The sequence below is a fragment of the Amphiura filiformis genome, chromosome 4, assembly GCF_039555335.1.
Source record: "Amphiura filiformis chromosome 4, Afil_fr2py, whole genome shotgun sequence".
In the NCBI taxonomy this organism is placed as follows: domain Eukaryota; kingdom Metazoa; phylum Echinodermata; class Ophiuroidea; order Amphilepidida; family Amphiuridae; genus Amphiura; species Amphiura filiformis.
Window position 1 is genome coordinate 65,688,453 of NC_092631.1, and position 102,893 is coordinate 65,791,345.

Consider the following 102,893-nt stretch of genomic DNA (forward strand, 5'->3'; position numbering starts at 1 on the left):
AGATAGAAGTAAAGAATATAATAAAAATAATTTTCCCACCGGGGGTGACACTCCTCATAAGACATGGGTCAATATTGATATTTTGGGGCCTTTCCATATCTCGAAATGCCAAGAAGGTATGACCCCCCCAAGTTGTGTCAAATGAGAGAACAAATTAAAGAATATAATAAAAATAATTTTTCCACCGGGGGTAACACTCCTCATAAGACCTGGGTCAATATTCATATTGTGTGTCCTTTTTATATCTTCAAATGCCAAGAAGGTTGGACCCCCACAGTGGTGTCAAATGAAAAGATAAAAGTAAAGAATATAATACAAATAGTTTCTCCACCGGGGTGACACTCCTCATAAGACCTGGGTCAATATTCATATTTTGGGTCCTTTTCATATCTTGAAATGCCAAGAAGGTTTGATCCCCTCAGTGGTGTCAAATGAAAAGATAAAAGTAAAGAATATAGTTCCTCCACCGCGGGTGACACTCCACATAAGACCTGGGCAGTGGGGGCGGCAGGAATTATTTTGCGGGGAGGCATTAGGGGGGGGGGGGCAAAGCGAGTTTCAGGGGGGGGGAGAAACCAACAAATTTTGCGCAAAATTACAGCAAAAAGTGGAAATTTGGTAAGTTTGGGATTTTTCTGGGGAGGCAACAGGGGCAAGAGTTCTGACTGGGGGCATAGCTACTGGCTGAGTAGCTTGTTTGCTTGATCTATTTCCTCTGACAGTAATGCTATATCATCGGCAAAATCAAAGTCAGTGACAACCTCTGGACCAATACGCCTACTTTTTCTTCTTTCCAGTTGGAATCCAAGTTCCTCTTCCTTACCCTCTACTGCTGTTCTCAGGGCATAATCCAGTACCACTACAAATAAATATGGAGCAAGGGTGTCGCCCTGCAGTACACCGGCCAGTATTTCGAAGAGGTCTGTTTCTCCATCAGGTGAAATCACTTTTGCTTTTGTCTTTGCATACATATTGCCAATGGCTTTAACAAGCTGCTCAGGAACCCCATAGGATTTTCAGCATTTTGCCCCTGTGGATGGTATCAAAAGCCTTCGAAAGTCAATAAAGGTAATTATTGCTGGAAGGTTGTTAGCTTTGATCCCTTCGATGAGCCTCCGTAGGGCAAGAATATGGCTGACAGTGTCCTATCCTCGGAATCCATTTTGATTGTTTCTCAGGTGTTCATCGAGTTGTGGTCTGATCCTATTGAGGATCATCCTATTGAAGGTCTTTGCCACTATCGAACTTAAGCTGATCCCCCTGTAGTTTCCAGCTTGGTTGAGATCTCCAGACTTGGTTATAGGTACTATGTTTAGGATAGACCACTGTTCTGGCATTTTCCTCGCTCAATGCACGGTTACAGAATTCAAGACTGATATCATCTAGGTCGCATCTCTTGAGAACTTCGGGTGGTATGCCACCTTTTACCTTCCACCAAAGCAATTTTTGCCTTTTCATATTCCTCTTGTTCAAATGGCCCTGTTTTGATGCTGGGCTCTTCTAAGATTGCTGGAATATCTTCATCTTCACCATCAATGTCAGGGGGGCTTCCTAGTCCCGGTTCCTAGTAGGTTCTTGAAATGGTTGTACCAGTTAGTAACTCTTTCCTTCTGAGTGTTGCCTTCCAGTTGCCCTTTCCTAGATGCCAATCTGCCTGTGATGTCATTTATGAGCCTCCAACTCTGGCCGTGTTTACTGTTGGCATGGGACATTTCCACTTCTGTTAAGTTAGTGTTAAGATCTTCTTCCTGCACCTGGTTGTATGCATCTGCGAGCCTCTTCTATGCCTGTTTATACACCAGTCTGTGATCTTTAGTTGTATTTTCCTAATACACCTCGTACACTTTCTTGATCTTGTCTCTTGCCTCAGTCACTCTTGGATCGCTTGAGAAGCGTACCCTGCGTGCTTTCTTCTTCACAGGCACAGTTTTATCTGTAGCTTCCGTGTGGGATGTTATTAACCTTTCATACTTTTCTGTGGCTGTTTCACTTATATTTTCCAAGGCTGGAATCGGTTTCGTACTTCTATGGCGTATCGCTTTTGAAGGTTACTATCGGTACTTAGAAGCTTCCAGTCATACTGCCTTCTCCTAGCAGCAGTCTTGCTTTTTCTAAGACTCAGGCGCACTTTTGCTGAAACAATTCTGTGGTCTGAGCCAACACTTGCTAAGGAGCTATATGCTTCGGATTTCAGCAGACTGTTCCTCCATTTCTTTCAGGACAAGGATGTAGTCAAGTTGATATTTGTTTCCTGCAGGACTTACAAACGTCCATAGTTTACCTTTCTTCTTTTGAAACATTGTGTTTGTGATGACGAGATTCCTCTCAGTCGCAAGGTCCAAAAGAAATTTACCATTCCTGTGTGTTGTTTCATGATAGGTAAACCTAGCATCCTCTTCTCCAATTCTAGTATTGTAGTCTCCTATGACCATCAAGATATTATGAGCAGGGATGGAGTCAATGGCTTGTCTCAAGTTGTCATAATGACCCTCCATAATGTCTTCATCTGTTACATTGGTAGGGCAGTAAGTGATATTATCGTTGTTGCTGGATTCCCTTGGAAGTTGACAATTAGTATTCGGTCAGTGTGTGATCTAACGCTGGCTAGATAGTTTTGGGCATGTGTGTCGAGTAGCACTCCAATTCCCCCTATTGTTGCTCCAGCTCTGTTCCTTGTAGCTGATGATGTTAGAGTTTTGCCTAGAACCTTTTCGTATCTGATTGGCTCATCGTGTGTGATGCGATGCTCTTGAATTCCCAAAACCTCGATGTCATATTTGACCAGATTGGATGCAAGCTCTTCTCTGCATCGCTGCTCTCTATAATGGTTCTTACATTCATAGTTGATATATTTACTATTTTCCTGCACTCAGCGAGAGTGAGACAAGACGTCATTTGATTTTGATAAATCGATGTCTGCACCAGGAGAACCAAAATCAGTATTAGGGACTCTAACCCTAGTGTTATTAAGTTGTGCCATCATAGTTTTTCTATTGCTATTAATACTGTGTCGCAGCTCCTACAGTATTTCCCACCCTGTATCAAATGCAAGACACATTTGTACATAAGGGTTGTTTTACAATCAGGGTACATTTGGGCTGAGCACCATATTGTGCCCTGTTTCAAATATTAGATTAACTTATGATTAAAAGTTGCCATGCCTATTTATTGGCCCCTTTTATAGTTCCACCTACAGCCATATACAAACTGTTTGAATTGCTTAGGCCATCTTAATTAAATCCTGTGTCTCAAAGCTTGTGAGAAATTGAAAACCTACTGTGTAATGCGTGTGTTTTTACTGTATTTTTTTTTTTATTTTAATTTTTTATGTGTAAGTACAGGATTTTGGACAAGCATTTTGTGCAAAAAATATCCAATGTTGCAAATGTTGGAATAGCAGACAAAAAAGTCACTGCTACAAACTATTATTGTCCAAAGTTTCCGAAACAAATCGAAAACTTGAAATCAAATACGAATTTTGAGTTTTATTTTCGCCTTTTTGTTAAAAATAAAATAAAAAGAGATTAAAAAAAATAATTTCTTGATTTTCAAAAAGGAATACGCGCACAATTTTACTAACGCGCCCGGCAGCTTTGAGACACAGGATTTAATTAAGATGGCCTTAGCAAATGATGAAAATATACATTTCTGTATGATTTTGGGACAAAATAGCTGTCTCATTTGACCTTTGTGAACACTGCCAGCAATATAAACATAAGAACATATTTTGACAGTTCAGAAATAATGTTTGAAACATGATTGTTCAAAATTGAGAACCATGTAAGATTGTGACTGTTTCATTAATTGTGCCATTTCTTCAAATTTATGTTGAAAATTCTGTCAAAAAATGCCCTCTCCGAATTCAAGCTCATAATCCATAGTTAAAATTGACCCAAGACTAAAATTATATTTTCTTGAAAAACACTCATATATATCCTATAAACTCATAATAAACACTAAGTCCACTTGCACTTAGTTTCCATATATCACATGTTTGAAAATTGGAAGTCAGGGTTCCTTCAAAATGTGTCCTCTTCGAAAAATTGGACATACAGAAACATGTACATCATAGACACATTTCTGGCATAACTTGAAAATCTAAACACTTGACACCTAAAAAGTTTACAGAATTCCTATTTGACCCATCTACAACACAAAAATAAATAAATTGAGGAAAAACTAGACACTTCATTTTGCACCCCCAGTGAGACAATCTCTGTACCCTGATTGTAAAACAACCCATAAGAAGAATCACAAATAAAGGATAAGAACCCAAGAAAAAATAATATAAATAGGTAAATATGGTAGCTGATCAGCTCTTAGCTGAGACACTCGAGGGAGAGATACTTGCCTAATTCGCAAATGTAAATTATGAGTCAGAGAAATGACAATTTTTTGACCGCAAATCCAGTGAGTTGGATTGATTCCACGCCGATTCTGATTTTTTTCTTTCCCTCACTTATTAGTATATTATCAATGCAAGTTTTCCAGAGCTTGCGATTTGAAATTACTTGGTATTCTACACACTGTAGGTCGGTAAACATGAGTAAGATTTAATCTTTCCCTAGAGAAGTCCTTTTCAGAGGGCTGAGCTTTCGGAACTCCAGCGGATGCGTCATCTTCAGAGCAACTAAATAAGCATGATGATGCGCTTTATATACACTAGGGGAACTGTCAGTAGACATGCAGGGTTTCCAAACCCGCGATTTGGTAGCCCAATTGGACGACTTTTGACGATTTTTCCAGCGACTTTTGACAATTTCCTGTCCCATAGAAACCAATAGTTAAGAAAAAAATTGGGCGACTTTTCAACATTGGCTCCCGCAACTTCCGGTAGTTTCCTGCCCCATTGAAACCAATGGTAAAGAGAAAAATTGGGCGACTTTTCAATTATTTGACCCGCAATTCGGGCTGAAATCTTTTGGCAACCCTGTAGACATGTCAAAGTGATTGACATAAAGTGTAAAGAGGGGGGATGTCATCCTGTTTGACATGCTCTACTGACATTAATGTGTCCTACTTTGACATGTTGTCCTACTGACAGTTCCCTAGTGTATAGGCCTATACGGCGCATCATCATGTATATTTAGTTGCTCTGAAGATGACACTCGCTCGAGTTCCGAAAGCTCAGCCCTCTGAAAAGGACTTTTCTAGGGAAAGATTAAATCTTACTTCTCCAGAGCTTGTTTACCTATTTTAACTTGTATCACATATGCAGTCATAGAATCATTATGTAAGCAAGAAATTAACAATACAAGTTCAATCAAATATATGACCTTTGATGATCTGAGTCATTGTTTTAATGTAAGTCATTCAATACTAATATTAGTTCTATGAAACACAGGTTTCATGTTAATGAAGTTTGGAACTGACACATTAAACAAAACGGACTGCTCATGAGGGAAATGGTGCAAAATAATTCATTGAGGTGAACAGGAGAACACTGACCTAAAATACAATATCAAATTTTCCCAAGAAATATTTTTTGGTAGAATTCCCGAATAAAAGAGCAGTCAATTTTTTTTTTATTATAATGTATGATGACTGTCTTAGCCTCAAAATCAACCACCCATTAGATTGATCTAATGGTCTATTCTATTTAAAATCCATACACCCCTTATGGAAGACATGATCTTTATCTCCCACACAGGAAGTGTAGATTACAGAGTTGCCCACTCAAAAAACCCAAATTCACACTCCCTGTGTGGGAGATTAAGGTCATGTCTTCCATAGGGGTGTATGGATTTCAGCTGGAATATCTCAATGAGGATGTCAAGCAGGGCAAAAGGTTCTCACATTATTTGACTTGACCAATGACGACATCATCACTAGACTAAGTCACTTTTTATGGGAACTTTTTGCCCTGTCTCCAAATAACATCATAGAAAAAGTCATGAAATTCTTTTATCCACCAACTTTCGATATGAGAGCCAAAATGTGCATTGGACAATGCCATAGAATCCCAAGGTTCAAGTCTATAGTGGCATAGCGTAAGTCATCCTATGGGGGAGGGACACCGACCATGACTGGATGGCACCAGGCCATTTTTCAGCAATTTTCCTACAGGATTTTCAAATTTGCAAATTTGGGGCATGTGCCCCTCCGACGATATGCCACTGTCTATGACTATGTGCTACTATACTATGATCAGCTCGTAATAGGCTAGAATTATTCAGTTTTTTGTTACTGTGTGAGGTAATAAAGTCGAACTTACGCCGGCGTAAATTCACAAAAGCGAGCACCAGTCACGCAATATGCAGTTTGTGTAGGTGCTGCACCCAGCTGTGTGTATGCCATTCTATATAAATCCACGATGTTATGAGTATGAGTGCTGCCTACTACAAGCTGATCAGAGTATGTATTATACTATGTATAATCCTGAAAGTCTCTATTGCAGCATCCTTAGTCCTGTAACTTTTGTTAAAATGCTACCATTCTCCATAGAATAACTTTATTGAGGATTTGACAGGGTTGTGTGAGTATACATCTTCCCTGTGTCCCATTCAGCATCGTTCAAATACTTTGTACAAATCTGGTAGGTTGGCAACTTGCAATACACTAGCATTTTCAGCAAATGCCTTTGGAGGTAGGAACTGTGCTTTCAATGCTGGATAAATTACATGTTCTATAGTCCATCTCCAATCATAATCTGGCATTGATGTATCCTTGTCTTCATTGTCCTGTCAAACAAATGTAAACAAATGGAGTTTGTAATCAGGGTTCCTAAAAAAGTTCAGCCCATTTCATGGGTATAACATTTTGATATGTCAAACAAATCAACAACAACCCGTCCAAAATATAAATTGAATACCTAAGTGGAAGAAGGGCCCTACTCCACTTTTTTACAAAAATGAGTTAGACCCAACATTTTATTGCCAGCAGACTGTTCTTCCTTGTGTGTGAAAGAAGAGCCCAAATTCACTCTCTAAATAGTCTTGCAAGTACATTTAATCATGGTTTTCATGGAAGAAATGTCCCTTCTTTCACAAATATTGGGATAAATTGGAGTTTTGTTTATCCATGAAATCTGCTTTTCACTACAATAAACTTTCCTGTTAACATATTACATGCTTCAACTTGTGCAATTAATAGATAATTAACAAATGTATGTAGCTATTTATAACACATCTGCTTATACAACTAGCACTTGTAGTATATTAGTGGAAGAAGGGCCCAACTCTAGCGCATATTAAGACCTGTACCATTGCCATGGAAACATCATAATATCATATCACATGTATGTAATAATGTATGTTCATGTATTATGTCTCTAAAACTTCATGATTAGTTCATTGTAGCAAAATGGATGTACTTCTTACAAGAGAGTTAGAGCTTCCCTAGTTTAAAATCTTTGGAAATTATATAACAATAAATGACACAAAAACTTGTACATACCATCGATTTATTGACATCCTCCTTCTTGTCCACTAATCTGAGATTCTTATGAATACCATAGAAACGACAGCATTCTTTGGCTAAAGTGGAAAAACATCCCCTTTCATCCTCCCAGTCGACCTATAGAATGGAGAAAGCTTATTAGTGTCAAGTTAACTACCATGAATAATTAATTACCTTAATTAATTAGGCACGGTGGAACCCTTACCAACTTTATTTTGAGAGTGAGGGTTAAGCTCAGGGCTTGAGGTTAAGGGTAGTAGACACAATTTCCTTTGCATTCATAACACAATTTATTTCACATTCATGCATGCTGGACTCATATTTTCCTGCAAATTTGCTTTTGCTGTTTTCAGCCATGTAACTTATTTTGAGTTGGAGAGAGTGAAATATTGATTTTTAAAGCAAGAAAAAATGTGGGAAAATAGCTAAAAGTTGTGTATTTTATCAGCTTCAAGTGAAAGAATACATGTACATCTAAGTGTTAGAAATCTCAGAAGGAAGGTGTCTCCCCATATCATTGGGGGATCATGACAACATAATAGTTCTGTCTTCACTTTGTACTGATGAGGTCCTGGGTTCAAGCCCCGGCTGTGACTTTATGAGCATTTGGTTCCCGGTCCATACTCACTCGTAAAGGTTTTTTCCGAGTACTGTGGTCTGAATTTCTTCCCTGAGCATATTGTTTATTTTATATAACTAGTCTCTTCTCTTAATTATGAAAAATCAAGGTATTGCAAAATGGTACAAATGAGTATTTATGAACCCATAAGCGCCAATAATTTAAAACACTCAACTTTAAGGGTCAGATTTAAGGTTACTTTTAAACAGTTACCTAGGAAGATAAATCATGATTTTCACTTTTGTCATCTATATTTTAGTGAACTGAATACTATTCTACACAATTTGTATACCAAATACACCTACCTCAGTTGCAAGCCTCAACACAAACATTGGTAAGCCATCTAATGCTGGGATAAAATTATCAAGTAATAATGGTAGTGTACACAGCTGACCAGACTGCAAAGAAAATCATATGAATTCAATCATAACATTCTAATGAAAAAGAGGGTAAGCATGTAGGTTCTATGATTGCTTTGCTTTATTTTAAAAATGTTAAAAGAATTTGCAGTTTTACCTATATAGCGTATTGGGTATAATACACCAAATAAAATGCATGCATGTCAAATTTTTACATCATTTCCAGTTGGACTGATTTCAAGTGCACATATAGACCATATTTGTTTAGTTCATAAATAAATGAATGAGTCTACTGTAGGAGCTTATGTCAGGGTAAAGTTAATTTTTTATTTTTTCCGTGGTCCGAGTACGCGCTGGTGAATTGCGATCGCGTAGAAGTGACAAGGTCGCCTACTACGCGCCGCGCCGACGACCAATGGTCAACCGGCTTGTTGTCAAGTGCGTTGATCAGTTAATCAGCGTGATTGTTTATTTCTTCTGTGTGTACACTCATCTACGCTTGGCGCACAGCTTGGATCACGGAAGTAATAAAAAATCAACTTTAGGTCAGATCATGCCAATGTAACATTTGTTAGGACTATGCTGCTATGCAACATACATTTTTGGAATTTAAATTTGACCATACAACAGATGCATCTCATCACTAAATATGATGGCATCATAGTTGACTTTGCATATTATTAGGCAAAAAAAAGTGTTTGCTTGTCCTCTTTCGACCAACCGTCTCAAACGTTCTGAACGATAAACATTGGGTTTTTTTTTAACTTTTCTTTATATTTTTGTTGAAAATCACAAATTATTCTGCTGAAAAATCGTCTGAAGAAGAAGCTAAAAAGAGTTACTTTCTGCATCTCAAAATCACCTGCCAAAACCAGGTCTTTTTAAAATTATGATTAAAAAGTTGCAACCTTGCCTAATACCATAGGGATGACAACAAAGAACGGCAAAATATTTAGAAATTATTGAAAATAAGATTGGCAAATTTGAATGTCCTTCTTTTTAAATACAAAACAAAATTTAAAAAGCCTGAAATCAGTTAAACTTCTCATCCCTGCAGTAAGTAAATTACCTTATCAATTTCCAATGAGAAGTAATCTTCTAGCATTTCTGCTTTACTTTGCAGTAATTCTACTACATATTGTGCTAGTTGTTCCTTAGGCCCATCACTCTCACTCCAGCCACTCTCCTCTGATTCCAATGCTAGTATAGCTAACTCATAGATTGGAGCTGCATTCTGTAATATGTCAAGTTAATGAAAAGAACTGGTTGAGGTAAGCAGTGTTGGTCAACATTTATAGGTTAATGAATTATAGGTTAATAACTGTGCATTAGTTATTTGGAGGGCATTGTGAAAAATCTCAACATTTTGCCTTTGGAACCGAGGAATATTCCAAGGTCCAAAGGCAAAATGTTTTTTCACAATGCCCAACATATTAACTGATGCAAATTAAAGTTATTAACCGAATTCATAACCGTCATTTTTAACTCATCACTCAACCAAATCTCAAAATTTTATTCTCTGAAATTTGTTGAACTTAACAATTTTGATCAAAACTTATATTTCGCTCTTCAAAAAGTCGAACAGGCTAAAACGGACTTACCAATTACAGCACTGTGCGTCTAATGCATGAGCCCCGAAGGAGGGAAGGGAGTGCATTATACGCATCAAAGAGTGTATGAAATGTGATTAAGATTTTGCATGAGAAAGGAGTCATTTTTAACCAAATAAGCAATGCTAATGGATCTATCAGCTTAACACTCCTAAAAAACCTACACAATGAGAAAAGCACTTTTGCAAATAGTGATTGGGTATAATTTCAGCATACAAAAATACATGTATATGAATGACATATATTTTCAACTATCCACATTTGCAATGTAGGCCGTCAGTGTTATGCTCATAACTTTTCTGTTCACAGAATTTTCAAATTGCTCTAGATTTTCAGAAAATCTTTTGAGAGGTTAGAGAGTGATTGCTCCTCTACAGCTCCTCCTAAATGGCATGTACAAGAGTGATTTATAGCTCATCTTGATTATAACTTCTACTGGTCCATACAGCTATTCTTGAGGAGACCAGAGGGGCATTTTACAGCTCTTTATTACATTCAAAAGACAAGTGTCTGAGATAAACAAAATAGAAAAGCTTGAGTGAATTGACATATAATCCACTGATTGATCGAGGTAGCAGAATCAGCGCACACTAAATTTTATCCAACTGTGCCACAGAATTTATCCAACTGTGCCACACAGAACTACAGATCAGCGGCCAAATACAATACTTTTATTACATGGATCGAATCCATGGGTTCCTACAGTCACCCATGGAAAACAGGGTACTGAAAAGTAGTACACCATGTCCATATGGGCCAAGGGATGGTTTGTTTACATGGCAATCATTCCTTCAGAATAGGCAATACAGATTCCAAACATATAAAACTTACCTCATATCAGTTTTAGTTGCCCCTAATAACTCCAAATTGACATGACAATTAATTCTATTTGCTCAATTTCATACCAAAAACAAGGAAAACAAGGAAAACATGGTTTTGTTATTGCAAAATAACAAGAAAATCAGAAAGGTTATATCTGGTCATTTGCAGTAGGCCACGTCAGGTAATCAATATTGGTACTTGAATGGCATGACTCAGTGTCTTTCTGCTCATTGTAAGAGTGATAGTGTTGTAAACTTGGTTGCATAACATTAAGATTGCCAACTGACATCCTTTGTATTTGAGTTGTCTGTTGATGGTATTAGAACTGTCATGGATGTAAACATTACACAAAATGTCAACAAAACATGCTACTGCAGAACTCTATGCCTGTATGTGTGTGTCTGAGGGCCGATCTGAGGGCTGATGACACACATTCGATGGGTGTATACTTTTATGAGATAAACAAAATACACAAATTCCAACTGAATATCATAACATATCCTTATCTGCTTCACCTGAGCAATGTTATTACATTTCAACTTACCGATAGTCTCATGATACCAAAATTGCCAAAATCAAAGAGCGCCAGTTGATGGAAGAGTTCTTGGCTTAGCTTGATGGTGTTGACCAGATAAAGTTTAGTTTGGTGTTGAATCACAGCATGCTCTGCATTCACACAGCCTACAAATGTATGATGCTTGAATAACTCACGTAGACCTAATGATGGCATGGGAATGTAATACAATTAACAAACGAAGTACAATAAATGCAGTGTTCAGTGGCGTAGATTTCTTTTGGACATGGGGGGGGGATGGGGTTGGAAAAAATTTCTTGAAGTATAGTGAATGTAGCACCTTTTGACGACAGAATATAAAGTTAATGGTAAAATTAAAAAATGTGTGTGAAGCGCTCGAAAAATTTTGCCATATTGAAGCTGAACTGATGAAATTTGGTGCAAAAATGGAACGCAAAAATTTGCACTTTTGGGGCTAAAATGGTTAATTTGGTGAGAAACACACATACAGGGGTCAACATTGGGGGGTGGGTGATTGTATGGACCACCCCCCTGACAAAATATTGGGGGGATTTATCCTCCCCCCCGGGATCTACACCTATGGCAGTGTTTCCGAATTCTTGTTGAGCTTGCAGTGCTTATTGGAAATAAACAACAGCAACCATATCAAGTAAAACTTAAGATGTTTGAACAATTTGGACATCTGGTCATAAGCAACGGTTGTAGCTAGCCCAAGTTGAGCGCCGGGCTCCAATTTAGAGTGCTGGCTTAGAGTACAATCTTTTTATTGAATGGGAGTGATTGGTGAAGAAACTCCAGGGGTATCATCCCCTAAAAATTTGTTTTGCTCTTTTTATGCTTCTTATAATGGAACTAGAGCGGTTCTCGACTTGCAGCGGTTCTCGGCATAAGCGTCGGCCACGATACCTCCACCTTGACGCGTATCATTTTAACGGTGCAATTTCACTAGGAGCTGGCCATCTCTAGATGATCTCTAGGTAACCACCAAGTTTCATGCCCATACGACAGTTTTAAGTTATTTGACCTCAGATGACCCCTGGGTGACCCCGGATGACACCAAAATGACCGTCCAACAATTTGACTCTAAATGTTGACCGTACCCACCAAGTTTCATGCCCATACGACAGTTTTAAGTTATTTGACCTCAGATGACCCCTGGGTGACCCCAGATGACCCCAAAAAGACCGCCCAAGAATTTGACTCTAAATGTTGACTGTACCCACCAAGTTTCATGCCCATATGACAGTTTTAAGTTATTTGACCTCAGATGACCCCTGGGTGACCCCGGATTACCCCAAAATGACCCTCAAAAAATTTGGTTCTAAATGTTTACAGTACCCACCAAGGTTCATGCCCATACGACGTTTTTTGCTAATTTGACCTCAGATGACCCCTAGATGACCTTGGGTGACCTTGACCCACTAACCAAACCTACTGGAATTTGAAGACCATAATGACCATCCCTCCACCAAATTGCATCACTGTACATCTTACCAGTTCGAGATATTGCACCCGCAAGCTTTCGGACAGACGGACAGACGGATGGATGGATGGATGGACGGACAACCAGGAAACATAATACCTCCGGTGGAGGCATAAAAATCATTTATGAAACAAAATAAAATTTGTGCCGGGCGGCGCCACCCACCATAGCTATAATCCTGGTCCAGTGTCTTAGCTAGCCACCTGTCTACCCGTCATTTTAGACAGGGAGTATGCTCCTGGGATGGGCAAAATTAATGCCTTTTGACAGATACTACATTATGATGACACTTGAGCTTGATATCTCTATAATGTGATAAGTAATTCAATAATACATACCTTCATGCATATTGTCCTCAATCTCTTGTTGTAGTTTGAGGATACTGGTGAGCTTGATATCTCTATAATGTGGTGTGCCTGTTTTACTACTGCTTGGAGTTGATGAACTTGTTGATGGAGACTGGTCTTCAGAAGTTGATTCCAGTGGCCTTTTCCTGCATAAGATAGGAATTGATTAAGACTGCCTTTTAGTATATCATACTATATGTATAATTCTACAGAACTTTTTTAACAACCTTTATAGAGGCCAGGGTAAACAATAATCAGTGCAAATGTATTACTTATCATACAGGCCCTAATGGATGATACTGTATGTTCCGAATAAAACAAATAAATTTTGGGATTTAAAGTTCTTCTAAATCAGAAGTTTCAAACCACATCTACATTGAGTCACATGGATATTTTGAGAACTTAAACCAGGTCCAGATCTTGGACGGAGACCACAGGTGGTTTGAACGAGGCATCAGGAAACAGTGCAAATCAAAGTCAACCAGCCATCTCTCTACAATGACTGGGGCATGCAAACTTTGCTGCTGAAAGATGGAGAACCATCTGAAAATTTGGATCACAAGTTTTGAACTTTAATCTTTACAATTTTGAGGTGTGGTTTATATCAACTGCTTGGAGCACACCACTTTCAAATCAATCACTCATACACAGGACCCAGTGCCGTACCATTACGCTGACTTTCGTATTCGGCGAGGAGGACGATTTCAACCTCCTGGTTTGTTTACAAACAGAGAGGTAGACAAAAAACCGTTCCGCTTGTCCAAGTATCAGAAGGATGGTCCACAATAGTATGATTCACGTAACCTGAATAGGGATTAAAAAGCTGTCACATAGAACCATGTGCTTCTATTGTCCAATTTGCCATCAAGATTTCATATGGAAACAGTTCAGACCCAGTACACGATCATGTCAGAAATTAATATTTTGTTCTGGGTCTGTTTATTCGGACTACACAGGACCATGAGCGCTGTAACGTGCAAAGCCAATGGTATCAGACATCCAAAATGTACGAGCACACTTAATTACATGTACTTGTACTGAGAATCAGAGTTTCTGAAATATTTAATGACCTTGGCTTTACATGTAGGTTATACATTACTTATTGTCCAGTGTACAAGTGACTATAATTTGAAAACGCATTAAACAAACAGTCAATATTAATTTTTCAGCTAATATTTCAACTTCTTCAAATTTGAACATGGCTATTGCAGTTGAAATCCATACATGGATGATGGTGTAAATTTCAAATAGGGTTACCTGAATGGGTTACTCCATTTGAAATTTACACTCCCTGTGTGGGAGAATAAGATCACATTTTCCATGGGGGTGTATGGATTTAATCTGTAATAGCCCAATTTGTTTCATCTCACCTCGATTCTGTTGATGATGATGACTGTTCAGCCCTACCACTTGCCTCCCCATCTTGACCTCCTGAACTGGTGTCCATCTTCTCCTCTGTCCTATTAACACTAGTATCCATGACGACAGAATCCTGTGGCACTTTATGCAGGAATGCATCTAGTTTTTGAATCTTGTCATCCGTCCTCACCATCTGATGAGCGTATACTTTGTCTTTGTTGGATGATGATGCAGCTGATTCAGAGGTATCTTTCTGGATGTCTGAGATGGATACTGGTGCACCTGGGAGTAATGCCTGTAATATGGTATAATAACAAACTTATTACATTTAAAATATCAACATACATGTATATCCGAGGAGAATGAGTCGGTGCAGCGGTTGTTCCCTCGCTTTGTAACACTGAGTCCTGGGTTCAAGCCCTGGCCATGTCCAAGGTCTGTATGTGCACTAAAATGTGCGATCTAATGACCGTGTAGTGGTTGTATACAGTTCCCTCCCACTCTCCTTCCCTATGCAGGTGCACCTTTTCCCCTCCCCTCCCATTCCCCCTCTCCATGTAGGTGCGCCTTCTCCACTCCCCATGCAAGTGCACCTTCTCCTCTCCCAATCTCCCTCCCCATGTCAGTGCACCTGCTCCCTTCCCACTCCTCTTCTTCTTCTTCCATATTAGTGCCTCCCTCATATGTAGGAGTATTATCGCAAGCTGTACTTATTTTTACTCTGGAACCTAGAGTAGATGAGTGTATTTTTGAAGTACAGTCAACAGTACCGGGATGATCCCCTGCTCTTTTTCGAATAGCCTGATGTTCTTTAACATGCACACTGCATTAATGTCAGAAATACATGTACACGGGACCGACGGCTTAAAGTGCCCTCTGAAGCACTAAGCAAGTAGAGTGAAGTGCCTTGCTCAAGGACACAAAGAGCCAGCCAAGCTCAGGCGGACCTGGGATTCGAACCCTCGACCCTTGGATTCACAGTCCAACACCTTAACTGCTAGGCTACGCTCCCCTCTTCCTCCATACAACCCCATCTTGCTGTAATACCTGAGTGAAATATGTTCTGGAAGCATTAGATCCCAATAACTTTTGCTCCACACACTTCTGTATATCCTCTATGATGGCCTCTTCATGTAAGAAGTGCACTTCATGTTTGGTAGGGTGCACATTGACATCTACATTATTAGGGGAAATCTCCAAACTGTTAAAAACAACAGAAAAGCAGATTAATATAGCACTTGCTTTTTAAAAGGAAACCAGAATGAATAAGGATAAAAGAGAGTGTAACTTTAAGTCTTGTTTTGGAAGACCTGAACAAAATCACATTAACTTATCATAGTTATCAGTTGTATATGGATCATCACAGTTAAACAATAATAGCTTCAAAAGGGTGACTATAAGACATCAAACATCTGCATGCATTGCAAGTACAAAACCTGCTGTACTAACTTGAAGAAGTTTGTCATAAAATCATCAATGTCCTACTAAAAATATGTCTGAGTATGTAAACATAAGGTTGATAGAATTTCTTGTGAAGAAGCTATCAAACCTACACCTGCCACCAACACCGATCGCGTCCCGCTGGTTCTCACATATCACCCTCTGAACGTACGTGTTGCCAAAATCGTTCAGAAAAATTTCCACTTAATTCGCGCGGATCCAGCTACTCATGCCATCTTCCCATCACCTCCCCTACAAGCGTACAGAAAAGACCAAAACCTCAGAGACTCTCTCGTCCACATCCTAGTCACACTTTAGCATGATAATGCCTCCATGACCGCATGTAAGAGACCGCGATGCAAAACTTGTCGGTTTGTCTATAACACTGCTACAATCAACAGTCCCAAAGATAACTTTAACATCAAAGGTGACTTCACTTGCACCACTAAGGACTGCATATATGCCATTACGTGTCGAAAATGCGCTTCAGTGTACATCGGTGAAACTGGACGAATGATATCAGAATGTTTTCGGGAACATCTCAGAGATACCAACAGAGGGGACATCTCCAAACCAGTTGCTAAACATTTTTCAAAGAATGGTCACAGCCAGGAAGACATGCAAATTACTGGACTCAAAAAATGCCACGGTAACACGGCAAGTCGCCGCAAAGATGAACAGCAGCTAATTTTCAATTTAGGAACACTTACGCCTTCAGGAATGAACATTGATTTTCCGTCGTTAGGCCCTTCGCGTTTTTTGTGCTTCCCCGTTCGTGTTTTTTGTGCTTTCCCGCTCACGTTTTTTATGCTTCCCCGCTCGCGTTTTTTGTACTTTTCCGCTCACGCTTTCGTCCCTCACTCGCACACGCGTTTATCATCGTTCATTCCTTGCGTATGTTTTGTTTTCACAAGTATTATATCATGGCTATGAAAAAGGCCTATGGCGAAAGCTACTTTTACTTTTGTATATGTGACCCTCGGCACAACTGAGCCCGGATGTCGCCAGTGCCACTATTGAGATATGCTCCATCGAACTTAACAATAAACAATAGGAAACAAAGGATTTATTGACTGTTTTATTGATTTTTCACTACTTAAATGGCAAGTACTATAGACATGATATACATCATTTTAAAGCTAATTTCAAGCAGAATATTTTGGTTGAATATCTCAAAAATGATGATTGGCGACTTCAGGGCTCAGTTGTGCCGAGGGGTCACATATGTAAACATTGCCTATTATAAAGATGAATGTCAAACTGAAAAATCCATACTGTTGCAAAATTATGGGCTTTTATTCTATGATGTTTTATAGATGAGTTGACTTCTGACATCATTCCCTGGCAGTATGCACGCGCATCAACACAATTTCCATTGTTTTTAGCCTGACAGTATGAGCGTGCCATCATATTTTGTTCAGGGCCCATGCTTTTAAAACTCCTGCCATATCACAATAAGGCTATTGAACAGTGTAGTGGTTGTATACAGTTCGCTCAAGCATATCGATATACCAGTGCCTTGCTTTTGTTGATAAACATTGAGGTCAACTTATAATACTGTTTCAGCCATCTTATTTGTGACCATCACATCAACGGTGGCCCTTGCAAGAAAAATCAAATGAGAAAATACTGTCATCTTAAGTAGAATTTTATCAGCTTTATTTTGAGACATCACTCGTCAAAGTTGATCAAGGCATTCAGATTTTTATAGGTGGAAATATTAAGTCATGATTTCTTTTATGTTCTATATGCATGATTTGATCCATATCTTGAAAAGCCGTTTGCTACAAAGTCACACCCCTTTTTTATGTGACTGGTCCTATTTTTGCCTGTCACAAATCCCATAAGCCTTTGTGAGTACACCTGAAATGTCATCATTTGACGTCACACCGACTTGCAATGCGCAGTAACGATGTTTGCTAAACCGATGTGCGCCATTGCGCACATCAGGGTGATGTCAAATGACAACAACTCGGGTGTACTCGCAAAGGTTTAAGCGATTTACCGAACAGGTCAATTAAAGCTGATAGGGTCACAAACCAACTTGTTATTGTTGTATGAATGTTATTGCCATCCTACCTGAAGTAGAGGAACGGATGCATGTTTTTTGGCAGGTAAGTTGCATACACAGTTTCTACAGCCTTACGTATGCTGGACGAATCCACCAAACGATCTGAAAAAAACAAATAGTACACAATCAATATTAGTTGTCAACAGCTGGGTGATAGGCCGGGGCTAGTAAATATCTTAAACAGGGCATAATTTAGTGTAGACAATTTGTGACACGATCTGGTCCATGGGGGTCAAAGGAGGCATTTTTGAAAATTGAGTTACTATTATTATTACCTTATACATACATCAGGCTATCATATACTGAAAACATCAAAGGTCTAATATCTTTGGTTCTAAAGTTATTAAGTTTTGTGATGCCTAGTTTCTTATGTATTTTATTGTTTTTTACTCCATATTTTTGTCTGAATCTCAATTTGATATTTGCCGCCTTTGGCCCCCATGGACCAGATCATGTCACATTTGTGTATCAAAAACTAACAAATTTCCAAATTTGTATAGCAATTGTGTCATTTTACATGCAAAATACCATAAAATTGTGTTGTACTTTTCTTAAAATGTGGAGCATTTTGCTATACAATACCAGCTATATTATGCCCTGATCTTAAATTGTGTTTGTTAGCAACCTTGTCATTATGTAGGTGTTACTTTTCCCAATGCAACCGGGAATCAATGAATTTGGTGATAGGTAAGAATAGAGCCCTGCTTGGCATGGTTTTTGTTACCCCAATCCTGGCATGATATCAAACGAATGCCAGACAACTCGCCCCAAATACAACTCGCCCCAGCGGACAACTCGCCCCAACGGACAACTCGCCCCACGTATACAAACTGGTCCCACGAACAACTCGCCCAATGATAAGTGTACGCAGAGAATATCTTCTCTAGCATTCGTAACTTAGAAGAAGATTTTATCAAACTGCTACACAGGGATAGAACAACTATATGAACATAATAATTGGCAATATTTTGTGATTAGGCCTATTGCTGAAAGTTTCGGTCAAATTTGACAACTTGTTAGTATATGTGATAGCGCACGAACGGAAATTCGCACATAAGTCATGTCAATCGGCATTGAAACATCAGTAGAATACACACACTCGGTAGTAGGCCTATAAATTAACTTGTGTTTCATAATACTAAGTAGTAAATAGAAAACAGCATACCAATTAATATTCTTGGGTATGTCAAGTCTAAAAGTTGCAAAAGTAAGCAAAATTGCCGCCATGATTTCGATCACCCGGGCGATCACCGTACAGCGAAACCTGTCGAATTCCACTACCACGACACTGGTCAAATTGCCGTGAATCGCGATGTTCTTTGCACGTTTTTCCACTCTTATTTTTAATTATGTTAACTTCATACTTTTTATAATAGTGTTAAACATGTAATAATTTGAATATGATATGGCAAAAAAACTCATTATTAAAATTAAGAAAAAAAAACGCTTGTGAGTTTTGTGTATTTTTATTTTACCGACTCAAACTCACTTAAAATTTTAAAAAAACACCTCAAAATAAGTTTGAGATGTTCAAAACTTCCAAAACCTGCAGTCTTATAAACATATTAAATCAGAGAAGATCTTCTTTGACATAGGCCTATGAAACTATTAAAAGGACTGAAAAATATTTTCATATATTTCACATATCATTTTTTTAAAGACAAATGCGCACATCTAGCCAAACAAACGCCAGTAGCAGCAGCTTCTGAGATATTTTGTGGGTTCCGTGCTGTGCACTGAAGTGACATTTCCCCCCTTTTTACACCGCGTGTTAGCGACGGATTATTTGCTGCCACTTACACGGAAACGCCGGGTGTGATATGTGTTCAATCAATGCTCCCAAGGCCAAGCACGCGAAGTGCCAGAACACACCGACGGCGTACCTTGCTTGACAAGTCCCCGGGCCCGTGGCCGCCCGCTTTACACACTGATGTCCCGGGACTGATTTACGATCGATTGCTTGACAAGTCCCCTGGTCAAGTAGTCTGCTCACTGCTCTCAATTTACAATTCATTGATACCGCAAGAATTACGGGTCGTGTTTTGTGTTTGTGACGGAGGCACGGGAGGCAGTGCCGCGAAGAAGAAAAATGCAATGATTTTGTTTGCAAAACTGGTTAAAGCCTAGTATTAATATGATTTTGTTCTAATTTTAATTTGTTATTTTTTTGGTCATTCTAAACTGTGGTGTCTATAGAACACCACAGTTTAGAATGACCAGAAAACTTTCCTGACAGTTGTTACTATAATAATATTTGGCAAAGAATATCCAAATTAAAATTAGACCGAAATCGTATTAATACTAGGCTTTAACCAGTTTTACAAACAAAATCATTGCATTTTTTTCTTCTTCACGGCACTACCTCCCGATACGCCTCCGCCGCAAAAAAACCAAGTGAACCAAAAAACAAACAAAAAAACACGACCAGTAATTCTCGGGGGCTTAATCAAATTGAGAGCATACTACTTGACCCGGTGACTTGTCGAGCAATCGATCGTACATCAGTGTATAAAGCACGCGGCCGCGGGCCCGGGAACTTATCAAGCAAGGTACCGTTACGCCGTCGGTGTGTTCTGGCACTTGCGTGCGTATCACGGTACCATACCCGGCGTTTCCGTGTAAGTGGCAGCAATAATCCACCGCTCACACGCAGTGCAAAAAGAGGGTCGAAAGTCAGTGCACAGCACGGAACCGACAAAATATCTCGCGAAGCTGCTGCTGGCGTCTGTTTTGCTAGTTGTGCTCATTTGTCTTTGAAAAATTTGCCAAATATTTTCAGTCCTTTTAATAGTTTTGTTATGTCAAAGAAAATCTTCTCTGATTTAATGTTTGTAGGACTGCAAGTTTTGAACATCTCAAACTGAGTCGGTAAAATAAAAATACACAAAACTCGCAAGCGTTTTTGTTGTTGTTGTTGTTTTATTATTTTTTTTATATAATGTTTAGTTTTGCCATATTATATAGGCCTACTTTGAGAAGGTTATTTTACGATAGATTCTTTACGGTATATCTCGGCATGACATAATTATTATATTACGTCCTTCACACAATAAAACGAAAATAATTACAACATGCAAAGAACGTCGCGATCGACGGCTGTTTAACAAGTGTCATGGTAGTGGAATTCAACAGATTTCGCTGTACGGTGATCGCACGGGTGATCGACATTCTGGCGTCAAATTTGCTTAATTTTGCAACTTTTGGACTTGCCATACCCAAGAATATAAATTGGTATGTTGTTTTCTATTGACTACTTATTAATTACTACTCGAGTTGATGAGTGTGTGTATTCTACTGACGTTACTGAATGCCGATGTGCGACTTGCCGTTCGTGCCAAAGTATAAGTTGTCAAATATTGACCGAAATTTCAAGCAATAATTATCACAAAATTTGGCCAATTAGGCCTAATGGTGTTCAAGTAGTTGTGGATATACCATTGTTCTATCCCTAGCCAGTGATAAAACCTTACACGTATGCTAGAGAAGATATTCTCTGCGCATACACTTATCACTGGTGCGAGTTTGTATGTGTGTTACTGCTGGGGCGAGTTGTCCGTTGGGGCGAGTTGTCTGCGGGGCCAGTTATCCAGCGTTGGGGCGAGTTGTATTTGGGGCGAGTTGTCTGGTTTCCATATCAAACATGACCCATCCCAAACATTTTGCAGCTATCACAACTGACCGATTTTTGGTTCACCTGCTGACATACAGGTAACAGGTTGCTGAATACAGCAACCAGTCTGTGCATGACATTCACTATTCTAATCTACAAATCACAGCTGACTCCCGCTTATGCACAGATTCCATATTACATGCAACATGATATTGTCATTCAGTGATTCATGCATTTCTTATGTTATGATGTGTGTAATATACTTACGATTAATGAAGAGCAAAAAGATGCATTTCTTGACAGAGTAATTAGCATTGGAAATTTGTCCATCCAATTTGAAAGACAGCTTGGTGTTTTCATGTTTAACTTCTATCAACTCCCTGTTGGAATGTACAATGAAAGACATAAAGAAACATTAAATCCACAAAATGAACAGAAAATCACAAATATATAAGTCATCTCTTCAATAGCATGAATACTAACCTAGCAACTGATGGGCCAAACACTGTCCTGATGTTATCTACTATTCGCTACTTGCACGGTTCCGCCATTATGCACTATGTGCGGGAGAGCCTCGAACTGGCAGCATACATGAAAGGAAGAATTATGTAACCTTACACAGAACGTTATGACTAGTTCAATTCCCATTCATGTATGCTGCCAGTTCGAGAGGCTCTCCCCACATAGTGCATAATGGCGGAACCGCAAGTAGCTTAATAGTAGCATGAATACTAACCTAGCAACTGAAGGGCCAAACACTGTCCTGATGTTATCTACTATAGTAGCATGAATACTAACCTAGCAACTGAAGGGCCAAACACTGTCCTGATGTTATCTACTATAGTAGCATGAATACTAACCTAGCAACTGAAGGGCCAAACACTGTTCTGATGTTATCTACTATAGTAGCATGAATACTAACCTAGCAACTGAAGGGCCAAACACTGTCCTGATGTTATCTACTATAGTAGCATGAATACTAACCTAGCAACTGAAGGGCCAAACACTGTCCTGATGTTATCTACTATAGTAGCATGAATACTAACCTAGCAACTGATGGGCCAAACACTGTCCTGATGTTATCTACTATAGTAGCATGAATACTAACCTAGCAACTGATGGGCCAAACACTGTCCTGATGTTATCTACTATAGTAGCATGAATACTAACCTAGCAACTGAAGGGCCAAACACTGTCCTGATGTTATCTACTATAGTAGCATGAATACTAACCTAGCAACTGAAGGGCCAAACACTGTCCTGATGTTATCTACTATAGTAGCATGAATACTAACCTAGCAACTGATGGGCCAAACACTGTTCTGATGTTATCTACTATAGTAGCATGAATACTAACCTAGCAACTGATGGGCCAAACACTGTCCTGATGTTATCTACTATAGTAGCATGAATACTAACCTAGCAACTGATGGGCCAAACACTGTCCTGATGTTATCTACTATAGTAGCATGAATACTAACCTAGCAACTGATGGGCCAAACACTGTCCTGATGTTATCTACTATAGTAGCATGAATACTAACCTAGCAACTGATGGGCCAAACACTGTCCTGATGTTATCTACTATAGTAGCATGAATACTAACCTAGCAACTGAAGGGCCAAACACTGTTCTGATGTTATCTACTACTAGTGCACCTGCGGCTATGAGAGCCCAGATGCTGTGAGAGCACTGGCATGATAGCGATACTGTTTGACCCCAGATGACCTTTGAACTTGGATGACCTTGGTGCAATTTTTTTTTTTGTTTTTTTCAGTCATACTGAAGGATTCCACCACCTATCAAGTTTAAGCCCAATAGGGCAAAGTTTAAATTTAGCCCCTACATGACCTTTGACCTCGGTTGACCTCAATTTTGTTTTTGCATATATTCCCTCGTAGCAAGGATTGCACCCACCAAGTTTGAACCCGATAGGACAAAGTTTGAAATCCATGACCTTTGACCTTTGACCTCGGATGACCTCCATATAATGTTTTTCATGCTCCCCTCATATGAAGGTTTCGACCCACCAAGTTTGAACCCGATCGGACAAAGTTTGCAATTTGACCCCTCCGTAATGACCTTTGACCTCGGTTGACCTCGCTTTTATTTTGGACATATATTTCCCTCCTATCAAGGATCCCACCCACCAAGTTTGGGCCCGATCGGACAAAGTTTGAAATCTGTGACCTTTGACCTTGACCTCCGATGACCTTCAAAACTACCCGGTAAACAGCGCACGCCCGGTACCCATCTATGTCCGAAATTATCGGAATGATGCGTCGAAGCGCGGAGAAACGCATTGCCATCGAACACACAGAGCTCATTATTTTCTTAATGCTAGTGCACCTGTAGCTTTGCAGCAATGCATTCTGGGTAGACATTACAGTGCATTTCAAATTGGGCAAACAGCCAAAAGCTGAATGAAACTTGTCCAGAGTTGCCCATTACACATCTTTGTATCCACTTGCTGCTGCTTTTGCTATCCAGTTGGGGTATTTTCCCCCCTAGATGACCTTTGACCTCGAGGGGGCCCTTCGAAAACCACCCTGTCAACATGCTTTTCCTGTCACCTATCCATATCCGAAATTTCGGCTCCATGCGTCGACGCGCGGCGGAACGCATAGCCGGACAGACAGACAGATAGATAGATAGATACACAGATAGACAGAGACCGCTTATTATTTTATTAGTACTAGTGCACCTGCAGCTGTGAGAGCCCTGATGCTGTGAGAGCACTGGCATGATAGCGATACTGTTTGACACCTCGGTGTCATTTTTTCATGCTCCCCTCATACGAAAAGATTCCACCTATCAAGTTTAAGCCCAAGAGGGCAAAGTTTAAATTTAGCCCCTAGATGACCTTTGACCTCGGTTGACCTCAATTTTGTTTCATGCATATATTCCCTCGTATAAAGGATTCCACCCACCAAGTTTGAGCCCGATAGGACAAAGTTTGAAATCCATGACCTTTGACCTTTGACCTCGGATGACCTCCATATAATGCTTTTCATGCTCTCCTCATACTGAAGGATTCCACCCACCAAGTTTGAGCCCGATCGGACAAAGTTTGAAATTTGACCCTCCGTAATGACCTTTGACCTCGCTTGACCTCGATTTTATTTGGGCATATATTCCCCTCAGTATCAAGGATTCCAGCCACCAAGTTTGGGCCCGATCGGGGCCCGATCGGCCAAAGTTCAAAATTTTGACCTTTGACCTTGACCTCCGATGACCTTCCAAACCACACGGTCAACATGCTTTTCCTGGCACCTACCCATGTCCCAAATATCACATCGATGCGGCAAAGCACGACGAAACGCATAGCCGGACACACAGACAGAGCTTATGATTATTATAGTACTAGTGCACCTGCAGCTGTAATGGCCCTGTAGCTATTAGGGCACCATTTGCATGATAGACACACTTTTGACCCCAGATGACCTTTGACCTCGGTTGACCTCAATTTTGTTTTTAGCATATATTCCCCTCATATCAAGGATTCCACCCACCAAGTTTGAGCCCGATAGGACAAAGTTTGAAATCCATGACCTTTGACCTCGGATGACCTCCATATAATGTTTTTTATGCTTCTCTCATGTGAAGGATTCCATCCACCAAGTTTGAGCCCAATCAGACAAAGTTTGCAATTTGACCCCTCCGTAATGACCTTTGGCCTCGGTTGACCTCGATTTTATTTTGGGCATATATTCCCTCGTATCAAGGATCCCACCCACCAAGTTTGAGCCCGATCGGACAAAGTTTGAAATTTGACCCCTCCGTAATGACCTTTGACCTCGGTTGACCTCGATTTAATTTTGGGCATATATTCCCCTCATATCAAGGATCCCACCCACCAAGTTTGAGCCCGATCGGACAAAGTCTGAAATTTGACCTCTCCGTAATGACCTTTGACCTCGGTTGACCTCGATATTATTTCGCGCATTATATTCCCCTCGTATCAAGGATTCCACCCACCAAGTTTGAGCCCGATCGGACAAAGTTTGAAATTTTGACCTTTGACCTTGACCTCCGATGACCTTCAAAACCACATGGACAACATGCTTTTCCCAATACCTATCTATATCCGAAATTTCAGCGCCATGCGTTGAAGCGCGGCGAAACGCATAGCCGGACAGACAGATAGATAGATAGACAGATAGACAGATAGAGACCGCTTATTATTTTATTAGTACTAGTGCACCTGCGGCTGTGAGAGCCCAGATGCTGTGAGTGCACAGGCATGAGAGCGATACTGTTTGATCCCAGATGACCTTTGACCTATCAAGTTTAAGCCCAATAGGGCAAAGTTTAAATTTAGCCCCTACATGACCTTTGACCTCGGTTGACCTCAATTTTGCTTTGCGCATATTCCCCTCCTATCAAGGATTGCACCCACCACGTTTGAACCCGATAGGACAAAGTTTGAAATCCATGACCTTTGACCTTTGACCTCGGATGACCTTCATATAATGTTTTTCATGCTCCCCTCATACAAAGGTTTCGACCCACCACGTTTGAGCCCGATCGGACAAAGTTTGAAATTTGACCCCTCCGTAATGACCTTTGACCTCGGTTGACCTCGATTTTATTTCGCGCATTATAGTCCCCGCCTATCAAGGATTCCACCCACCAAGTTTGGGCCCGATCAGACAAAGTTTGAAATTTTGACCTTTGACCTCGACCTCCGATGACCTTCAAAACCACATGCCCAACATGCTTTTCCCGATACCTACCTATATGCGAAATTTCAGCGCGATGCGTCAAGCACGGTAAACGCATAGCCGGACAGACAGATAGATAGACAGATAGACAGATACAGCCCGCTTATTATTTTATTAGTATTTTGCGCATATATTCCCCTCGCATCAAGGATTCCACCCACCAATTTTGAGCCCGATAGGACAAAGTTTGAAATCCATGACCTTTGACCTTTAACCTCGGATGACCTCCATATAATGTTTTTCATGCTCCCCTCGTACGAAGGTTTCGACCCACCAAGTTTGAGCCCGATTGGACAAAGTTTGAAATTTGACCCCTCCGTAATGACCTTTGACCTCGGTTGACCTTGATTTTATTTCGCGCATTATATTCCCCTCCTATCAAGGATTCCACCCACCAAATTTGGGCCTGATTGGACAAAGTTTGAAATTTTGACCTTTGACCTTGACCTCCGATGACCCTCAAAACCACATGGCCAACATGCTTTTCCCAATACCTACCTATATCCAAAATTTCAGCACGATGCGTCAAGTGCGCGTAAACGCTTTATAGCCGGACAGACAGACAGACAGATAGATACACAGATACACAGATAGACAGATAGACAGATAGAGACCGCTTATTATTTTATTAGTATAGATAGATAGATAGTAGATAGATAGATAGATGTGAGGGCCCTGAAGCTGTGACAGCACCAGCAACATGATGGCATACTGTTTGAAGGTTTATATCAGCAATTTCAAACATATTGGGGAATCCCCCATATTCTACTCCATTGCTTCCAGTAGGGAGCCTTGTGTGGTACCTGCAGCTACTGCAGATACATGTACATTATTTCTTTGAAAGTAAAATAACTCTTGTCCCTTGTGGTCTCTGGCAATACTCCAGGAATGAATAAATGAATGACCTATTCACCCATAAAGGCACCACGCTGCTTGGGCAACTTGAGACATGTTGAGAATCGTCTACTGGATTATTTTTATCCAGTTGTTTGTTATCCACTTAAGGTATTTTCCCCCCGAGATGACCTTTGACTTTGAGGGGCCTTTCCAAAACCTCCCCATCAACAGCGCATGCCTGGTACCCATCTGTATCCGAAATATTGGGCCGATCGTCGAGCCTGGCGAAACTCATAGCCGGACAGACACACAACGGCTATTATTTTAGTAGTAGAGATAGATAGATAATGACCTTTGACCTCGGTTGACCTCAATTTCATTTCGGGCATATATTCCCCTCGCACCAAGGATTCCACCCACCAAGTTTGAGCCCGATCGAACAAAGTTTGAAATTTAACCCCTCCGTAATGACCTTTGACCTCGGTTGACCTCAATTTCATTTCGGGCATATATTCCCCTCGCACCAAGGATTCCACCCACCAAGTTTGAGCCCGATCGGACAAAGTTTGAAATTTGACCCCTCCGTAATGACCTTTGACCTCGGTTGACCTCGATTTTATTTCGGGCATATATTCCCCTCGCACCAAGGATTCCACCCACCAAGTTTGAGCCCGATCGGACAAAGTTTGAAATTTGACCCCTCCGTAATGACCTTTGACCTCGGTTGACCTCAATTTCATTTCGGGCATATATTCCCCTCGCACCAAGGATTCCACCCACCAAGTTTGAGCCCGATCGGACAAAGTTTGAAATTTGACCCCTCCGTAATGACCTTTGACCTCGGTTGACCTCGATTTTATTTTGGGCATATATTCCCCTCGCACCAAGGATTCCATCCACCAAGTTTGAGCCCGATCGGACAATTGGTTGTGCAATATACTGCAAGTTATATACTGCAAGCCCAATACTGCTGCAAGGCCAATACTGTAGCTTTGCAGCAATGCATTCTGGGTAGACATTACAGTGCATTTTCAATTTGGGCAAAGAGCCAAAAGCTGAATGAAACTTGTCCAGAGTTGCCCATTACACATCTTTGTATCCACTTGCTGCTGTTTTTGCTATCCAGTTGGGGTATTTTCCCCCCTTGATGACCTTTGACCTCGAGGGGTCCCTTGAAACCACCGGTCAACATGCTTTTCCCATCACCTATGCATATCCGAAATTTCGCTCGATGTGTTGAAGCACGGTAAACGCATAGCCGGACAGACACACAGACAACGGCTATTATTTTAGTATAGTAGATAGATAGTAGCATGAATACTAACCTAGCAACTGAAGGGCCAAACACTGTTCTGATGTTATCTACTATAGTAGCATGAATACTAACCTAGCAACTGAAGGGCCAAACACTGTCCTGATGTTATCTACTATAGTAGCATGAATACTAACCTAGCAACTGAAGGGCCAAATACTGTTCTGATGTTATCTACTATAGTAGCATGAATACTAACCTAGCAACTGATGGGCCAAACACTGTTCTGATGTTATCTACTATAGTAGCATGAATACTAACCTAGCAACTGAAGGGCCAAATACTGTTCTGATGTTATCTACTATAGTAGCATGAATACTAACCTAGCAACTGAGGGGCCAAACACTGTTCTGATGTTATCTACTATAGTAGCATTCTGTGGTGTCCTCACATCAGCAGTACTCTCACCTTGCTGCAAAAAGAGAAGAAATGTTGATATATTCATTTCAGACTTGTTGTAAAGAAACACATAAATGACAGAAGCAACTAGAATTATGTGGTTCATAATTAAATATGAAGCCCAGCTAAATTTCAACTTCAAAACTAATCAGATACAAAAAGGCTATTTATTTTAAAAACTATTGCCCATGATTTCTTACCTTTTTCAGTGTGAATGCAACCCCGGCGTTGTGTATGGCATAGCGACTCACTACCTCTACTATTTTGCCATGTTCTTCACCTGGACTTTTAAGAGCTTTCCTACGAGTTGCTACATTGTAAAATAAATCCTCAACCTATAATAGTAATAATATAATGAGATCAGGTAAAATGATTGACAATGTTATCCTCCCACATGAAAGCTTGTATTTTTCTCTCAACTCAAGTGAAAGTTTAGGCCGGAAATGTGTGTTTAGATGGTATGAATAAAAACATGGTAGTTTGGTGGTACCCACAACAAAAGTCTCTCTTTTTTTTCTCTTTTTTGGCTTTTAGATTCCAAATTGGAATTGAAAAAAACTCAAAACTTTGAATAAAAATGTTTGGGTGATGAGCTTAATGCAAGGTAGAAAACATGATATATCATACACCATCCATATTTAAATGCTTAAAATATTGAAACTGGGCATTGGATTTTGATTTCATTCTTAAAGATGTAACCAGGAACAAATTTCTTGCCAAACAAAATCTATATTTATTTCAAAGAAACTTTATAACAAAACCCATCAAAATGGAAAATGAATGACTTTCATGTGGTAGGAAACTAAAAATACAACTTGGCCTACATCTGAATACCAAAACGAGGATAAGTTAAATTTAAGCCCTCTGATTTATTTCTGAAGGATGAGTATTTACCTATAATTCTAAATGAACAATATGGAGGGATGCTGCTATTACATTCAGATTTTTTTCCACGCCAATACCCCAAAAAGTTGCCACAGATCCACCAGGAATTGAACTTGTGACCTTATGCACCAAAGATGAGTACTCTAACCATCAGGTGCCAATCATGTTATGTGTTCAAGATGCACCAGGTTCACTGCCCACTTTTTAAATATATTAGACTTACTGATATTTGTGTCCCTTTGTTGCCTGCACATGGTTTAACTGGAGCTTTTAGTTTACCATCTAGGTAACCTCCCCTGAAAGAAACATATTGACAGGCATATTATGTGACGTTTTTGCTACAAGAAACATATGAACAATTTGGTTGGCATATGATAGTGGTAACTCATAACATCTTTTATATGTTAATAACTGTGTATTTAATACTTGCTGAGAGAAAAACGACACAATAATATGAATATATATTCTTCTGTTTTCTGATTGGCTGCCACATCAGGAGTGTATGAAGTATCGATATAGAATTGATGCGCACAACATTGGGCACAGCACCAACTTATATACCAAGTGTGATTGGCACATGCTTTTGTGCACATGCTCAAAATGGACAAAAATTGCAAAATATACCAATGGCTGACCCAAAAGTATTTGAAAGCTTGACTCTGGATAAAATTCAACTTATATTACCAATTACAACCCAGACAATTTTGAGGTTGTTTATTTTCACCATTACTTTTCTAAAAGATCAGTTGAAGACAGATTGCTAGTTAGTGCATCATAAAAACCACCCGACTGAATGCAGAAAGATACATTTCAGAGCAAACTGCAAACTCACTTGTATGCACACTTGGCATCTAGGGTTCTTGTTGTAATTGTCACATGTGCAACATGGCTTATACTTGCTAGAGCCTGCAAAAGATAAAATATTGTATAACCAAATAAATGTTTACGAAAAATCAAGGCTCCCGCTAGCCTTCAAAAACTCTGCATCCGATCGGACGCACAACTGTAAAACCTGGTTGGGAAATGTGCGTCCCACAATATTTTTGTGCGTCCGTACGTTTTACAAGGCTTCTGGTTGTCTCAGTTTGATGCAAATATTTGACTTATTTCCTTCCATTTTTCTGATGAGATTTTAAAGATTTATGTAAATGTTATTCTCAATAACAAATTACGTGAATGTAAACTTGCTGACTCTGTACGATAATTAAGAAATGTAATTTCGCTCTCGTGTTTTGAGCTTAATAAGCTTCACATGTGGCCTTGCCGGAAGAATTTCCATTGACAGTCAGACTTAACCCCCGGAAGTTGTTTGCAAAATACATAGTCTCCACCGCAGCCAGTTTGGTTCCGCTCCCTCCTCAAAATGTTTCCATGGAGGGAGAGTAACCAAACTGGCTGCGTAGAAGACTACAAAATAAGGTCAATAATGCTGATTACTGATTGGTCTGTTGCTAATTTAATATTAATATATGCACGATCGAGATGTGAAATGTTATTTTTTAAGTTACAAAATAGGATCATTGCAAACACCAATTTGGTAAGCTTATAATCACTCATTTTTGGGCTGAATCAACTTGCGTCCAGCGGGAGCCTTGGGCAAAATAGAAGTATATGGGTGTAAACCATATAAGTGAGTTGACTTCTGACGTCATTGCCTGGCAGTATGCGCACGCATAATCACAATTTCCATTGCCTGGCAGTATGCGCAAGCATCATATTTTATATACACAAACATTTTGGTTTTGGCTCAGACTCACAAATCTTGTTTGACAAATAACATGTTTGACTGAGCAGGGATAGATTACAACGCCCTCGCCAGCTCCTGCCCGAGCACACACTCTTACCTCCCCTCTGAATCCATATGTTGCAATGCTGTTCAGATCTTCAAATTCTCTCAGCTTACTAGTAGTAAACCTCTCACAAACAATATCCATATCTTCTTTCTGAAATTTACAATATTAATCCACATAAAAATGAATCCTCCATTGCAGAGATAGACAAATGATGATATAATAGAAATAGATGCTTTATTTACTATGAAGAGGCCAAGAGAGGCTACTCCCATTCTTTTGCACATCATTCATTCAATTACTCATTTAACGCGGCTGTGCACTCTAGACATTGTTTCTTTCTCAAAATTGAGTTTTTTTGATATGTTTGTACTTTGTTATGTTTTTTATAAATACAAGGAATGAAAATCCAGATTTGTAAACTCCAACTGCAATATATTATGGATTTTATTTCACTATTCCACTCGTGTTTGAAATTGAAAAGGAAAGAAAATCTTTGTTGTACCAGCAGTGTACACGCTCGCAACAACGAATCGCGTTGCGTATCGCGCAATTTGTTAACGACAACATCGCTTACGCACGCTGACGCTTATCTGCATGCTGTGGCGCATCTTATGGAAGCACAGCGGAAGCACTGATTTCACAAAAACCTGGCGGTCAAATGGCTCCGTTTTAGTTGATAAAATGTGGGTTTTTTCAAGTTCTTTCCCCCGATTTAAATATCAAGTTATGAATGGATTTCGCTCAAACTTCTCAAGGGGCTGTGGATTTACCCGATGTTCACGTAATAATAGGTACAAAACTAAAACTGCCGCATTCTCCTGTGAGATTCGATGAAAGTGCAAAATGTGACCACTTTAAACTTCAAGCGGCCATTATTTCAATGTTCATTTTCTCGGTAAAATGACGATTTAGGTACTACGATAACTCAATAAATACAGCATCTATAGACCACTTTACATTATTGTTTATCAACAAAGGCGAGGGATTGGTCTGTCGATATGCCCGAACGAACCGCTTCACTGTTCAATGGCTTTCTTGGACTATATGAAATGTGGTGGGAGATTTAAAATACACATGCCCTGAGCAGACTACGATGCGCACGCACACTGCAGGGCAAAGAACAATGGAAAGTACCATAATGCGTGCGCATACTGCCGGGCAATGACGTCACATGTCAAGTGGTCTATAGGTAAGCAAATATGATCATCGTAAAAAGCATGATCGACTCAAGAAACGGTTTTCTCATTTTTTTATATTTTGGTCTATTTCCGATTTTAGGCATCATTTTGTGCAAATAAGCGTTTGTGAATTTTACAAAGTTCAATTTGATGCCTTATATGGTCAATATCTCAAAAAATAAGGCCATAATCAAAAAAATTAAAAAAAAGTTTTTGGAATGGAGCCTCAAGATTGAGCTAAAAACAAAATAAAATATTTTGGAAAGAGTGTTTTTTTGTTATGATGTACCTAACAAATATTGCCAAAAACTCGCTTTTTTGTGATTTTCTTCATAATTGTTGTTTTTACCCCAAATCTGTATTTATATTAAGATTTATTGATGTCTTGCCTTCATAAAAATGTATATTTTTATATGTCTTGCGTAAATAATTACAAAGTTATGGCACTTTTCCTACATGCATGTCTGAGAGTACACAGCTGCCTTAATCACCCACAAACCCATCCACAGCAGTGAGGGGCGTGAAGCTGTGAAGTTACGTAAGCTTACATAAGTGCATGCTGCCGGGAACCAGGCCCATTGAAATACTGTATAAAATCATCAAGCACTATATTCCTATAATACCAGGCGTGGGTAGAAATGTTTTTTAATGAGATGACGTAGCACCTGGCAATGACTTGTTTAGACCTTTCAGATCCCCAAACGCTTCTTTTAATCATTCACAATTCAACATTTTTGGTAGAATTTTGAAAACCAACCAACTTTCTGACGCTAAATAATCTGTGTAAGAGACGGATCCAAACATGTGCGCAAGTGAGACTACAAGTATACAGTGCTTGGAAGACGATGTCAGGCTATTTTTAGATATTGCACTTTCAATTATCATGATCATGATAACCCCGATGTGATGGCCTACATTTTTGTACACTAAGGAAATTCAGGATAAAAATACTTTGATCTGACATCAGGAAATATTTCCAAGTTGTGAATTTATGGATGTAAAATGTTCACCTTCGACAGAAGGCCTTGCATGAAGCGACGCTGTCCATGTGTTGTTTACTTCAGCAGACCCGGGCAGCAGACATGCATGGGCCATGGCAGATTACAGTGGGATGTTGCATGGTCAATAATAGCTATTTTTGATATTGGAATATTCTACTTAAGGTATTAATTATGAGCAAATATCAGTGAAGAAAAGCTCAGGACAGACAGAGTAAAAGGTAATTTATGCAACCTGACTTAATAGTTATGTAGTAGTCGCCATGTCAGTATCAGTATACCGATCATGACTGTCCCAGCGATCCAACGAGTGACGACAACCACAGGGACATTTTAATTTTCAACTTTCATAAACAATATATGATAATTAACTCCAGACTCCCATGTATTGTGTTGTCAGAATATATTAAAGCTGAAATATTGTATCATAGAAAAATAACAAATTATTAATGTCTGTATAGAATGAATTTAAATTCCCATGTCATGTCTGCATATTAAAATACTTGGTCTGACTGACCTTGCACCAAGTTACGTGAATGAAAGTTTGGTGACCCCATTAACTCTTACACCAGTTAGGGAACTGCGCTGTAATGTGTGTGTCTATGGCCAACCTGTTTTCAACCTTGTACTATTATGTAAGCTCACAGCTTCAGGCCCCTCGCTGCTGTGAAACCCATCCATCCTACCCACTTACTCACTCGATCACTCACCCACATACAAACTAGCTTACTCATCCCCTCAGAAATGAAATGTGTAATTTATTTTTAAAACTTTTTAAAACAAGCAAAGCCCACTAGTGCTCAGAGGCTGCTAAATTCAAGAGATGTCAACCAGACTTTAGGGGACAGGGATATGGGAAGAGGTCCAATTTTAGATTTTAGAATTGAACCTGGGCTGCAGTGGTGAGAAGTGAGTGAGAAGACAACTACAATAACCCGTCCTCCCTGTTCCCGTGTTGCCAAATTGTGTTTGTAAGTAATACTAAACATCATGTTAGCATGTTTCATCAGAGCCAACAACATCGGCTGATGACGAGGAAGTTCCTCGAAAGCGCTCCCGGTAAGCGAAAATAAACAAGTAGTGTTGAAGTTTAATTTAATTTACTTTCATCATGTTAGCACTTTGGTCATGTTCTTGATCACATAATCATTCTCAATCTCAAAGAAGACCAGATATATGCACTACATGTCCTAATATTTCATAATAAACTTAATTTACAGACCTACCCTGATCCCTGTTCCATTGTCTTGTATTTGAAGCAGCTTCAGGCCACCTGATTTGACAGTTACTTGTATACTGGTTGCCTTGGCATCCAAGCTGGTAAGAAAACACACACAATTATCTCATCTATTATGGTCTTGTTTCTCATTCTCCAATTCAATGAAACCAGAACATGCAGAACAAGTAGTTTAGAAATCTCTGTCACAGACACATTTTTTCGTAGGTAATGTAATATTGTCAATGATCTCTTTCGTCCACAGAATAAAAAAGTAACTCTGAATAAACTAATCCATGTACAAATCAATAGAAATATTTGAGGTGAAACATTCTTTGTTATCAGTGGATGCTAGGTGGATGTTGTTGGCTTCTAACAGAATAAGTCTTGTCCAATCAGATTTTGTGTTTACAAGCTAGACCACGCCCACTAAATAAGAATGCAGCATGTTGGTGGTGTAACCAATTAGAGAATCATAACCCTGATCCATATTTACTTGTAGGGTAGGGTCAGTGATATGTGCAGGGGGGCATTCACCCAGTATTGACACTACTATTGGTACCGTACAGGGTTATTGAAATTGATAGCGACCTGGTCATCAGATTGCGACTTTTGTTATAGATGACTATAATGGTCATCTACATCTGGACTGGTATCTAAAACAAAAAGATCAATGAAGCTAGCTCTATGACAGAAACTAGTTACAGAGGGACAAATACATTTTTTGTCACTGTTCTCAATACATCTCATGATGTTATGTTTGGCCCTCTTTTGACTTACAGATGGGAAGGGAGGGGTCACAAGTTGCCTATCCATTTACCATTAGAACTTCATTGATCTTTGTGTTTGTTCCCTATTATACAAACCAATTTTCAATCATTTCTTTGAGTGCATTGGCAGGTCTTTGGATCACCTCCCCAGCAGCAATACGATTCACAACTGTCTCATCTAGCTTACGAATAACAGACGCCATCACCATTTGTTTGGTTCACGGTACCATGTCAACTTGCTGTAGATGAAGTAATCTGACAAATCAGAACACAGTTAATTGAATAAAAATTATTAAATTAAACCAGAGATGAACATATTTGTCTATTTTAAAAGCCATAATATGCACAATTTACTAAAAAATGCTGGAATCATTACTGTTATCTATTCCAACTCACAATAGATGGATGTATTTAACCGGGGGGCAGTGCTCCCACCTGTCACCCAAAGACCCCATATTTTTTTACGAACACATGATCTGTCACCCGAAGACCCCCTATTTTTCCATTTGATCTGTCACCCAAAGACCCTTATTTTTCAATTTGAACAGCAACTTTCATTTATCACTGATTTTGTTACTTATTTTGAAAAAACAAAGAAATTTGAAGCCATTTAGAACTAGAAATTTGATATTCGAGGTTTCTATGGCTACTGCCGTTTCACACCCAAAGGTTCCATTTAAAAAAGGGTCATGTTCTCACCCAATGACCCCATATTTTTTGCATTTTGCTCTCACTGAATGCCCCTTAATACTGCGAAAGTGCCAGCCCTACACCTATCCATTTCAATTTGAAGTCCCCCTTGACGTATAGCTACCATAGCAATGCTGACAGACGCGCGAGCGTATCGCGTGAGGTTTCCACCTCGACTCGCCAAGTGATATATTTTTTTGTTTTTTTTCCTGGTGATTTATAAAATTAAGTGGAAGAAATGGAACTTATATGAGCATGTGAGTATGAATGTTTTTATTCGTTCAATGGAAAGAATATATTTATTCGGTGAAATATAAACTGTTCCATTCAAGTCGGCAAAGCCTTAACCCTAACCCTACCCGTGGTTTTTTGGCTATCGGAAGGGAAAGAAGGAACGGAAAAGGAGAGAAGATGAAGAAGAAAGTCGCTTGGCACCCCCGGGATGCGAACCTCGGACCCCTCGCATGCCACGCAGAAGATCCCCAGCATGTAGCTACGCAGGTGACGTTGGCCCGTTGGTCTGATTGCGTCATCAAGTCCCGTGGAATGCATGCACGCAGAGCGGTTTTAATAGTGAGCTTTAGTGAGTCCTACCTAGTTCTGTTAGGGTTAATTGTTGAATGGTCACAATCGGTGGATCGGATTGGTTGGAATTAATGCCACATGCTTGACCTTACAGGGGTCAGAGATGCATATTCATGTATGAATGGCTGCTGGCTAAACAGCCATGCGGATATAGTATTCATCACCGGGACTGACAAATGCGACATTTTCAATGTTTGTACCGGGGAATTTCAGGCACATTACAAATTCGTCCAACCAGTAAAGGGTTGGGGATCGCATTTTTAACTATCACTAAATGTTTCGGAATTGAGGTCGGCTAAAAAGTAGACCATTTCGGGGACTGTAATTGGTGTAGATGTCACATTTTGAACAGTGAGCGATAAGTGACCAATTTGGCTTTAGCACAAGCATGACAAGTGTTTGGCCTTTAGTTACTCAGTGTGCCCATGGCATGGCTACTTTGGCCATGTGGAGTTCTATGGGGCTTAATTTCTGCTGACAACCCATCATGTCAAAATTGCTCTGGTGACCTGACAATGCATAAAAGGAACCTTGCAACAGATAATAAATAAAATAATTTTATGTAAGCTTATAATGCCTTCCGAATTCTGCACCCATGCATTGCATGACTGAGTTCACGAGCCTCAAATCAAGGATTTAGACTATTCGCATTAGCTACTTTTGACAAAATAAAACTAATCTATACTTAACTGGACTACAGGAAAAAATTCGGAAGTATGATTCACTTTAAAATAATGTTAATTTTACTTACTCGTACTCTCCCGGCGACGTTCAATGAAACCGCGAAAGTTTGCATCGTCTGACATCAACATCAAGGGCGCACACCACTCAATAAAACCATAGAATAATCCTAGATCAATTTCCCGGAAAATCTCCATAAAACTCTCCGTAGGCCTAACCCTAAATATAACCTGCGTTTGTTTTATTAGCCATTCATTATTTATGCGTCATGTTGATGAGGCCCGTACGCAGGGGGGGTGCGGGGGGTGCGACCGCACCTCCCCAAATTTGCAAAAGTATACAAAAAGTCCCAAAATCTAAGAATTTGCGAGCGTAGCGAGTAAAAAATTCAGGTTTTTTAGGTTTTTTTTGTTCAAAAAAGGCCCAAAATTTGGGGGGAAAAAGTCCACTTTTCACAAAATCGCCCCCCCTTTGGAAAAAAGTCCACTTTTTCAAAACCAGCCCCCCCAAAAAAAATCCTGCGTACGGGCCTGATGTTGATGATAAAATTCTAGGAATTATGCAATTTATTTATACTACTACCTACTGACGACAGTAATTATGGCATTGTCGGAGTCTGAATTCAGTTTGGGCCAATAATGCTATCTAGGCATGTATGTAATTTATTATTGCTATCTACTGAAGACAGTAATTATTTAATTTATTATAACTCTCTACCGAAGACAGTAATATAACATGCAATTTATTATAGCTATCTACTGAAGACAATAGTTATAGCCAATTATGTTATTTGGGTCTGAAATCATTATGGGCACTACACTGTTGAGTCGGTATAGTTGGGTTGGGGAACAGGGTTGGGGTGAAGGGGACATTTGTAGTCACTTTGGGGTCAGGGATCATTTGGCATCGCTTTGATTTGACTATATAGGCTTACTATCATTATTACCTACTGATGACAGTAATTATGCCACTGGCGGGTCTAAATTCATTTTGGGCCACTATTATTATTATTACTAGGCCTATCTACTGAAAAAAGGAAGTATGAAATTTATTATCACTATCTATTGAAGATAGTAATAATATTATTACAAAATGCATCATTGCTATCTACTGGAGACAGTAATTATAAGTGAAAACAGTAATTATGTAACTTGCTTTTGTTGTCTACCGGAGAACGTGATCAATTATTCTTATTGCTATGGGTCTATCTACTGAAGACAGTAATTATATGATTTATTATTGCTATCTACTGAAGACAATAATTATGTCAAGTTATTAGGCCTATATAGGGGGCCTACTGAAAACAGCAATTATGTAATTTATTATTGCTATCTGCTGAAGATAGGAATTATATAATTTATTATTAGGGCCTACTATTATTATTATTATTAAAGCACATTTCTATAGCGCGCTACAAATAACACAGCGCTTTTGCTCCAAAACAAAATACATAAGAAAAATAAAATAAAAACAACAACAATAAATTACACATTAGGAAAAAGATATGTCTTCAGAAGCCGTTTGAAAGCAGCCACAGATAACAGATTCCGCTGACCAATCCTATCTACTGAGGACAGTCATAGTGTATAGGCCTAATTTAGTATTGCTATCTATTCTATTGAAGACAGTCATTTTGCATGTTATTAGTCTGAATTATTATGAGCCATTGGAGTCAGTGGTCATTCTTGGCTTTATCATTAGGATCAGAGATCATTTGGGGGTGAAATGGGGCATTTGGGGGTCACTTTGTGTTTTGGTCAGGGATCATTTGAAGTCGTTTTGGCGTCAGAGGTCATTTTGGTCACTATAAAGACCGGCCAATTGTGGTCACTTTGTGGAGAATGGTCGTTTGGGGTCACTCTGGTGTCAGAATGATCTTGAAGTCAGGGGTCAATTTTGGGGTCATAAAATAATAAATTACATTATTTACTATCTACCGGTACTGTACAATAATTATGAAATTTCTTAATGCTATCTACTGATGAAGACAGAATTATACAATTTTATATTGGCATCTAAGGCAGTAATTAGCCTATGTAATTTGCTATTACATTTAGGCCTAGGCCTACTTGTAATATCTACTAAAGATATAATTTATAAAATGTATCATTTCTACTGAAGACAGCAATTATCTGAAATATTATTAGTATCTACTGAAGACAGTATAAAATCAAATATTACTATCACCTGAAACGGCAATTAGGCCTATAACTTGTTTTTGCCGTCTACCAGAGAACATGGAGCTACATGGTATGTACAGGTAATTTCTTATACTATCTACTGAAGACGGTAATTATGTAATTTCCCTTTGCTATCTTCCGTAGATTGTAATTTAATGTATTATTACTATCTACTGAGGACAGTCATTATGTCATTTGGGAGTCTAAATGCATTTGGGCGATTATAGAGTAGGACATTCTTGGATTTGGGTTCACTGGTGATTTGGGGGTATTTTGGGGTGACTTTGGAGATATTTGGGGACAATTTGGTGTCAGAGTCATTAATGGTCACTTTGAAGACATGGCAATTTGTGGAGTGTCATTTGATTCACTCTGGGCATCAGTATGACCTTGGGTCAGTGGTCAGGTGTGGGTCAGGGATCTTGCTGGTAATTTTGGAGTTATGGTCATAAAATTATAAAATTGTTATTCCTATCTACTGATGACAGTAATTATGCAATTTAAATTAATATTATCACTCTTCAGCATGTTCAGTAATTATGTCATTTGGGCGTCTGAATTCATTCTGGACCACTCACAGTGGAGACGGTGGTCATTCTTGGATTTGGGGTCAGAGTATAAAGGGTCATTTTGGGTTAAAGGGACATTTTGGGGTCACTTTCTGGTCAAGGATCATTTTGGGTCACTTTAAAGACAAGATAATTGTGCTCACTTTGTGGAGAGGGGTCATTTGGGGGAACTCAGTAGTTACTGTGAGGTCAGGGATCTTGGGGTAGTCTGTTTCCTCCAAGTATAAGTAACAATTTTCCAACCAAATTCCTTTTTCTTTCCCCATTTCATCTTCCCTCTCCCTCTCCTTCCCTCCCCACACTCTCACTGCTTGTTTGATGTAAAATAAACACACAAAACATTGTAAACAAACAACTGGATTTTGTTTTTTAGGAAATAATACATTTATTTTCTCTATCAACACAAAAAATACAAAATGAAGGTCTTTGTTAACTTGATTTTAACAGCAAGTAAGAGAAGCTGAGTATTTTATGATTGTTACACCTTAAGATATTACAAAATACATATTCAGGGCAAGTTAATGATCTGTATCCAACTACCAGTTCTAATTTTGTTTTGAATTTTGCTGATAAGGCCAAAAAAGTAAATTCTTTGCTTGTCCATAGATCACTTTCAGATGTTAGGTCGGTCGATCGGGAATTTTTTTTCTTTTATCCTTTTTTTTCCATGTACCAAAAGTATAATGTGAAATACTTGTTTGTATATGTAAAACATTCACTGACCATATAATTTCCACCAAAGATAAATTCAAGGTAAACCCTACTTTATTTGACATGTACGTGTCTGGCAGACTTAAAATACTGCATGTTTTACTTATGTAGACGCTGAGAATGATAATATGAACTATTGAAACCCTCAGCCAGGTACGACTGGACAGGAGAAACATGCAGGAAATGTTTTTTTATAACATTTCTTTTAAATCTTCAGTTTTTCAAATAAAAAGTTCATGACATTTTTGAGACAAAATTGTAAAAAAACCTTTTTTCAAAAAAAAATTCCACTGTCGTGACTGCCAAGACGGTCCGTCGGAAAAGGACAAGCAACCAACTTTTTTTTTTGGCCTACGACAAGGCAGGCTATCGCCTGATTGTAAAATAAACCAAAAGAGGGTAAAACTGCATGAATTGGAACATGAGATCAATTAATCTTACATTTTCAGGTCATGTTACAAGGAGTCTTTGTTTGATGCCACAGAAGATGGTCCCTATGTTGTACCTATCTATCAGCATATTTGTATTGGTCTTTGTGTATTATTACAGCTGAGTTGTAAACTGGAAAAGACTATGTCAGGAAAACATCATCTGTTATCTTTTTTTTGGTGGGGGCAGGTGTATCCTTGAGAATCATCCTACCTTTTGGAGTATAAATTAAAATACCAGAGAAATACAGACAGAATTTTAGTTGGGATAAGTTGGTAATGTTTCTTTTTCAGCTGATGTTGGCTTTTTTAAAAACATATTCCAGCCTTTTTCCTCCAATAGGAACAAGCTGTAGACCCCAAGTGGAATCAGAGCCCATCAATCTTTTCCCCAAACTCTCAGATGGTTTGCACTTCAGGGCTCAAAATACATTTTTGATCATGAGGGCTATTTTGAACAAATTCAATCAAAACTGGCCTTTAAACTTTTGCTGTTGACAGATATTTTTCACACAAGCTATTTTTGCACAAATTGGTGGATGATTTGGGAATTCTAAATAAAATTGCCTAATTTTAGACCAATTTGTGCATTATTCAACTGGATTTCATCAAACTCAAAATATTTTAACTGGAATTTAACACAAAACTAGCAAAAATGTCCAGGTGGATTGATAATACCGAATAGAGATGACAGTGAAATTTTCCATCTAGGGGTGTGCAGAGTTGAAATGGAATAGCTCATTGGTGGTCTTTAATCATCTTTGTGTCACCTTAGGTATCATTTTTGTTTAAGTTTTGATAAAGGCCAGTTTTGATACCCCTTGTACTAGCATGACAACCCACCCAAGACCAAAGATCCCAAAAGATAAACTGAAGCCTGAAAATACCTGAAGATTAAACTCAGTGTACAATTATAGCCTAGCCTGTTTTACAGACAAACATCCTGTCTCTTAGAAGTGTAAAATTTGTGGTTTCATCTGCAGTGACTGTGATTCTATTTTCAGATATCTGCCATGTCTTTCAAATATTTTCAAACAATGTTAAAAGGGCAACTCCACATGAAGCACTTAACCTGTATTAGCGTGTACTTCTGAGAAGCGGATCTGTGTGGAATTACGTAATATGCTTTACATGGCACAAATTTCAAGCGGCGACAGCTTAATTGTTGTGACAGTAGTTGCGCATCATGTAATGCAGCATGTAATGGTAGTATGCCCTAAAACGCAGTAAAAGATGCGATGGGATAGCGTTGCTTGTACGCCCTCACTAAAGTATCCAGTTTCACGTATGCTTGTTTGCAACAAAAGCCAAATGCGCATCTCATAAGTACACATTGATGCAAGTTTAGTGCTCGTGTGGAGTCGCCCCACATGTCAAAGCTGCAGTTGATGATTAAATTGTACAAAACTGAACTATGCAACATTTATTATAGTCTAGCAAGTATAGCATTATAGTTTTACACAAGGAAGTTTCATCCAGTACTTCTACACATTTTAGGTTAACAGTGGGGTATCAGGTTATGAAGAGTATCTGGTTGTGAATCGTCACCGTGTTGATGGTGAAGCGCTACCTGCTGGACTTGTTGTGTCGCCACCGCTAGTACCTTCCCTTGGTGGACTCTGAAACGAGAAAGATTTTCAACAAATTTTGTTATGTTATATGGATCAAACAAATATTGAACATGATACAGATAGGCATGGAATATTAACAAAATGCCTGAACAAATGAGTCTCCCATCAGGTTTGCCGAGATGTAAACCAGTTGTAAAAGAAGATGCTCAAGTGATACCATTATGATCCAGGTACAGCCCAGTCCATTATATGATTATGAATGATCTCCAATCAGCCCTCCTTGAGCCACCCTTTCTACCCACATTTATGACAATATTAGGGTTTTTATTTCTCTGACTCATCTCCTTTGCATTCTCACTTTTTTATTTAAAAAACTAGCAAACCCACACTCTCCATTACTTTTGACATTTATTCCTGGAATAATCAAAGTCCAATTCCATGACTTTTCTATGATATTTTTTATAGTTTTGAGTAATGTAAAGATCAGTGATCACCATTTCAGATGTTATGATGTACTTGCTTGAGTGCAACTTTAGAATCTGAATCTCTTATCATTCAAGCCGCAGCCATTCAAATATATTTAAGGTATCTTATTGTGCAAAACCAGACATTTTCGCTAAAAGTAACAGACAATTTGAGTTATAAAATGTGATATGTTGGCTGTGTCCTTCCAAAACAAGCATTATTACAAATGAATAACCATAAAACATGCATACATGATGCTACACTTTTGTAGGTGCAGTGAAACAGCTAACAGATTACCTTGTGTGGTCAGTCATTGGTAAATACATGTAGTTTTATATTAACATAAAGTAATTACCGTCGTTCATTATGAGAAAATAACTCAAAATCAATGCATCAAATTTAACGTGGCTGTGTACTCTAGACATTGTTTCTATCGCAAAATTGAGGTTTTTTTATATGTTTGTACTTTGTTATGTTTTTTATAAATACAAGAAATGAAAATCCAGATTTGTAAACTCCAACTGCAATATTTTAAGGATTTTATTTCACTATTCCACTTGTGTTTGAAATTTAAAAGGAAATAAAATCTTTGTTGTACCAGCAGGGTACACGCGCGCGCAACAACGCATCGCGTTGCGTATCACGCAATTTGTTAACGCACAGATATGCTACGCATACGCGACGCTTATCTGCATGCACAGCGCATCTTATGGAAACACCACGTAAGCACTGATTTCACAAAAACCTAGTGGTCCAATGGCTCCATTTTAGCTGATAAAATGTGGAGTTTTTTCAAGTTCTTTCCCCCGATTTAAATATCAAGTTATGAATGGATTTTGCTCAAACTTCTCAAGGGGCTGTGGATTTACCCGATGTTCTCGTAATGTAAGGTAGAAAAACGAAAACTAACGCATTCTCCTGTGAGATTCGATGAAAGGGCAAAATGTGACCACTTTAAACTTCAACGGCCATTATTTCAATGTTCATTTTCTCGGTAAAATGACAATTTAGGTACACGATAACTCAATAAATACAGCAAATATGATCATCGTAAAAAGCATGATCAACTCAAGAAACTGTTTTCTCATTTTTTTATATTTTGGTCTGTATCCGATGTTAGGCATCATTTTGAGCAAATAGGCGTTTGTGAATTTTTAAAAGTTCATTTTGATGCCTTATATGGTCAATATCTCATAAAATAAGGTCAATATCAAAAAAATAATAAAAGGGTTTTTGGAATGGAGCCTCAAGATTGAGATAAAAACAAAATAAAATATTTTGGAAAGAGTGTTTTTTTGTTATGATGTACCAAACAAATATTGCCAAAAACTCACTTTTTGTGATTTTCTTCATAATTGTTGTTTTTACACCAAATCTATATTTATGTTAAGATTCATTGATGTCTTGCCTTTATAAAAATGTATACTTTTATGTCTTGCGCGAATAATTACAAAGTTATTGCACTTTTACTACATGTCTGAGAGTACACAGCCACCTTAAAAACTGAAATACATGTAGCATTATATTACCAAGTTGTGTTCTGCAAATTTTGATGCCTCGTTTGACTTAATGCTTTTAATAATAGCCCAAAATGTATTACCATGGTGACCCATCAAATTAATAAAAAAGATGCAGATTTGAAAATGTTGCTTTTGTTGCTAGAGTGCCTGCTCATCACTGGTTACCACTGGTCAACCTTGACCAGTCATGTAAAGAATGTAATGGTACACTGGCTGGACTGGCTTTTAGTGCAACTTTTAATTATGCACATATTTGTATTCAAGGAGTCACCATGGCTACAAATTTTGAGCTATTCAGACAAATGAGGTAGCAAAATTTGCAGAACTAAAAAAGTTTGGAAAGTTTTTTCAAGCATCTATATCTCAGATTATTTGTGACATGTTCATATTGTGATGCATATCAATGGACAGCAAATTTATGCCCCTTTACAATGACACCACATTTGAAACAATCACCTTTTTTCACAGCTGAGTACACATCTTGTGAATGTAGTGGGGTCTCAAACAGAATGTGCCAAATTGACCCATTATTTTGTGCAGCAAGCTACGATACCATATCTTCGCAATCTGGGACTTAATGCAATCCTCCAAGATGACACCGCTCGCCCCCACAGAGCCAGGGTAATCAACGACTACCTACAGAATATGGGAGTAGAGAGAATGGAATGGCCTGCCATCAGCCCATACCTCATCCTGATTGAACACTTGTGAGACCAGCTTGGTCGTGTGCATGCTAGAGTAGCCAATGCAACCACATTGAATGACATGTGCCGAATCCTGGCTAAAGAATGGAATGCCATCCCACAGCAACGAGTGACCAGGCTGGTGAACAACATGAGGCGGTGATGGCTGTTGTGGTTGCGTATGGTTTTTCTACCTGTTATTGAGGTTAGTGACTAGTGTTGTTTGAGCACAGAATAATGGGCAATTGGCACATTCTGTTTGAGACCCCACCAAATTCACAAGAAGTATACTACAATTGTAAGCTGTGAAAAAGGTGATTGTTTCAAATGTGGTGTCATAGTAAAGGGGGAATAAATTAGCTTCTATTGAAATGTAACATGATATGAACATGTCACAAATAATCTGAGATATCTAGATGCTTGAAAAACCTTTCCAAACTTTTTTGATGAGTTTATTTCAGGTTTAAAATTTGATGCATAGATTTTGAGATATTGTCTCGCAATAAAAGGGGGGTAATTACTTTTTGGGATGTGTTTTACAGTGTTTATATATTCCTTGGCGGGAAATCCAAGCTGATGGACTATGCCAAGTATTGCAGTAGAAGTAGAAGTAGAAGTCAGGTGCTATATATATTAATTATACATTGTACATGTCATATGCCTTGCATCATTAAAACCAAGTCTAATGCATCCAAGTTATTTTACTATGTGTTTCAAAATTATTCTGAGTGTCTGGGCTATTTCAATTTTCTCCCAGATTGAGTACTCTACTTGTTCTTTCCGAGTGTTGATATCAATATGGATATATAGGGTTGTTCTAAGCAAGGTTGGAATTAGATAATATTTGAGCTAGTATCATGTCATCCCAGCCTTGTTTAAGGCACAATGTCTAATTTGGTCCTAGAACGCTATTGATGCCCTGATAGGTACCGATGACTCTTTCTATCATACCCAGAACATTTGCATACCGGTTGTACTTTAGTTTTTTATTTAAATGAAAAATGATAAACACATCACCAGAGTATGATAGGACGAGTCATTGGTACCTAAGCCGGCAATAACAGTGCTATAGGACCAAATTAGACGCAGTGCCTAAGAAAGTTTGGCTGGCTTGAGGCTGCAGGTGTCTTGGGGTAGCCTTGTGGGTATCCAAATTGTGTGTACCATCTCAGCTGATTCAGGTTTGTGTAAAAAAACAAAAAACAAAAACACTACAACAACAACTACTAGTAATACAAAATATGTGCCATATAACAAAAAAACAATTTTAACCTTTTTTTTCACTTACTGTGATCAGGTATGAACATTACCAGTGGTGGCGCCAGGAATTTTTTTCGGTGGGGGGAAAATTGGTAAATTTTGCGCAAAATTGCTGCAAAAAGTGGAAAGTTATGTGATTTTGGTGGTTTTGCCTCAAAAGTGGGGAGGGGGGCAAACTGGGGGGAAAGAAAAATATTTGGGGAAAATGCCCCCTTGCCCCCGTATTGCCGCCACTGTACATTACCATCAGAATTTAGTCACTGGTGTCTGTGCATCGTACAGCACTCAATGGTTTACTTATTGACACCAGTTCTTATCCAAGCAAATCAAGAATATGAATTGACAAGTATTAAATATTTCATTATTAAAGGAGTGTTTCGTGATCCTAGCATCCTCTTTTTATGACATTTTTTAGTACATATCCATGAAAAAAGCCTATTCCCAAAATTTTAGTTGATTCCGATTTTGCGTCTGCGAGTTATGCATGATTATGTGTATTACACTGCTCCATAGACAATGCGTTGTAATTTCGTTCTGGTGCACCAGAACGAAATTCAAATTTCACGATATCTTTGCAAAAGCGTAATTAATCTGCAAGAAATATTTTGAACATAAACATTATGTAGCCAGAGGTTTCCAGTGATATAAAAATCTCAACTTTTTTTGAGAAAAGTGGGGGGATGAGGCTGTGGATCACGAAATGCCCCTTTAAGCCTATAATACTTGTTTACAGTATAGATGAGTTGACTTCTGACATCAATGCCTGGCAGTATGCATATGCATCATCTTAATTTCCATTTTTTATTGCCTGGCAGTATGCGCGCGCATCATATTTTGTTCAGGGCTCATGTTTTTAAAACTCCCGCCACATCACAACAAGACTATTGAACAGTGTTATATAGTGGTTGCACGGGGTTCACTCAAGCATATCGATATACCAGTCCCTTGCCTTTGTTGACATCCGATTTTGTTGAAAATGGTCCCAAATTATTGGCCTTATAGTTTGTGCTATGTAGGATGTTTTGTTACCTCAGTAACACATCAAAATCAACAATACCTATTGAGTCGCATTGAGTTCTATATTGACCTTGACAAATTGTTGTGTTAACTGGATAAGAAAGCACCCAAGATAGATAAAACCATCTTTTTTCTTGCTTCTTGCAACAAAACAAATAATTTGAGACCAGTTTCCTCAAAATCAGAGCAAATTTCATTTTTGCCCCATTGCCAAAATTGAACCTATGACGTCACAATGTTACTCTTTTGCCCATAACTCCATAACCGTACATCATAGATATGTCAAAGTATACTTTTTCTGAATCCTTATTACCAGTGGATCACGATGGTGTACGTTTTGAACAGATCTGAGTAGTTTTGAACTTGACCCTCTGTGTACTGTTAAAATGCCTCCATAGCCTAGATGAATTTGCGCTATATGTACTATTCATCTGCCAAATATGGCAACTTTAACATGATTTGCATGATTGTAGTGAGTCTTCTCGTGTAGTTGGTTTATTATTGTCATCAATTAAGTGCTGTGGCAAGATAAAGGGCGAATAAAACTGGGCTAAGGCAATCACCTTGTGGCACTCTGACATTCGTGTTGATGGCGGGTCCAGTATTGTTTCTTATCTTGACCGAAAGTTCAGAGTCCTTTAAGAGTATTTTCATTATGTGTGGTTCGTTTTTGTCTAGCACGTTTGACAGTATTTGGAATAGTCTACCGTGTCGAAAGCTTTGCTCATGTTGAGCATTTCAATGATAATTTGGTAATTTGGCAATGTTATTGCTTTTTCTGCCAAGCATTTAAAGCTTAAAGACATGTTCCGTGGCGCTTCTTCCAGGCCTGTATGCTGCTTGAGAGTTTGGGATTCTTGAATAAAGTTTCTTATGAATCCAAGTTATCTGGTTAATAATGCTTCATATTTTTCTGAGAGTTGACAATAGAATTATCGGCCTGAGGTTTCCAGAGGGTCCTTCATGTTTAAATGTTTCCCCTTATTATTTTTTTGGGGGATTTTGGGGGATTTTGATGCATTTTCAAATGCAATATAACATTTATAATTATAAGCCCATCCCCTAGATGGGGGTGTGCTTATAAGCTGGATGGGCTAGTACTTGAATTAAAAAACAAAACAAAGAACAACCTTCCCAGTTTGTGTAACATTCATGCCCGATGTACCAGTATTTTCTATTGTCTACATAGCGATGTTTTAAGTACCGTATGGAATTCTAATAGCTGGTATTTTGTTACATTTGTTCTTAAATGTAAGAGCAATGCATTGATTTAAGATCATGCCCAAAATGACTCATCATCATCATCAGTCGGCTGCGGAGCAGGCGAGTGGCGACTACAAGCTTTCTCCGACTATTGCGATCTTGGGCAAGCGAAACAATTTTGTTTGGCTGCAGCATCCCAAAATGACTACTGGGTTTATACCAGGGTGTACCCTTGTTTCCAGAATGTTTTGAAAAATAGGGGATGGGCTTATATAGCCAAAATTTGCAGCATAAATAATAAATTAAGTATGGATTTAGACAAACATTGGAGTAGACATATTTAACACACAGATAAGGTGACAAATCGGAGGCTCACTACTTTCCATCTTTATATAGAGGACATGCAAACATGAGAGTATGTCTTTCTACACTACTAGATTCCTATTGTGGCTACCTGCTCAGGTACTTTGAATTACCAGAGGAGTACCTGTGTAGTATCAGTGCAGTACCACTGCTGATGAGTCCTGTGCAGTAGCAGCATTGGTACTGTGTAGGTACTCTGTATGTACCAATCAGGTACCTGTGCAGATGGCTATAATAGGACTCTTGTAGCGTAGTATACATCATACATTCCAAACAAAATGGTGAGTTGCACACTTCAAAACCAAACTATTACAGAATCACATAACATAACAGTTTAACAGATTAAGATGAGTTTGATAGTATTTGTGATGTACAAACATATATCCGTGCATGGTAAGGTGGGCTTCCAAGAGTAGGAATCAAAATGGACTGGGAGAACTCAAGACTTCACTCTGGTGACTGACTGACTGCCATGTTTGTGTGGAACTCATCAATGGGATCACAATTTGCTGCAGATTGTTTCAACATCCCATAGGAAAACTTTTCTAGTATGTGTGTGCTTCTTTGCATATCATATAGGCCTATTTGATAACATATTTTTAGTTTCACACATATTTCACATGTCAAATCTTAACTCATAATTGCACCAATAATTGTTCCATTTTGGGTCTACCACAAAGTGCATGAGGTTCCTTTTTTTGTTCACCATAGTGACAATCGAATATAGCATATTTTCCATAGCATTACATATATGTAGGATGTAGGTCTGAGTCTGAGTTCTACCAACTGAATTCATTACATGATGCATACAGTCAATATGGAATGGTACATGACATACATCCAAACATGTCAAACAGATCGTATGTGTCACACTGGCACTCTGTCACAAAACAAGACATCTCATTTAATATCCATAAAAACTTTCTGAAAATGTGATCACTGACCCATTGTCATTATCATGATGCAATAATTGTATAAATTTGTCACACATGTGCATCTTCTGTTGTGCCAGATAAGGTCAAGAAACAATTGGCTGCTTCTCACACTCTCTGTGGAAAACAGGGTCAGTAGGTTGCATTTTTTCAAAAGGTCACAGGCAAAACATTTATAGGCTTAATTAGCTTTTGAATAAAAAAAGACTAAATAGGCATGAAGTTAGATTAGGTTATAAATCTTTTCAACTGGACTTACTCTTTTTGGGTGGGTGCGGCGTGCCGCACCCACCCTGTATTCTCTGACTATTGACCTACTTTTTCACATGCCGCAGTGTTGAGACAATATTCGTGCCGGTTATATCCCAAACACCCACAGAGGTGATAGTTTACGGCGAGTTTTGTAATTATTACTTGATTTTGATATGTAAGTAATACGATAAAGTCGTCATAGGCAGTAATGTGTTTGTATTAAAAGAAATAACAAAATAATTATTTAAGTAATAGAAATACTATTTGGAAATTGCAGCAAGATTTGCAGATGTTTTTATTTGAACAGTACCAGTTCACCAGTTTTGCTAGTTTTCCTAATCTTTGGGCTAAATTAATAGCATCGTGAAAACCAAACAGTCAATTAATTTATGTCAACATTTCCTTGTTTGACATCGCATGCAAACATTATCTTATTTACATAATGGTTTTGACCTCGAGTCATGAGATTTGCAGATGTTTTTATTTGAACAGTACCAGTTCACCAGTTTTGCTAGTTTTCCTAATCTTTGGGCTAAATTAATAGCATCGTGAAAACCAAACAGTCAATTAATTTATGTCAACATTTCCTTGTTTGACATCGCATGCAAACATTATCTTATTTACATAATGGTTTTGACCTCGAGTCATGAGTGGTGATTCATTGTTTAGGCCAAGTAAAATAAATAACGTGTATATCGTCCCGCCCTCTCCGATTTTTGGAGATTTTCAAATATTTTAGTTAATTTTCCTATTTGCTTCCTTAGGCCCTACTTTGTTTATAAAATTGTTGTGATGAAATGACATGTTTAGAAGTTCTTGGTTATCATTTATAAACACATTGCAAACACTTTCTTCAAGCTAGGGGTAGGGCTTTGGGGAAATAACAAAAATATTAGGGGCCTCCCGATTTTATGACGTGTTGACAAACATTTGCCATTGCAATTTTACACAGAAATGAATGGTAAAACAATAACACGATAACAAATAATAAGGACCTCCCTCACCAATTTTTGAAAAAGTCCGGACATATACATTTTTTTTTACTTGGCCTTAATTGGCATACTCCTCTAAATATTTTACCGCAAAGTCCTATGGTGGAGGGCTATTTTGTTGTGTAGTCCTACAAAGGTGGGTGACTAAAAAGTAGCCTGTTGGTACATGTTTTACCGTACAGTCCTATGGTGTGGGTTTTTATTTTTTTATTTTGTTGTCCTAATTCGATTGCTCTTAGTTCGTTATTTATATAACTTCAAACACAAACCTTCTTAGGGATGCACCATTAGATTATCAGGGTGGGGTAGGAAGTTTTTAAAAAAAAAAAAAAAACTTCACCCACTTCATAAAAAAAAAAAAAAACTTTCCCCACCAACTATAAAAAATAAAAACTTTCCCTGACCCCAACTTCCTACCCCCCCTCTCAGTATCAAATGGTGCGTCCCTTAGTTTAATTCTTTCAATCAAAATTTCACTCCTCTGCTAATGATGACAAGTGATAATCGAAGTAATACTCCATTAGGCCAAATACAAAAATAAACATGTTTCACGTCCCCTCCCTCCTTTTTGGAGGTTTCTTCAATTATATTTTTTATATTTTGCAATTCAGTTATAACTTTTTAAAAATTATGTCTAGGGAGTTGAGATGCTTTCTATAGCCTTCTCAATATACAAGAAACAATTTGGAAGGTTTCGAGATCATTAGAGGGGGCCTACCCCTCAGAACTTACAAATAAAAAGAGGCCTCCTCCTTTTTGCAGGCATTATTGTGCACGCTAAAATAGCTCTAAATATGGGTATTTACATCGATTCTGCGATACAAAATAAAAAGGCCCCTCCTACTCCTTTTTTTTCAAAAACCTGGACGTGAAACATGTTTTTTATTTTACTTGGACTTATCAATATGGAACTACACCTTTATCTTGACAATTCATTTGCTCGCCCTATTCCTTTTAAAGGAATTTTTATTTATTGTGAACTTGACTTACTCATTCTTTCATTTCTCTTGACAATTTTTCATTTGCCCACCCTATTCCTTTTAAAGGAATTTTTATTGTTGACTACAGTATCACGTCATATCTCTGACGCTTTATCAGGCCTAGTGATGTGAATTGGCTCTGTGTTATTGACCTGAAGCGTCCGAGATATGATGTGATACTGTAGTCAACAAAAACAGTAAGTCCAGTTGAAAAGATTTATAACCTAATCTAACTTTATTCAACTACCTGGATGATTGAGAATATTCATAGATATAAATAGGCATGAATTAGGATATTTCTGTGCAGTATCACTTCAGTTTACAAATGTGAAGAAATTGTTTAGAAACATTTTCATGCCAAAATTAGGGTCTGTTTCCAGATTCTCAAGATTAGGGTGAGTAGGGCGAGGGCAGGCAAACAATTATTTTTGTGGCCCAATTATCGTACTGTGGAAATGATGTTAGACATTGACTTGTTATCACAGTGATTGAACAAAAACTATTCACATTTTAATTGACAACCTGTCAAAACAGAATTACTATCCAGTGTTGGAGTTGAGTCATGCACCGTACATGTATGTGAACCAGGTAAATCAGAGTTTGCCCAAGTTCAACAGAGTCTGAGTCCAGACTTAGTCCGAGTCCAGACTTAGTCCGAGTCCAATTCTTGATCCAAGACCAATTCCAGACTCAAGGCCTCCAACACTGGCATTATCTCTGAATACAAAATGACACACAACATGCATGTGTAACAAATACAATACAAAAGTATACATCAGGTCCAATGGACTAAACTTCCACACTCAACTTGAATGGTTCTTGAAGCATATAAAAATATTGTACTTGGCCTGGAAAGGTTCACAAAAAGCAAACAGCCCCACCCTAACTGGGGAGACTTTTTCTGCGACTGGTTTTCTACTGTGAAATAAAAAACTCCATGAAAACAATTATTTATGTTCAACATAATAGCTATACAGGCTGAGTCAAAAAGAAGTAAACTCTTGTTTGAAGGGCTGTAACTAGAGATCTGTAAGGAATCTGCTAAAAATGAAAATATCATTGGAAAGAGCACATTCTACACATCTAATTTAAAAAAGAATTGTTGGAATTGCTCACAGCAAACTCAAGTTATACTCATTTGAATACAACCACCCATTTTGTAGCTGCACACGGTTTCACTTCCCAAGTACCTATTATATTGTTTGGTAGTAGGCGCGATATTCAAATGCAAATAAAGTTCTGTGGCAGGTGTGGTTTCAATCAATAATTCCCTCATGTTAATGGGTTCTTTTCAATATGAATATTACCTCATTGTACTACATTATTATGAAACGGGCCAAATGACAACATGGCACTACAATTTACCGCACGGGATCGCACGTTTCTGTCGACGAAATATCATGAAACTAAGAGTCCCACTGAAGTTCAGCGTCTTTTTCGTCTCCAGTCCCCCACAGCTAATCGGATTCCATGTAAGGGAGCCGTATATAAGAATGTGAACAAGCACAATGTGCATGGGACACTAAAAAACAGACATCCGGAAGCTTCACGCAGACCACGAACTGCTAGATCACAAGTGAAGATTGCTAGAGTTAGATTTGCGTTACAGCAAGACCCAAAGATCAGCTCAAGACACAATCCTTTACCCAACATTCCCCAGTCAAGCTTCTGCCAGATCGTTCGTAAAGACTTGAATTGGTTTCCATACAAACTACAGTACCGTCATGGACTTCATCCTGGGGACGCCGTTTGTAATTAATTAAAAGCAAAAGTTGTCAATTCAACAATATATCCTGTTAGTACTTAGTTGATTCGAAATTGAAATGGATGAAAATCAATCGGCCGTGTGCAGCTACAAAAATGGGTGGTTGTATTCAAATGAGTATAACTTTAGTTTGCTGTGCGCAATTACAACAATTCTTTTTTAAATTTAGACGTGTAGAGTTTGCTGTTTCCAATGATATTTTCATTTTCAGCAGATTCTTTACAGATATCTAGTTACAGCCCTTCAAACAAGAGTTTACTTCTTTTTGACTCAGCCTGTATGCCCATGATAGATGCTGGGTTATTTGGAAAATAAAAACTTTTCAGCGTTGAATTGTTTAAAAAAGTTTAACAGACAAGACCCACAGCATACTATTTAGTACCATCATCACCACACAAAACACTGACATTAATGACATGCCAAAATACCTGAGTTATTCTAATGCATGCAGTTCGTTTGCCCACTGTGGGATCTGTATTCATTTCTAGGAAATCATAAGATGAAGTTTTAGCACATTCTTGAAGGTCAAATATAGGTAACAAAATAATGCAAATTATACCTGGCAAAAGTAAATCATACCCTTCACACCCTCGCTTATATGCTTGTGGTTCTGGATAATTCTGGTTTTGTTTGGGTTGTGGATATCATTGTGGTTATGGTTGGGGTTGTGAATGTGATTGTGGGTGTGGTTATGTTTATGGCTATGCTTATTGTTGTGGTTATGCTTATGGCTATGGTTAGTTCAACAGATTTTTTTCCTTTTAGTATACCTACGATTTTGACATTTACAAGTTGAAAACCTACAGTGTTAGTGTATTCTTAAGAATTCTGGTTATGATTATGGTTATATGGATATGGCTAGGATTGTGTTAGGGTTATTAAGGCATCATCCACTCCAACAGGGATGGATGACTCACTTTCAGAGCATAGATCAGGGTTATAATCAAATGCAGCAAACCTTTGACGAGCGCGACTACCGCGATATGTTGCAAATTCGGAGCTAACAACGCGTACGGCGCACAGTTCATTCATAAATTTCCACTCAGCAGCCAATCAGATAAATTGCCTCAGCAGCCAATCAGAGACAAGTGCGTCCAACGCAGTAAATACACGATGTATGCTTAAAATATGCGCTCGTCAAAGGTTTACTGAATTTGATTATAGGTTGTGTTATGGTTAAGTTTAGTGTTAAACAGAGTGACTTTTGATTGGTTTTGGACCATAATGAGGTGACATGCTTTCCAAAATGCAAAAAAAAAAGTGCTCTACCACATTGTCACTATATGACAGGGTGTAAATTCAGCTTTAGTGTATGTGTTAGAGTTATATACTGCGCCAATAAAATATCCTTACACTTACATCCTGCCACAAAACTGAACAATATTGGGGTAAATTTGTTTTTTTAATAGATGCACTATCTAATCCTGCACATTATGACTACACATTGAATCCAATGTGACCTCAAGAAGTAAAGTTACAAGCAATTGAATAGACGAAGGTCCAGTTTTAAAAGTGACAATCTGGCCTATACAAGGCGCAAAAAGATTCCAACAAGCGAAACAAAGAGACAACACAGAAGTGTTATTTAAAGCAGTTTTTATTTCAGTTTTTGCTTCTCTGTGCTTTTCATAACTTTCACTTTATTTGTTAGTTCTTTTGCTTCAGTTTTCTTTCGTTCCTTTTGTTTTAAATTAGAGCCAAACGCATAAATTAGCCATTCACTGGTCTCAAACCAGATGTCTAGTGTGTGGAGTTTTGAATAGGCCAGTTTGTCACTTTTAAAACTGGACCTTCGTCTAATCAAATGCTTGTACATTTGCTTCTTGAAGTCACATTGGATTCAATGGGGTGTCAATTAGATAGTGCATCTATTAAAAAACAAATTTACCCCAATATTGTTCAGTTTGGAAATTGTGATTATTTTTCCAAGTGTAAGGATACTTTCTTGGCGCAGTATATTATTAGCATGAAGGGTATATACCAGTAATAAGATAACAAATAATTTCCAATCAGGAAGAGGCCAATTACTTATAAAACAAAATTATATGATTGTGACAGAATTATCCGCAAAGCTTGAAAGTAAATTTTAAGAAAATCATGCGATCATTTAATAATATGCTTATCAACAAGATGCTTATTGACATGAGAGTAAGATTTTAAAGTTCTATTTAGAGTTAATCATTCATAAATGTACAATAAAGATGCATGTGTTTGAAATTATAAAGAGCAAGATTTGAGATTTTTAAATCATAATTACTTTTTTGAATCATTCACAAAAGACCTACATGCTTTGTTAAATGAGAGTTCAAATTTTTATCGCCAAATCCTATTGGATTGTCATAATGGGGCCTAGAAAAGTGTACATCTGAATACAATATTATATGTTATGTTTATCAGAAAAACAAATGCTAGAGATGTACATTTTTCCCCTCTAGATGCAACAAGCAAACATGGCATAGTATGAACGATCTCCCATTTAATTACAAGCTAGTCATTGCAGTTGTAAATGGTAATAATCATTCAGTCATATTTCAGCATAAACTTAAACTGTTCGAAAAGGAGAGAAACAAAGATGTCAATAAAACAACAGACTGATATTAATGGGAATACATAAGATTTACTAAGGTTTTTGCAATCTTAGAATTTATGTACTTTGTTTCACTGCACCTGTTATTCATTGTTTTAGAGACAAGCATACAATCAAATACACAACACGAAAATGCAAGGTATCAACAGGACAATCACAATTGCTACAAATATGCAATACATCAAAGAAGAGTATAATTTTAATTTGGTTGAAATGAAAGGTAGCATTTAAGCTTTAGTGTTGTACAAATTGGTGCCATCAGAATGGAATTGATACCCCCTCTGAATAAATATTGTCCAATGTCCATGTCCTAGTGCCCAATATTTAAGTAGGCTAAATTTTATAATTGTAAACCATGATCAAGTTCAAGCATCTTAAATTATCCCTTACATCACAAGAAATCCCTTTGAAACGAGATTTTGAATTCAAAATTTATTAAGGTAGCCTGGAGATGGAACCAATCAAGGAGGTTAGATATAAGAAAGGAGAGAAAATAGATTACGTAATGCTTTGTTCTTTTGATGCCGATTTGAGTTTCCGCCAAGCTATTCATCGAGAGGTACCTTTTGTTCAGGACAAAGGGCTTCCGCCATTAAATCGGTTACTGACCTGAAAGCACATTAACGCTATACATGTAATAGCCAGGCTACTGTCAATAAGTGATCAAATGAAAGTCATGTGAAAGCGCCTACACGAACGAGAGGTACCTTATGTTCTAATACCACCAAGGGTGTGCTTGAGTTGTCACATACACACAAAAGCACACTTTACCATCGATGTAGAATTATTTACCACCCATCTTAATTTAGGCGCCTCATTTAAATAAATTCAATAGAGTTGCTGATCGATTGCTGCCAGGTCATTGCTGCCAGGTAGAGGTCTATCTGTATACTTCACTAATTTGTAGCTATATGTTGTTATCATGGTTATAGGCCTGTTCAATAAAAATCAAATGGATTTCTTGATATCACGAATATCCATTTTAAAAGCCAGGGCCAATTGAGGTAGTGAAGGAGGGGTCGAGAGGTGAAAAGAGTAGAAGCGGATGGGTGATCGAGATTGTAGGAGAGGGGAGGAAGACAAAAAAAGGAAGAGGGGGAGAAGGAGAGAGAGAGGGCGAAGGAGAGCGATGGAGTCACAATGCGCTAAATTACATAGGCGTAGATCGGGGGAGGGGGGATAAATCCCCCAATATTTTGCCAGGGGGATGGTCGATATAATCAACCCCCCCAATATTGATGCCTGTGTATTGGTTTCTGTCGAAGTTAACCTCATATTTGGCCATTTTAGCCACATCTTAGCCAAATTTTTTTAGCGCTTTGTGCGAATTTATTCCACTTTTGTCCCATATTTCACCAGTTTAGTTTCAATAGGCCTATGCACATTTGTACCATAATGGTAAAATCCATCCCTACCCCCTTTCCATGTCAAAAAGAAATCTACACCACTGCTTAAGTGTGTGCATAAGAAAGAATAAGTGCAGAGAAAGGAAAAGAAAGGAATGAATAAAGAAAATAGTAATTATTATCATAGAATCAAAGCATATAACAGCACTAGGCAGCCTTTCAATGATGCCAAAACCTTAATGCATTACGTAATTAAAACACCCAGTCAGATTTCACACCTGCCAAACACAAGTCACCCAATTTCGATAACTGGACGTTGAATGTACACTCTCATGAATATTGATTGGCAACATTTTCCAATATGTCAGCGCTCAAATCGGACACAATAGAACAATAGACCTTTCAGTGCGGTCATATTAACACAGAAAATACATAGCAACAGAGGAATGTAAACATGGCGAGAGGAATGTATCCATGGCAACAGTGGCGTAGCATCATAGGGGCATGGAGGGCATGTGCCCCCTCAATCGATTGCAAAATTAGAAAATCCTGTAGGAAAATGGCAAAAAAAACGGCTTGTGCCCCCAATCAGATCCCCCCCGGAGTGCCCCCCCATATGATGACACACGCTACGCCACTGAATGGCAGCAGAGGAATATACACATGGCAACAAATGATGGTACTACAAAACGGTAGAGAGATAGAGGTGATTACATGACATGTAGGTCTACAGGTAATATCTTGCCTACAGCAGGGTTACTCCTCACCTCCATTCACACTCACATTAGAAAACTAATCCCATTATGTATAATGGATGCGAGGAGGAGCAAAAGTGAAAAGAAGTGAATGCAAAATTAGACAAACTCATCTTTGGTAAGTACAGTTAGTGATTAGATTTCTAAGGCAAGGCATCCAGTTTGTACCGATGATGCAGTCATCAACACTTGTAGAAAGGCAGCTCATTATATTGTTTCAATGAAAGCTCATTATATTGTTTTAATGATCATATGTATGTAGGTCCTGCCACAATCCTCTTGCACTTGGCTAGCACACAGTGATGACTAATCACAAGATATAAGCATGTGTTTTCAACCAATGAAATGCCATTATTTTATGACCTAATTCAATCAGCTAATCAGGATCTTTAAGGGGGTACTACACCCCTTGATAAATTTGTGTCTATTTTTGCATTTTTCTCAAAAACTAATAACACAGCGGTAACAAAAGTTACCTATATTATAGGGGCAAGGAATCCAATTACTACACTGGAATTTCAGTGACCCATGACAAGCGGTTCGTTATTTATGATAAGAAAAGAGGTACCGCTAGGATGTACCTCATTTCCAATCATATATACTGAACCGCTTGCCTTGAGTCACTGAAATTTCAGTATAGTAATTGGATTCCTTGCCCCAATAATATACATAACTTTTGTTACCAGTGTGTTATTATTTTTGAGAAAAATGCAAAAATATCACTAAATTTACAGCAGCGTGTAGTACCCCTTAATGCAACCAGTAAGAAAGGATTAAGACAAGTCATTATGCCGCTGCCAACAGCAAAGGTAGAAACTGGACGCAGTGCCTTAATTTGTACCCACAGTGACCTATTAACAAGTGTGATTGATGAACAAATAAACTGCCTGCCCAAATCATTCAGTACAAGTGTCGCTGATAAATCAGTTTGCAGTTCAGGTTAGGCCAACAAAAAAAAGGTTTGTCTCAAAGCTTACGAAAAATTTAAAAACAAATGCGAAATGCTATTTTTTTATTTTTTTTTTTATTCCTGACTTTTTTTATGGTATTTTGAAAAAAAAGTCTGATTTTCGCTGATTTTTTCTGGAAAAAAAATAAACTAAAAAAATTCCGCATTTCTTTTTTGTCAAATCGTGCGATTTTACAAACGTGCACGCAAGCTTTGAGACAAACCTTTTTTTATTTGGCCTTATCTGAAGGGGTGATTGAAATTACAAACACTACAGGCCTGATTACAGTTGAAATTCATATGTATCCCCTATGGAAGACATGACATTAATCTCCCACACAGGATGTGTAGATTTCAAATGCAGTCGCCCATTCGAAAAAAAGCAAAAAAAAAAGCAGTGATTTATAGTGCGCTACGCACAGGCACAACGCCTAGACGTTGATCCACAAGCCTCAGCACACTTTACAGGTAGACTCATCTGAAATTCACACTCCCTGTGTGGAAGATTAATGCCATGTTTTATATAGGGGGTGTATGGATTCCGACTTGACTAGTCTATTTATAATTACTGAATGATTCAGGCTGCTAGTTTTGATTTCATACTAATGAACAATAATTAACCAATGGCAAATATATGATTCCAATGAGACAACAGCAACAAATATGGTGCTGTGTATGTCATGCATGCTGTATATCTTGAAGTGCAGACTTTTAACTTTTGAAAATCACAAGTGTGAGCTACACATTGTCTTCCATGTTTAGGGGAGTTTTCAGGTGAGTGATTTATATTGAACACTATTGAATTTTAAAAATTGAGGGTGTGATGCTACAAATCACTTGCAGGAGATAAGTTTTAAGATAGCATTAACGATAGGGATTACTCAAGTCTGTATTATTATAAAGCAGAGATGCACTCACTTTCTCCCAAAAAAATACCCTGTGAATGCAGGCCAAAAAGGTCCCAAAATGGGCTGAAAATAAAAACGCTGGAATTTGGACTCGCAAAAACCTGAAAAGTGCCATCTCTGGAAAAAGGCTTCACAAGTCTGAAGTCCCCCTTCAACACTCATAAAGCATGCAAAATATTCTAAACTTCAGATTACATTCTGCATGCTTTATAAGAATTTAACAGCCAATACGTAACTTTCAAAATCTTTTCTTACATATTGAGTCATTGTGAAAGAACACAACAATGTGTGAACATTGTACCTTGGTGTATGAATGAAAACAAGCTAACAATAACCTTTATTATAAGTTTTTTAATTTGTCAACAACTTTTTGATTTATTTAAAAAAAATCATAGGGGGAAGTAAGAACTTGTGAACCCTTATATTAAATTCCAAGAGGTTTGGGACAAGATTAGAGGGTAATGTATTGCCATTTTCTATTATATTCATTCTTCCGGATTTGCCCAAATTTGTCAGTATTCTTCTGTTTTAAAAATATTATTTTAATAGCTGTCTCTAGTTATTTGGTAGTTGTTGTGCTGTTCTATTGCTTGTACTGTTGGTATTATCATTCTAGTTCTTGTGATATAGGCCAAATTATATAACTATTTATTTGTCCTCAACTCCAAAACTGCACAACATATTCACAAAATCAAAGTTTAAAGACATCAACACTTCTGATGATACATTTCAGTTAATGAAAAGCATGCATTGTTTAAAAATGCAAAGTTTTCAATAACAGGTTAAGTGATTCAGCCAATCTGATAAGACTGTCAACTCACCTTCACTTGGATGTTATTTCTTAGCATTGCTGCTCGCAAGATGAGGGCCTGCAAGACAGTAAGAAACAAATGAACAGAGTAAAATTATGACAATTGTGATTTACAATTCACTGAAAATAATAATTTGATAAACAATTTTTAAAGTGCATATGCAGAGAATATTACTTGTCAAAATATCAAAATAAAACTTTTCTCATTTTAAGTATTAACGGTTTTAATTATCCAAGTTACTTATTTTCACACATACTATACTGGGCTATTCCAGTTGAAATCCATACACCTGTTTAGAAGAGTTTTTAAATCTTGCTCACTAGGCACATACAAAACTGCTCCATTGACACTGTACATAATTTCGATCGGCAGTCTGGGCATGCGCAGATTGACATTTGCATAGCTAATGAGCTTCGCCCACATGCACAATGGCGCACACCATACGTTTTACCATTGAATTATCGTCCACAACAACCATTTGATCCATGCATATCGATCGTGCTTAATCACTTCCTGGTAGTGCTTGTTGCTGAATTTGGCACCAAAAGTAAAATATGACTCTCAACTTTACGCTAAAAACATACCCGATTGCTGAAAAAACCTCCTTATATGATAGGAAGTAATCAAATTTCGACAGTTTAATGTACTTAGATTTTGCATTCCCGAGTTCCGAGCTGCAAAACTGACTCGAAACAGCGATGAAAAAATTGCTGTAACTTTGGTAATATTTGTCCAAATTCGCCGGGGTAAAAAGTATCTTGATCAAAACATATAGTGCTGGGCTCACATGTACAAGATAAGACGACACCGGAAGGGTATCGTCATTGGTTTGCAATGGGAAGTCAATGTTTGCCAATCGGGATATCGATTGATTCGCCCAGCGCTGATTTTCCCAATGACGCATGACGTCATAATGAGCGGCGCTGTTTATTACGAGTTGCCTTATTTGGATAACGAGCTACCGTATTTGGATACAATAGATAATTTATGTCTGTTGAAATTCCCTACACAGTTTTGTATGTGCTAGGAGTTTGAATTTCAAATGAAGATGTGACCTGCCACCAAGAAATTAGCGTAAAGTCGCAAGTTGGTAGTTTCAAGACATCCTGGCTGCTGAGTTGATGTTCTCTGTTTGCAGTGCACCTATACAAGCCAGCAGCATGTCCTTTGTGAATGGCCCATTGTGCCCTCATTCATAAAGGACATACATACATACTATTGACTTGAACAGGTGCAATTGAAACAAAAAACACCTACACAGCAGCCAGAAGGTCTCAAAACTACCAACTTGTGACTTGACACTCATTTTGTTGTAGCAGATTACATACGTTCTGAGCAAACGACATGGCCAGGCTTTGTCTATCACTTCCTGCAGGTGTGGTAGTGTCATGGTTGCAAATATTTGAATATCTTTCAAGAGTTACAAGTTTGCCGATTACAACCTACTTTTACACAATCTGTTACCTATTTAGTGTCATACCTTTGTCCTCCTTTGGAAAGCATGGCCCATGGCTAAGGACTTCTCAAATGTGGAGCTCCTCTGATCTACATCCCTGGCATACAGAATCTGAAGAGTAAAAAGGAACAAAGCTAGTTAAATAAATGAAAGTTATCACATAACAATACATAAATGGTATAGTACCAAATTACAAATTGAGTACCAACTGAGGTGGATTTAACAGGTAATTATAGCCCTCAGTAACATATGAACAAAATTGAAATGAGTTAAATAGGGATGTGTGTCACAAAAGTATGTGACTCGCATTATATGCAATTTTACTATGCTGTTCACACTCAGGCAATTTACAATATTAATGAATTACACATGAAATAATATTTTTTGATGAAAATGTTTTTTTCATTTATGCTGATGTTGTAAGTCGAAAGTTCTACAAACACTATACATGTTTATGCACTCATATTGGCCATTAAGTCATCAAATTAGACAGATCAGAAAAGAAGGAACCCATGAACACATTATAACTTTGTTTGTTCTCCTGTGTTACATGTAATGAAATGCACATAATGTGCTATTCCAGTTAGAATCATAAACCCCCTATGGAAGACATAACCTTAATCTTAATAAACCTTGTAGATTTCAAATGGAGTAACCCATTCAGGTAACCCCATATGAAGGTCACACTCCCTCTGTGGAAGATTAAGGTCATGTCTTCCATAGGGTTATATATTTCAACTGGAATAGCCCAATGGCACACTGCTAAGATACATCTGTTACCCCTTTATGAGAGCCTTCTTTTATAAACCTTAATAGACTCAAACATTCTATGTGGGCAGACATCACCTATCTCATACCTTGTTGTGTGAGTCAATCCTAGCATTAATCTGGCCATCTAATATCAACTGCATCAATTCATCCTCCAGGTCGGGTACTGTGGTGTTGAATGATACGGCCATCTTACGCATGTCTGCAGACACGTATGGACTGAAGTACTGAATGGAAAACAAACAGGAATGGTTAAAAAAATGCTTTGAGCTTAAACTATCTTAACCATAATGTATGATCTTTCACAAAATGTTACACCACTTGTATTCCAGCTTGAGTAGAGACAGAGAAGCAACTTACTCCTTCTGGCTCAAAATATCAGAACACAATTTTACAACAATTGCAGTATCCATCTTTCTTTAGACCTGGTTAAGACCAAAATCACATCATTATTGGATAAGACCAAAATCACATCATTATTGGAAGTGTAACGCTTCTCCTTTCATTCAGCCTTGTGTCAAAATATGTTATTTATTATATATTTTTTATTATTGTACTTTTAAGTATTATCTGATTTATTGATTCCGTTCAATTAAATTTCATTTATTCTTATTTCGGCCACATGATACAATCATTGTACATATTAATTTTGTAGCGTAAGTTAAGTTTCCCATCTTGTTCAGATTGGGTGCCACAAGTTTCACGCTCTGCGTCTTTGCGGCATCCACATCTCTTCACTTTTCATGTTCTTATTGTGTTGCTATAAGTTATATCATTATGTTTTCCTTATCTTAAATTTCCATTTGTATAATTTTGTTGTGAATTGAGATGAAAACAAATAAACTTGAACTTGCACTTGATATTGTAAAAATAGCTAAGTTTCATAGCATTTGAGTGTATTTATTACAATTTGGTCATTTCTGGAGTGGCTAAGCCAGCTGCTGTTGCAATTTTGCTGTACTTAGTAATTTGGCCCTGTAGGCTATAAACTTCACAAGGCAAGTGTGCAAACTTAAAATGTATAATTGACAGGATTGATTGTATTTTATGCTTTCCCTCGTGTTAGTCAAAGAAATATGACTTTCATCCATGACTAGAATTTGGATGTGGGACCCCTGGGTATCTACTAGCTTTGGTCCATCTCACAGTCCATCACTTACTTGTATAAGAGCTCTGTTTCTGATCTGTGAATACAGTGTGTTGATGTGTGGTGCCAGATACATGTCTAGTAACAAGTTATCCTTTAGTTCATCTAACAGCTTCAGACACGATGCATACTTGGACTCATAGAACATGAAGATGATATCACGCAATTGAGGCTCCAATTCAAGGAATAATTTGAAAGAACTGTTGGAAAGAAAAAAATTAGCAAATTCAAACTTCCTCCTAACATGTAGTTCAAAAAAACATTTGCAAAAGGGCTTTGAAGGTTAGCATGGTGGTATCTTTTATTATATTCATGTTATATTTTCTGACTGGATATCATCTGAGGAATCAGAATGGGCATGTTGGAGCTAAATGTAACATTGAGCTCTACAACATGCTAGAATTCGTCATAACAGTAACAAAGAATCAAATGGCAACAGTGAGGAGCAAGAAGATACCATCATTACCATGAAAACCTGCTTCATCCATGTTTAAGAATTCTTTAGTTCATGGCATGGAAAAATTCTGGGTGATTTATAATCCAAGTAACACAAGGCAGGTACAAGAAAATCCCATTTTGGGTTCTGACCTGCCTCTGTCCCGTGTTAGCAATTTTCATAAGAGTTCCTTTAATCTTTTTCTCCACAAATCACATTATCAGAATTGAGCAAGTGTTTCTGACTTCACACAGAATTACACTATCCCATGTATATTATTTATTATTATTTAAAGGCATATGTCCTTATTTTGCAACATGTCTCCAAATGGAACCTTACTGTTGTCTTTTTATACCGATGTAGCCCTCTCTACTTGCTTGTAACATACTCCTTACCTGCTAGATATGACATTTTTCTGTAACTCTTGTCTATCAAATGATGCCAATGCACACAGCCCACCATACATAGCTACATTGTTAGATGACAGGAGCTGCATAAAACACACAGTATGAAAAACTTTATTTAACTGAAAGCATACAATACACTAATACATCATCAGCAACAGCTTACAATGTTAAGTCTCAAAACTACCACAATAATCCTGTTTAATACCTACCTAATCACAATCATTATTTTAGGCAGCCCAGGATGAAATCAAACTCAGAATCTGTCGGCTATTTTTTGCCATTCACATACCTGCCAACATTTCAAACTCAGAAAACGGGACACCCCAGTCATAATTTTATATCTCGTAAATTGATTATCCAACAAGTATCCAATATTCAAATTTGACAAATGTCCGTAATGGAAGAAACATTATTTAATATTTGTGGGCAATTTTATAAACTGACAGTTACAAAAAAAATTGACCGACCGACCGATCCAACCTTGCCATTTTTGCCACTTGAGGGGCAAGACAACAATTATTTTTGGCCTGATGTATTTCAAAGTTGCACAAAAGGAGGAAGTGACAGGGACTGTCTTTTGGAATTTGCAGGAGACCATTAAATGGCTCTTCTGGAGCCTTTAAGGAGAGCTGTTTAGAGCATTTACATTAGAATGCCAGGAGAAAATGGTCAACTAAGGACTAAGGACTCTCCTATATTAGATTTAAGGAGAGCAGTAGAGAGTGATTGCTCTCACTCTCCTCAAAAGGCAGTCCCTGAAGTGAGCTGATTATACCAATGTCCATTTTACAACAAAGTTAACACTTTCAGATGTACATGGAAGGCATTCTATTAATTACAGATAGATAAGAACGAAAAATAAACTTTATATAATAACACCGTTTTACAAACTCTGACAATGCATTTAACAAAGTTGCCTTTTCCAATCACAGTTACTTACATCAGGGAAGTCACAGTTGTCAAATGAGGCTTGTAGGAAGTACTTAGCAGCTTGCTTGTATTTCTTTGTAGCCAATTCAGCCAAACCTGCTGCACACTTCAACTTGGTGATGATCATTAAATTGTCTTTAGACTCTTTCTGTTGATGAATACAAAACAGGTTGATTTACTTTAAAATCAAATGTCATCAGCCATAAATATGCTATAATTTTGAGAGCAAGACATAAGGGAATAATTTAGCTGGCGTATATACAGCTTCTAGTTCTTACAAACATAATTTATTGCCAAACAATTAAGTTCTCCAATCACAAGTGTCACCTGGTTTCATCAGACACAACAATTGATAAAACAGTTTTCATAATTAATTGCAAAATCTTCCTACTTAGGGAAGATAGGGCTATTCCAGTTGAAATACATACCCACTATGGAAGACATGACCATTATCTGTCATCCATAAGGGTGTATGGACTTCAACTGGAATAGCCCATTCAAATTACTTCATAGCCATATTAGTCATGTACCTCATAAGTGTATTTATATCAAAATACAAAGTACATTTCATCATTGTCTTAATAATCTTGTCCCATTTCATTGCTACTAAACCAGTCAACAATGTTGGTTACCCACCTCTGAGATTTCTGGTGTAGCCTCTGCTTTATTCACATAACTCAACACATGAGACCAGTTCTGTAGATGGATGCTCACCTGTTAGTAGAAGACAAAGTCATTTACAGCAATCACAAATTCATTCTCAATAGTTTTTGACAGTTATGATGAGTTATCAATGATTTTTTTTTAGAAATGTATGTGTAGGAACAGGTGGGAAAGAATAACATTACATGGTTGCAGGTAATCAAGTTAAACTTTTGGACAACTAAAAGAAACCTAACAAACTTTATGAATATGGTATTTTTTCTAAATGTATGCGGCGCAAATTTTCACCACCATCACCATACTTTGCTCAAGTGAAATATCAGACATACAATGTGACACGATCAAGGGAAATGAGTCGGATGTCGCTAATATTAATTTTGAGATATTGGCAAAGAAAGGGTTAAAATTCTTTTTTTTTATATTGTTTTCACAGATCGTCTCAAAGCTTGTGCGCGCGTTTGTAAAATCCCACGATTTGACAAAAACAAATCTTGAAATTTTTTTATTTAAAAAAATTTTTATAGTTTTTTCAGAAAAATCGTGAAAATCAGACTTTTTTCTCAAAATACCCTGAAAAAAAGTCGGGAATAATAATAATTTATAAAAAAATCGCATTTCGCATTTGTTTTTAAATTTCTCGTGAGCTTTGAGACAAACCTTCTTTTTTTGGCCTAAATTGATGTAACCATAAAGAATAGTCGTATCAACATGGGAATTTCAGTTTCTGAAAGCTCTAAATGTCTTCTTTAGAAACTTGTGTAAAACTCATTTTGGACCAGGGCCGACATGTGACTCATTCCCCTTGATCATATCACAAGGTCACATGCATACATATGTATACATAGAGGGGCTGATGATGATAGTGATGACTGGTAATCTTTGGCTTACCTTGATAACGTTAAGACACATGTTTACTACATGTTTGGCACTGGTGCAATAATCTCTAGACCTGGAGTAACACTTTAACGCATTGCTCAGATCACCCTGATCTAAATAATGGTCGCCAAGATCATCATGGCCTCGCCTGTAAAGAAATGTTCACAATGTAATAAATTAAATTTTCAATTCATTGCTTTGTATTATAAAATGAACTGTATTTGTGTTACCAATTTCATTTTAACTATGACAATGCATTTTGGGGTTTTGTAGATACCAGTGTTTTACAAAATATCAAATACATAATACTGCAATGTGAAGTTGTCAGAATGCCGCAGAATTGTATTCAGAAATTACGAACAGCAAGCCCCCTAAAAAATACTTTAAATGATGAAATCCCTAAATGCTGAATAAATGCACATGTGGTCTGTCCCAAGCAACAAAAGGAAATTTCAAAGAACAGACAATCCAAGGTATAGTTAATCACTACCAAATAGGCAGGAACTGCCCTTATGCTCCACACTTTTAAGTACTGCACGAATGAGGCCCTCTACTGATTTAAACTATAATTTGCGAAGGACGTCATATTCTAGGCAATCACATGCTCTCAAAAGAATGGATGGAAAAATGACCACAAATCAAGGGCACCAAGAAGAATCCATATGGCACCAAGAAGAATCCATATGGCACCAGAAGTAATTTCCTTTAGTACCTACATTTTTAGAGTGAACCCACCTGCTGCTTCAACAAAAAGTTCCACTCCACTCAACTTTAATACTAACCTTATGCTTTCTTTGATAGAATTGCTTTTGTAGTTCTTCAAGTCTGTATCTAGTTTTTCTAGCTTCAAGGCAGCTTTTTTGTTAGTACTCTCAATCCAGGCTGTGTCTAAGGGCGGCACATTGTGTACTACACCAGCTACAGCATCAGGTAATACGGATATGTTGGATCTGTATGATTAATTCAAAAGGAAAATTGTTATAATAAGATTGCAAACAAACATGCTGACAAAGACACACCCAATCCAGGCTGAATCAGGGAGAGGGATGTTATACTACACTTTCAGGTACTACAGATCAGATGTACATGTACCAAGTTATCAAAATTTATGGCAAAATCATATGAACCATACTGTACATATTTCAGCTAGAGGTTGTTGATGGAGACAAAATTTGTGTTAAGTCACTGAAGATCACTTGAGTCAAGTCACATAATTTCACTCTTGTCTACACATTGTCTTCTGACATTAAAAGTGAAAATCAAATTTTCTAGGTTTTTCAGCGACTTTTCAATCTTTACGATATTAATTTTTTAATTAATATCCTTACTGCCCACAGTAACACCGCCTGTGACTTTCTTTTAAACTTAAGTATGTGACTTATCCCCTTACCCCAAAAATTCATTTAAAAGCAAGTACTTCTAACCATTAACAATTTTATTTACGCGCAAGGTCGTAGCTAGCAGATTTTGAGTGCCGGACAGTAATTTAGAGAAACTTGACATTTTACCCAACATCCAGCGTAGCTTTACGCAAATCATGTACTCCTTTACAATAAAACTGTCACTATATACTCACACTGCTTCTGCCAACTTCCTGTGTATAAGTTGATACATCTGTGTGTTGTATGTTGATAGCGTATAAGCCAAGGCCATACGCAAGGCTTCTGTTTTGTATGGCGGACAATGCTTGGCTACAAATAGAAGCCTGTTCACCTTGGCTAACCCTGTGTAACATACTGCATATGCTTCAAGATCCTGGTTAAAAAGACAAGTATACAATTAATTAGGGAGGATGTTTGGAGTTCATTTCTTTCATCCATGATAAATGTTGACATCTGATAAACAGATCCTCTCTCAACAAAGAAAGAAACAAAGAAAGAAACAGCCAGGCAACTATTTGATGATAACATAAGCCCTGCCAAAAAATGAAAAGACATTTTTTTCACCTACATTTTGTGATTCAAATCCATCTAAAATTTTCCCAATACATTTTAGAAGTTATAACGGACTCTGTATACTGATTCGACTATAAATTTGATTTGAGGTATAGGCTGTTATCATAAATCTCAAAATAAGTAATAAATTTTGCATTTTGGTTTTCAGGCCACCTATAGGAAACAAATTTTTGTAAGTCCTTAGACACACGCTAAAACATGCTGAATTTGCAGTGTTTGATCTTCATATCAGTTAAGTTCTTACTAATTTTTTAGGGCTGTTGTCGAGTAGAATTTACATTGTCAACAATTATCAAATCTCAAGATCCAATGTCGACAAGTTGCCGACAAAGCAATACACAGGGATGTAAATGGGCAGCATATCAATTTCCTGAAAATCCATCTGGTCTTTGGACAGGTCGCCAAGGGCTTGCGCGTTGTTGAACATTTAGGGGGTTTGTCTGGGGAATAGGCTGCAGGGTATCACCCCCTCCTAAAAAAGTTTTTTATCATCATCCAATTCCAGAAATGCAAAAAATAAAAAATAATAATTTTTCTTTTTTTTTTACATTTCGGATTTTTTAAAGCCAAATTAATTACGGAATTACTGGAATTCTGGAAGATTTACATCCCTGAATACATCAATAAAGTCAAAATATTAAGTTCAGAGACCAAGTTATGCGTTGTTTTTATGCATCAAAATATTACAATATATACCCAATTATTCATCATCAGAATATTAGAATTTATAATGGAAAGATAATCTACACCACTTACGAATGAAATAGAAAACTGATAGTTATTTCATGGCAAATAATGGCGATTTTATCATGTTTTAAAGCATATATCTTTTAAGCTTTGTTTCTAATCGGGAGAATTGCTTTGTCGATAACAGCCTTGTCAACACCAGCACTACTAATTTTGACGAATGAATGATGAAAAGATTATAAAAATGCCTGGTAAAACATTTCTATACTATGAAGGTTACTTTTATGGAATCTCTTCAATACATCCCCATAATCAAAATATTTTGACTACTGATTGATATAATTTACATGAAAATCTGATGGTCATCTTTTTCTCAAGCATCAACCTTACCTTCCTACCTAATTTCATTCCCAACCCCCTTCTCTTTCAAGACACTTACCAATGATGGGTTTTCTACAGCATACACCAGGTCTTCTTGACTGTCATTCCCCTCAGGTTGAACATCAACCTGCATGGGTTCAACTGGACCTTGCTGCTAAACAAAACGAACACAAAGTGACACAATTACATTCTTGACCCTTTCAAATCAGACTTATTGAACCATAATATTAAAGCTGCATTCATACTCGATCGCTTTTGCAGAAAAGCGATTCTCATGCACGCTTAGTGTTTACTTCAGTATTCAGAGCGTCAAGCCGATCGATCGATACCAATCGCTGAGGCAAATACGACGTCGCTTTTGCGAGTTGAAGAAATCTCAACTTTCTAGCGATATTGCTTGACACATGAATGCATCAACTAATCATTTCCTAAATTCCTATCAACTGGATCTATTATTTTGCTAATTAAAAGGGCATTTCGTGATCCACAGCCTCATCCCCTCACTTTTTTCAAAAAAAGTTGAGATTTTTATTCCACTGGAAACCTCTGGCTACATAATGTTTATGTACAAAATATTTCTTGCAGATTAATTCGTTTAGCAAAAATATTGTGAAATTTAAATTTCGTTCTGGTATACCAGAATGAAATTACAACACATTGTCTATACTAAGTCCATGGAGTAGTGAAAATGAATGTATACAATCATGCATACCCGGTAACTCAAACGCAAAATCGGAATCAACTGAAATTTGGGGAATAAGCTTTTTTCGTGGATATATCTAAGTACCGTACCGTAGAATGGGGTGAATAGGGACAGTTTAGGCACTCTCTAGATTGTAGTTTTTTTCCTGTAGCCCCATGAGCCAAACTTTTGAGGGTATTTTATGTCCACCCATGATGCCTTTAATCCACCATTATAAAAAAAATTGAATATATGTGGGCGTTAAATACATTTTTTTAATAAAAGTTTGGTGTCTCTATTGACCCCTGACTTCGGGGTCAATAGGGACAGCACTGGTCTTGATAAGGATAGTACAACTTTGAAGGAGTGTACATGCATTTTTACCCCACATGGAGGGAAACAGGACACCAAGTGAGTTTTAAAAAACAATAGAAACATGTCAGGGTAATTCATACCATCATAACTGATCAAAATCTGATTTCTTGACAACATTGATCAGGCTCGTCAGTACAAGAAGAGGTGGGGTAGGATGTGGTGGGGTAAGGGTGGCTGGGGTAGGGTTCTGGGTGGTAGGGAAGTAGGTGGGTAGGGTGTTGGGGTAGTGGGATCAGGGTGGTGGAGTGTGAGGAAAGGTATCATGGTGGTAGAGGAAATGGATAGGGTGATGGTGGATGGTGTTGGAGCAGTGGATAGGGTGGTGGAGTAAGGAATACGGTGGTAGGGTAGATGGGTGGGGTAGGATGGTGGAGTGCTTGGGTAGGGTGTGGGGGTAGTGAGTTCTGGCAGTGGCATGATAGTATTAGGAGTGGATGAGGGTGGTAGCCTGGGTAGGGTGGTATGATAGTAGGGTAGGATAGTGGGGATGGTAGGTTTAGTGAGGCTAGTGGGGTCAGGGTGTGATATAGTGATTTTAAGGGTGGTGGTCGTAGGGTTAAGGTGGTGGGGTAGGTTCATGAGGGTAGTGGGGTAAGGGTGGAGCAGGGTAGGGTGGTAGGATAGGGTGTGGTGGGGTAAGGGTGGTTGTGGCAAGGGTGTCCCTACATGTATTCACCCCGTAATTAGGTGACATTTATCTGGAAAAAAAAAATGAAAAAATTGTTATAAAAATCCCTGTTAGAATTACTAAATACCTGGTGAATTTCCAGCTCATTTTCTAAAATAGTGTCAGTGGGAGCAGGAAAGTTTTGACCACCCCATTTTTTAGAACCTTTTTTAGATAATTTTATTTTGGACACCCTGTATCCTAAATTTATTCTTTCACATCTGCTGAACCATTTTCTAAACACTGTTTGATTGCTCTTTCAATCTGTGGAAATAAAAAAAAAGTGTTAACCAAATTTGAAAAAATGAGATTTCAAAAACTTTTCTCATTTTTGTCCCTATTCACCCCTGCGTCCCTATTCACCCCATTCTACGGTCTGAAAAATGTCATAAAAAGAGGATGCTAGGATCACGAAATACTCTTTAATTTACCTTTTTCAATTATTAACTTTCGGTACTGAATTAATAAAAGCAATAATTATTGACAGCAATGGATGTTCTAAAAATGCATTTTGTGACATTGAGTAGGTATTTTAATTGCCATCTGCAATCACTATCCCTGTGAAAATGCGGAGAGTTAGTGTGATGCATATTGCATCGGAAAATTCGGCGATTGCCCATTGCTTTCCAATTCCAAATCAAATGTGGTGCATCGCAATCGCTCAAGCAGGGTCTTAGCTAGCCACCCGTCTGGCCGTCATTTTAGACGGCCAGTTTGCTCCTGGGACGGGCAAAATTAATGCCTTTTGACAGATGCTCTACTATGAATTGTATGTTTTGAGAAGCTAATTACCCTTTTTAGTAGACCCTATTTGTAGAACAAGGCCATATCAGCACATATTTGAACTCTTTGAACCCCCAATGGGCTATAGATGTCTGGTAAATGTTTTAAAGGTTAAATTAGGACAGGCAATTTTATTCAAATGACGGGCATCCCACAATAAGCCCATTCGCAATTCACCGCATTGGAAACGCACTGCAGCCTCCTTGTGTTTATCTCTCGTTGAAGAACTGTGTGACGATGTCTGAGCATGCGCAGTTGCAATTTTCCGAAATTGCGAAAGGGCTTATTTCTAGCTAAAACCTACCCTGTGTAAAGATAGTCACTTGTGCTGAGCATGAAATTGGTCACTTATCGCTCACTGTTCAAAATGTGACATCTACACCAATTACAGTCCCCGAAACTGTCTACTTTTTAGCCGACCTCAATTCCGAAACATTTAGTGATAGTTAAAAATGCGATCCCCAACCCTTTGGTTACCTTTGGACGAATTTTTGAAATCTCCATGAGTCTCCGTGTCTGAAATTCCCCGGTACAAACATCGAAAATGTCGCAATTATCAGTTCTCGGTGATGATACTATATCCGCATCGCTGTTTTCATACATGAATGCATATCTCTGACACCTGTAAGGTCAAAAACGTGGCGTTGATTTCAACCAATCCGATCCACCGTTTAATAAGCAGCTTGATACTGACGTCATATCTGAGGTGACCAGGAGGCAGGAGCTACCATTTTGGTAAACTGAACTCGACTCGTGCGTTCTTTTGGTTCACATAAATCGAACAAAATTTTCAATAACGGGTAATAGTATGATTTCAATTTTTTATTAATGAAGTTACTTGTAGTTTTGAGGAATGACAAAGTTGTTTTTGGAAACTTAGATGTTTGTTTCAACTGATGATGTAGGGTCGCAAGGTGAGTGAATTCGTGAAGAGATTTGCTTGTTTGAGTGATAGTAGGATACGGGATGTAGGCTAGTCCTCTGTGTTTGACCGGCTCCGACGCGTCTCAATTCTAGCGTCTCAATTCGTACCTGCTTACCAGACAGCAATACTGCGTATTGCTGTATGGAACCAGATATAGCTAAAACCCTGCGCTCAAGTATATTCAGCAGGGTCAGAAATTCATCAAGCAGTGCACAAATCCTTTTGGATTCTCCCAGTCATGCCAGTGGAATTTTGCAAGAATCCATGGATTCTCGCCATATAACTAAATGTGTGAAAAATTTATGAGAATCCATTTATTTAGATTGTTGTAATTTTAATTTTTGATTGACAAGAATCTTTGCGAGAATGGATTCTCGCATCTCGGATTCTGGCCAAATTTCTGACCCTGATTCAGCTTATGTGATAGTTTCAAATGAGATCCCCAACCCTTTAAGGGCAGGATAAGGGGAGACACATTTATAAATTTATACCCATATCAATCATGTTACGTTTTGACTTTTTTTTTATAGCCGAATTCTGCTACCGGTACCTTAAAACCCGTCTAAATAAAATTAGACCAACATTAATTTGTCATTTTGCGGGTATTAAAAAACTTTATTGACAAAGTCACCGACTCTTGACCTACCTTAATATTTTGGCACTCACACTGATCATTTCTTTAACCTATATATTGCCTTACCTGGACAAACATTTGCATCGGAAGGGGCATTACACGACAAAAATACACACACAAATTTCTTGAAAGATGGCGAATCGGGCTGCTGCAGCCGTCTCTTTCACACACCATAGACACACACACTCATTGTAAACGAAATTTACACAATTTGTAAGCAGCGCACTAGAGGTGAGACAAATTGAGGTGAAAGGTGAAAGGTGGAAGTTGAAAAACATGTTTTGATCGTGTAAAATCCGCGAAACTTGATTGATTGGTAAGCTTACAGTGAGTTGTGTTGTGTTTTGTTTACAAAACGTTCAAACCTGACTCGTAGCCTATTGTTATTATAATTTATAAGTGGGATTATTTTCCCTGGATGACAAGATCATGTGTCAATAGAATGTGGCCAATTGACTTGTCCATAAATCGAATGCTGGACGGTTCGCACCCTTTCAATTTCGGACCCGTGCACTTTCGCCCCCTTTCTATTTCGCACCCGTGCACTTTCGCCCCCTTTTTATACCGCGGGTATTGTGCTGCTGTTGATTGATGCACGATCGATTGCTTGAACTCCCGGCGGTGCGGCGTAGTATGTTTATAGTGCTGGGGCCGTCGGGCATGCACTTATTAAGTCATGATAAACCCGGGAAGGAAGGAAAGAAAGGATATTTTATAACAAAATAGAGGAACGATTTTTTTTCTCAGTATATATTACAGGCCAGATATTTTAGCAGCAGGCTTACCCAAAATAATGAAATAATTAGAATTCAATGATAAAAATAGTAATAATAAATAGTAATAATAATAATAAATTTATATTTCATTATTAATTATAATATGTATAAAAACAGTGAAAATTTGTTCCAACTGACGACCAAAGGATGGATCCAAAAGGATACAAGTGTCAACAAGCAATGGATAAAATTAAAAACAATGAAAGTATGACACAACATCCAATGGGGAGTAACACAAAACATATAAACAAAGTTAATTTAATAATATAATATGATGATAATAATAATAATATGATAATAATAATAACAATGTTAATAATATAAACAAAGTTTATTTAATAATATATAATATAATGATAATAATATGATAATAATAATAAGAAGAAGAAGAATAACAATGATATGAGGATGAATGCAGATTATTTTTATGATATTCATTTATTATAAATTTTTTGTCTCTTAGTGAAATATTGTATTAGTCTATGTACATTTTGCATTATAATTATCTTTTAACAAACTTTTATATTTTATATTTTAGTAATGTTTAATATCCACACGGACATGTGGAAGATCAATATTGTATTGAACATGTTTTACCGTGTATAAATAAAGTTATTATTATTATTATTATTATTATTATTATTATTATCCCTCACTTTTCTCAAAAAATTGAGATTTTTATACCACTGAGGATCACCCGCAAGAGGAATCCAGAACCTTGCAACTACTCCATGATGGGAGTCGACCTAGAGGAGCGAATAATAACCAGTATTTAGGTGTCCACTTTCAACGTGATCTTCGTTGGAACAAACAGACAGAGTATGCTACATCAAAAGCAACCAGGGTGCTTAACTTCATCAGAAGAAATTTTTGTCACTGTGCTCCATCTGTCAAGGAAAAATTGTACTTGACGCTCGTTAGACCCCACTTAGACTATGCCACAGCTTCTTTGGACCCCTTTACCAAGAAGAACATTGACACCATTGAAAGAGTCCAGAAGAGGGCTGCAAGATTTGTGTCCAACACTTGATTGGACCCACACCATACCCGGCGCTTTCGCGTAAGTCATTCATTACATAATGGGTTGAAGGAGTCACAGTTTATACAATCCCGCGGCGGCGTGGCCCGGAGACTTGTCAAGCAATCGATCCGATGCGGGTGTGTTCTGGGACGAATATATGCGTGCTACTGCCTAGTCACCGTAGGCTACCATTGCATTGATTGAACCCATGTCACGCCCGGCGCTTTCGGCGTACTAGTGGCAGCTAATACTCGCGGTGAAAGAAAGGTGGTGAAAGTCGGCACAGCATTATCGCATAAAGCTGCTGCAGGCATTTGTTTTGCTTGTGCGCATTTGTCTTTGAGAAATTTGCTAAATATTTTTTTTTCCATTAGTGTCATGTCAAAGAAGATCAATTCGGCAACATAAAGATGGGATAAAATTATAAATTATAAGCCATCATATTTTTGGCCATATCAATATTAGGCCCCTATAAATTTTATACTTTATAGGCCATAAATAATTGAATACTAAATTATATAGCCTATTATAAAGTACTAATAAGGTAACATAATTTTAATAACAATAATATAATAATAATAAATATAATAATAATAATAATAATAATAATAATAATAATAATAATAATAATAATATTAATATAATAAAAATAATTAATAGGCTTAAAATAAAATAAAATAGAAATGAAATAAAATAAAATCGGCTTAAGTGAAACAAAATCAATCCAAAACATAAAGAATACCCATCTTTAGTCGAACCACATTTAATATATCGTAATAATATAGGCCTATTAAATTCAATCGAACGGAGAGTCCATCAACATACTATTTGCTTTTGTACACGCTGGACCCAGTACCGGTACTGCAAACACAGACAATCAACACTCAAAAGTCAACCAATACTATACACATACAACACCCCATTGTACCGCCGGGAGTTGAAGCGATCGATCGTGCATCATCAATCAACAGCATTACATTACCCGCAGTTTAAAAAGGGGGCGAAAGTGCACGGGTGCGAAATTGAAAGGGGGCGAAAGTGCACGGGTCCGAAATTGAAAGGGTGCGAACCGTCCTGTTTCCCCGGTGATGATACTATATCCGCATCGCTGTTTTCATACATGAATATATGCATATCTATGACCCCTGTAAGGTCAAAAACGTGGCGTTGATTTCATCCAATCCGATCCACCGTTTAATAAGCAGCTTGATACTGACGTCATATCTGAGGTGACCAGGAGGCAGGAGCTACCATTTTGGTAAACTGAACTCGACTCGTGCGTTCTTTTGGTTGACATAAATCGAACAAAATTTTCAATAACGGGTAATAGTATAATTTCAATTTTTTATCAATGAAGTTACTTGTAGTTTTGAGGAATGACAAAGTTGTTTTTGGAAACTTAGATGTTTGTTTCAACTGATGATGTAGGATCGCAAGGTGAGTGAATTCGTGAAGAGATTTGCTTGTTTGAGTGATAGTAGGATACGGGATGTAGGCTAGTCCTCTGTGTTTGACCGGCTCCGACGTCTCAATTCACGACGTCTCAATTCGTACCTGCTTACCAGACAGCAATACTGCTTATTGCTGTATGGAACCAGATATAAAAATGTTTATGGTGTCATTAGATAGAGACAGGCCCGTTGGAAGCAAATTAAAGAGTGGTACGGCCCCCTGGGGGGTCGGGGGGTGACACCCCCAGCGGGGTTTGAAGGGGCAGAGCCCCTCATGGGGGTTCAAGGGGGCGAAGCCCCCTGGAAGCTCAAGCACTTTGGAAAATGAAAAATAGAATTTCAACGGTAAGTTAATAGGACTAAACTTCAAAACTATATAGGACATTCAAAATAAAAATTATCAACCATAAAACATGTTAGTATACCAATTCATGATAAGACTCGATTGCAGTACACATGATACTAAATTTGAAAGCCCAATTTTCGAGAAAAAAAATGCTTGCGCGACGTGGGGGTGTCTGAGGGGGGATGTGCCCCCATGAGAAGTTAGAAACTTGAGGAAAATTAAGACCCAATTGAAGCCAATTGGTGGACCATTTTGTCACTATTTATTAATATTGTGTAAAATTTTAGTTTGAAAAAGCCTAAAATTTGCAACAAGACGGCCCAATTGAAGCCATTTGTGGACAAGTTTTAACTTTTATTGTCTGAATTATTGCTTTATAATTATGTACCAATAAGTTGCGCATGTGGGTGTCAGAAGTGAGAAAAGTTTGCAAAATGAAGACCTAATTGAAGCCATTTAGTGGACTATTTTTGCACTATTATTGTGTAAAATTTTAAGTTTGAAAAGGCGAAAATTTATGAAATGAAGGCCCAATTGAAGCCATTCGTGGACAAGTTTTGACCTTTATAAATTACCCGGTATTGCTTTACATGTAAACATAAAGTTGCGCACGCAGGGATGTACCCCCCTCAGAAGTGAGAAACTTTTGCAAAATGAAGACCAAATTGAAGCCATTTCAATTTTGGCACTATGTGTAGTTTGAAAAAGCCGAAAATATCAAATATGGCCGTGTGTCTTGACTTGGGACCCTGGAAAAGTGGGAGGTGTGACACTTTGACTGAAAATTTCAACTTTTCTCTTTAATTAAACTATGAAGACAGCATCAGAATCCTTCAAGTTTACATTCATTTGAAAGCTAATTTATTCTGCTTGAACATGATACCAACAGATAAGTAATACGACATTGCTAATTAATTTTACGGACCAATAAGTTAACGAAGTGCAAAGCGGGAGGATCATGGACACGGATCTTTGGACACGGTACAATGTAATCTCTATGGGAAAAATGAATTTTTATAGGTACCAACTATGATCCACTTGAAATTTTTAGTAATTTAATATTGTGTGGTTAATAGATGTATTTGAATGGACTTATTAATAGTTCTGCTGTAATATTTTATGAATTTTACTTTAATTATACAGATTAATGACACTTAACGAGCTGCTAATTAAGAGTAAAACGATGATGCGACAAAAGCTCTGACATTCTGAAATTGTGTTGGGAGTTTGAACCACTGTGATAGAAGTCAGATATCCACCCCTCATTAATGCTGTATTTTAGAAGCAAGTAATTAATAAAGAATTAAACAAATTGTTGGCCTGTAATGTTCTAAATTATTAGATTAATGACACTTAACGAGTTGTTAATTAGCAAAGGCTAAAATAATTTTGCCATCAAAAATGAGTCTGATCATTAGAAATTGTATGAACTACTTTGAAAAACTACATTGTCCGACAGGTCAAACATTATACTCCCTCTCATTTATGCTGTTATTGTTAAGCAATTAATAATATTAAAAATAAAATGCAACATTGTTTAATGTAATTGATAATTTAATTATCATAATCTAAGTCCAGGAACAGAGTTGACACAGTGTCAAGAACTAAAAGTAATGGCCCATAACAGTTCCAAACACTCGGAAGCTCCGCTCTGTAGCATTTGTTAACTGTGAAAGATAACTGAATGTCAGAGAGCTGTCATGTTATTGTATGGCATGTTTATAAACTGATTTTCATGCTTGTAAGGTTCGCAGAATCAGACACCAGCAAAGATCAAAAGTCTTCTACATCTAAAAAAGCACCAACAAAAAAGTGTCATTGAAACTGAAGAAATGGCAAACATTAATGCCAAGGATCAGTAATTGCCATTGAACCATCAAGTGATTCATATGATTACCACTTGTTTAAAAGTTGCATCAGAAGGCATTATTACAGTCAATGAAGTAGCTTTTGTTCATTCTGACTATAATCATACATTAAAAATGTCGATTGCAGATCAAGCCAGGAAGCAGCAACTCCACGGCTATGGAATTTCACTCATAATTATCAAGTGACTACAAGAGAAAGGTGTTTGAAAGTAGATGAAAGACCAGCCATTGTACCAAAGCAAAATATAGTACAATATTATGTTGGTATTGACCTTTCACAGAGCAAGAAAAAAGCAAATTATTGTGTTCTTCAAAATGCAGACCATGAAGACATTTTGTGTTCATTATCGTGACTGCGCCTTGATTCAGCTAGGATAAACAAGATGGGTAAAAACTGAGGATTAAAGCATGTTAGACAGGCTCATAGTTATGCCTTGTTTCTTTTATGTTTAGAGAGCATGTGTGTAAACTGTGTATAACCAGAAAGCATTCTGGACATGATTTTCCTAGACACGTTATGCTGAAATAACAATGTGACGATTTTTACAGCAAATTTTATGAAGGTAATTTTCATCCTCATGTACACAATTACCTTTATAGGGATACCTGTAAAACTATACATATTTAGAATGCTCTTACCTTGAATAATCCAATTCTGGCATAGATTTTACTCTAGGATGCATCTCATCAGTGGACCAAATTTTTTGAGTCATACACTTTTTTATGGAAAAATCACCGATATTTGTACTTATAACTTCTTAACCCTTACCCTATCAAGAAAATAATGTCATTTTTGAATTCCTTGGAGCAAAAGCTTCAAAAATATGTATACTTTTAATAGGGTGAGATGTTTAGTGTTTGCGAAGTAAACGTTTGAATCAAAAAAGGCGTAAATTTCTTGAATTTTGTCGGTGTCACGCAAAAGGTTCCCAACTTAAGACACGCGGCCATATACGAAATGACAAGCCAATTGAAGGTCATTTTTTTCACTGTTATTTTATGAATTATTGGTTTAAACATCAAGTGGTGGGTGTTAAATACAGACACGAAAAGCGGGTAGTTGTTTGTATACGAGGGGGTGTCTGAGGGGATGTACCCCTAAGAAGTTTTGAAATTTTGTAAAATGATTTGGTGCATCATTTTTACACTATCATTGAATTAAAAAACAAAAAAGGGCCCGAACTATTTGTAAAATTATAAATGTTACACTGACACTTTATAGGCCTAAGACTTGAGATTCGCAATTAAAGCATGCATGGATCGATGTTGAATTGAAGTCAGCACGGAGTCCGTCTTAATAGGCCTATATACTGACTTTGGTGACATTGTGACGGGGCTCTGCATATCGGCGAGCTCGCCATAATTTTAACATGCTTTTGGGCAAAGGACCGCCTTCAAGCAAAATAATCACAGACCTAGGCCTATATATTGACCCGACTGCAATTTAGGCATGGGCCTACTATACGTGCAATTTAACCTTTTCCCTTCTCCTTTTCTCCCTTTTCTCTTCTTTTTTCTCCTTTTTCCTCTTTCTCTTAGTCTTCTCTTCTTTCCTTTCCTCTTTTTTTTTAGCTGAAAAGTGGTACGGCCATGGCCGTACCGGCCGTAGCGGTTCCGACGGGCCTGGGTAGAGATTAGAGGTTACTAAAAATATTAGATGATATGAAAATACTAAAAATTAATATAAAAACAATACAAATTGAGGGGCCTACATATATAAAAATTAATAAGCAAATATAAATGAAAGAAACAAAGATTAATAAACATTGCAGAGGAGCATACATGCATGTAGGGCCTACATGAGCAATTTGAGCATAGACCCATGATTAAATGTTTAGACTAGAAGTTTCAAGTACAATTTTTCACAGTATATAATAAGTAACAAGGCTGCAAGGAGTAGTAGGCCTAAATAAATAAATATTTACAAATAAATTAATAAATGAATTTATAAATGAATAAATAAATTCAGTTAGATTGAAATACATAAATAAATAAAAATTAATAAGCAAATAAATGAAACAAACAAAGATTAAATAAACATTGTAGAGTACCGGAGCATAGGCCTATAAGTAATATTGAATTTTGAAACTAATATTGAATACCAAAAATAATCATAAAAAAACAATAGTCAGCCCCAATTAAAAACAAATTGACCTAATACATTTATAAATGAATAAACAAACAAACAAATAAATAAATAAATAGGCCTAAATAAATAAAAAAATAAATTAAAAAATAAATTAAATAAATAAATAAACAAACAAACAAACAATTAATTTCGCTCCTGCCTGACTCGACGCCCGACCCGCACATGCGATGAGTCAGCTGATCATGTCCATCAGAGCTGAATGCACTGCCTGCTGTATCCTCTATCGATACGATCAATATAACGGTAAATCGTAGAGTCGGCAGTCCTTTAAAACTTCCTGTAAGAGCTCACATCTTGAAGGGATTAACTTACGAAGACTACTTTATTATAAGGATGACATTATAATAACAATAGGCTACGAGTCAGGTTTGAACGTTTTGTTTTTGTTTTGACTGTACCTAAATTATAGCCTAAAGTTTGATATGTGCCTGTGTTCTGGCATTTCATGATTTGGATGTGCTGGCAGGCACAGCTTTCCTGGGCCAGGTTTGCTTTTTTAATTTTAGCGGCATGATGACATATCAATTATCATCATGATAGGCATGTTCATTAAATTTTGAAATTTAATAAATTCATCTAAAATTGCTTTCTTTAAAAAGAGAATCGTTTAACTTAAAAAATGAGGGGTCAATCATGTATGTAGGCCTATAATGAGGAAAAGTATGCTCGCCTGAATGTCCCAAAATGGGCCAAATTGTGTGTCCCAGCATTATCAATGCCATGGCTTCCTACATGTGTGTATGTATTTTTATGGCTAAATTTTTGAGCATGAAGGGCCATTTTACAAAAATGTGCTAATGTTTCATGAAATGTAGCTTTCATTACCGTACTTGATAGCATCAAATATTATTCAAATGCAGTTTGGAGTTTTGAGGGTCAAAATCCAAATTTTCTTCATTTTCCTATTGGATTACACAGTTAAGACAGGATCTTGGATCACAAGTAAGCTTAACGAAGCCCGCCCTCACATGTTCAAATGTGATCATGTCTAATCATGATCATTATCATTTTAATTTAGCATGCAAGTGTTTTGTCATTAAAAAAGTCTGTATTTTTTTATTATGTATATTTCCTTGAAGCTTCTGATGTAATGTGACTAGGGAAGGTAATGGGTTGTTAGGTCGTCCAAAGGCGGGCCCTTGACCCCACCCGTTTACGCGTTTTATGATGGCATGCATGCCCGTCATTCTGCCTTGGTCTGCAGCGTTTATTATCAACCCTCCAAACTATAACCGTATAAAGGTCTAACATCATTGGCCTGGTCAACTGGCAGGTTCATGCAGGAACTAAATACAAAATTTTACTAAATGTTATGTATGTACTAAGCAAAAGATTTGGGCAGGTAACCTTGTCCTTAATCCAATGTTCTTTTAGATGGTTAGGGGCTGTGCAATAATTAAGAACCCCAGGGGTAAAATTTCAAATGGCTCGCCAAAATTGCTTGGCCCCCCCCTCTCGGCTCGCCAAAAATCTTTGCCCCCCCTTGCACAAGCCAAATTTTGGGCATCCCAATTTGCAAACTTTAATGGTCTATATACATGTTGCGAGCAGGAAAATTTGCATATTTAAGCGTTTCCGTACAGTTTTCCTAAGCCTTGTTAGAGCGTTTTATTTAAGAGGCGCCCCAAGAATGTGTGCCAAAAATCGCTTGCCCCCCCTCTCAGTTTGCCAAAATTGCTTGCCCCCCTTTTGGCTCGCCAAAAATATTCTTACCCAATGCCCCCCTAATTAAGATCCAAATGGTCCTTTTGTCACCCAATGACCCCATATATTTTGTACATTTTGCTCTCACTGAATGCCAAAAATCATGCTCTCACACAATGAATGACCCCATATTTTTTTTATTTTGCTCTCTCCAAAGTTTCCTTCTGTTAAAAGTGAAATTGCCAGCCCTACAGTCTACACCTATCCATTTCATATTGAAGGCCCCCAAGGCCTTAACCCTAACCCAGAATCTTGCTAACCTAGGGATATTGTAAAAATAATTTTTTTATAATTTCCCACAAAAATGGTTTCAAAATATGTTTGGTGATTTTTCTATTTTTCCCATGGACAATTGGACATATGTATTTTGATGTTCAGCAATTTTAATAGTTAATTTGAAAAAAAGTTTTAAAATTCTGAAAAATTTACAATTTGTTACCTTTAGTATGCTAAACTATTATTTGTGTTTCCACCATTCCCCTATCATATTGTAGAAATAAATAGAAACCCCAGTGCATTTTTACTATGATTGAGAAATGAGGTAAACACAAATTATACTTTTGCACACTAAAGATAACAAATTATCTAGATATGAAGTTCCTAGAACTTCAAAGTAGGTCTACGGGATTATATGTGCACATAGCGCACTTCACAAGCGCGAAGGACTCAGCCTCAGGTGGCAGGCAGGTCATATATTGTTGAAATTTGGACTGTAATACTAAAAGTTGTGTTTTTGTGAAAAAATGGTATAAATTTGTATATAAAACTGTTCCAAAATAAGGCTCAGATTGCACCAGAGAGCATCTAAACCCTAGACCCCAGCAGTGAGGACGTTGTGCTCATAATTTCAGTCATTTCACAGAAAATTTCCAGCACTTATCATCAAGTTCCCAGAAAGCAGGCAATTTTCTGTAGGCCTGAAGAATAGAACCTTTTTTTTTTCCTACCTAGGAGTAGTGTAAGATATTTTGGCCGAAGTGAAATATATGTTTTACTACATTATCATAACGTGTTCTAGATATGAGTTAATCACAACTTTTATATAGGGCTCAGTAAAACTAAATCATTCAGACTCGCAAAGGCATGCAGACTCATTCATGTCTACAATGTAAAATTATCAATTTTTTTCACAACACCAGAAATAAAATAGTTATATCATTCATACATGTCCTTTTTGGTTGTTTATGTTGCAGTACTTACTTATAAAATTGTATGAACCATGGGTGTACCAAACAAGCTGTTAACACTTGTATTTGCCAGACAACCAGGCAAGCTATTATTAGGAATGAAGAAAAGAGGATTTGGTGAAGGGAGATGGAATGGATTTGGTGGTAAGGTAGAGAAAGGAGAAACTATTGAGCAAGGGGCAAGGAGGTAGGTACCAGTAAGTACACATTCATATCTGCATCCCATCCAACATGTGTGCGTGATTCTTTAACTAAAATCAGTCATGTTTGTCAACGTATTACAACAAATTTAAGATTTTAGGCAGCATTATTTATGAAAAGAAAAACAGTCTGATAGCATTTATAATTTCCAATTTACAAGGATATTGGACAAAGACCCCATGCAGTAATCATTTCCCATGATAGTAAGATACTGGAATATTTTATTCAATGTTGCACACCATTTTTGTCTGATACATTGTATGTTTTAGTTAAATAGAGGGTATGCAATACGATGTCACTCATGACAGAGTCATCCTCATTTAAATAAAATGCTGTCCTCCATAAGGTACCACAGGGCAATAATACAGTACTTACAATAAAACATTGATAATACAATAAAACAGGTGATAAGTATGAATGGTTGTGGAATCGATCTAGAGACCTGTTCCTCTGACATCTTGAACTATCTTACATGTAGAACTGTCCTCCAATATGACTGCCATTTCAATATACCTTTCCGATTGGTTTATTACATAGGGTCTATTGTATTATCAATATAAAAGTATTATTTGACTTTCCAAATCCACTTGGCATGAATTCAAGTACGACACGGTTTCAGATTTGAAGCAGGTTTGACTGCCAAAAATGGCAAAATATAAAGTTTCAAAAAATATTGTTTTAAATATGTTTTCTAGACTGAAATTTTGTGCAGAATTCATTTCTGTAGTCAGAAATGCACAACCTGTCATTGTTTTCCTGATATGAGCATTACAGTAGAGGCATATGCTTTTGACGGAAATAAAAATATGAGATCCATAAGTGACAACATCATCACAACATATTTGAACTCTATTGGCACACTTATAAAGGCTCTGCAAGGCTCACATCATGTTGTAGTGCAAGTCTGACATCTGATTGGTGCACACACATTGAATATAGGTCACATGATTGCGCAATATTACAGGTACTAATTGTTCCCGATTTTGCTCCAAAATGGGGTGGCGAGTCAATGTAATAAAAAAATTAGAACTAAAAAAATATGCATTTTAGCACAAGTTTGATACTATATCCCTGTAGTGCTGTATCATGGGAATAACTGATTAGTTTTTCTGAAGTCAGAAATGCAAAATCTGTCATTGTTTTCCTGATATGAGCATTACAGTAGAGGCGTATGCTTTTGACGGAAATAAAAATATGAGATCCATAAGTGACAACATCATCACAACATATTTGAACTCTATTGGCTCACTTATAAAGGCTCTGCAAGGTTCACATCATGTTGTAGTGCAAGTCTGACATCTGATTGGTGCACACACATTGAATATAGGTCACATGATTGCGCAATATTACAGGTACTAATTGTTCCCAATTTTGCTCAAAAATGGGGTGGCGAGTCAATTTGATAAAAAAATTAGAACTCAAAAAATATGCATTTTAGCACAAGTTTGGTACTATATCCCTGTAGTACTGTATCATGGGAATAACTGATTAGTTTTTTAAACATGTCGCCCTCATACTTTTTTTGTTGCGATTTTCAAAATGCCAAATTTTACGTAATTTACAGATGTCACAAATTGATAAAAAAATTAGAAAAGAAAATTGAGAAGGAATGGAAAGATATTAATGTTATACCCAAGTAGGAACTTATACTGCGCATAACTGATTAGTTTTTCAAACCTATAGCTCTTGTAGTTTTCTTGTAATCCCGATTTTTATAAATGGTGGGAATTTTTACACACATCAAAATTTTAAGGGGTAGGGGAAACATTTTTACATTTTGCAAGTCTTTCCCTTAGCTAAAATGAACACAGTTAGGTATCAAATGAAAGCCCATTAAATACTGCATAGACTGGTAGGTCAATCATCACTGTAGCACCTTCCTACCAAGAGTTATGATTTTTCAAATAAATTTTTTGCCGAAAACTGCTTATTTTGGCATGTCAATTGTCACGAGGCATGTCATATTTGAATGATTCTGGCGCATAGCAAATGATTAAGTCAATCACAAAACAAATACCTGAATCCATCAAATAGTACCTTCAGCTGATATATAAACCATTTAAAGGGCCATATCTATGTATATTGTAGACTCTATGAGTATACAAAGTTGGCATGTGAAAATTTTTGTCACCCCAAAAGTGTGTTTTTCGGGCAAAATCGGCCACAAATCAACATTTTGTAGCAAAACGATGTACGATGCACGCATTTTGACAAAAAATTCATGTTCTACAAACAATTTTACCCTAGAAAAGACACCTTAGAAATTAAACATAGCTATTTTCACTCTGGGGTGAATTTTTACACACTTTGGCAGTGAAACCTGCTTCAAATCTGAGACCATGTCGTACATTGTACACATTGAGGGTGGTAGTGGTAGGGACTAAGGGGAAGTTGTATAGCTGGTTAGAAAAATCACAAGACAGTAGCATTCACAACTGGTGACAACACCCTGGCCATTTGTGTGTGTGTGGGGGGGTGTTTATATATTTTACATCTTTAAGATGAGGTACCGGTAGTTAATTTGTTTGTTTATTTTTATGTCTTTGGGGTGTGGTGGGTTAAATGTGGTGATAATTACAACTTCTGTATGGATTTTAAGACCAGCTTAAGGACTTTGGGTGTACCTGTTAATGTTTTTTGCATGATGTACACATTACTGCACATTACACCAATCCATATTCATTGTTTCCCATTATACAGAGAAATGCTTGAAGAGAGCTGTGTGACAGTCAACACAATTGAAGAAGTTGGTAGAATTGACTTTGAATTTGTTGGTGAGGAGCAAATCTTGGAAGTACATGTCTTCCAAACAGATGACTTCAAAGGCCAACCACAAGAAACAGAAGGTAAGGCCAAGAAAAAAAATTGTTTGCTTGCCCTCAAATGAATTTTAACAATTAGGTCGGTCGGTCTGAATTTCTTTTTTCTTTCTTTTTTTTCAATTACTAGCAAACTCTACGGTTTGTATTAATTAAGGCTCAAAATATGAGAAATCATACAATTTTGGTGTCAAATGAATCAACTAACATTACAAAACAAATGTTGAACACAAGCTCTAAAATACATTTTCTTTTACATCTTCAGAATGCAAAAATTTGAAAAGAAAAAAAAAACTTTTTCAGGAATTTCCAAAAATAGGGTCCGTATTCTTTTGTACAGTAAATTTTTTTCTGATTTCCAAAATTAGGGTCGGTCGGTTGAAGGCAAGCAAACATCCTTTTTTTTTTTTTTAAGTACACATTTTGTTTGATATGAAGAAATGGACTGATGCAAGATGAAATAACGTAAGATCTGTGCAACAAGCAATATATGCTCCTTCAAACGGTCTCAGAAGTTTAATACTTTGCATGTAAATGTTTCAAGTGTATAACTTGGGTAACAAGCATATAGTTATTGTATCACCAGGTGGTGGGGGCTGGGGCACTCAATTCTACCCTCATTTCGGTTGGGGTATATACAGCTTCAGTTCCCCAAAGTAGGTTCTATAGGAGCTGATTAAGGGCTCATATTGAAATACCCTACCACGTTTTCACACAGAAAGAAGGCAGGATTCCCTCGCTAAGCGGCGGCGCCTCAGGAGAGCTCGGTCATAAAACGGATGGATTATATGCATCAGTGATACACCCTGCCCAGGATTTTAACAAAAGAAGGCTAGCACAGGAAAGCTGCAGGATGGCGCACACCTTCCTGTGTAAGAGAATTTCAATATGAGCCCTAAGAACAAATCAGTGGTGATTTAGAACCCCTTTAGAGCAAAATGGGGGATCTTAAGGAACTGGTTTCAAGCAACATGGTGTCTTAAGAATGGATTTAAAAAGAAGTCTCTTGAATTAGAACTAACTTCTGAGCAAAAAGCTGCTTAGAAATATTAAATGCTCAGCTGAAAACATAACATTATACATTGTAGCTCGGAGAGAAATACCATTTTCAGGATTGTGTGAAAAAATTGGGTCTTAATGAAATGCAGCCTGAAAAACTGTGGTCTTCAAGAGAATGTGTTGAACATTTATGATAGGTCTTGATTTAACCCCAACTCCCTCTCTGCTTTTTGCCTAAGTGGAAGGAAGGAGGGAAGAAAGAAGATGAAGAGGAAAGTTTTTTCCCCACCTGGGATATAACCCACTGCCCTGTGGCCGGCCGCGGGTGCTAACCAGCAGAACGGCTATAGCAAGCCATGTGTGTGACCGTTGCCGTTCTGTGCGTATACATAGTTTTGGCAGGATTGCGCAATCGGAGCATGTGGGATGCATATGATAGTCTAGACTATGCCATAGTCTATTTTTGAAAAATAAAAGCATGTTAATCATGATGAAAGCATTCAGTTGAACTTGAAATTATACTGATATTTAATACATCAAAATACTAGTATAAAATTGTTATGAAAAAGTTAATATAATTATATTAGTGACAGTAAAAGTAAAGTGGCTTATATTATTGAACGCAATTTATCATAATGTCATAATTGTATTGGCACTTCAATACTAAACAATTCTGATTTTAGAATCTGCCAGTTTATTAATCGCGAAATTCCAGGTTAAAAATAGACTATGGACATTCAATTTTGAACGGGCAAAGTCCCTAACACTCACACTGTCAATCATACTTGTTTATCAATCAAATTTAACCGCAAGCAAATAGAAGACACGCTCATGCACTTTACTGACACGTTCATGCAATTACACAACACAAAGGCGGGGTAAGCCACATACTTGCGTACCATGTAGTTATTAATGGTAATGACAGGTACCGGAGGATTTAAACCATAACGAGATCTGGGCGACCAATCACAAGCCAGATCAATTAAAGAGGCATTACATCATGGCCAATTTTAGTAGGCCAGATTTCCGACAATCTCATCCATAGATGCTCATAGACAGCCATGTTAAGCATCTCTGACCGCAATCCAAAGTCAGTAGTCCACTTGGGAAGCTAACAAACAGAGGGAGTAGGGTGACTGAAAAGATCAGATGTGAAAATCTATCAATTGTGCACACATTAATTAAATCAGAGTTTTAAGCTTAAATACAATATCCAGAGTATGCACAATGGGCAAGTGGACTACGGGTAGTCTAATGATAGTCTTGCAGTCTATTTGTGCTGTATTGTTTTGTATGGTCTAGAATCATTAGGGTTAATAACTCGGGGGCAAACTGGGGGTCTAGAATACCACTCACATAGACTGTGTCAATATCAGTTTCCATTGTTATTTGCTTGTTTGTTTATTTTCTTTTATGATAAATATATTAATGTATTTACTCTTTTATTACAGAAATGCAACCAAAGTGGTTTGACATTGATGATATTCCATACAGCAAGATGTGGCCTGATGACATATTCTGGTTCCCATACCTGCTAGGTAACAAAAAGTTCACAGCTTACTTCAAATTTGAGGGCATGGACAAGATATTGGAACAGACTATAGAAGAGGTCAAGACACTTTGATCTCTGTTTAGATATTTTTAATGTATCACTGTATCAGTACTCATGCAATGTTATTTCACCATCAGAAAGTCTTCAAGATTGCTATTATTCTGCCAGAGTGACCAAAATAGTAACAGATTCCTACAATTACGTTTATTCTATTGGTCTTTTAGCAATCATTCCCGTTTAGAAATAAGCTCCAAAATGTCAGCTGGAGTTGTGTTTCTGCAGTGGAACATGATGAAGGATACCCAATACTTCTTATCTCATTTGTGAACTACATGTATTACAGTGAAAGGTACCTTCTAAGGGGTAATATTTTGGAAATGGAGATTTAATGTTAATTTGGCAGACAATGAAATGATACCATCCTGGTTTCCATAGTGGTTTCCATTGTGAAGATATGTGACATGGGGGCCAAAGGCGGCAAATATGAAATTGAGATAAAGGCAAAAATAAGGAGTAAAAACACAATAAAATACATAAGCAAATAGACATATCACAAAACTTCATAACTTTTGAACCAAGTATGCTAGACCTTTAGTGTTTTCAGTATATGATAGCCTAATATTTTTATAAGGTTAAAATCATAGTAACTCAATTTTCAAAAATGCCTCCTTTGGCCCCCATGGACCAGATCATGTCACATATGAAGAAAAGACAGGCGAATTCTCTTATTATTCTCTTTATATTTTGCAACTTTTAATCACCAATGTCAAAACTAGTCCAGCCGACTTGAGTACCTTTTGCTGTAACAGATCACATTCTATACCTGCTGGGAAAAAGTCAAGATATTCCAGGTTAAGTAGTCCTAAGGGAACAAACCAAAATTAAACGAAAGTCCTTTCATTGGTGGGAGGGGCTTAAAAGGTCTGACCCTTTCGGGTTGGAATTTTCAGCATTTCTTACTTATGTTTCAGGGAGGGAGGGAGGGTCGTCATAAGGACATCATTGAACTTTTGGTTTGTTCCCTATTTACATGAAGCACTCTTTGGCATAGATATGCGGAACTGCATGTGTCAGTTTCTATTTTTATAAAATTTGTGTTTGTTCCTATGGTAATATGGAATACATGCAAAAGACACAGTCACACTGGAGATATTCAGTAGAAAGATGCTGGACTATATGATTGTATTGGACCATTTTTATTCGTATAATGCAAAATGTTCTTATCTTTGCTTTTCCAATTTCACTTAGTAGTTCTTCTAAAGAATTAATCTAGCTGTTATGCATTTGTACTGTATATTAAAATGGTCCATGGAGGCCAAAGGCAGCTAATTTGAAATTGAGATAAAGACAAAAATATGGAGTAAAAAAAACCAAGAAAATGCGTAAGAGATAGACATAACTTCATAACTTTGGAACCAAGTATGCTAGACCTTTTGTGTCTTAAGTATATGATAGCCTATTTTTTTATAAGGTCATAATTATGGTAATTCAATTTTCTAAAATGCCTTGTTTGGCCTTCATAGACCAGATCGTGTCACAAATGAGCAACTATTTTATATAAGATTGGCGGTGGTCTTGCATTTAACGCCATGAAGTAATTTCCGCAATAAGTGCCATCATCAAATAAATACAATGAACTAACTTGAATACTGTCTATAGCCAAAGACTGAAAATAAAGTTTGTGTGTGAAACTCTGCATGGTCCATGATTGGTTGATCATAGCATAGCTACGGTATGCACCTCCCAGTTATGCAATGCTAGCTATTCATGGGTAGCATGGATTGTGATTGTTGGGAACATCAGATGCAAACTTTTTTCTGTCTGTTGTTTTAATGCTATACCATATCTGACTGAATAAGTCAGTTCAAGGTAATGCTAATTATTTGCTATTTATGAAAGTCAAACTGGATATTTTCAATGCCTCTTGTACTTTACTGCTATACAGGACCATTTATCACCCTCCACTAATTTTTATGTGATTTTAACTTAAAATGGGATGGAATATGTAAGTTAACTCACAGGGCAATGATTTGGATGTTTAGTGGCAGTGGTTAAGACATTTTCTTTAAAGAATTTATATAGTAAGATGTGTCCCAATCTGATCCACTCAGGCCAAAGTCGAAAAGTTTTAAAACTGAGTTACTACCATTACTAACTTGTTCTGTACTATGGAGCTTAAGTTTATATGAAGCTCCATGCTCTGTACATACAATTACTGATGTTGAATCCCCAGGTCTCTTGAATACTTGTTTGTTGGCAAAGTTATGAACCTTTTATAGGTCCATTTTCTTATGTGTTTTATTTTTCTCCCCACTTTTTGCCTATATCTCAGTTTCATTATTGCTGACTTTAGCCTGATTGGACCAGATCTGGTCACAGATAGGCCTAAATATTATATAAACATCATTTTGCAAAATAAAGTTTGACTTTCAAAACATAGTAAATAATAAGTTCTCTCTGGAAATGACTTGCTTAAGTTCATCAGGTCCAATATTGTTATCATGCACAAATAACCAATGAGATCTTGACCAGCATATTTATATGCCATAATCATACCTATCCATACATGTATGTTTTCTAATCATGCACCAATAACCGTTGAGGTATAATGACCATTGCTCATGCATGCCTTGCTCTAAATAATTCTGTCCCAAAACAAAATATTCACTTACTACTGACATGATCATAGGTTTGCTCATACCCACACGGATGTTGAAATGTTTGGTGCGCCCTCAGGGCATAGGCTAATCATGCACCAGTTACCTGTGATGAAACTCTTCCTGTTTAACAGGTTAATTTGCACTGTGTGAAGAGTCATGACCAAAATAATTAAAATGTGTATGATACTTCCAGGCTTTTAATACCAGGTCTAAAAAATGGAAAGACCCTGGTATGATTTATTGTTTGGTATTGCAAATATTGATGTGTGTACGATTAGGGCCTATTTTTATTCCATATTTAAAAGGCAACATATATTTTATAGATTATTTATTTTAGATTACAAATAATACAGCTTTTTCTGATGTATTATTGGCTTTAAAAGTAGTCACATTTGGCACTTTGATCGGAGATCACAGGAAAATGCAACAACTCTTGTTTTTCTACCTCGGGTAGAACATCAAGTCAATCCACAGCCCTGAGAAGTTTGACCAAAATCCAGAATTTCCATCAGGTCTGTGGAGGGCCAGTTTTTGGCAGCTTAAATCCCAGGTTGAAACGGCCTAGGGTCTGTGGACAGGTAGACTATGCAAGAGTCGAATTTTGATAAAAATATGTTATTATTATTTAATCATGATGAACGTTTGACTCAAAATTATACTGATGTTTATTAAACATGTTAAAATTAAAGTGTTCATAGTAAAATGGTCATAAAGAGTTTATATAATTAGATGATTAGTGACAATAAAAGTTATCAAATGCCACATATCTTGCATAATTATAATGGCTCACTTCAATACTAAACAATTCTGATTTTGGAATCTACCAGTTTATTGATCATGAAAGCCTGAGTAAAAATCCGACTATGTACGTGTACATTGGATTTTAAGCAGAACTTTACCCTGGGACTTTGGTCTCTAAAACACACTGTCAATCATATTGTTTATCAATCCAATTTAACCGCAAGTACTAAGCATGGTAGTACATGACGCGCTAAATGTACGTCCATGCACCACTGAGAGTCTAACTTTTGCGCCACCCAAACGTGCCGCAAATTCCATAGATTGTTGTGTATGATGTAGTTTATGGCAATGGCAGGTGCCGGAGGATTAAACAAAAGCGAGATCTGGACGACCAATCACAAGCCAGATCCATTTAAAGATGCATTACATCATGGCCAATTTTAGTTAGGCCAGAAATTGGCCTAACTCTCCATAGCGTTCCATGTTAAGAATCTTAACCGCAACCCAAAGAAAGTAGTCTACTTGGGAAGCTAACAAACAGGGAGTATGGTGACTGAAAATATTAGATGTGAAAATCTATCAATTGCACACAAATTAATACAAATCAGCATTTTATGCTTAAATGTAATAGCCAGAGTATGCAAAATGGGCAAGTGGACTACGGAGAAGTCTAGTGGACAGGCAGTTTTTGGATCCTGGCTGAAAGCCCTATCGACATTCTAACAAACTAGTCTGGGAATCCATCACATGTAGCTTTTAACTTTGTGACCATAGTAAATGATGTATCATGTGACAGGTGGCAAACAGTATTGCTAATTACCAAGAAGTGATGTATAAGGCAGAATTTAAAAGACTTGTTTGCATCTGATGTTATCTGTCAATCAAACTCAGAAATGGTTTGTTTCAGTGTTGTGATGATTGAGTTTCTGAACGTGATGATAACATAGCGTGCCTTATGGTCAATTTTGCACCTTCAAATATATACAAACCATCTCAAAAGTTAGGCCTTGGTAATAGGACATTTTTCTCCGGAAGGCACCATATCAACAATTCCTAGAAAAATTGCTTTTTGCCTTGTAAAAGTACCATAATTTTTCGCCATTTTCCATGATTCCTTTTCTCCGTTGAAAGCACCAGATGAATCAACCTTCTTTTTATGCACTACTAAACAATCAAGGGTCGTGGGGAGTTTGATTGACAGTTATGTAAGATGCAAACTAGTTTTTTTTAATTCTGTCTTTGATTATAAGGACAATGCACTTTCATACCTGCAAACCGCTAAGACCGCTGGAGATGAATAAGCTTAAAAGCTTTAGGCCAAGTATTTAAGCCTGTGCACTTTTAATTGAATTATTTCATAAATTTGGACCCTTCGGTTTCCTGGCTGTCAGGGCAAATAGTTTGGTTTGTGCATTGTGTTAACTTATACTTTTTTCTGTTCCATAAAAGCAATATTAATTGAACCCCTTTACCACGGGGGGGGGGGGTACTTAGTACAAATGACCATACGGGGACGTGCCGCTAATATGGGTAGCATTTTCGGCCTTTTGGTATATCAATGACCCCTTTAAGCCAATTTTGGTATATGAATGGATCCTTTTTTTCAAAATTTTCGAAAAATAGCCCAATTTTGCCTCAATCTAGCCAAAATTGTGAAATTTTCCAACAAAAATTGGGAAAATTTGTAAAAGCTAAGACAATTTGTGTTAAATTTGGGGTGAAAATTTTGACTTTTGGTATATCAATGGGTCCAAATTTCTTGAAAAATTGGTATATTTATGGGTCCACTTTCAAATTCTCAGTGGCACGTCCCTACCAAAATCAAATTTGAGTACCCCCTCCCCCACTTCCTTGCGATTGTGCTGGCTACCCAGGCCATTGTTTTTTTGCCATCTAGGAATGAAGTTGAATTCTTCTTTGCTCTCTAGGTTTTCAAGTGTTACTATTATATGTAGAGTTCTCTTTGAAGGAACAGGGGTTGTTTTCCAAAATTTCAGTCTTCGATTATAGTAACTATGTATGTATGAAATGTCATATTTTTATTTTAACCAAAACAGAGCAGTGAATCATTTTAAGTCAAAATCTTTTACTGCCCTCTACCATAACTGATAGTGTCAAGCTTGTACTGCTGTATGCTTGACAGTTTACAACTTAACACACGCACAAACACACCCCCACAAGTGAAAAGGGTTGCTCTTTGATGGCCTTGTAAATAATATGATATTATAAGGCCATAAAAAGTACTTTGTTCAAACATATTTAACTTGTTTTAGGTAATGTTGTTAGAAATGTTTTCTTAATTGAATCTAAATAGTAAAACGGCTGTACCTTTTGCTGCAAAAACTTGTTCAGAGGCAAAAGGTGTTATCTGTCAGGGAATATTAATGAAGTTGAGACTTGTTTTATGAGGTGCCTGTTTTGATCTAAAAAACTTTTTGGAAGTAAAATTTGGAGATAAAAAGAAAGTTATTTAAGGTATTTTTACTGAAAAGTTGGAACTTGTTCAGAAAGTGTCATTTTATTTCTTACTCAGATTTATGACTTGTTTGAAATTTTATTTTGTTATAGTAAATGTATGAATAGTAAATATATGTCTTATATAGGCAGATTGTTTCACAAACATGTCTTGGACATAATATAATACTCAATTATGGTTGTTTTTTAATTGTCAACTCATTGATGTATATATTCAAAGAAGTTTTAAAATAACACTTCATTTAATTTTGTCTGAGAAAAATGTTTTGAACTTGTCATTAAAGGCACTTTCAGTGACTCACTAAATCAGAAAATCCAACAACATAAAAATCTCCAAAAATAAGAGAATGTTGTGCTAGCGTGTGTCCCGTCTTAAGTTGAGTGTAATGCCATGTTGGGTTTTGCAGTGGCAAATATGAATCAGTGCATTTACAGGGTTGCATCGCCAGTGTATGGCCCGGGTGTATGGACAAATCGCCCTTCTAGGCGTATGTATACGTCCTGTAGGATTAGATTAGCGTGCATGATTCCAATCTGCCACTGCAAAATCCAACATGGCATTTCTCTCAACTTGAGATGAAACAGACTATAACATACCCTGCAAGTGTTAGACCAAACATGGCATAGTACAGGTCAAAGGTCACATTTCAGTTCATGTTTATGGAGTTTGTCTGTATGGACATTACATGCATTATTGAATGGCGCTTCATAATTGTCAACACTGCCATTTTCTTCTTTTTGCAATTTTTTTGTCACAAAAAATACCTTCTCTTTTAAGTTATTGCTACTAATTTTAATTTTTTAATACTTTTGCTGAGATCACTGATAGAGCCTTTAAGACGTGTTCATGTGAACTGGGTAACAATTATGACTACTAGCAGCTACAATGCATATATTCCATTTGGTATTCATTATATAAATTAGAACAAGAAAAACAATGTATATTCCATTTGGTATTTTATATAAATTAGAACAAGTTCTGGGTCTCCAGAGATGTGATTTATACACAACCTCATAAGAGATTAGTAATAGTGAGTTGCCAGACATCTGTTCATGGAACAGAAAGAACCTTTCATCAGCTTGATCCCTTCTGTGTTGCCAGTTGTGTTGTAATTGTTTCTGGTTTATGGAATCCTACCACACATCCAGGCTTGAAATTCATACGACCACACTGCATACACGACTGGAAAGATTTAAACATAATTTAAAACATGATAATGTGAGTTTATGTCACCATAACTCACTTGTATGATGCATATGCTAAAGTTCACACGATTAAATGTTTATTGTTAAGTGCTGCAAGGGTTTGGTGTAAGAAAGGACTATAGACAATTTGACCATTTCTGTATTCTATATTGTACACATATGACACCTGTCAGGTATTGCAGATAGGCCTTTCTTGCAATACACGCTTGATTTGAATCATTATATTGTACCCTAACCTTAAAGGCATACCGTGTATTCATAGATTTGAATCATTATATTGTACCCTAACCTTAAAGGCATACCGTGTATTCATAGATTTGAATCATTATATTGTACCCTAACCTTAAAGGCATACCGTGTATTCATAGATTTTGGTGAGAATGGTGTTAATATTTTGATTTCATGATGTGATACAATCATAATTTAATATCAATCACTAATGAAGGAATGAGTTGGCCTATATGCCTCACCTTTTCACAACCACTACAGTATAGGACATTTTTTGTCTTCAGAAGTATTTAATTATATTTTTACTTGCTCAAGTAACATTCCATGTGAATTTTGTCACTTAATTGTATGCGGTTCTCTTTTTATGAGCCTTTAAGTGCCTAAAATGACACAAAATGAGGTAATAGTGCCCTTTCTAGCCTTTTCTTATCTTCAGCTCCATAAACTTTACAATGTAAAATGAAAAGGTCCATTAAAAAAGAACTGCATTCAAGTTTGTAATAAAAGTTACACAAAATTCTAATTGAGCAAGTACACATGCAATGCACTAGTTTTTATAGGGGTTATACAAATTATTTTTTATGTATTTTATATCACTGGTATAAGTATGGTTTTCACAAAAATAAAATGTCCATCTGAAACATAGGTGGATAGCAAAAGACAATGAGATACATAAATAATATATGGAAGGATCAGAAATAAATGATGCAAGTCCATGAAATGTTGATTTAAATGACTTCATGAAGCTAGGGCAAACTGACATATAATAAATTGATAGAGTAGAAAAATTAGGACTCAGTAGGATTTGAACCCGGACCTCACAATTACCGGTCAAAAGTTATACCACTGGACTACCTGAGTTCACGGTTAGAGAATATGCAATCATGAGATTAACTGTGTACCAACTGTGAACTCAGGTAGTCCATTGTGTATAACTATCGACCGGTAATTGTGAGGTCTGGGGTTCAAACACCGCCAAGTCCTGATTTTTTATACTCTTTCCATTTATAAAATGTCAGTTTGTCCGAGCTTCATAAAGTCATGAAATGGTTTAATGAATATTGCAACATCATGCTTATTTTGTCAAAACAGCATAATGTGAAAATAATCGGATCTAATGTCATCACTACTCAAATTTGGAATTAGAAATATGTTAGTGTGTGAAAAAAAAGGAAAGATTTTGGGGGATTTTATCTGAATACTATATTGTTTTAAACTCACTGTGTCAGAATGAGTTTGCAACAACATAAAATCTTACGCAGACCAATATATCTCCATTTCAGTATAAATGATATAAGTACGAGCACAATGGAAGATATAATTACAATAAATTCTACTCCCAACGATAGGCTTGTTTATATCTTTGTCTTCAAATTCAATGTCATGTGCATAAGTGCTCAAATGGGAAATGCAAAGCTACACTTTTCCTGTCATGTATCATATACACGGATCTCTCAAGTCTAATTTTAGGAAGTACATTACTTACCCCCTATATAGAACCGTAACATGACCATGTGTGAAGATTGATGTTGTCATCACGCACCATGAAAAAAATGTTGAAACATTGACGTTTTATTATTAATAATAAGTACATCAGTTCGGTAAAGATAATGATTCAGCATATTTGGTTAAAGCCCAAATGTACGATTTCCATCAAATTTTAATTTTGTTCTTTAGTCAAAATGCTGTTGGGAATTCTGGAAAGGTTTTAAGGTAAAGAAAGGGAATGAAATCACACTGGCTTCTTTGAGTGATAATGACTATAAAAGGCTTAATGGCCTACAACTTCAAATGGCAAGGGCCATTCTAAAGGCACCTAGAAATACACCTGCGGCAGCCCTTTTAGGTGATCTGGGCTGGAACGATATCAGGTACACTCATGACATGGTAAAAGTCAAGTACTTCTCAAGGATACTAAGTATGGACCTAAAAAGATGGCCTAAATTGATATTTAATGCAATTTATATTATGAATTCAAAGAACAATATGAGATGGAAATGGATTCAGTCAATCGAAAATATTTTGTATGATAATGATATGGATTTTATGTTCAAAACATACCTTGATAACAATAATGAAATGTTTGGCATTCTTAAACAAAATCACACTCGTCGTGCCAATATATTGTGGTACGAAAATGCTTGTAAAAATCTTCCTTAAACGATTATGTTCGTTTTTAAAATGCGCCTTCTCTAGAAGATTATCTTCTAGAGAAAATGATTTTATGGAGCAAGTTTGAAATTCAAAGCGGCTCCAATACATTGGCTCTTGATAGAAAAGTAAGTATTTGGGATCAAACTATTTCTGGCATTTGTAGCCTTTGTAATGATGGTCAAGAAGATGTTAAACATTTTATGTTGCAATGTAAGGCATATGAAGATATCAGAACTCATGAAATGAATAGCCTTAAATACTCACTGTGTAATGTAGGTTATACCTCAGTCTGGAACATTTTCACCAGTAGTGAATTGGATACTCAAATGCGTTTCATCTTAAGAAGTAATGTTATGTATTTTATGCCACTTTTCCCCCCAGAATCATATCAAGCCATAGATTGTATTTTTGATAGGTATTGTAAAACATTTCTCAAGAAGGCATGGGCTCATAGAAATAACCATAAAAATCAATAGTCCACTGTCACCGTAGTTTATTATGTTCATAAATGTATTTGTATTGAAGTCCCTGTTTGAGCTTACTTTGCTATAGACATATAACGAGCTATAGCTCAGAAAAGTGTTGTATATAGATAATCGGGTTAATTATGTATATATTTAATGTTATTTAATGTCTACATGTATAGGGCCTACTCCGGGCCAGGGAAATGTTTGGACCCGTTTTCAATTTTGGACTTGTATCAATGTATTTATGTTTTGTTTTGCTTGTTTTTGAATCACCTTTTGTAACTTTGTAGACTAAATGTAGAACGCACCGTCTTAAACGTGTGCCGCTGATGTAAAAGCGTATGTTCTAATAAATATCTATCTATCTATCTATCTAACTGGCTTCTTTGGCTGAATAACATGCATATGGGGAACTTAATGTCTGAATTATAATATTATGTCAAAATTGCTCTCTTGACCTGAATACCGCAATAAGTTGGGACATGTGTTAACATTGTCAAATAATGCCAAAAAATCAGGTTTGAAAAAGATAAACCAATTTCGTATTATAAGATCATACATTATAGCTTTAAAATGTGCTGCATAAAGATGATCAAGTATGGTAGTTGAGTACAATCAAAGCAAAAAGAGAGATCAACAACTTCAACTTTTATAATCAGTCTTCTAACTTGAAACCTGATTATTGAATGCTTTAAAATGTGTAATTTTTAAGTCAATAAAACGGTAAAGTATCTGAGATCAACATTTGCAGACAGTAATGACCGTCACCAATAATTACTAAACTTGTTCATAATAAAATGTATTGTGTGTCACAAAGACATTGTGGAAAGGAATGTGGGTCACAGGTACATAACTTTAATTTGCTAGCTTTTGCTACTTCCTCTTCATTGCCATTTGGTCCTGTCTTTCTGATGAGTCAGGGTTTAGGGTCCTTTCAATAGTGAATACCTGGTAACATTTGAAAGTAAAAAGCCATTTAAGGACAAGGTGACTAATATATGGCATGATCATGAAAATAGGACATGTTTGTAAGATTCAATTGTCATATATTATTACTCAATAGGCCTATAAAATATTTTATGCAAACAGCAAACTCTGATAGTAGCAAGATTATCTTGTTACATGTACTTACCCCCTGCAAGTGTTCATC

At 37.3% G+C, this 102,893-nt stretch overlaps 3 protein-coding genes across 8 annotated transcripts; 1 reads left to right on the plus strand and 2 right to left on the minus strand.

The window, feature by feature from the left end:
* Nucleotides 1-5,259: 5,259 nt before the first annotated feature.
* LOC140151211 (DNA mismatch repair protein Mlh1-like) lies at nucleotides 5,260-37,839 on the minus strand. Its single transcript, XM_072173468.1, has 18 exons — nucleotides 37,790-37,839; nucleotides 35,860-36,018; nucleotides 35,004-35,094; nucleotides 31,653-31,751; nucleotides 30,641-30,714; nucleotides 30,032-30,104; nucleotides 29,124-29,258; nucleotides 28,848-28,936; nucleotides 21,921-22,033; nucleotides 18,052-18,145; nucleotides 15,580-15,733; nucleotides 14,544-14,827; nucleotides 13,165-13,319; nucleotides 11,353-11,525; nucleotides 9,446-9,610; nucleotides 8,323-8,415; nucleotides 7,396-7,515; nucleotides 5,260-6,680 (listed from the first exon to the last, which is right to left on the minus strand). Exons 2-18 carry the CDS (start codon nucleotides 35,970-35,972, stop codon nucleotides 6,504-6,506), a joined length of 2,202 nt encoding a protein of 733 aa, XP_072029569.1. The 5' UTR covers nucleotides 35,973-36,018; nucleotides 37,790-37,839; the 3' UTR covers nucleotides 5,260-6,503.
* Nucleotides 37,840-40,828: 2,989 nt separating this feature from the next.
* Nucleotides 40,829-75,933, minus strand: LOC140151216 (COP9 signalosome complex subunit 1-like). Of its 5 annotated transcripts, none has more exons than XM_072173476.1 (15): nucleotides 75,806-75,933; nucleotides 71,732-71,824; nucleotides 70,227-70,405; nucleotides 69,433-69,600; nucleotides 68,663-68,798; nucleotides 67,748-67,825; nucleotides 67,122-67,259; nucleotides 66,170-66,264; nucleotides 65,352-65,538; nucleotides 64,281-64,418; nucleotides 63,448-63,534; nucleotides 61,977-62,024; nucleotides 59,311-59,335; nucleotides 55,039-55,094; nucleotides 40,829-43,226 (listed from the first exon to the last, which is right to left on the minus strand). In XM_072173476.1, exons 1-15 carry the CDS (start codon nucleotides 75,911-75,913, stop codon nucleotides 43,152-43,154), a joined length of 1,611 nt encoding a protein of 536 aa, XP_072029577.1. In that variant the 5' UTR covers nucleotides 75,914-75,933; the 3' UTR covers nucleotides 40,829-43,151. The 5 variants fall into 5 exon arrangements, with proteins under 5 accessions (XP_072029577.1, XP_072029576.1, XP_072029579.1 ...); XM_072173475.1 differs by having other exon boundaries at nucleotides 71,732-71,827; nucleotides 75,806-75,929; XM_072173478.1 differs by lacking the exon at nucleotides 55,039-55,094 and having other exon boundaries at nucleotides 71,732-71,827; nucleotides 75,806-75,929.
* A 40-nt stretch (nucleotides 75,934-75,973) lies between these two features.
* Nucleotides 75,974-92,136, plus strand: LOC140151217 (oxidized purine nucleoside triphosphate hydrolase-like). Of its 2 annotated transcripts, none has more exons than XM_072173480.1 (4): nucleotides 75,974-76,055; nucleotides 86,248-86,428; nucleotides 89,143-89,288; nucleotides 91,712-91,911. In XM_072173480.1, exons 2-4 carry the CDS (start codon nucleotides 86,274-86,276, stop codon nucleotides 91,882-91,884), a joined length of 474 nt encoding a protein of 157 aa, XP_072029581.1. In that variant the 5' UTR covers nucleotides 75,974-76,055; nucleotides 86,248-86,273; the 3' UTR covers nucleotides 91,885-91,911. The 2 variants fall into 2 exon arrangements, with proteins under 2 accessions (XP_072029581.1, XP_072029582.1); XM_072173481.1 differs by having other exon boundaries at nucleotides 76,045-76,066; nucleotides 91,712-92,136.
* Nucleotides 92,137-102,893: the final 10,757 nt, after the last annotated feature.

Coding starts and splice junctions, on each gene's coding strand:
- LOC140151217 (XM_072173480.1), top strand. CDS start 86,274: ATGGGTGTACCAAACAAGCTGTTAACACTTGTATTTGCCAGACAACCA. Junction 86,429..89,142: donor ATTGAGCAAGGGGCAAGGAG/GTAGGTACCAGT, acceptor CCCATTATACAG/AGAAATGCTTGAAGAGAGCT. Junction 89,289..91,711: donor CCAACCACAAGAAACAGAAG/GTAAGGCCAAGA, acceptor CTTTTATTACAG/AAATGCAACCAAAGTGGTTT.
- LOC140151211 (XM_072173468.1), bottom strand. CDS start 35,972: ATGGTGATGGCGTCTGTTATTCGTAAGCTAGATGAGACAGTTGTGAAT. Junction 15,734..18,051: donor CATCCGTTCCTCTACTTCAG/GTAGGATGGCAA, acceptor TGTTTTTAACAG/TTTGGAGATTTCCCCTAATA. Junction 6,681..7,395: donor AGGATGTCAATAAATCGATG/GTATGTACAAGT, acceptor TTTGTTTGACAG/GACAATGAAGACAAGGATAC.
- LOC140151216 (XM_072173475.1), bottom strand. CDS start 75,913: ATGGTGTGTGAAAGAGACGGCTGCAGCAGCCCGATTCGCCATCTTTCA. Junction 65,539..66,169: donor AAAAATGTCATATCTAGCAG/GTAAGGAGTATG, acceptor TCTTTCCAACAG/TTCTTTCAAATTATTCCTTG. Junction 55,095..59,310: donor TAATGTGAGTGTGAATGGAG/GTGAGGAGTAAC, acceptor ATGATTTCCTAG/AAATGAATACAGATCCCACA.